Source organism: Hyperoodon ampullatus (assembly GCF_949752795.1).
Source record: "Hyperoodon ampullatus genome assembly, chromosome: 1".
NCBI classification, from domain to species: domain Eukaryota; kingdom Metazoa; phylum Chordata; class Mammalia; order Artiodactyla; family Ziphiidae; genus Hyperoodon; species Hyperoodon ampullatus.
The window spans coordinates 9,917,755-10,061,933 of record NC_136914.1 but is presented as its reverse complement, the minus strand read 5'-3'; the positions used below and the strand labels follow the sequence as shown (position 1 = coordinate 10,061,933).

The following is a 144,179-nucleotide window of genomic DNA, read 5'->3' as shown; positions in this document are numbered from 1 at the left end:
GTATTTTGTTGAGGATTTTTGCATCTATGTTCATCAGTGTTATTGGTCGGTAGTTTTCATTCTTTGTGACATCTTTGTCTGATTTTGGTATCAGGATGATGGTGGCCTCATAGAATGAGATTGGCAGTGTTCCTCCCTCTGTATATTTTGGAAGTGTTTGAGAAGGAGAGGTGTTAGCTCTTCTCTAAATGTTTTATAGAATTCGCCTGTGAAGCCATCTGGTCCTGGGCTTTTGTTTGTTCGAAGATTTTTAATCACAGTTTCAATTTCACTGCTTGTGACTGGTCTGTTCATATTTTCTATTTCTTCCTGGTTCAGTCTCAGAAGGTTGTGCATTTCTAAGAATTTGTCCATTTCTTCCAGGTTGTCCATTTTATTGGCATAGAGTTGCTTGTAGTAATCTCTCATGATCCTTTGTATTTCTGCAGTGTCAGTTGTTACTTCTCCTTTTTCATTTCGAATTCTATTAATTTGAGTCTTCTCCCTTTTTTTCTTGATGAGTCTGGCTAATGGTTTATCAATTTTATCTTCTCAAAGAACGAGCTGTTAGTTTTATTGATCTTTGCTCTTATTTCCTTCATTTATTTTTCATTTATTTCTGATCTGATCTTTATGATTTCTTTCCTTCTGCTAACTTTGGGGTTTTTTTGTTCTTCTTTCTCTAATTGCTTTAGGTGTAAGGTTAGGTTGTTTATTTGAGATGTTTTTTTCTTCTTAAAGTTGGATCATATTGCTATAAACTTCCCTCTTAGAACTGCTTTTGCTGCATCCCATAGGTTTTGGGTTGTCGTGTTTTCATTGTCATTTGTTTCTAGGTATTTTTTTATTTCCTCTTTGATTTCTCCAGTGATCTCTTGGTTACTAAGTAGTGTACTGTTTAGCCTCCATGTGCTTTTATTTTTTACAGATTTTTTCCTGTAACTGATATCTAGTCTCATAACGTTGTGGTCTGAAAAGATACTTGATATGATTTCAATTTTCTTAAATTTATCAAGGCTTGATTTGTGACCCAAGATATGCTCTATCCTGGAGAATGTTCCATGGGCACTGAGAAGAAAATGTATTCTGTTGTTTTTGGATGGAATGTCCTATAAATATCAATTAAGTCCATCCTGTTTAATGTATCATTTAAGGCTTGTGTTTCCTTATTTATTTTTGCTTTGGGTGATCTGTCCATTGATGAAAGTGGGGTGTTAAAGTCCCCTATTATGATTGTGTTACTGTTGATTTCCCCTTTTATGGCTGTTAGTATTTGCCTTTCATAATGAGGTGCTCCTATGTTGAGTGCATAAATATATACAATTGTTATATCTTCTTCTTGGATTGATCCCTTGATCATTATGTAGGGTCCTTTTTTGTCTTTTGTAATAGTCTTTGTTTTAAACTCTATTTTGTCTGATATGAGAATTGCTACTCCAGCTTTCTTTTGATTTCCATTTGCATGGGATATCTTTTTTCATTCCCTCACTTTCAGTCTGTATGTGTCCCTAGGTCTGAAGTGGGTCTCTTGTAGACAGCATATATAGAGGTCTTGTTTTTGTATCCATTCAGCTAGTCTATGTCTTTTGGTTGGAGCATTTAATCCTTTTACATTTAAGGTAATTATCAATATGTATGTTCCTATTACCATTTTCCTAATTGTTTTGGATTTGTTATTGTAGGTCTTTTCCTTCTCTTGTGTTTCCTGCCTAGAGACATTCCTTTAGCATTTGTTGTAAAGCTGGTTTGGTGGTGCTGAATTCTCTTAGCTTTTGCTTGTCTGTAAAGCTTTTAATTTCTCCATTGAAGCTGAATGAGATCCTTGCTGGGTAGAGTAATCTTGGTCGTAGGTTTTTCCCTTTCATCACTTTAAATATGTCCTGCCACTCCCTGCTGGCTTACAGAGTTTCTGCTGAAAGATCAGCTGTTAACCTTATGGGGATGCCCTTTTATGTTATTTGTTGTTTTTCCCTTGCAGCTTTTAATATTTTTTCTTTGTATTTAATTTTTGATAGTTTGATTAATATGTGTCTTGGTGTGTTTCTACTTGGATTTACCCTGTATGGGACTCTCTGTGCCTTCCTGACCTTGATTGACTATTTCCTTTCCCATATTAGGGGTGTTTTCAACTATAATCTCTTCAAATATTTTCTCAGTCCCTTTCTTTTTCTCTTCTTCTTCTGGGACCCCTATAATTCGAATGTTGGTGTGTTTAATATTGTCCAAGAGGTCTCTGAGACTGTCCTCAATCCTTTTCATTCTTTTTCCTTTATTCTGCTGTGCAGTAGTTATTTCCACTATTTTATCTTCCAGGTCACTTATCAGTTCTTCTTCCTCAGTTATTCTGCTATTGATCCCTTCTAGAGAATTTTTAATTTCCTTTATTGTCTTGTTCATCATTCTTTGTTTGCTCTTTAGTTCTTCTAGGTCCTTGTTAAATGTTTCTTGTATTTTATCCAATTCTATTTCCAAGATTTTGGATCATCTTTACTCTCATTATTCTGAATTCTTTTTCAGGTAGACTGCCTATTTCCTCTTCATTTGTTAGGTCTGGTGGGTTTTACCTTGCTCCTTCATCTGCTGTGTTTTTGTCTGTTTTCTCATTTTGCTTAACTCACTGTGTTTTGGGGTCTCCTTTTTGCAGGCTGCAGGTTTGTAGTTCCCATTGTTGATGGTGTCTGCCCCCAGTGGCTAAGGTTGGTGTGTGTTGTGTAGGCTTCCTGGTGGAGGGGACTAGTGCCTGTTTTCTGTTGGATGAGGCTGGATCTTGTCTTTCTGGTGGGCAGGTCTATGTCTGATGGTGTGTTTTGAGGTGTCTGTGACCTTATTATGATTTTAGGCAGCCTCTTTGCTAAGGGGTGGGTTTGTGTTCCTGTCTTGCTAGTTGTTTGGCATAGGGTGCCCAGCTCTGTAGCTTGCTGGTTGTTGAGTGGAGCTGGGTCTTGGCATTGTGTTGGAGATTTCTGGGAGATTTTCGCCGTTTTATATTCCGTGGAGCTGGGATGTCTTTTGTGGACCAATGTCCTGAACTTGGCTCTCCCACCTCAGAGGCCCAGCCCTGATGCCTGGCTGGAGCACCAAGAGCCTGGTGCATCCACATGGCTCAGAATAAAAAGGAGAAAAATAAAGTAAGTAAGAAAGAAAAAGTTAAATAAGATTTTAAAAAGTTATTAAAATAAAAACCAAAAAATAATTATTAAAAAAAATTTTTAAGTAATTTTAAAAAAGAAAGAACAACAAACCAAAAAACAAATCCACCAATGATAACAAATGCTGAAAACTATACTAAAAAAAAAAAAAAAAAAAAAAAAGGACAGAAAGAACCCTAGGACAAATGGTAAAAGCAAAGCTATACAGACAAAATCACACACAGAAGCATTCGCATACACACTCACAAAAAGAGAAAAAGGGGAAAAATATATATATATCGTTGCTCCCAAAGTCCACCTCCTCAATTTGGGATGATTCGTTGTCTATTTAGGTATTCCACAGATGCAGGGTACATCAAGTTTTTTGTGGGGATTTAATCCGCTGTTCCTGAGGCTGCACGGAGAAATTTCCCTTTCTCTTTTTTGTTTGCACAGTTCCTGGGATTCAGCTTTGGATTTGGCCCTGCCTGTGTATGTAGGTCACTCTCTGGCATCTCTTCTTTGCCCCGACAGGAGGGGGTTAAAGTAGCAACTGATTAGGGGGCTCTGGCTCACTCAGGCCGGGGGGAGGGAGGGGTACGCATGTGGGGCGAGCCTGCGGCAGCAGAGGCCAGCATGACGTTGCACCAGCCTGAGGTGCACCGTGCGTTCTCCCGGGGAAATTGTCCCTGGATCCCGGGACCCTGGCAGTGGCGGGCTGCACAGGCTCCCCGGAAGGGAGGTGTAGATAGTGACCTGTGCTCGCACACAGGCTTCTTGGTGGCTGCAGCAGTGGCCTTAGCGTCTCATGCCCGTCTCTGCGGTCCGCGCTTTTAGCCGCGGCTCGCCTCGTCTCTGGAGCTCCTTTAAGCGGCGCTCTGAATCCCCTCTCCTCGCGCACCAGGAAACAAAGAGGCAAGAAAAAGTCCCTTTCCTCTTCGGCAGGTCCAGACTTTTTCCCGGACTCCCTCCTGGCCAGCCGTGGCGCACTAACCCCTTCAGGATGTGTTCACGCCGCCAACCCCAGTCCTCTCCCTGCGCTCCGACCGAAGCCCGAGCCTCAGCTCCCAGCCCCGCCCGCCCCGGCGGGCGAGCAGACAAGCCTCTCGGGCTGGTGAGTGCCGGTCAGCACCGACCCTCTGTGCGGGAATCTCTCCGCTTTGCCCTCCGCACGCCTGTGGCTGCGCTCTCCTCCGCGGCTCCGAAGTTTTCCCCCTCCGCCACCTGCAGTCTCCGCCCACGAAGGGGCTCCTAGTGTGTGGAAACCTTTCCTCCTTCACGGCTCCCTCCCACTGGCGCAGGTACCGTCCCTATTCTTTTGTCTCTGTTTATTCTTTTTTCTTTTGCCCTACCCAGATACGTGGGGAGTTTCTTGCCTTTTGGGAGGTCTGAGGTCTTCTGCCAGCGTTAAGTAGGTGTTCTGTAGGAGTTGTTCCACGTGTAGATGTATTTCTGATGTATTTGTGGGGAGGAAGGTGATCTCCGCATCTTACTCTTCCGCCATCTTGAAGCTCTACCTCAATAAATTTTTGAAAGTTTCTTTCCCTAACTGTGAGTGAAGACTTTATTTTAGGACTATCGTCCAGTGTAGTGCTGGCCTTTGGGGTGGTCTCACACACAGAACCTCTCACTTTTTCTGGATGAAAATAAGACTATTCTTTCTCAGGTGCTTGCTTATTAATCATGTTAAGTCATTCTTTAAAGGCAATAAACAATGCACATGTGGTAATTAGGACAGAATTATTTTTCAAGGGAAAATAAAGTCTGGCTTAATATGTTTTGGATTCATGCTCCCAAGAATAAACCCACAATTTTCCATCCCTTTCCCAAAAAGGAAAAAAAAAAATCGTCTGTTTTAAAGGAAATGGAATCCTGATATTTGGGTTAATTTACACTCATAACTATCCAAATATATTTCAAGAACTAGTTGATATTTGAGAATATATTTTTCAGATGTTTTAAATAGAAAAATCATATTTTATTTAAGGTAAACAAACCAAAACAGCAAAACATTGACTCTTGTGGAACCTATGGTCTTATGAAATACAAATAGATCTTAAAGTTAAAAATCCTTCTCTTATATCCAACATTTATTCTAAATTTATACATGTAAAAAATCAGTGATGTCTATAAATGCCCAGGTGTTCACAACTATTAATAAATGAAAATGTTTGCAGAATTTCATGCCCTTGGGCAAGACATAAAATTTAGATGTATTTCTAATAAAGAACTGAAGAATTTCTTTACAAGTAAACCATCCATTTTGAAAATAAAATGATACATGCAGTTCATGGATTTTTGAATAAGGAAGAATTTGTAGTCTCAAACCACACCACACAAATAATTTTTTAACTATATCATGTTCTATCAAATCAGATATATTGTCGCCTTAGATGTAATGATTTCTTTGGTCCTAAAATTTAAATGCTAAGGTTTTGTTTTAGTCTGTCAGAACATTCTTTCACAAATATCTGTCCCCTTCCAGGCCAAATAACCACAAGACTACTGCAAATTCACATTTTAAATTACACAATAAAGGTTTTATAACATAACACTTTCTCCAGGACAATTATTTATAAGATAAATAAAGTTTTAAATGTTTATTTGAAAATGTTTAAATAATCATATATTTAGGTTTGATCTAACTAGACTCATATTGTACTTGTCGCTCACATTTTCAAAGAAATGTTTGCCAGATTGTCAAAGTGCCAAAATTGTAAACAGCTCAGTATTTTGAAGACTAATTCTGCATCTTAATTAAGGTAGCCTGTTTTGAATAAAAAAGTCTTTGTATTTTTACATTACTCTTGAATTAAGCACATTCAGAAATAGAGCATGTTTTCATTCAATCATTAGTAAACATTCATTTGCATATGTTGTTTTGGTGGCTTAGTTGCCAAACATTCCGCTAAATGATAAATAGGTACTCACTGAGGAATTAAACTTTCCTACAGGGTGGTCTTGATTTGAGTCAAAGCCAGAAAATTAATGCTTAGTTTCCAAAACACCTAACGCACACAAAAGTAATTAATTCTATAGCTGTGTGGGCTTTCAATTCTGTGAATTTATAATGTCTTCCATATTTATTAATTGTTTACATAGTTAAGGTATTATACTTTCTCACATCATTTATGTAGGGTTGAGATACAAACGAGTTAATTTACTTGATGTAATCATTAATTACTGAATCATCTCGGTTGTGATTGTTCTGTTTATGAGGTGATTTCATTATGCAGACTGTTTTCCATTATTTTATAATTAGGTACCATTTCTGCACACCCTCTGGTCCCATTAGCTCACCCTTCCAATTCCATCGAAGGAAAATGTATTAGCAATTATACCACTGCAACCGATTCAGGTATTATAAGAAATTGGCAAATCCTAAAGAAAAAAAAATCTAGCATGGACTATAAAAATAACAATTTAAGTCACTACCATTAAATAAGACTATTTTTTCAAAATAAATCTGAATCGACAAGACTCAATTTCATGAGACACACCTCCCCGCCTTCATGAGAAATCTACAAGAGTGACTCCTACTGCTGGGGCCCAAGGGATCTCCATCCCAGTTCAGCCCCTCTCACTGACACCAACTCCAGTCATTATGCAGATTGCAAATCAGTGTCATGGATGTTCAATGGTGCATCAGCAGAGTCTTGGAGACTCAGGGACACATGTGAGTTGTGGGGCTGGCCGCATAAAAGAGGCCAGGCGAGGGCTTCCCTGGTGGTGCAGTGGTTGAGAGTCCGCCTGCCAATGCAGGGGACATGGGTTCGTGCCCCAGTCCAGGAGGATCCCACATGCTGCGGAGTGGCTGGGCCCGTGAGCCATGGCCGCTGAGCCTGCACATCCAGAGCCTGTGCTCTGCAAACAGTGAGAGGCCCGTGTATGGCAAACAAACAAACAAACAAAAACTAAAAATAGAACTACCATGTGACCCAGCAATCCCATTACTGGGCATATGCCCAGAGAAAACCATAATTCAAAAAGACACATGCACCCCAATGTTCATTGCAGCACTACTTACAATATCCAGGACATGGAAACAACCTAAATGTCCATCAACAGAGGAATGGATAAAGAAAATGTGGTACATGTATACAATGGAATATTACTCAGCCATAAAAAAGAATTAAATTGGGTCATTTCTAAAGATGTGGATGGACCTAGAGACTGTCATACAGAGTGAAGTAAGTCAGAAAGGGAAAAATAAGTATCGTATATTAACACATATATGTGGAGTATGAAAAAATTGGTATAGACAATCTTATTTACAAAGCAGAAATGGAGACACAGATGTAGAGAATAAATGTATGGATGCTAGTAAATTTATCATGATGAGTAAACATTATGATGTTACAATATATATTTCTTGGGAGATTTTTATTAAACATGAACTGAAATAAAACATGTAGATGAGGATAAAAAATTCATTATAAAATTATAATTCAATTTCATGAGTTAATTAATTAAATCATAGTTACTTACATCTACATAATAACTTGAAGAGAAATATCATGGGAAGGAAGCTTGAAATGGTAACACAACCGAGGCAAACAATATACTTTTCTGGCAAATTTATAAACAATACATTTTAAAATGTAACTTTACTCACCACACCAGAAAAAAAAAAAGGCAAAAACCGGTAACTATGTGAGGTGATGAATGTGTTAATTAACTTGATCATGGTAATCATTTCACAGTGCAACTAGTATGTATATGAAACCATCACATGGTACATCTTAATACATACAGAATTTTTGTTAATTTTTACCTCAGTAAAGCTGGGAAAAAATATAACTATTCTTTCTTCCAAAACCCATTGTTCCCTTCTCCTATATCCCTTCCCTGGGTTTCTTGCCCTAAAGTCAACGCCGTTGGTCACGGCCTTGAGATGCCACGTTACCATTGTTGATGTGGTCAAAGACCCGGGTTTATTTATTTTTCTTTATTTATAAGTATTTTTCCCGGCTTTATTGAGAGATAATTGACAGACAGCACTTTATAAGTTTAAGGTATACAGAATAATTATTTGATTTACATATATTGTGAAATATTAAGATGCTCTGATTCTTCAAAGCTTATTTTCTGTTATGAAAATAATCCTGCCATCTGCCTGTATATCAGCAGTGCAGCAGCTCATCCCTCATTTCCCATATGTGTTAAACCAACATCTTGTAACTTTGTCTACCTCAAGAAGAATTCTATTTTAGAAAGTTTCAAGCATTTATAAATATAAAGCAAATAACAGCAGGTAAGCAGGGACCAAATGATAAAGACTCTCGTATATCTTTGCTGTAGAATTTGGATTTTGTTCTGAATTCAGTAAGAATCCACTGAAGAATTTTATGCAGGGAAATCATATGAAATGATTTGTGGTATGCAAAAATCCATTTGGTGGCAGTGTGCATAATGGGGTCAAGTTAGGGGAAAAAATTATAGTGGCACTCTTAAGAGGTTGTTGCAGTAAAGCTGGTAAGAAATATAGGTCCCTAATAATAACAGACCTAGGCAATGATAGTCAATAGCTGTTATAACCACTAAGTGAGAGGTTATAGAGATTTTTTAAATGAATGGATTAGAAGAATAACACACTAAGCCACTGAAAAATCATATCATTACAAAAAGAAAAGCAACCATACATTATACGTTATATGCCCCCTGATATGATGATATAGGAGCCATCTATGGATTTTTCTTACAAAAATTCTTCTTTTGTTTTTTTTTTTTCCGCCATGCTGCACAGCTTGTGGGACCTTAGTTCTCCAACTAGGGGTTGAACCAGGGCCCCGGCAGTGAAAGCACATAGTCCTAACCACTGGACTGCCAGGGAATCCCGATTTTTACAAAAATTCTAACGAAGCTTCTAGATCTAAATATGAGTTTCCAGAAAACACAGGAATAGAGAAGCATCTTTAATGACACCATGAGGACGTAACCAGAAAAATCTACAATGTGGGAGATTCTACAGGACAAATGACCTGATTTAGTCAATAAATAAAGGGGAAGAGAAAACAAAAAGGGAGGAGGAACCTCTAAACTAAAGGAGACTCAGTTACATCATAGCAACCAAATACATCATGTGGTTCCTGCTTAGTTCCAGATTTGAACCAATCTACTGTAAAAACAAAAAATTATGAGACAACAAGGAAACATAAATACTTACTGGATATATGAATATATTTTAAGGAATTATTATTTTATGAAGATAAAGATTTTGTGCCTATGTTTTCAAATATCTTTTCCTTTTAGAAAGACACAGTGAAATTTTTACAGATGAAATGATATGACATCTGGAATGTGTTTTAAAATAATGGAGGAGAAAATGGGGGGGCAGGGGGATGATAAAACAAAATTAGCCAAATGTTGGTAATTGATGACCCTGAGTGGCAGGTACATCTTACTGTGTTTAAATTTTTCTATAATAAAAATTATAAATAATAGGAATAAAAGAAACAATAATTGAGAGAATAGAAAGAAGTGAGTAAATCTGAACACTATTTAGGAGATGTTACAGGCAAGGCGTGATGGCCAACTGAATCTGAAAAGGGAGTAGAGATGGTGTCTAAATTTCTATCTTGGTGGTTAGAGGCACAGAAGTTCTGTTCATCAAGGAGGTACAGGTGGGTGGAGGAGCAGATACCAGAGTGAAGATGGCAAGTTTGGTTTGGGGTGTGCTGAGTTTGAGACACAGGTATATATCCATGTGCAAATGTTCAATAGTTAGAGTAAGCAGAGAAGAAGCTCAAGCATATAAATCCGGGATATAAAAACATGTAAAGAGATGTAGAGAGAAAGTGAAGACAGAGGAGTAATATCCAGAGAAATAAGAGAAAAATCAGTAGAGATTAGAGTTACTGAAACAAGGAAAGACATGGTTTCAGGAAAAGGAATTGGTCAACAGTGTGAATTAAAAAATTAAATGTAAGTTCAAGAAAAAAAAATCCTTAGCAACTGGTGTCAGGTCAAGATTATGAGCATATGAATTTATCTCCTCTGGTTCCTCAGATCCCATTAAAAGAAGAATACACCAGTTGAAAGAAGAGGGGTAAGCACAGAGCAGTGAAAAGAACAAGAGGGAGTTTATCAATGGACGAACTGTTTCAACACAGTTCTAGAGAGTGGAAAGTGAGTGGAAGAGTGCAGCTCAATAAAGCAAGCCAGGAAAAGGCACAGCCCAGAAGAAATATGGAGGGGCTGCTGCTAAGCAGGGAGCCATCCTGCCTTTCAGAGGTGGGAGGGTGATCGACTCAGGATGCCAGGTGTGATAAGCAGCAGGGTACCACACAGGGCTGAAAACAGGAGCAGTTATTGAAAGCCTGCTGCCAATTTCCCCATCCATATATTCAGAATACATGGCAGCCAGGTGTTACCCTCTAGGCAAAAAAAAAAAAAAAAGTAGAAGAAGGGTTTTTTGTGTGTTTTCCAAATAAATTTAACACACTGTCTAGCATAAACAAAAGAAGTAACTGTTGCTGTCCGAGCAGGAGAAGGAAAACATTCTGAGAGTCAGGGTTCCCCAGAGTAACGCAGAGGAGGGAAGAAGGCCTGAGTACTGCTCTAGAAACAAAAGCGGGTGGACAGAGAGGAAAGGGCTTGATATAAAAAAAGGAAATGTGAATAGAATTCATTAGGATCACTACTCATAATGAAGGGCAAAAACAGAAAAAAAAAACCCTGCCAACTACTTTGTGAGGGTGTAGATCATATGAAGCAGTAGGTCCAAGGAGGCAGAACAACATGATCACTGGCTGACAAGAAGAAACAGAAAAGAAATAAAAACAGTCACCAAGTATAGGTTATATCCTAAAATTTTAAAGAAATTGAATTAGTTATCCAAAATATCACCAAAAAAAAAAAAAAAAAAAGCTAAGACTTCGGCTTCTAGCCAAGATGGAGTAAGAGGGACCATTTAGACCACCCTTCCTGAAACAACTAAACAGTTAATATTATATTATTTTAACAAAGCTGACAAAAAAACTAGACAAAGTTTTCAGGCATTGCACATCAACTCAGTAAGCAGAGGACATTGGTCCCAGAGAGAGAGAAAACAAACAAGGTGAGCCCTGTGACAGTCCCAGCTTACTGCCCAGACATATTTTCCAGGCTGCAGTGCAAAGAAAGGGAATCCAAATAGAACCAGGCAGTAACCTTGAATCGAGGAGAGACACATGGAGTCTAGTGAGGCCAAGAGCCGGAGTTAAAAAAGCAGAGTCATGGGGAAAGACAGCTGTACAGAGAAAGAGCTATGGAGATCCACGGGCAATACCCCCTCAAGTTTTCATATTTAGTAGCATAGGCCTGTGGAGAAATTATCTGAAGAAAGGGAAAGAACCACTTGAAAGGAGCAGATACTCAGAGCTCAGACAGGTCCAATAATAGTTCATGTTCCAAACAGCCAGAGGGAAAACATCATAATTCAAGGAAAATCAGGCAGAGTATTTACAATGGTATCACCTCCATAGTGGAAGAAATTAGTCTTAGATTAAAGGTGGTTCTGGTTTCACCTAACAAGGTTGAACAGGAGGCTTGAAAAGATCAAACTGTTACCAAGTGATTTAACCAAACTTCAGGGCAAAGTTCAAGAATATTTATAAGAATGTAATATTAAGCATCTAACAAAGTAAAAATCACGAGGTTTGGAATTTAATAAAAGAATTATCAGGCTTACAAAGAAATAGGATAAATAAGCCATAATAAGGCAGAAAATCAATGAACAAACACAGTTCCAGAATCAGCATGGATGGTAGAATTGTCAGATTAGGACATTAAAACAGTTATGGTAACTATATTCCATATGTTCAAGAATGTAAGGTACAGACTTGAAAGATTTTTAAAGGACGCAAATCAAACTTTTCAAGATGAAAAATGCAATGATTGAAATAGAAAATACCTGAGATAAGATAGAGCAGATTAGACATTGCAGAATTAAAGATTAGTGAACTTGACAGTATAGAAACTAAAATAAAATACAGAGAAAATAAAGACTAAAAAAGAAAAAAATTAAGAGAGCTTCAGTGGACTGTGGGAAACTTTCAAGTTGATTAATAGATATGTAATTAGAGTCACCAAAGGAGGTGGGGAGAGGAAATATTAAAGACATAATGGCCAGAAATGTTCCAAATTTGATGAATCTGTAAACCTACAAATCCAAAAAGCTCAACAAACTCCAAGCACAAGAAACATGAAGAAAATTATACCAAAGCATAATAGAATTAAAAGACGTATACACACCGATAAAGGGAAAATGAGACAATCAGAGAAATAAGGCACATTATACACCAAAGAACAAAATAAGAATGATACCAAGTTCTCTTTGGAAAAATACAGTTAAGCCAGTAGAGCAACATCTTTAAAGTACTAGGGAAACAACAGCAGCAACCCTGTCAACCTAAAATTCTATACCCAGCAAAAATGTCTCTCGAAAACAAAGGCAAAAAAAAGATTTTGTCAGACATATCAAAGCTGAATCATCACACTCAGAATCTTAACACAAGACTACAAGAACTGTTAACATATGTTCTTCAGTCAGAAGAAAAATCATACCAGATAGAAATATGGAGTTACCACTGGGATGACACAGAGGGATTCAGTTGGGTGCTATGCATGTACTTGGTTGTATTACACTGAGGAACACTGAGTTTGAGGACTCCACTGCTTTTAAAATGAGAGGTTAGCAAGCTTCCTGTTTGTCTGAAGGAGAAACATTACCTCTCTCCCTACAGCTGTTCATTACAAACACACTCCCAAGAAATGGCTCAGAACCCTCCATACTGTTTTCAGTAGTGGCTGCACTAAATTGCATTCCTATGAACAGTGCAGCCATGTGGCCAACAGGGTCTTGCTGTTCTGGCCAGGTGTCAGGGCTAAGCCTCTGAGGTGGGAGAGCCAAGTTCAGTACATTGGACCACCAGAGACCTCCAGGACCCACATAATATCAATTGGCGAGAGCTGGCCCAGAGATCTCCATCTCAATGCTAAGACCCAACTCCATTCAATGACCAGCAAGCTCCAGTGCTGGACACTCTATGCCAAACAAGCAAGACAGGAACACAACCCCACCCACTAGCAGACAGGCTGCTTAAAATAATAAGTTCACAGACATCCCAAAACACACCACTGGATGCGGTCCTGCCCACCAGAAATACAAGATCCAAACTCATTCACCAGAAAACAGGAACCAGTCCCCTGCACCAGGAAGCCTACACAACCCACTGAACCAACTTTACCCACTGGGGGAAGACACCAAAAACAATAGGAACTACGAACCTGCGGCCTAGAAAAAGGAGACCCCAAACACAGTAAGTTAAGCAAAATGAGAAGACAGAGAAATATGCAGCAGGTGAAGGAGCAAGGTAAAAACCCACCAGACCAAACAAATGAAGAGAAAATAGACAGTCTATCTGAAAAAGAATTCAGAGTAATGATAGTAAAGATATCTAAAATCTTGGAAATAGAATTGGAGAAAATACAAGAAACGTTTAACAAGGACCTAGAAGAACTAAAGAGCAAACAAACAATGATGAACAACACAATAAAGGAAATTAAAAATTCCCTAGAAGGAATCAGTAGCAGAATAATTGAGACAAAAGAACGGATAAGTGACCTGGAAGATAAAATAGTGGAAATAACTACGGCACAGCAGAATAAAGGAAAAAGAATGAAAAGAATTGAGGACAGTCCTAGAGACCCCTGGGACAACAATGAATGCACCAACATTCAAATTATAGGGATCCCAGAAGAAGAGAAAAAGAAAGGGACTGAGAAAATATTTGAAGAGATTATAGTTGAAAACTTCCCAAATATGGGAAAGGAAATAGTCAGTCAACTCCAGGAAGCACAGAGAATCCCATACAGGATAAATCCAAGGAGAAACATGCCAAGACACATAGTAATCAAACTATCAAAAATTAAATACAAAGAAAAAATATTAAATGGAACAAGGAAAAAGCAGCAAATAACATACAAGGGAATCCCCATAAGGTTAACAGCTGATCTTTCAGCAGAAACTCTGCAAGCCAGAACGGAGTGGCAGGACATATTTAAAGTGATGAAATGGGAAAACCTACAACCAAGATTACTCTACCCAGCACGGATCTCATTTAGATTCGATGGAGAAATTAAAACCTTTACAGACAAGCAAAAACTAAGAGAGTTCAGCATGACAAATCCAGCTTCACAACAAATGCTAAAGGGACTTCTCTAGGCAGGAAACACAAGAGAAGGAAAAGACCTACAAAAAACCCCCAAACAATTAAGGAATGGTAACAGGAACATACATATTGATAATTACCTTAAATGTAAATGGATGAAGTGTTCCAACCAAAAGACATAGACTGGCTGAATGGATACAAAAACAAGACATGTACATATGCTGTCTACAAGAGACCCACTTCAGACCTAGGGTCAAATACAGACTGAAAATGGGGATCAAAAATGATATTCCATGCAAGTGGAAATCAAAAGAAAGCTGGAGTAACAATTCTCATATCAGACAAAATAGACTTTAAAACAAAGACTACTACAAGAGACAAAGAAGGACACTACATAATGATTAAGAGATCAAACCAAGAAGATATAACAATTGTAAATATTTATGCACCCAACGTAGGAGCACCTCAATTCTTATGGCTAACAGCCATAAACAGGGAAATTGACAGTAACACAATCATAGTAGGAGACTTTAACACCCCACATTCACCAATGGACAGATCATCCAAAATGAAAATAAATAAGGAAACATAAGCTTTAAAAGACACATTAAACAAGACGGACTTAATTGATATTTTTAGGACACTCTATCTAAAAACAACAGAATACACTTTCTTCTCAGTGCTCATGGAATATTCTCCAGGATAGATCACATCTTGGGTCACAAATCAAGCCTTGGTAAATTTAAGAAAATTAAAATCGTATCAAGTACCTTTTCCAACCACAACACTATGAGACTAGATATCAATTACAGGAAAAAAACTGTAAAAAATACAAACACATGGAGGCTAAACAACACGCTGCTAAATAACCAAGAGATCACTGAAGAAATCAAAGAGGAAATCAAAAAATACCTAGAAACAAATGACAATGAAAAAACGACAACCCAAAACCTAAGGGATGCAGACAAAGCAATTCTAAGAAGGAAATTTATAGCAATACAATCTGACTTCAAGAAACAAGAAACATCTCAAATAAACAAGGTAACCTTACACCTAAAGCAATTAGAGAAAGAAGAACAAAAAAACCCCAAAGTTAGCAGAGGAAAGAAATCATAAAGATCAGATCAGAAATAAATGAAAAGGAAATGAAGGAAATGATAGCAAAGATCAATAAAACTAAAACCTGGTTCTTTGAGAAGATAAAAAAAATTGATAAACCATTAGCCAGACTCATCAAGAAAAAAAAGGGAGAAGACTAAGATCAACAGAATTAGAAACAAAAAAAGAGAAATAACAATGACACTGCAGAAATACAAAGGATCATGAGAAATTACTACAAGCAATACATGCAAAAAAAATTGACAACCTGGAAGAAATGGACAAATTCTTAGAAATGCACAACCTTCTGGCACTGAACCAGGAAGAAATAGAAAATATAAACAGACCAATCACAAGCAGCGAAATGGAAACTGCGATTAAAAATCTTCCAATAAACAAAAGCCCAGGACCAGATGGCTTCAAAGGCAAATTCTATAAAACATTTAGAGAAGAGCTAACACCTTCTCAAACTCGTCCAAAATGTAGCCAAGGGAGGAACATTCTCAAACTCATTCTATGAGGCCACCATCACCCTGATATCAAAACCAGACAAAGGTATCACAAAGAAAAACAACTACAGACCAATATCACTGATGAACATAGAGGCAAAAATCATCACAAAATACTAGGAAACAGAATCCAACAGCGCATTTAAAGGATCACACACCATGATCAAGTGGGGTTTATCCCAGGAAGGCAAGAATTCTTCAATATATGCAGGTCAATCAATGTGATACACTATATTAACAAATTGGAAGATAAAAACTATATGATAATTAAATAGATACAGAAAAAGCTTTCAACGAAATTCAACACCCGTTTATGATAAAAACTCTCCAGAAAGTAGGCATAGATGGGACTTACCTCAACATAATAAAGGCCATATATGACAAACCCACAGCTAACATCATTCTCAAGGTGAAAAACTGAAAGCATTTCCACTAAGATCAGGAACCAGAAAAGGTTGCCCACTCTCACCACATTATTCAACATAGTTTTGGAACTTTTAGCCACAGCAGCCAGAGATGAAAAAGAAATAAAAGGAATCCAAATTGGAAAAGAAGAAGTAAAGCTGTCACTGTTTTCAGATGACATGATACTATACATAGAGAATCCTAAAGATGCTACCAGAAAACTACTAGAACTAATCAATGAATTTGGTAAAGTTGCAGGATACAAAATTAATGCACAGAAATCTTGCATTCCTATACACTAATGATGAAAAATCTGAAAGAGAAATTAAGGAAAGACTCCCATTTACCACTGCAACAAAAAGAATAAAATACCTAGGAATAAACCTACCTAAGGAGACAAAAAACCTGCATGCAGAAAATTATCGGACACTGGTAAAAGAAATCAAAGATGATACAAACAGATGGAGAGATATATCATGTTCTTGGATTGGAAGAATCAACATTGTGAAAATGACTATACTACCCAAAGCAATCTACAGATTCAATGCAATCCCTATCAAACTACCAATGGCATTTTTCACAGAACTACAACAAAAATTTCACAATTTTTATGGAAGCACAAAAGACCCCAAATAGCCAAAGCAATACTGAGAACGAAAAACAGAGCTTTTTTGCGTTCTCAGTATTTCGTTCTCAGAGGAATCAGGCTCCCTGACTTCAGACTATACTACAAAGCTACAGTAATCAAGACAGAATGGTACTGGTAGAAAAACAGAAATATAGATCAGTAGAACAGGATAGAATACCCAGAGATAAACCCATCCACATACGGTCACCTTACCTTTGACAAAGGAGGCAAGAATATACAATGGAGAAAAGACAGCCTCTTCAGTAAGTGGTGCTGTGTAAACTGGACAGCTACATGTAAAAGAATGAAATTAGAACACTCCCTAGCACCGTGTACAAAAATAAACTCAAAATGGATTAAAGACCTAAATATAAGGCCAGACACTATAACACTCTTAGAGGAAAAGATAGGCAGAACACTCTATGACAAATCACAGCAAGATCCTTCTTGACCCACATCCTGGAGAAATGAAAATAAAACCAAAAATAAACTAATGGGTTCTAATGAAACTTAAAATGTTTTGCACAGCAAAGGAAACCATAAACAAGATGAAAAGACAGCCCTCAGAATGGGAGAAAATATTTGCAAACAAAGCAACTGACAAAGGATTAGTCTCCAAAATATACAAGCAGCTCATGCAGCTCAGTATCAAAATAACAAACAACCCAATCCAAAAATGGGCAGAAGATCTTAATAGACATTTCTCCAAAGAAGATATCCTGATTCACAACAAAAACATGAAAGGATGCTCAATATCACTAATCATTAGAGAAAGGCAACTGAAAACTACAATGAGGTGTCACCTCACACTGGTCAGATTAGCCATCATCAAAAAATCTACAAACAATAAATGCTGGAGAGGGTGTGGAGGAAAGGCAACCCTCTTGCACTGTTGGTGGGAATGTAAATTGATACAGCCACCATGAGGAACAGCATAGAGGTTCCTTAAAAAACTAAAAATAGAACTACCATATGACCCAGCAATCCCACTACTGGGCATATACCTTGAGAAAACCATAATTCAAAAAGAAGCATGTACCACAATGTTCATTGCAGCACTATTTATAATAGCCAGGATATGGAATCAACCTAAGTGTCCATTGACAGATGAATGGATAAAGAAGATGTGGCACATATATACAATGAAATATTACTCAGCCATAAAAAGAAATGAAATTGAGTCATTTGTAGTGAGGTGGATGGACCTAGAGTCTGTCATACAGAGTGAAGTAAGGCAGAAAGAGAAAAACAAATACCGTATGCTAGCACATATATATGGAATATTAAAAAAAATGGTTCTGAAGAACCTAGAGGAAGGACAGGAATAAAGACACAGATGTAGAGAATGGACTTGAGGACACAGGGAGGGGGAAGGGTAAGCTGGGACGAAGTGAGAGAGTGGCATGGACATATATACACTACCAAATGTAAAATAGATAGCTAGTGGGAAGCAGCCGCATAGCACAGGGAGATCAGCTCCCTGCTTTGTGACCACTTAGAGGGGTGGGTTAGGGAGGATGGGAGGGAGACACAAGAGGAAAGATATATGGGGATATAAGTATATGTGTATCTGATTCACTTTGTCTTACAGAAGAAACTAACACAATAATGTAAAGCAATTATACTCCAATAATTTATTTTTTAAAAACAAAATAAAGAGCTATCAAATAAAAAAAGAAAAAAAGAAATCTGGATCTATACTAAGGAAAAAAGAGCACCAGGAATGGTAATTATGTGGGTAAATATAAAAGGCTTTTATTCCTATTTTTACGTTTAAAAAAGAAATATCCATCCAAAGAAAAAATAGAAATACATACTGAGATTTATAATATATGTGGAGCGTATGCACAAAGTCTGGGAGGGGAAGATAAAAGTATATTGTTAAGGTTTTTATACTACACATGAAGTGGTATAATATCAACTGAAGATACACTATGATAAGCTAAAAATACTCCAACTCTAAAGTAAGCACCAGAAGAGATAAAAGTTATAGCTAATAAGCCAATAACAAAGAAAAGAAAATGGCATAAATTAAATACTCAATCCAAAAGAAGAGCAAACAAATAAAAAGAACAAAAAATAGATGGGACAATTGAAAAAACAACAGGTGATGACCCTTAAACCCAACTGGATCAGTAATCACATCAAATGGAAAGGATCTAAACACCTCAATTAAAAGTCATAGGTTATCACATTGACAAAAATAAGCAAACCCCAACTATATGCTACCTACAATTGATGCACTTTAAATATAAAGACAGAAATAAATCAACAGTAAAAGGATGGGAGAAAATATGTTAACACTAATCAAAAGAAAGGAAGAGTGGTTATATTAATAAGAAAGTAGATTTTGGAGCAAAGATTATTACCAAGGATAAAGAAAGACATTTCATAATGACAAAAGGAACAGTTCATGAGGAAGGCACAACAGTCCTAAATGATTATGTGCTCAGTTAACAGAGCTTCAAAATGAAAGGGAAACAAAGACTGAAAGAACTGCAAGAAGAAACAGGACAATCCCTAATACATTCAGAACTGTCAATATTTATTCCTCTCTCAATAACTGATAGAACAAGTGACTGAAACTCAATAAAGATGGAAGACTGAACAACACTATCTAACAAATCAACCTAATCAACATTTATAGAACACTCCACCCAACAACAGCAAAATTGTACACAAAATGTTTACCAAGATAGACCATTATCCTACCCATAAAAACTCTCAAAAAATTTTAAGCGATTATGCTCTCTGACTACAATGGAATTGAATCAGAATCCACAACAGAAAGGCTTTTTAAAAATCCCCAAGCAACTGGACACTTCTAAATAACCTGTTGGTCAAGAAGAACTCAAAGGGGAAATTAGAAAGTACTTTGAACTGATTGAAATTGAAATCACAACGTTTCAGATTTTGTGGGATGTGGCTAAAAGCAGTACTATGGGGGAAATGTATATTGCTAAATGCCTACATTAGAAAAAGAGGAAGGTCCCAAATTAATGACCTTGGGCTCCATTGTAAGAAACTGGCTAAATCAGAGCAAATTAAACTGAAAGTAAGCAGAAAAGAGTAAACAATAAAGATCAGAAGGGCAATCAACTAAATAAAAAACAGAAAAACAGTTGAGAAAATTAATGAAACCAAGAACTGGTTCTTTGAGAAAACCAATAAAATTGATAAACCTACAGTCACATTGATCAGGAAATAAGACAGAAGACACAAACTGTCAATATTAGGAATAAGAGAAGTAACAATACTACAGATTCTATAGAATGAAAGGATAACAAGGCAATATCATGAACAACTTTATGTCAACAGATGAAATGGACAAATTCCTTGAAAAACATAGGCTACTAGAGTTCACAGCTGCCGCTTCTCCAGAGCATTGTTCTTGGCAGAATGGGACCTGTCTACCTGGGGGCTTATGCTTCCCTAGGGGGCAACCTACAAATAATAACCGATACATAGGTTAAAAAAAATCATTCCACCCCACTTCACCGTTGCCTCAAGTTGGGACCAATTCTGTGGTGCAATTCATGCTCTAGAGGCCCCTGTGGGATCAGACTGAAGGTAGTCTCCAGCTTACATCCTTACTTAGCTTTGTTCTCTTGCCTTATCCTGCTTCCCTCACTCTCCTTCCCTAAGACTACTCTTTCAATAAATTACTTGGCCAAGGATCTCTGCCTTGAGCTCTGTTTATTGGCAGCCTGACCTAAGACAAGGCACAGGAGGGAGGCTGGAAGGCAAAATGATGAGAGAAGGGACTTGTTCCTTCCTCCTTCCTTGCCATTCCTGTCTGTATCACCCCAGCGATGACCCCTTATCTTATGCTATGAATTAAATTGTGTCCCCCTAATAGATGTTAAAGTCCTAACCCCCAGTACCTCTGAATGTGGCCTTAACTGAAAATAAGGTGTTGGCAGTTGCGTGCGTTAAGATGAAGTAGACCTTAATCCAACATGACTGGTGTCCTTATGAAAGGGGGAAATATGGACGCAGAGACAGACATGCTTGGAGGGAATATGATGTGAAGACACAGGGAGAACGCCATCTACAAACCAAGAAAAGAACTCCCGAGCTTACCAGAACCAGGGGAGAAGCCCAGAACAGATTCTCCCTCAGAAGGAGCCAACCCTGCCCATGCTTTGATTTCAGACCTCTGGCCGCCAGAACTGTGAGAGGATACATTTCTGTTGCTTTAAGCCCCCTAGTCTGTGGTACTTTGCTATGGCAGCCCTAGGAAACTAATGCATCCTGTCAGTGGCAGTTGGCTCCAGTCTTGTTTTCTCCCAGCATGCCCATAATCAACTCATGTCACCATCTGGGAGGTATCCACACCAGCTGAGCAACGACTGCGTCTCCACAGTTCCACCAGGGCTCTTTAGTCAGCTTCTAGGCTTTGGTAACCCCGACTCCTCTTGTTCCCCAATTCCCAGGGATGGGAGCTGCTTCCTGAAGTCGCTATTTTACTTCAATAATCTTTTTTCCCTTTTTCAGTTTCCCAACACCCATTTAACTAATTCCTTATATTTAATTTGCTCTGTGGAAATAGCTACTCTTTATTTAATAATTAATTAATTAATAGGATTTCTTTATTTCTGACAAGACCCCAGAGTGATAACCATTTCATTCCGAGGAAAAGCCAAAGTCTGTAACACAGTTTATAAAATCCTATGCAATGCGGGATGCCGGCTACTTGTCTGCCCTCATTTCTTGTCATTTCCTCTGTCACCCGCTCAGCTCCAGCTGCATTGGTCTCTCTGCTAATCCTTAAACATACCAAGCATGCTTGCTTTATGGCCTTTGACTTGCTGTTCCCTGTGCTTACAGACATTCGCATGCATGTTTGTAAGTGAGCAGAGGCTCACTGCTTCAAGCTTCCATCCAAGTATCTATGCCCCAGTCTCTGCCCGTACCTCAGGAGACTCCTTTCCTGACAATGTACAGTCGCCCCTGGTATCCACAGGGGATTGGTTCCAGGATACCTGGATACCAAAATCCATAGATTCTCAAGTCCTTTATACAAAATGGCATAGTATTTGCATATAACACATGCACATCCTCCCACAGACATTACTTATAATACTCAGTATAATGTAAATGCTATACAGTTGCCAGCATGGCAACTTCAAGTTTTGCTTTTTGGAACTTTCTGGACTTTCTTAAAAATATTTTCAATGGCAATTAGTGGAATCCCTGGATGCAGAACCTGGAGATACGGAGGGCCAACTATATATAAAATTACTATTTCTCTCAACCCCTGCACACTTTCCCCTTGACCCCCTTTCTCTACAGCACTCATCATCTTCTGGCCTACTCTAAAGCTACTTGTTATCTGTCTCTCCAGTGGAACACGAGCTCCATGAAAGAAATTTTGCTCTCTGATGTGTCCCCAGCACCCAGAACAGGATCTGGCACCCAGCAGGTGCCAACTTTTGAAAGAAAGACTGAATAACTATAGAAAAACCCCTACAAGCAGCCCTACCATTGTCATCAGCATACCTGAACTGTAACCAGTCTTTTGTTTTTAAAGAATGTGTATTTATTCTTTAGCTTTATTGGCTGCTCTTCCTTGGTGGACTCACACTTCGGTAACAATGTCTCCTGAAATTCCTTGGTGAGAGTGCACTTTAAGTGTGTCTTCTCTTCTGTTTAACAATTAAACATTTTTATAATGCAAATGTTTCCTCTATTTAAAACCTTTAAAAAGTATTAATTCAAACAGGATTGGATAGTCAGCAGCATTTATCGAGAGGTCGGCACTATACCATGCAACTGAACGAGACTGTCGAGATTGTACTGGAGTGACCAAGAAGGAAATGCAATTCCTGCCCACATGGAGCTCACAATTGCATGGATATTCAACTCCCAGGATGAAGAAAAGACCTCAATTCCTGTTAACAATGCACAAATGAAAACAAAGAAAATAAGTGTTGATTAGGTGAGAATCAATGGCTGAAACGCCATTCGAACTAAAATCCCTAGAAGTTGAGTGAAAAGCCAGGATTTAAAGAAAGAGACAAAGATCAATGAGGATAAGGTACTTGCAAAAGGAAATGACAAATGCATGAATATAACTTCATTAATTTCCTAGAGTCTATCAACTACCCTATGAGTTTGGCCTGTAGCCTCTCCTTAGTTATCTGTGCTTTCCCTTAAATGTATCATATTCTATTCTGAATTCAATTGTTTCTGTACTTTAATTTTTTTAATTGTAGTTGATTTAGAGTGTTGTTAGGTTTGGGCATACAGCAAAGTGATTTAGCTATACACAAATATATGTGTATATATATATATATTCTTTTTCACATTACTTTCCATTAGAGGTTATTACAAGATATTGAATATAGCTCCCTGTGCTATATAGTAGGTCCTTGTTGTTTATCTATTTCATATATAGTCGTGTGTATCTGTTAATCCCAAATTCCTCATTTATCCCTCCCCCCTTTCCTCTTTGATAACCACAAATTTGTTTTCTACGTCTGTGAGTCTATTTCTGTTTTGTAAATAAGTTCACTTGTATTATTTTCTAGATTCCACATATAAGTGGTATCATATGATATTTATCTTTCTCTCTGTCTGACTTACTTCACTTAGTATGATCATCTCTAGGTCCATCCCTGTTGCTGCACATGGCATGATTTCATTCTTTTTTCTATATTTTAGAAGGCAGGGAGGAGTCACTTCATACACTCCTTCCAGCACATCCTTGGGTCCCAGCTGAAATGTCATTTTCACAGAGAGGCTTTTTCCAGTCACTTAATCTGAAATCGATGTGCCTTGTTATTCTCCATCTTTGCATTTCTTTCATAGCCTTTACCGTAATTATTCAATCATAAGTTTACTTGTGACCTTACTAGATTGTCTTCCTTACTAGATTATTAGCTACCTAGAGGCAGGGTGTTTGTACTACTTTTCATTACTGGGTACACATCGCTTAGCACAGTGGCTGGTGCTTAATATGTTCGTTGAAATAGAATTAAATAGCACATATTTCTGTGAAGTCCAGAAATCCGTATATAAAACCAATTCGAATATCCAAAATAGTTTTATTTTAAACATTTACCAAATTTAAGTTTTGCTAACTTCTGATACACAGACATGTATATCTACATGACTGTTTATATATGCATATATACATATGTAATTCACATCTATGGTAATATTTTTAGCTCTACCTATGAAATTAATTTCAATTTGGGTCAAATATTTCATCTTTTGCAAGAAACCTAATTTGTTCATGAAAATCTTGAATCCATCCGAGGTAAGGAATAGAATCCCGGGTAGGACTGGGATATGGGAGTGGGGTGGTCAGACATGCCACTAGCCCATACAGGGTGCATTGGTGCAGATTAGAAAAAGGAGCCACATCATCTGGGCAGACACGGCCATGCACCAATAAACTCAGCTTGGTAAGTGGAGCAGGCCTTCAGCTCCCATTCCCTGACGCAGCTGGATGCCTTGCCCTGGGTGCAACTGGCATGTAGGTGGCAGTCCTAGAGGGACGGCTCAGTGATGGTGCAAGCAGAAGATGGTGTTCTGGCCACCCTTGTACAGCTCCATTCCTTGCTAGGCTGATTTAATTTGTCTGGAGGAGGTTGGTCGGGTAGGGGTCTTTTCTTCTCACCACTTCTGATGATTTAGCTGAAGGAGATCTCCCTGATTGAAAAAGTCCATTTTTCAGGTTCAAGCGTGCAGATGTCCATGCAGCCTCCAAGTGGGCTTTCATGGTTTAATCTTAGGAAATAGCCCAGTGTTGATTCTTGATTCCTAAAAAAAAACATGCTGTCGATCTGGCTGTAGATGAGCTTTGCAATTTCCCTCTGCAAAAAACGAATCGGAAGTTAGTTCACTTGTATAACACTGCTTAGTGACTATTTGGAAATTCTATCAGTGGCGCTGAAAATAAATGCAGCTAACTCATCAGTGACCAGATTTATGGACTGTCGTGATGAAGAGTAGATGGGATCCATTCTAGCTCCCATGGATCAAGAAGGAACAAGTCTGTCTCATTTCAATAATCGTTCATAAACTCCATATCTTTAACTTAGGGTCACAGTTTATAACATCTGCATAATTTTTTAAAACCAAAATTAATTTACCTTTAAATGTCCTTAGTCTTTAAGTACGAACCATAAGGAAGGCCTGTTCCAAAACTAAGATGAATTCATCACTTGGGGTGGGAGCTCATAGCACTGAAATAGAATTTTTAAAGGATTTTTTTATTTTGGAAAAACAACATAAAACTGGTGTTTGGGAATAAAGCTTTAGATAGTGGAAAGCAACCTAGATTGGGTCCCTGCTTTTTAAACTACCTAATTAGATGAGATTGTACGAGTGATATAATCTCGATGGGATTCGTTTATAGATTTGTTTATTAAATGAGAGTTTAAAGTCTTAAAGTCTTTATAGCTCTATGATTTTCTTTATATTAAAAAGTCTTCAAAGCAGGAAGAATGTCAGATAAAGCACTCTGTGGGATCAGAAGAAGCATTTGTGATCACAAGCATACAGAAGTCTTGTGTATACAACGGCCCCTGGGAGAAACGTCAAGTAAGTCATAGGGTCCCTACCATGAGCTCAGGTCTGGACTGAATATCTCAGCAGATTCTTCTCAGCTATTCTAATCTGTCACCTCTTTTGGGAAAAACCTAGCTCCACTAGTAAATCCGGGCCCAGGAAGAGAAAGGGGTAGAAGCCTTATCTAGCCACTGCGACCACTTTAACAATAATTAGTTTAATCAGCTATCCACACCCACGGTCACCAACTTTTACATTAGCTTGGTGAAATCTGTGCCTGAAGAATGAAGCAAATCCAAATATGGTGAACGTTCCTCCATTGCCAAAATGAGAAAACGGCCTTATCTCCTCTTCAGAACGCAGCTACCAGAAAGTCAGCTCCCCTGTTAAATACTCAAGTGGGCAGAAAGCACATTTTGTGATGCAGCCCCATAGAGACTCCTCTTGATGTCAACTTGCGGGGATCCAGCCAATGCCAAGTCACCACACTTGATAAGGCACAAATCACTTTAGAAACACCTTCTTTGCGCAGACTTTGTCTAGCGGGGGTGGGGGGAGCGATTTAACTGATTTAGGCACCCGGGATACGTAGCGCATCCCCCTCATCGACGCCTGCAAACCCACTACTAATTTTTCCTCCAGAGGTGATGCCTCTGTGTTTACACCGCTGCGGAAATCTCCCCAGGATTTTTTTTTTTTTTCCATTTAAAATGAATGCTGATTCCAAGGCCAGCTTCTTCTCAGTTCCTCCACCTGGGGCAGGGGAACCTGCGTTCCTGCATTCCCCGGGGAGGCACCAGCGGGGCCCGGCTAAGTTCCAGGGCACAGGTGGGGCCCTCGAACGGAGCGTCCGGGGCCAGCCCGCCCAGGACCCAGGCGAGAGCAACCCTTTCAGGAGGCCCCGACACCCTACCTCACGCACACGCGCTTGTGCCACTCCAAGAGCGCGCGGGACTTAGGCAAGGATGGCTACATCTTCTCGGCACAGTCTTCAAACCACCTCCACGTACTCAGCGGCTTGCAGCATCTGGGCTGCTCCCCCCGCCTCAGTCAGACCCCCAGGAAGATTTTTACCGGTTCGAGCTTCACTTTGGGAATCACCGGGGTCTGGGGAGTCCAAGCGGGCCAGGGGAGGGAAAGGGGCCGGAGAGCTCCCTCCCGCCAACTCCAGCCCACACGGCTCATCCTCCCTCCCGGGAGAGGCGCGGACCGGGACCAGGGCAGGGGAGGCCCTGGAAGGGTCCCATCCCTTCTCGCCTCCCGCAGCCCTCTCTTACTCACTTTCTCTCGGCTCCTCAGCGCGGCCGCCTCACGCCTGGGGTCGCACGGAGGGGCTGCGCGAGGAGCGAGCAGCGGGCGGGGAGCCACCGGGCCGCGCCCCAGTCCCAGGCGGGCCGGCCGGGGGCACCAGGGCCGTGCACGCCCCCACCCGGACGGCGCGGCCAAGCGGGCGCGCGGCGTCCCGCGCCCTCCAGGCTGGCTCCGAGGACTCCGCCGGGCCCTCCCCCTCCGCCCGCCGCCGCCGCCGCCGCCGCCGGCGCGGCCCGCGGCCCCTCCCCACCGCACCCCGGAGGCCGCCGGGGCCGCCCCCTCCCCTCCCCCCAACCCGGGCGGGGGCGCGCGAGCAGCGGTGACGTCAAGGGGCGCGCGGTGGCAGCACCTCCCCGCGCGCTAGTTAAAAAGAAGAAGAAAAGAGGGAACGAAACATGAGAGGCTGTGTGAGAAGCTGCAGCCGCCGGCAGAGGAGACCTCAGCATCATCTAGAGCCCAGCGCTGGCCCTGCCTCCGCCTGCCCCGCCGCCGCCGCCGCCGTTTCTGTTCCTGCTACTACTGTCTCACCTAAACAACTCCCGTTACACGGACAAGTGAACCTCTGTGGCCGTCTTCTCCTCTTCTACCTCCTCCTCTTCCAACTCCTTCCCCTCTTCCCACTCCTCAGCCGCAGCAGAAAGCCCCCCACCCAACTGACACTGGCACCACCGCAAACGGTGTCAACCGCACTTTATCTCGGTCCTCGGGCTCCCCTGAGGCATTGGGCCCATCGCCTCGTCTTTTATTTTTTGCCAAGTTGCATCGCTCTGCATCTTCTCGCCCCCGCCACCTCTCTCTGCCTCTCGAGTGTCCTGCCGCCCCGCAGCCTCCTCCTGGAGCTGCGCCCTAGTGCCCCTGCTGGGCAGTGGCCTTCCCCCGCCATCCTCCCGCGCCCAGCCCCTGCCGCGCGGGGCAGGCGATGCTGAAGATGCTCTCTTTTAAGCTGCTGCTGTTAGCCGTGGCTCTGGGCTTCTTTGAAGGAGATGCTAAGTTTGGGGAAAGAAGCGAAGGGAGCGGAGCGAGGAGGAGAAGGTGCCTGAATGGGAACCCTCCGAAGCGCCTGAAAAGGAGAGAGAGGCGGATGATGTCCCAGCTGGAGCTGCTGAGTGGGGGAGAGATGCTGTGCGGTGGCTTCTACCCTCGGCTGTCCTGCTGCCTGCGGAGTGACAGCCCCGGGCTGGGGCGTCTGGATAGCAAGGTAGGCACGCACCCGCCTCGCAGCCGCGAGACTGGCATACTGGCTGGGTGGGGTGCCTTGTGTCTCCGGCAATGCTGGTGACTGGAAGAGGGGCGAAACTTCTCTGGGGAGTTCTTTTCGATAACTTTTCTAAAGCGCTAGCGTGATTCGTTGTGTGTTCCTCTGGGGTGCGCAGATACCTCTCCCGCCCCCAAGAGTCTCCGGTCGGGATGCTGTGCAAAACTGCCTGTCTCAGAAAAGAGAAGCTTATGTGGTACCCGCATTCTGGGCTGGGTAAATATTTTATAAGAATCGCGATTAACGGTGTGTTTTGGATCGAATCGGGCATTGGTTGCGGTAAAACTGTAAATGAAGGTGGCTGTGGTTTCTGGTTTATTTTTCTAGGGTAAAAAGATTTGTGCAGTTTCTCCACGTGCTCGGTTAGAGAGAGGATTGAATCGTAAAGGATGTTGAAGCACGGTTGGTTTATGATCCCCAACCCCGTCGGGGGGTGTGTGTGTCTTGCATTACAATAGTTAAAGAGCGAAAAGGAACTCCTGGTACTCCAGTTTAGAACCCCAAAATTGGCGAAAGATTTTGCTGGGGCATGTTTATCACGTAAAACCGAGGCGATTCTCCTCCTGTCACGTTTTGTAACATTATAAATTCGGGTTTTCAATGGTAGTTAGTTGTCTAGGAAGATCTTCTCCAGAAACTTGTTTTAGGGGTAATGGCATTTACATTTTCCCGATGTTAATAAGTTTAAACAAATATGAAAATAGTCTTGGTTGGGTGTAAAGACATGCTTATATTTGAGTTTGCAACATCTTTCTTGCCCTGGGTTGCAGTAATGTGTGTTCTCGACTGCATTCCAAGGAAAGACTCCCGGGGATCAGTCATTAACAATCCCTGCGTGTGAAATAAACAATCAGGTGTCTTTGCCCCTCCCTCCCCCATTTTAGGTTTAATTAAGAATTCCTCTGTTACAGCACTGCAGTTGTCAAGGTCTGAGAGACTCTTGGAAAACTTGTGCTTCAGTCTTGCTGGCCCAGGCATTAAAAAAAAAAAAAAAAAAACCCAGGCTGAATCTAATTTTTATGCTCAGTTCACGGTAGATTTCACTCTATTCTCATGTAAACAGCTCCTACGAATCAACATATGTGTCTGGGTGGTATCTCTCACTTTGTTTTGTAACAAAAAGCCATATTGCATCATTTAATTTGCTCAAGTCATGCAAATAGGAAAAAATCAATAGGACAAAAAGGGGTCGACTTATCCTCTTCCCCACTAAACTGCTGCCCACACACAGAGTCCTGTTGCTTATGGCAAAAGAATAACAACAACACCATTGTGTTTGTTAGTTGGTTCACTAATGGGTGAAACTAGAGAACATCATTCTCTTTCAGTCCCCAGCTCTGTCCAAATGTTCATGCCTTTTGAGGGAGCATTTGTCCAACTCCCTCTATTCCCAGCTGAGTGAGAACTGTCTTGCTGCAGGTTTTCAGCTGTAACTCTCTCTTTATTCTTACCACATGCAGCAGTAGTCTGAGATTCAGGGAACAGATATTCCCGCATTTTGTTCCAAACAGTGTCATTAAGCTCCTGTGTTGTAATTGAATTAAAGTACAAAATCGCTACATTCACATCAGCTCCAGGGTTTTTACCAGGAGCCGGACAGAACCAGGAAATTGAGAGAAAGGATTCGAAATATTTGGCATTAAGCCTCCCCGTGTGCGATATACGCTACGAATATACCAATGATCCGCAGACCCCTGCAATACTGAGCTCTTCCAGGTACAGGAGGAGTGAAAACTTTTTCTTAACTGAATGTAGTGGGGAGCTGGGGGCGGGGGTGGGTGGAGCTGAGACTGAGGGGAGTTATAACCCTTAAGAGAAATTATATAAATTTTTTTAAAGAAATCATTCTTTAGGAATCATTCTGCCACGTTAGCTATCCACATTCCTTTCCATTTTATGTGCTTCCAATCTCCAACAAACCCCTACTCATTTGGAAAATGTGTCTGAATTAAATCTGGTACACTAGACTTTGCTGGTTCCATTACGAGTGGTTTATAAGCCAACAATACTCAAATTGTTCCAATCAGGGATTTGATATAGTTATGCATATGAATTCTTGACCCATGTTAGTTCTCAAGTTTTAATAGTTTTTAAAACATGTTATTTTATAATAAACTTCAGTGTTTCCCTTTTTTCCCCCTAAGCCTTCCTGGCTTATAATATATGTTAGGGTCTTATTTCATAATGTGTGTGCAGGAGAGATGATGGCTATTTGAAAGGGCCCTTTTTTTGTTCATGAAAAAATAAAATTTTCCCCAGAAAGGTTTCTGCAACTTTTCAAGAAACTACAGGAGTAGCTTTTTCCTAAGTGAAGAAACTTCATAGACAAATAGATAGTAGCAAACTGGGTAGAATATTGATCATGCTTAGCTGTACGATTAAGTCCAGTTTCCAGGCTAACCCATTTTCTTTAATATGTAATGAACCATTGAATGTAATTGAGTTCAGTTCTTTAGCCATGGTATTATTCTTCTAAGTTATTCTATATTTTCATTTCTTTGTATATTTTCATAGTTTTCTGTACTGTAACAAGATGGTTAACTACTGTTACAAATAAGTACTGCCAATATCTAGGAAGTTATATTGTCTTAGCAATATTTTTGCAGCTCCTAAATACAAGATGCTAAAAGGATCTAATTCCCATTAGCCAAATTGAATCTGCAACCAACTGAAATACCCCCATTTCTAAAACTTAACTTGTAGCCACAGAGGCATAGAAGCTCTCTCTACCTTGGGTGGTTTCACAGCCAAAGCTGTCAAGGAATGGGTGAAAAGTAATTGTTTTCAAGTGTGCCCTTTTACAATCATTTGTTTGCTCTGGCTCTTTCAGGGACAAAGGCTATTGTTGAACACATCCAACTAAACAAATAACTCATCCTGGGGTCCCTTTAACAGCTGCCTTAGTACAATGATCTATTTACATATTAGCCTAAAATTGAAACTGAACTCTTTAATGACATAATCCAGCACCACAGTCCAGAGACGCATGTGTTCTACCCAACAGCTGAACAACCTTGTAGGCATATGAGTTTTAGAAATAACTTTTTGTGTACCAAGTGATCTTAAGGCGTCATCTTAATATACTGTCCCGTATTTTCTCCTTTTGCCCCTCATGGAACCCATGTGGGTGCCTTTTTATCCTCTCTCTTTAGTTACTTGATAAATAAAAGGAAATACAGAAGGTCTCTGTCACCCATTTTACTATTTGTTGATAAACTGTAGTTGTAGGCCACGCTTCACTGTGTATTCCAGGATTTATCTTACCTTCCTTGTATGGATTTTACTTGCATGTGGCTGAAGATTAGAGGATGACCTGCCAGATGTTATAAATTAGTCAGCCACAGCCACAATCATTACTAGGCACACTGTAATAATGATTCGAAGTTTTACATGATTTCCAAAGTATATTTAGTTTAAACCGCTATAATTTGATGGTTTCGTATATGGCTTTTAAAAATTGAAACAGGATATTAGCTTAAATTTCTTCCTAAGATTGATGACATTGTCAGACATAAAGTTAAGGGCCTGTATAGACACAGACACTTCGGCAAAAAAGAAGAAAAAAATACCCTACACACAGCAGCACTCATCTGTCTAAAACAGCGCTGCAGCTTGGGCTGAGTCAGTTTAATTGACTTCAGTAAGACTATTGGTTCATTGAAACCAAAGCCAGAATGATGGCTCTATCTATCTTCAAATAGGTATTTACACTGCAGACCTCACACAGAGCAAAATGTTACCATCCTGCTGGGTTGGAACAGCATGAAACTTTACAAAGAATAATATTATACTTGATTTCAGATAATTTATTGAATCCTATTTCTGCACTTTTGATGAGAGATCTTGTGGCCAGGACACATTCCAAAAATTGTAAAAGACAAAATTCTTGAGGCCCTAAAATCAAGCTCTTCCTGGATAGCAGCTGGGAGAGTATATGGGGATCATTTTATTTCAGCTATAAAAAAATCGAAGCATGCATGTTCTCCATAAAACCAAAGGTAATTACATTCCAGTTTTTCAGCCAGCAAAAGCGGTGGCTTCAGCATCCTGCAGTTGTTTTGTTCTTAGTGGACTGCTGTATGATAAACAAACAGAACAAAGTTGAACAGTATTAATATTGAATAGATCTGGTGAGGTCTGCCAGAGTATGGACAACAAAAGACATTTAAAACATTCTTGGAATGCAAATTCTAAGTGTCTGGTGTATGTTTCCCCTTAGAAAACTTTAACCATTTAAGCTATTGTCATTTAAATAAATTGATAAAAACCAAAATGCAAACATAATTGTGATTAATAACTTTTCTGAATATTGTAGATAGTTACGACTCATCATATTTATACACATATATATTTTTTCCAAAACAGGGTAGCTTCTATTGGACTTTTAAAATTTCAGCATGCCTTGTATTCAACAATTTTTTTTAGTTGCTTTGCTCTTTCAGATCCAAATTTTGTGATCACTTAGAGTATCTTTATCCTAAAAAATAGAAGCCATATGATTCACTCAATTTACTCAAATTAGAATCTCAACTTAAGAATGAAATATTTGCTTTAAGCAGTGATCTAGAGTTTAAAATGTTAATTTCAGTTCTTAGTTCTAAAGAAATAATTAAGTATAAACATAGTTATATAAACTGGGAAAACATAAAATTCAATCCCATTATGGTGTTTTTTAACACCATATGGTGTTTTTTAATATGAAAAATCAATGCTTAATTTAGACAGCACTACATTTCACATCTCAAATATTGTGCTGATATTCTATATTTATTAGAGGAGGTCCTGAAGTCAGGTTCTTAAAGTTAGTACTAGACACTGAAACCTATTTTATCTGCAAATTACTAACCTCAATGAATCAGTAACTCTCAAATTAGTCTTATTGATATAAAAACATAATAATACTGTATAAACAAAGATAAAAGTATGCCCTTTTTCATTGAAACTCACTAAATACTATACAAAATCACTTTTATTAAACTCTTGTGTTTTTCATGTATATAACATACCTGAGGAACTAGTTAGAAAATTTTTCCTGGCTAAAATACAATGAATAATAAAAATTGGTCTTAAACCTGTTTGACTCAGCTTCAGGTATTATTTTTATAGAACATGAAAGGGCGATATTTCCCCCCACTTTAGAAAACTTTCCCTATGCAATCTGTATATTGAAAATTAATTAAAATGAGAACAATGTAATTCAAGTAATATCTTTGAGAATGTCGTTAGGAATTTCAGAAGTGAAATAGATTTTTACCCAAGACACAAATAAGCCATGTCTTAACAGTTGCTTTACATACAGTTGGATAAAGGTATTTGGAGTTTTAAAGTTAAATTATCAGTCAGTGTATACTTTGAGGCAGAGTAAGAAAAAGGGTTAAAGAATCTATACATAATTGTCATTTAATTTTTCACACCTGAAGGACAGATAAACAGACTTGGATTTGCAAGAGTAAGAAGCATGTCTGTGCATCCCTACCCTTTGCCCTCCCATCCCAACCCAAGAGACTGCACTTGTGTCCTTATAAAGGCATACTGTATTGTGACTTGGTGATTCTTTGCAGACAAAAGCTAAATGACACTTTTCTCTTTCCATGATGACCAAAAAACATAACTAAACCTAACTTCATGGAACTAAAAAGAAGTTTGTTTCTGATTTATGGCTTTCAGATGTTTTCTGTTACCAACAACACAGAATGCGGGAAGTTACTGGAGGAAGTCAAATGTGCACTTTGCTCTCCACATTCTCAGAGCCTGTTCCTCTCACCTGAGACAGAATCCTTGGAAAGAGACCTGGCCCTTCCCCTGCTCTGCAAAGACTATTGCAAAGAATTCTTTTACACTTGCCGAGGCCATGTTCCAGGTAAAAATAGATACATTAAATCAACTCCTGCAGAATAGCTTTCCAAGATACCTGTTCCTAAATGCTTGCTTAGGAGAGTGTAACATGTATCTGCCTTTCACAGTATCTATTTTTACCTCATAATGAACTGTTCCAAACTTGGAACCTTTGATTGCTGCTAAAATTGCTGCTGTCATTTCAGCCTACAAACAATACATTGTTTTGTTGAAGTGTTTAACATTTCTTGTTAAATGGATAATACAGCTGGTAATCTTGACACACTCTGGATTATCAGCACAAATTTCTTGTTGGTGTCGTTAGTCATCAGCGCTGATATCAAGACAGCTTCCCCTTCTACACAGCTGATACATAAGTGCAGATTGTCCACCGACTTTTAAGGTAGTTCCTTAAATAAAGGCCCCCAAAAGTAACACCTTACAAAGCACTTTCATATATAATGACTAATTTGCTCCTCATAAACCCTGTGAGGTAGATAGGAAAGGTCTGGTCATTTCCATTTGACAGATGAGGAAAACTGAGCCTCAGGAGAAGTTAAAGGCCATAACCAAACTTGTACTATGAGAAAGTGATAGGCTAAAAGAAGTTCAAGTTCTTATGCTTATAATGTCCCAGATATACCTGGTCACTATCATCTTTTGGACCCTAATAAACATATAGGCTCTTGGGCATTGATTAATTTTACCATCAGAAGCTTGTAAACCTTGGTGGTTGTTGCTTTAGGTTGGAAGAATCAACATAGAGGTAGAACCGAATTTAACGAGACCGATTCTGTTTAGTTAGGCAGTGTCACACACAAACAAATCTACTGAAACTAACAGTTTATAAAACTCAATGGCACTGAAGGACAAGACAAGCTTTAAGAACTGTAGGATGCACTTGGAGAATTTTTTTTTACTGCCATGCACATTTTACTTTTTTCTCTGACCCAGAAAAGTGTAGATTTTTGTATTTTTTATAGAGCTCTCTTAATAGCCTAAGAAAACATTTTGACTAGGGTTGCTTGCTTCCTTTGGTGTACCATAACAAGTATCTAAACCCATTCAATGTGAAAATATTATTATTATTTTTTAAACTATAGCCATGTTTCTAAGGCTTTCCTTAAACCAGCTGTTTCTTTCTCTTTATCACATTCCCCAAAGCAAAGTAGAATAGGTCACGGTTGCCTAGATGGCCTGCCGAGAAGCGATAACAGATTAGGTCCCATAAAGTTTTGCTGCAAATTTCCAGTCTGGAAGGTTTGCCTTTACCACTATAAATTGAAAATGGTATTGACAGTGGACATTTTTATCTACCTTTATCTACTTGCGATAAATACCACTAGGCTGGATTTAGAGACTCATGTGTAAGGTGCTTCCTATATTTGAAGGTATTTTAGCTTCCAGAACAAACAAAAAAAAGCAATATCCACTGAAAGAGAGAGCACAGCAAACAACTCAGGAGCCAGAGCTGCAAGCACCTCACTCCCCAGATCAACATATGTGGTGACGAATGACAAATTTATTTTTCTACAAAGTTTGTATATATGTAAAACTGCTGAAGTGCATCAAGATGTCAAGTGCTTTTGGTGGCCACCCAGGCTGCCTTGAAAGATAACCAGATGAAAGCTCCACTCCAGTGGTGGCTGGAGCAGCAAGGGTACTTTTCAGGGCCAGGCCAGCAGTCTTTAGCAACGAGCAGAGGGGGCTTCCTCTGCATCCATCAAATGCTAATAATTGCTCTAAATACTTGTCCCAAAAGTGAGCTGTAATAACACACTCTTTGTGTTACTTAGGTTGATCAATTTGTTAGCCAGACTGATCCTTGGCACGTAGGTTACCATTTTCTAAAGTATGATGAATCAGATGATAATCCTCTCCACAGCCCTGGCCCCCAGCAGAGAAGGCTCTTTAGAATTCTAGAACACTCGTTTTTCAGAAATTGCTCAAAATTTGTAATAATTTCACCTTCTTAAGTCTATTTAATGACATGGATTGCCTTTCTCCAGAGTTCAAATTTGTAAAAAACAGCTACTTCGTGATTCTTTTATTTTTATTTTTTTACTATCCTCATTGTTAGCCTCATCTTTCTGCAAATCAAAAACATGAAGAGGAAGGGACCTTAAGGGTTGTAGTTTGCTAAGAGAAGGGAACTGCTGAAAGGGGTTGAAAGAGAGAAAATAATTCTAGAGACATCTTCCTTTCTTCCCCCACTGCCCAATACGTAAAGAATTAAACACATAAACGGTCTATCCCTTTGCTTCACCCTCTTGGCTTTAAGAAAGTGCCACTCACTTTGGGATACACGTATACCTGAAAGACAGCTACTCTCTAGAAACTTTAATTCAGAAACATTCATGGTCTGCTTATTTCCACAAAAATGAAAAAAGGAAGTTAAAAATCACTACAGTGAGGATACACTAGAGTTTTATTAATCATAATATTCTCCTGTTGTGACTTTACTTAGGGAGATAAACTCTTAAAACTTCTAAAACAAATACCCAAATTTCATTAAAAAAAAAAAAAAACACAGGAACTCTATTCTCAATACCATGGGTCTTTTGCCTGAATTACGAGGAACAGAGGAGATGCTTTGCTGTTCACTAAACGATGACCTAATAACTACCCTCTGTGGAAAGGATAGGAAAGGACATCTCTGGGCCTTGCTTCTCCCTTTATACTTGTTATCATAGTGATTTTTATCACTCTTGGACCATGATATCTCATCTGTAGGTTATGGTAGTGTGAAATATCTGTCTGTGCACAATTAGTTCAATTGATTTAATCCCATTGCTAAAGAGGCCAAGGTCAAGAATTTGATTCCACTGAGTTTCTCGAGTCCACAGCCACTCCTGACCGAGTCAGATATCTTACACGTGTGTCTCATCAGTGCCCAAGAGAGCAAACCAGAGCGGATATATGAATACACCAATGTCTACTCCCTCTGCTAGAAAATGCTCTCTAGTGCAAGCCTTACAGATGGTAGGGTTTTTTCATTTTTTCCTTATCATGATGAACAGCATATATACTGAGGAAAAAATAACTTTTCTGTAGCATACATGCTCAGAGAAAAGCTAAAGCTTAGAAAACTGCACAGAGAATATTTATTTACATGTCAGTATTTTATAGGGTGCTTTGTGGTATAGTGGGACTGGGTTTATGATCCAGGAGAAGAGTTACATTTCCAAAACATTTGATAAATTATCAGGAGTTATAAAAAAATTACAGCTGCTGGAATCATCAGTGTACTTCCATTGTTAGTGGGCTTCATCATATTATGATGATCCAGGGTGAGCTGCACACCTTCAGTAAAATGCTCTTCAGTGTTTCCTTCCAAACAGAAGGGTACCATTCGGTAAATTATATCTTCCCTGACAATAAATGTTAACCCCATGTCCTGAAACCAGATCTCTTTGAGTTCTTCACAGGAAAATATATCTTACTCATCCCTGCTTATAAAATCAGGTCATTTAAGGTAAAGTCCTAACAAAAGTATTAGATGTTTCCATTCAAAGTAACATCATTGTCAGAAAAATGCCCGGATTTTTATGCAAAAGTCTTCTGAGTTGGCTCCCTTCTTCCCACTTAGATTGTTCAGTTTGTCTCAATACTGTAAAAAGCTCGGAATAATTCATTGTTAACATTCTGGTTTTGTTTTGTTTTGTTTTGTTTAATTTGCTAAGAGAGCATAGTATCTCTGGAGCGACAGAGTTTATGAATCTGTACTCATTCATCTTCAGATGTTCCATTCGAAAATGATTTCTCATTTCCTCATGTTTGTCCCCAGCTAATAATTCCTTATAAAATGGAATTAGCCACCGGCATTGTTCATTAATTTCCCCTTAAGATGGTATTGGTTTGCAGACTGTAATGCTGGAAAACAGATATTTTTTTAAAAAGCAAACTCAAAATTTCCTCTGAATTGCACTTTGGAATTTTTCTGTGACCCCTGCAGGCAAATAATCACATTAAAACAAAAGTTCTCCTTCACACATTCAGTTATAAATAGATCCGTAGTATGACAGTCTTCCTGCATGCATCAGATTGACATGGAGAACTCCCTGCATGAAGGTAAATATATATAGATATGTAGATATCTATATATCTCTATATATTTATATATAAAACACCTAGCCCCCCAAAACTTCTAGCCCCAAACTGTGAAAAGTCTGATTTAGCAACTCAGTTTTCCTTCTCTTCTTTTTACCTCAAACAGAATTATTTCACACTACCAGGCAGTTTTCATCTGATGCTTAGCCATTAAAGAATGGAGGAGAAAAGTTATCTTTTGCAAACAGTGAATTGCGGAAGATGAGTAAAAGCTGTTGCAGCCGTCATTGCTCTCCCCAATTTCTAATTCCTGGATTTTTTCAAAGAAAGATGGCCTCCTCCCCAGCTGACAGCCTCCTTGCCTCCTTCCCAGTTCTGCCCACCTCCCCAACAACACACACACACACACTCCCAAGGACATCTGCTTTTACTTGCCAGTTTCCCGAAGACAAGATGTTTCCCAGTAGTTGAGTCAGATATTGGCCTTGAAGAGTTTGTCTCAGAAATTTAGGGGTCATCCATTTCACCCAAAAGTTAGGTCAAAATGTATATTATATTTTAACCACCTGGGACCCACGGATTCCAAGATTAGCTTTAGGTTTGAGGGGACCTAGGTCAAGCTCACAGAAAATCAACTTTTTAGGGTCTTTCATGTTCCATTGATGTGCCTCACTTGGTTGTCCCCAAATTCTTGTTCTTGCAAATCCTTGCAAACTTGCATCCATTATACAACTTCTAAACCTCACCTGAGTTACCAGGTGCCTTTGTTACAAAACTGATTGGGAGTATAATAATCTAATTTGTTAGGTAAAAATCAAGACCTTGAGCATAATTAAAGGTATGAAACCAGAAGCAGGAATTTTGGACATCATATAAAGTCAACTCTGATAGCAACATCATATTTTAATAGCAAAATCATCAGAATATGGAAGTGAATCTGATTAATTAATATGCCCTCCCCCCAATAAAACCCTACCTTATTAATTCAAATTGTAAAAGAAATGTCTAAATTTTTTTTGTAATAGGACCTTCTTTCTTATTCAACTTTTTATTTGATAAAAATTCTTACTATGTAAGAAATGAAAAAAAAAGGTCTTTCACATCCTTTTAAGTCTACTCTGCATTTTTGTTTTGGCTCGTTTTAATATTTTTTTCATTGAGGGGTAGTGTGTCAGCTATTCTGCTTGAGAATATTGAAAGGATATCTTAAAGAAAATTTTTGTATTATAAAATAATCATTGTCTCCAGTAAGTGAGCAAGAAAAAGGCACCAACACATTTGAATATAGAGCCTCTGTTACTGGCATCAATTCATTGCTTGATCAATGCAGGGAGTCAGTCATTTACTGTAGCATATAATGAATGACCTTGGGATAGTAGCTAATTTATTATTTAATCATATATGAGTGACAATACAATAAGAATTGTAAAATGAGCCAAACTGCCTCCCGATGGTCTATCTCTTTCCTGATCGCAATTTGTTCTTCTTAGGAATAGTACTGTGGGAGAAAAGTGCTGAATAGTAATCAGATGAGCTTGAAAGTACAACATACGGTAACCAGGGAGGCTTGAAAATAGAGTCAATGCAATAACAAGATTAATGCTGTGTTCGTATCAATTCTGTTTCATATGAGCCTTTTAAGACATCCAATACAATATCATTTCACTTTTACTGCAATTTTTAAATTTTGGTTAAAAAAGAAATGGAAATCCCAAGCCAAAAAATATGTTCTTCTTACCTTTTGGTTTTTGTCTATATATTTCCCTAGAATATTCATATAGTTCCTAAAAAATTCTTTACCTATATTTTGTCTTTCAAATGTGCTGTTTTTACCATGACACTAAATATTTCTAAGGCGTCCTTTTACATTTTTAAAGGTTTCCTTCAAACTACTGCTGATGAGTTTTGCTTTTACTATGCAAGAAAAGATGGTGGCTTGTGCTTTCCAGATTTTCCAAGAAAACAAATCAGAGGACCAGCATCTAACTACTTGGACCAGATGGAAGAATATGACAAAGTGGAAGAGATCAGCAGGTTCATAAAGATAAATGTTCTTTAATCTTAAAAAAAAAAAAAAAGAAAGAAAAAACCCGACAAGTCTTGTGGTTTTAACAATGAGTCAACTGGCTATGCTCATGTCCAGCAGCTATATCCTCCAGATGCTTTTTGTTTTCTTTTTGGTAGTTTGCTTCTCTAAAATCACATTCGCTTAAATACTTTTAATGTTGAGACTACTAATCTTCTGTTATGAGCTTGGCTTCTCTCTGATTCATGGGAATTTTATGAGTATAGTTTTAAACTTGAATTTTATGATAGTTGTTAGCTTATGGCACTGTGGAAACATTCAGCACAATTAGTAGTAGCAAATCAGAGTTTTATAAATAGATCTTAGAACTTTCTCTCTGAGTGCCTTTCTGTAAGGTTTAATTATTGTGAGTAAAGTCAGTTTTAATTAGAGTCACTGAAAGATGAGATAGTAAGCTTGTGAAATTTTAAAATACATATGTGTTTTGATTCTCTCCTTTACTTCCTAATAGAAGGCTTTTTTGGTTTTCTTTTTTTTCATTGAAAAGAATTTAAAAGAATCAGAGTGTGACCTTGGGTTAGCAGCCCTTCATGATTATCAAAACCGTTGATTCCTAGAGGAAATATATTTTGAAAAGGATGCTAAGTGCATCCCTTACCTCCTTCATCTCAAGAAAAGCTTACTGGTTTTCTTTAATTTGTTTAGAAAGCACAAACACAACTGCTTCTGTATTCAGGAGGTTGTGAGTGGGCTGCGCCAGCCCGTCAGCGCCCTGCATAGTGGGGATGGCTCACACCGTCTCTTCATTCTGGAAAAAGAAGGTTACGTGAAGATACTTACCCCTGAAGGAGAAATTTTCAAGGAGCCTTATTTGGACATTCACAAACTTGTTCAAAGTGGAATAAAGGTTGGCTTTTTAAATTTTATTTATCTTTGCTCTGGCTATGTTAATTTTATTTTAGTGTTCTCCTCACTAAAGGTATTTCTTTGTAATAAAAGAAATAATATAGGAGAAAATAAGGAGACAACATAAGGGAACAATAATTATGGCAACTAAATCGGGACAATGACATTAAATTTTTAATGTTATTTGGTGACTATTAAGCAGTGCAATCAGATTGATATTTTTGACATGGTTTCCCTATGTAATTTACATACTTAATTATTGGTTTTATAAAGTATTTGTTTAAATATTGTTTAACAGGCATTAGAATTGTATATCAGCATTTGCTAGCAGAAACAAAGAGGTCTTTGGGTTACTTTGGCAATTGCAAATCATTCTTTTACCGCATGTGTGTTCGAGTCTGTGTCATAAAAAAATGCTATTTATACTGTGATTTCCTTGTACAATATTTTTACAGGTAAGTCAGATATTTTTATCTAGAATTAGCCACCTTTATAATATATAAGCACATCTATTGCCTTCTTTCCCACTTCTCCAATTTGAATTCTCATGTTAAAATAATCTAGTAGGTATATAAATAAAGTTATTGTCAAGTTTATTTCACAAGAGAGTAACACAGTACAGTATTAGCAGTACTAAGCTATAAGGCAAATTGTGGCATTCTAAATTAAGACATTTAACAGCTCATGACTGTTTTAGAATGAAACGAATTAAGTATGATTGGGGAAGAACTGGTTATCTTTTTCTAAACTGGAAAAAAAAAATCAAAGGGGGATTTATACTCTGCTACTCATATCGAAATAAGCTCCTCTTTGCTTTGTTAAGCTCTATTCAAAGGTAAGAACATCAAAACCAGCAGAAACGAATCAGAAAAAAATATAAATATATTCAACATCTATCTATTCAATATCTACCACATGAAATAATTAGGGTGACTCAGTTAGAGCACAGAGAATACCTATTGTTGGGACCACCCAGCCTCAAGGCCATGTTGTGACAGCATCACCAAGACATACTGCATAGGAGAAGTTTTTTATGGTACTTGTGGTCCTTTAAGGAAAAGGACTTTGGCACCAAGACACAGATCATTTGGAAAAGCTGTTTAAATCAGTAGTTTCAACTTTCTCCCAATAAAATTTTTCATTACAATTCACAGCAAATATTCCAAAGTCTCTTAAAATAAAGCATTAGTGTTTTGCACATCAGAGTTCAATAAATACATTCTGAAATGTGTTCTGATAACTCGTTGCAAGTGGTACCTCATGAGGAAGGAATAAAGATGCAGCAGCAAGTGCATTACTCACTACAAGTGTTTTACTTGCCTTGAAAGTTAAACATGCTCTCTATAAAATAAAAAATTGGGGAAAGTAAAGTATTTTAAAAATCACCTATAATCCCATCAATTAAAGAATATCACTATTAACATTTTGATATACTTTCTTCCAGTTTTTATATTAAAATTAAATGAATTTTTCCTGACTACAAAAGTAACACAGGTCCATATTAATAAATGTGGAAACAGAAGAAGAACATGTTTTCTTATAGCTTTTTTCCTAAGAAGTGTTAAAATAAAATTGAAATCAAACCGTATATACATCTTTTTAGCCTTCTTTTTTCACCTAACAGTATGTCATGAGTATGTTACCAGATTTGGAAACTTTTCTCAAAAACTTAGTTTTTTATCTTTTTTGAGTGTTCCATTCCCTTATTATGAGATATTTAGGAAGACCCCCAGTATTTTCCTTTTATCATTGTAAATAATGTTATTTATCACTCTTGTATATATTATTTAACCTGATCATGGATGATTTCTTTAAAATTCACTGATAGAAAGAGCATTACTGAGTTGAAGGACATATGCCACAATACACATTGCCAATTTGCTCTAAAAGTTAATATATCTTTGGGTATTTGAGAGAATAATACATAGTTTTCAAATACTATTTTACTTAAAATGTTGGTATTAAAAATCTGTGTATGATAAAATGTAGGTGAAAGAAATGGGCTCAGAATACTTGAAAATTTTGTTGTAAGAAGGAAAAAACTGATGTTCTTGTTTCTACTTCAATTTAACTGCCTAAAGAATGCCCTGCTTCTAATTAGAGTTACTTCAAACGCCCGCTTCATTTACACCCATTCATTGGGATATGAATGAAAGTGTGTCTTCTCTGACTTTGAGACATCTCATCATGCAGTAAAATTATACGAACTCGGTTATGACAGTGCCATGATTCTGCAGTACGTTCTGCAGGCCTCTAGGAATTCTGCAGAACCCGTTTTGGCCTACCTTTCCTAGGAGAGCTGCAGGGCTTCTGGGGCTTCAAATAAACTTCCAAATCCATTCTTCTACATATGTATTGATAGAATACATATTTCTACATTAAAGACATATTTCAAAGTACATATTTTGGATTCCCTTAGCATTTGGCACCAGTGATATCTATAAGATAGGAATCTATCACATGGATATTTGAGTGTATACTGATAAGGGAGTAACAAGACCACATCCTTATCACTTCGAGTAGCTTATACAACAACTGGCCTTTATCTCAGTCTCCAAGGAACTCCTGTCACAAGTCACAGATTGGAAGTGTTAGAAGTGGCTACTGTTGGTTTGATGGGGCGGATGCCAACACATTCATGAGTTGATTAGGATTATGCCATTGATTTTTGTGGTATGCCCCTCAGAGACTTCTGAAGGGAAAACATTATCACAGCTACTTCACAGTCATTTTTCAGGCTTCTTGATATGTGAATAGTTAGTTGTTCATGTTAGTGTACAGTTAGTGTATTCTGTGTTTGTCAGTGATCATTTTGCATTAATAATGCAAATAGGAATTTTCATAAATTATTATGCACATCACTTCTCTAGTCTTTTAGTTTTAAAAATCCTAAGAGAGGGAATAAAGCTGTTTTAACAGACCAAAGTATTGATTGCAATTTTCAAACCACAGAATTAATAATGTGTACGAAACCCAACCTTGGTACGTTTGAAATAAATACAGGACAGACCACAGTGATGATCCCCCCATGGTATTAATTCATGACCAGTATGAGTATATTAAATCAGACATCAAAAGGAACTCTTGATTATAAGAGTTTCTAAAAGCTAGTGCTGGCTATAAGGGAATTTGGAATTCCTTTTCTGCTAATTGTCAATTAAGAATTGACAGGGATATCTGTCACCTGGTTAAGGACTGGCCTTTTTGTGTCAAAAAGCTGGACTTGGTTGATCTCCTTAAATCTCTACCAGCCCTGATTCTGATACCACCAGCAAAGAGCCAGTCATTTGGTGAACTTGGAAAACTCCTCCCTAAATGGGTCCTGACTGAAGCTAAAAATATGGCATCTGGTTTTTATCTAACACCCAGATTATAGGAGATTTCAGTACCCTGTGAGTGTAACTAAGTTTCATCGAGCAAAAGTTTTGTGCAGAAATGCAAAGCACCTGCTAAAGAATTGACTTCTTTCTGCTACAGAAAATAAATTATGGAGTTGGATTAACGGAGTAAACTCTATGCCATATGAATTTAAACTGCCATTTAGGAAGAGGTGATTCCATTCACAACAGCTCAAATCCTAGAAGACTGAGCTTTGTGAAATTGCCAAGAGTAAGTCAAAAATAGGTTTTAAAGCTAGATAGTGGTTTGCTAGATCTTTGGTGCTAGTGCATTGTACAAGCTGACCACTCATACTGATGCTATGAAGAATGGCTCAAGTGTCCAACTGGTGAGCAAACTTTAAAATCTTCATTTTGTATGTCTAGTGTCAGGGGGAGGGCATATACCTTGTTTGTTGTTGATGTTGTTTTTCCCAAAGAGGGAAATTCCAAGATCCTGGTGATTTGAAATCTTTAAATTGAGCTTATATCTGAATTACTAGTCAGAACTTCTGGAAGTACTAGAACCAGCCTCATCCACTTGAAGTCCTTGAGGATTATAGACCAGTGGTTTTCAAAAATGGCTGCAGAGTAGAACCACCTGGGAGCTTTAGAAAATTCTCCTGCCCAAATTAAATCAGAATATGTAGAGTTAGGACTCGGGCATTGGTACATTTTTAAAGCTTTTACAGGGAATTTCAGAAACACTGGTCTAGACTGAGCCAGACCCCTGGATCAGTTGAATAAGGAATGAGACACATTTTCTCTGCCCATCCATGGCCAAGTCATATTACTGAAATGACCACTGAGAGCCAATGGTTGGACACCAGTTGTCATTGTCCTGTACCTTCTGTCATTTAACTGACTTACACATATTACTTGTCCACTCTGAGGGAGGAGATGAGTAGTTAACTCTGTCAGCATTGTAAGATTCTTGATAGAAAGTTTCGGAAAATGACACTTAAAAATCTCAACAATTGGGCTTCCCTGGTGGCGCAGTGGTTGAGAGTCTGCCTGCCGATATAGGGGACACGGGTTCGTGCCCCGGTCCTGGAAGATCCCACATGCCGCGGAGCAGCTGGGCCAGTGAGCCATGGCTGCTGAGCCTGTGCTCCACAACGGGAGAGGCCACAACAGTGAGAGGCCCGTGTACCGCTAAAAAAAACAAACAAACAAACAAAAAAAAAAAACTCAACAATTCATTCTAATTGGACAATTGCTTTACCTATTACATTTTCCTATTTTTGTTCCTTTTGGGAATTTGATATTCAGATAGTTGGCAAAACTGTTCTCATTCCTGTTCCTAAAATATGTAGTTTGCTCTTATATCTGAAAACCCTTGTTACACCAGAAGTTACTCTAGTCTAATCTTACCAAACTTCCCCTGACCACCAAGGATCTGAAAGTCAGCCTTAGCTTTGCATGTGTGTGGCAGTTAAGACAAGCCTGCGCCTGTCACCTACAGGGTGGACCCCCCAGGGAAGCCGACACACACCGTTCTCTGCACCCCAGTTCTCAGGGGCAGTCAGAGGACCAAGAGGCTCGCACCCGCAGCAGACAGAGCTAAAGACTTGTCGATCATTGGAACAAGTGTGCCTGGGCTCCTATCCCTCTCTATCTGCTTGGATCCTCATTTCAAAAGATGCTTTTCGAAGCAGTCCTTTTACCGGGGGAGGAGAGGACGTAAGGCTGAAAGCTGCTGATTGTCCGGGTGACTGAGCCCATTGACGCTGGGGCTCTTGAGAGACAGTGGCCCAGGTGCCCAGGAGCCACAAGAGCATGTGGAGGAGGACGCAGTGTGTGCCGGGGCAGGACCCGGCCGGGCAGCCTCTGATTTCACATGCTTGTAAATCACAGGCATAATTATGAGCAGCGAAAGTTTAGTGAATTCCATTGCTCATCATCCCATTGGGATTGATGTCCTACTTTTCTGAAGTTTGTCAGAGACCCTTCCTTTTACATTTTCCTCTGTCTTTAACTGGTGATCTTATGGCAGCCCATGCAATGTTAGCGTATGTTTTTTCAAGTGAAATGAGTCAGAACGTAAATGAGAAGCAATTTACTTTGCAGAACTGATGTTGGAAACATAGCATGCATGTGTGCACACACGTACACATGTATGTGGCAGTGATTGGGTCCCATATCAAATGCTTCCTCAGGAAAATTGTTAGAACTCTGCTTTAAAGCATGCTTTAGGTTGAAAGAAAGTGTGTGTTCGGTTGAAAGGAAACAGCAATATATTTAATATATTTGATAAATATTACAATAGAAGAGTCACCATTCTGGAATTTTTTGTATATGTGATATTTTTAAGTTTGTGACCTATCAAACTACTGCATTAGAATTTATTAAATCTCATCTGAAAGAGAATTTTGCTGTAGTGGTAGAAATAACCATTAGATAAATTCATTCTAAAAGTGGTAGAAAGTTAATTGAAGAGTCTTCCCTCAGATAAAAACTTTTAAATTCCTTCTTTTGGGGGTAGTTTAAAATTCTGGTTCCAAACCATTAAAATATAGATCCGCAAGTAAAATTTTTTACTGTGTTTTTGTTTTTTTATAGATATATCAAGGTAGTAATGATGTGGCATTAAACCCAAATTTATTTTATTGAGTGTTGCTGATCCTACATCAGAATGCCCTGTACTCTGAGATAAATGTTGTTTTCAATTTTTAAATAAGTCTAATCTCATTTTAAATCTAATACAAAAGTCCACAGAGAAATATTTTTTTTTTGTCCCTTGGTCATGTGAAATAATCTCAGTGTAATTTCATTTGGTTAAGCTAATTTCATTTCTGGTGCTCTTACTTTTTTACTTTGGCATTTGCAATTTTACTGATAAAGCATTTTAATAAATGTCAATGGACACAGATATGGTGTATGCCAGTATAAACTGGTTTAATCTATAAAGTACTCTCCAGCATGCATCATGTTTTTTTTACTGAAGTTGAAACTGCAGTATGCAGGGTCCCTCCAGTTGAGTAAAGAAAGACCTGCTTTCTCCTACATTTTAGGCCCCGTAAGTCACAGCTGAGGTGAGGAAAGCTTTTACATGAATGTCTTTATATTTATCTAAGACTTGAAGGGCAAAGGAAATAGAGCCTATAAATCTCAGAAGTCCTATGGTAATCATTTAAAACAAGTGAAAAACCAAGAAATCTGCACCCTAGAGAAGGTCACTGCCATCTTTCAAAAGCATCTGACTGGACGTGGCAGCCATCACCTCGCTCTATCTGACTAGAAAGAGAACAGAGAAGGGCTGCTGGTGATACCAGTTGGCACGACTTTCCAGTGGCTCTATTATCTAATGAAAAGGAAATCACAGGTGTCCCAAAACTGCCTCTAAGTAGTAGAAGGTAGCACAGTACTCCCTTTTAGAGACAGTCAATAGCTTTTCTTTCCCAGTACTAAAGATAGTCTTCAAGCCAGCCATGTTGTTAGCAAGAATACAGTAAGTCCCCTACATACGAACGAGTCCTGTTCCGAGAGTGCGTTCATTAATTCCAATTTGTTCTTAAGTCCAACAGAGTTAGTCTAGGTACCCAAATAACACAATCGGCTCTATATACTGTACTGTAATTGGTTTATAATACTTTTCACACAAATAACACGTAAAAAACAAACACAAAAAATAAAGAAAACATTTTTAATCTTACAATACAATACCTTGAAAAGTACAGTAGTACAGTACAACAGCTGGCATACAGGGTCTGGCATTGAGTGAACAGGCAAGAAGAGTTATGACTGGAGGAGGGAGAGGAGGTGGGAGAGGATAGAGCTGAAGGGTCGTCAGCAATAGGAGACGGAGGGCAAGCGGCAATTTCACTCACGCCTGACGTTGATGGAACGCCTGTTTGCATCTTTCAAAATTCGCAACTTGAAGGTTCATATGTAGGGGACTTACTGTACTCTAGTCTTCTCTCTTACTAATCATAACCACCATTCTTTTAAGCCCTTACTTTGCCAAGCCATTACATAGAGTACCTCTGTAATCCTTCTGGTAACCCTGTGAGGCAGGTATGCATAACCCATTTCACAGATGAAGAGACTGAGACCCAGAAGTTAAGGAAACTGCCCGAGAGAACACCACAGAGCCAGTAGCAGAGCCGGATTTTCAAGGCAGTTGTCAGACGCCATGCTGTCAACCACGGTGCTGTGCTGCACTGTGCTTTTGATCAGCAGCCCCTGCACAGGAGGAAGGATTGGGTAGCACGTTTAAGAAGCAGAGGTGGATGACGGTTGGTGTAGACATGCTCAGTGCTGCTCGTCCTGGCTCACAGGACAGTGGGGAGGCTGAGGGCCTAGATCTAATGTCCAGCATACAGACTTGGGTGCTAGTCACTGCATTCATACCACGTGCTGGTTGTTTGACTCTGGACAAATTATTTAACCTCTAGGCTTGGTTTCTTCATCTGTAGAATAGAGATGACAAAAGGTTGCACCTATGACTTTACGTGTACAATCTCACATGAATCCGAAGTACTTTGTAAGCATTAGCTGTTATCAGCATCTATTACACTAACATGAAAAGAAGAGGAAGGAAAGGAAAAGATGCCCAGCCCTCAGAATGACTTACAAGCTCCTGTGGCCACAGTTAACTATAGTCTGTAGTATTTAACAGTCCCCCTCATATGGGATTAGATGACAATTTATGAAAATTCCATGAGAGTGTTAGCATTTGCACCAAAATTATATGGCAGTCTTATGGAAACAAAGTTATACTGATGTATGTACGTGGGTTTACTTCCATTCAAAAAGATAAACCTAGAATATATTTTTTATCAAAATGTATAACTGGAGGAAGAGAACATCTTCATTTTTAGATCATCACCTCTTGGCATTAGGTGTAGGGCATTGCTACCTACCTCATTATGCAAAGCCCCCCAGGTCTGGAGTTTCTCAGAGCACATGCCTGACGATGATTAAGCACAAAGCAGCTGACCCATGAGTACAGCAGCAAGCTTCCTCAGCATTTCCTTGCTTTCAGAGTAGTTTTTCTCAACCTGGATATTATAGTAATGTAGGTCTTTTTGTGTGTTTATTTTGGAACATGGTTTGTGTCACTCTGCCATAGAGTTAATAAATTGTAGGATTTGCAAAGGAAATATACTGAGACTGAAAACTAAGAAAGCACATATTTTTGCCCACCAGCAACAATTGCTCAAAGCACAGATTTAGAATCTCAGGATTTGGGAGGGGAGCAATTGGGCAAAGTTGCTCTGAAATTAACATGTAATGTCATGATACAAAGAGTGTATTACTCAACAAAATATTTTTGTAAAAGAAGCAGATGAGGTCAGGGAAGAGAGAAGTTTAAAGGAAGGTTTCAGAATTAAACAACATAACAGACATTAGTTAATTTATCATGAAATGTGCTAGAGGTCAGGTGCAAGAATATATAAATGAAATGATCTCAGTTACCCCCCTCACAGACCCCAGGCTGCAGTAGACCCTTTTCCTATCACATCAACTCAGTATTTTACAGAAAGCTTCCTAAATCTGTAAGCATGTTTGCTCCTTGATTTGTCTTCTTACCTAAGACCAATTTTGGGAGTTTGTTTATGTAGCATTTGCCTTTTAACAGACTTCTTTCATCTTTACATTTATATACTAAATATATAGAGAGATTTTTGTATATAATATATAATACTTATGTAAAATAAATATGTACGTAAATATGTTATCAATTACTATAATACATTTTAATTTATTTGTTGGTAGTATTCGCCAATTGACATTTAGTTTTGTTTTGTTTTGTTTTTGAAGTCTGAAAGTCTGCAATTATGTTGAACTATCATAATATCAAAGTGGCCAGAACTGAGGACATTTTGAAAAACTGGGTCACTGTCTAGAAATTAAAATCATCCTTGGAAATGCTATTTATTGAGACCATTCTGTAATGTGTTATAATGAGAAAAGTTCGAGAACATCTTTTTCTAAATCATGTCATTTTCTATCCCAGCTTGTCTTTGTGATACTAGGTGACAATATATATGGCCACAGTGGCTTTCGGGAATTACCATCCAAAAGGAGTAAAATTTGACTCTTTTTCCTAGTGAATTTTCATTTTACTCTATCTGGGCATGTTGTATACAACTAATTTTAAATTCATCCATTTACTCATTTTAAAATGTTGTGCAGTTCCAGAGGCCTAAATTTCAAATCACAGAAAATCTGTAAAAAATAATTATTTGTTTAAGACAAAAAATATGAGCTAATTATTCTATCATACATATATGTAGTAGCACAAAAACAGAAAAAGAGAACATCAATAAATTTGATCTAAACTAATACCATGGTTGCTTGCGGTTGACATTATATTTAATCTGCTTGTAAAACTGAACCCAATAAGCTGAAACTAATATAAAAATAAAGCATGATGACAAAGGATCTTAAAGGTTTATATATTGTCACAAAATTCTTGAGAAAAGAATATTCCTTCCAAATATTCAAATATTGAATATTCTGGCTTTCTCTTTAAGAGTAACTAAATTCTGTACTTTTTAAAAAAAATTCTAATAAGCTGTTTCCAAACCAACCTCTTATCCTAAAGCACCTTTGATCCAAATGGATCACACAGTTAAATAAAATGACATCTGTCCTCAGGCTATTTCTAGATAGGGAAAACACATCTGTTCTAAGAACTCTTAGCCAACAGTTTGAAACTGTTCAGAAGAATTCCTTAAAAAAAGAAAAGACTATGTACAGAGAGCAAAGGGAAGATGCTTGAGGTTGGAAAAAATTAGGAGAGCACTAACCCTTAAGAGGATAAAAAGATAACCGAATTTAATTCCCATTAAATTCTTAGCCTTTCTACGAAAGGTTTGGTGATGAGATTCCCACAGTACAAACATCTTTGTGGATGGATGTGAACACACCTGTTCAGGAAAAGGGAAACAAAACTTGAACTGACTCCCTTCCCACAGAGGTCACCAAACATCTGTCGTAAGTTATCAATTACTGGCCTAGACTGGACTCAAGCCTGTGACCTGAGGTTGAAAAAGCCACGTAGCTCATTCTGTCTCTTACCTAGTCTGTGGTGTTACCCGGTACCACTGGTAAAGCTTCTGTTTAAATCTCCAGGGGTTTGGAAGACCAGGTTGACCCTGTGACATTAATAATATATTTACGCCCAGGGTTTCCACGCACACCACCCTGGGGCTGATCTTAGTTAGGATTTTGTGACTTGCAGTAATGTAGGCAGCTCCAAAAAGATTTACCCAATAGTTGGTATAGTTCTTTAATTGCATAAGTTCCTTCATTGCAACCTAAAGACAATGTCTTCTTGTCCAAGGAAGGTTGTGTGTGTGTGTGTATTTTAAGATTTTGACTTTGATTAAATGTCAATACATATAAAACTTCTGCATAAAAGCAGAGAAACGAAACAAAGAAAGAAAAACAACCAAAAAAGGCTTATGGGCATGACTAACTAGATGAGCTTCTTCCCTTGTAAGTATTAAAACTTTGGCGACAGCATCAAATTGTCAATGCTTTTGTTCCCTCCTGTGTCTCTTTCCTGTAATATCCCACCTCAGTTGGGTACGTGTGAGAACTAATCTCTGAGTGGCTATGGCGCTCATGCATGGAGTTGGCCAGTGGTTGTGTGATTTGGAGCAATCTGCTTAACCTTCTGTGATTCTCTATGTCTTCATCTTCAAAATCAGAGGACTAAGCTAAATGATACCTTAGGTCTTTTCTAGCTCTAAAATTCTGCGAAATAGAAAGCAGTGCAAGTCTCCAACATTTTCCAAGAAAATTATGGTAAAGAGAAGTGGTCAGTGTGGCTCAGGCATTGGCAACTCCACCATTGCCCAGGCTCAGAGAGCACGGGGCTCACTTTGCTTTATTCTGACTTTTTTCCTTTGCACTGATACAGAAACACAGGCAGAGCCCACTGGGCACCCTACCACACTGACAAATAGGTGCACTCACCTTTCCGGAAGGTCACCATCACTCCAGTTAATTTTTAAAAGCTGCATAACTCAGCATGAAGTGAGACTTCAGGTTCCAGTTAATGGAAGCATGATGTCTTTAATGTGTAGGGATAACAGGGTGGTAAGTTTTCAAACCTGGGTTCGAAGGTAAAGATACACCATGACCTTGAAGTGGGCAGTACTTGGTGTGCTGGGGAGGACATACCATGGAGCTGAGTGACAGAAGAGGAGAGTCATCATAGGAGATAAGATTGCAGAGCGCCTATGTGGTGCTGGTGGGGTGGAAGGTGTGCATCAGATAATGCAGGGTCTTACATGCTCTCCTAAGGTCTTTGGCTTTTCCTGTGAGTGAAAGGGGGAATCACTGGAGGATTTTGAACAGAAGACTGACATGGTCTGACTTAAGCCTTTTTTTTTTTTAATAAATTTATTTATTTTATTTACTTATTTTTGGCTGCGTTGGGTCTTCGTTGCTGTGCGTGGGCTTTCTCTAGCTGCAACGAGCAGTGGCCACTCTTTGTTGCGGTGTGCGGGCCTCTCGTTGGTGGTGCAGTGGTTAAGAATCCGCCTGCCAATGCAGGCGACATGGGTTCAAGCCCTGGTCCGGGAAAATCCCACATTGCCGTGGAGCAACTAAGCCCGTACACCACAACTACTGAGCCTGCGCTCTGGAGCCCGCGAGCCACAACTACTGAGCCTGTGAGCGACAACTACTGAAGCTCGCGCGCCTAGAGCCCATGCTCCGCAACAAAGAGAAGCTGCCGCAATGACTTAAGCCTTTTTAAACAAGATCAATAGCAACGGTGTAGAGATAGCCGGCGAGGTGGGGCAGGAGTGGAAGGAGGGACGGAGAGAAGAATACTGACTCCTGATACTAGTTCTGCTCTGAAAGTGCTTTGTGCCAATGGGCAAGTCATTGACCACTTGAGCCTCAATTTTTCTCTGTAAAATGAGCGAATCAGTAATAGCTGAGCTTCCTTTCATTTCCAACTGTCAGTGCGTCAACACTTGGAGAAATATTTAGAAATTTACCCTATTAAAGGTAAGCATTTTTACACATGGTGTTTACCGAAGGTATACATTCTTTCCCATAGTTTTAAAGTGCAGATTTTAAAACTCAGTACGTGAGCAACATAGGACATTTAATTGGTTCCGGTGAAAGGTTGTGAATTACAGGGAAATATCAGTTATGGTATTTAATATAAAGAAGGGGGCTCACTCTATACCAGTCGTAAATGTTAATTCATGAAAATGGTAACCACAACTAAAGACTATCTGTATACTCGGGAAATGTACATTTACATAGAGGAAGGGGGTCAGGTGATTATTTTTTAAAAGGGTAATTATAATTGGATTTAGTATATCAGAGGCCAAAACCCAGGTATCCTTAAGTCAGAGAATATTAAAATAATGATGGAATACAAAACTATGGCCTTCTAATAAGGAGGATACACAAATATTATTGTAGGGAATTTCTAACTATTTAAATGATAAAATAATGACCTAAAAAATAAAAATAAAATAAATAAAATAAAATAATGACTTGACTTCTAAAATATCCATAATTCACTCTCCAAAGTAGAATATTCCCAGATATAGTCAGTGAGTTTCTTTTTTGTTTATGCCAATGGAACCTTATTTAACTAATCAGTCTTTCATGCTGTAAATTAAGCTGGCAACAAACAAAAAACAAAAAAAAATTGGCTCCTTTTCTACCTGCGTGTGAATCTACAAAAGTTAATTTGGTTGTGTACAGAGTAACTAGATGTGAAAAATTGAAAAGGGAAAGAGGGTACGCTCCATCATTTTACTTGCACGTGTAAGGATTTCAGTGCTCTGTGTTTCCTTGAACGAAATCCCATGGTGCCAATTAACCTAACGTATTCCAAAACAATTCTCTGTTTAGAAAGAATAATTTTCATTGTGGGTGTTCCTTGAAATCGTATGCCTCATCCCCTGTTATTACCAAGATGTGTGCTGGCGATTCAAAGTACCAGCTTCACTTCCATGCACTGCATAGATTAGAGCTGTATCCCACACACAGTGTCAGATAATCTGTTTTAATTTTGTCCAATGCACACATATTTTCACCTTTAGTAATTTTTTTAATGTGCAAAAGCCCTCTCTACCTAATATTAAACCAAATATTTCATGTCAAAATTATCAGAAACACTCAAAGAAGGAGATTTGTTTTAATCGGGAAATCGCTTTTTCTTGCAAAAACTTTGCAATAAGTCAACTTTCCTGGTTTGGTTTAAATAGCATCTTCATTTTTCTTTGAAATAACGTGAATACATTTTTCCTCCACTGTGAGAGAAAACTGGACTAGAAAAGACTGAAAAGGATTTAACTAACTTGGTAAATACATTCTCCATTTTATTAGGCTGTGTTGTCTATTTGGATTTCTGGAGTATTTGTTTTAAACCTAATAAATCAATTAACCAGTATTCATTCTAAGATTTAATTTGGTGAATAGAATATATGTGCTTTTCATCAGGGCACACATCATTTTTAAGTCTGAAACCACCACACACAAAGGATTTAATTCTGACAGACATTTGTTCTCAGCATAAATACTTTAGGGCCAATAGTTGTCCCCACTTAATCATGCTTCTTAAAAGTGAATTCCAGAAGACTTGAGGCCCCAAATGACCCCTGGTAAGGTGAGTTGTCAGTAAATTACTTTTATGATGTGCCCTAGGGAAGCAAGTCTGCTAGAAACTTGGTAGGGAGCTGGCCCCCTCTTGCCTGTAGGGGGATGACCTTTAACTTTATCTAACCTTTGCATTTCTAATTCTAAATTTCTAGGAGGCATTTAGTCACATTGTTGGATATCTTATGAAAAAGGAGGCCTCTCCTGTGCCCATAAGATGGTGTTAACCACACATTTGTTGCTAAACTTCCCAATGAAGCATGCCAGGACACCTTTTTATTTCTACAATTGACTTTTAAATACCAAACATTTAATGAGTTGAAACATAAATGAGTTCAAAACGGACTCATAGTTAAATTATGACTGCCTTGGGTGACATTTGGGAAACACTGTAGAAAATTTAATCCCTGTAATTTTGCTAATTTGAATTTATCGTGGCACTTGAAAATTTATAAGAACCATTAAGGATGATTGAAGATATTGCATCAGAATACATTTTTTTCATGATATATTTAGTTATTGAAAACAAGTCTTGTCAATTTTTGTGTTGTCTCCATTATGAGAAAGTTTTTATTGTGCTTTGGGAGGATAATTACATCAAAATTATCAAATGTAGGAATTTAGATTCAGTTTTAGATGAAAAAAATATATCCTTCTTTGGCTGTCTTATACTGAAAACATTGGAAAATAATGCTCTTTTACAGGATATAAAATACAAAGTGATCATTAATTTCTTGTTAATGATCAGGGCATAAGTTAGGTAGACCCAGATGTCTATGTTTTAGTTCCATGAATGTCTAATTTTTCTTCTTTTCCCATTAGTTTTGGATGACATTGAAGAGACCAGTATTTTTAATTCTTTCCTAAAGCAAAGTACTTCATTACTCAGTTTTATTGTTTATAAGTGTATTATACATACATGTAAGTATGTATGTATATACATACACACATATATAATAGAACACTGGTTGAATGAAATATTGCTAAAGATAAGCTTTTTCCAAAAAATTATACACCTAATTTTTAATTAGACAATGTTTAGGTATTTAAATACATAGACTAAATGTAGAATATTTCTATAATCTCTCTGATTTATATGTCAGATTGTAACATAAGCAAAGCCAAGTGGTCTAAGCTTTGCATGTGATGTCAGCCCTTTGAGGAGTCCAGCGATATGCAGTCGTAGAAGCAATTAGTGTAACTTCAGTAGTTTTTTAGTGGCGAAGGAAAGAGATCAGCAAATTCTTTCCTGTAAACCAAAGGTTCTGGCTCAAGAGCGTATATAAACAAGATGTAAGTTTTAAATATAGTTTAAATGCCACCCAGGAGAAAAACTCAGCGGTAAAGAAGTTGTCAAGAGACAGGGAGCAGTCTTTAAATGGTGAAGAAAATTTTAAACTGGTGGGAATACATAGGCACGTGCTTCCAAAAACTTCAGCACAGAAGGTCCTCTTCCTCCTACCCCACCCCAGTTGTTTATCTTTGGATGTGGAAGTAGTAGCAACAGTAAAGTAACAGTCAGGCAGGATGTAGATGTAACTTGTTGACAACCCTAAGAAGAGTTTAGCTGAGAAAATGGCCATCAAACTCACAATTTTGAAATGAATTCGGAAGCAATAGTTAGAATACAATAAATGGCACATTATGACACTAAAATTCAAACTATCTTAGGCTGTTTGCTTGTTTTAATCCTACCAAAAGCATTTGTTTGTCATCATGTATGCTCCTACTGAGATATGGCTGGGCATTTTTTTCTTTGTGTGTGTGCTTGTCTTTGTTTTGTTTTGTCAAAAATTCTGCGCGGAAGTATCTTGACGGTTTTGACCGTTACAGCCTGTTCTGCTTTATTATTGCCTGGAGACTTGCCGTTCGATTACCATTGAACATGGACCAGAAGACACATTCATGTGTTAGGTACTGAACAGGGCCCATCTCTGGAACCCGGCCAAAAAACACAGGACCTGGTGTGTGGAAGGTAGTTCCGCAAAGGAGAATCAGGGTGCTCTGACCAAAAGGAATGGATGGTGGGCGGGAAAAGCAATAGAGGTCTGAGAAACTCAAGTTAACAAGGGAGAGGAAACAGAAAAAATTACCTAGTACAGGCTATAACAAAAGTCTGAGCTGAGTATGGGAGATTCCAGGGGAAAGAACAGGGAACTCCCTCCATCTGAGGATGGTGGCACCTCACGTAAGGAATGACTCTTTAAGGGTATGGGCAGAAAAGAGGGATGAGGCTTTCATGCAGGAAACATCATGAAAGGATTGAGATGGGGCTAGACATGTAAACTGAGGCAAGAGACAGCCCCCATAAAGGGTCTTGTATACTCAGGGATCCTGAGTTTCTTCCTAGAGTAGACAGCAAGGACAGTTCTGGCCAGCCCCCAGGGATGTATTAGGCTCTCGTGTAACCGGCTGCCTTCTTTAGGCTGCTGTGACCACCCTACTTCCCCTTGTAGGGGATCTGGGAGCTTCTCCTTTTCTGGAGGGCAAGGCAGCTCAAGAACTGAATCTAGAAAGAACTTAAAAATGAATGCAAAGGGAGAAGATCCTAGGGAAAACAGAAACTCAATTCCAATGGGCTTAATCAAAAAACAAAACAACTCCCGGCTTTGCTTTCCCCTGTGTTAGCTTTATTCTTTGCCAGGCTTTCTTCCTGTGGCACAGATTGTGGTAGTTCCAGGCTCATGTCCTTCCAGTTTAGCAAATCCAGGGGAACAAGAGCTGCTTTCCCATAAGAGTTCCATCAAAAGTTCCCTAAATGATGCTCCAACCTTAGGACCCACACCCACCCTGAGGCGAGTCATGTGCTACCATGGTTGGCCTGGCCTGGGTCATGTGCCCGTCTCTGGAGCCAGGGGCAGAGATCAGGACAGTCCAAAGCACTACGCCCCAAGTGTGGAAGGGGTAATACCCCAAAGGAAAAGAGGAGTACTTTTACCAGAGGAGGAGGGAGTGGATTCTGGGCAGTCTACACAACAGACATCCACTACTCATTGGGCTAAGAAGGCTACTCTGAATCAGAGTCCAGGCTTATAATATTCAATCCTGCCTTCCTTCCTCCCCACGCTTCTGATTACTGGGCTTTCCTCTGGGTCATATTTCAAGGACATTCAAGGGTTGTAAAGCAGCCCAACTAAAGCTTTCTGTTGGTACAAGATACCTAAGTAGGTGGTATTTTCTTATTGTTCACATAATGCTAATTTCTTGCTTATGTCTATGTTTATTTTTAAGACACATAGATCAAGATACCTTGGTTCGATATACCAATAAAATATGCATCAGGAAGCATTGCTAAATCAGCAGAAACAATGAGGCCAAAAAGACTAACTTAATAGCTTTTAAATCACAGAAAATGACCCATCTCCAAAACAGGATAGCTGAGGCCCCATAAGAAACACATCTATACAACCCACAGTCCTGTCCTTATTTTGAAAGGCTTTTGTGAAATTTCTATTTCAGTTTCATCCATTAATCATATTTATTAGTGAGCCACCGTAGAGTTTGCATCCAAGCCTGCAAGAATTCCAGAAGCGTGTAGGGACTGCCTTCAAAATGCTTAAATAGAGAATATGAAACATTTGATGATAATGTTTTGTATTTTGGCAACATGTAACTTTGGAATATTTTGCACCCCATGGCTCTAAAGTTCACGTTTTCTTTCCAATGATGTTGAGCTCATTTTGTGCAATTTAATTAATTTTGGTAAACAAGTATGACGTGTTTTAATTTGTCTTTAGTCATAATGGTGTGATTAATGTGCTGTAGACTACTTAAAGAGTAATATTGTCATTCTTTCTTTTTATACTCTGAATATTCTCATGAGTCCGTTAGTATGCCTTTGCTAGGTATTTAATAAGCACATTAAAATCTGTTCTTGGGCTTCCCTGGTGGCGCAGTGGTTGTGAGTCAGCCTGCTGGTACAGGGGACACGGGTTTGTGCCCCGGTCCGGGAAGATCCCACATGCCGCGGAGCGGCTAGGCCCGTGAGCCATGGCCGCTGAGCCTGTGTGTCCAGAGCCTGTGATCTGCGATGAGAGAGACCACAACAGTAAGAGGCCCACGTACCAGAAAAAAAAATTAAAAAAATCTGTTCTTGTTTACTCACTTAAAGCAAGAGAAAATTTGAAAAACACAAATCCTGACTACCCCAGAATGTGCATGGTTTTATCTCTAACATTAGGAAAATCTTTAGTTATTTGTTTTCTTATTGAAAGCCTTTGTCATATTTAAACATGTTCTTCAAATTAATGCTAACTACATGCAATAAGCATTCAAAAATTAAAAGTTAATTTCTTTTTAATGGAAAAAAACTAGTTTGTCTTATATATCTGAATTTTAAATAGGAATAGTATTACATAAGTATATGACAGACTTTTCTCTGCCTAAAAACATGCCTATGCCCTCATTATCCCTCACTAAAAAAATTAACTTGTTTTCCTTAGCCTATATTATACCATTGTCTGTCATATCCACTCTTTCTAAAACCAGTGTTTAATTTGCTTATGTAGAAAGTGGCAATGACTTGACCCTTCTGCTTTATTTCATCACCCTGACCCCTTGTCAGACTTTTCATTCTGCCATTTGATTATGTCAAATGATGGGAAGGTATTTTTCTTTGAAACTGGCTTTTCACCCATAGAAGGTTCAGGTGGAATCCAGCTAGAGGACTGTTACCCAGAGATGGTAATAAAGCTACCTACTGTTTGATCCAAAGGGCGACAGAGTTGTGGAATTCAGCTCAAAGGAATAATCTGTTTTTCGAAGTTCTCTGTGTAGGAACTTACTGAATGTTTTCCCTGTGTTTTATGGATCTGCAAAAATAACATGATTCTGCTCCACATGGGGGAGATGGCTATAGGTGTGTCATCCATTCATTGACCGATTCATTCATCGAGTTAATGTTTATTGGATTTCTTCTATTTGAGCCAGGGGAACTGGGGAAAGTCCGGAAATTCTGTCTTTATATGTTGATGGAATACAATGAATTGATTGTCAACATGAAGATAGAGATTTGTAGAATTAGAAGGAGAGAAAGATGGAGGAAATGAGGGCCTTTGGATTTGTATTCCGGGTTTACTTTCGAAGTAAGTTCAAACATCTCCCCATTTACGTATTCACTTTTTTCTTATGAGATATTCCTAATATTGACCTGAAAAATACTAAAATGCATAAAATTTCTATTTATAGCAGGGAATGAGGACTTCTGATTAACTGAATACTTTTGAATTTATTTTATTGAAGTATCATTGATTTACGATGTTGTATTAGTTTCTTAACTATATATTTTGATTAATAATTTAAAAGATACATGGTGAAAATGATCAGTTTTCAAAGAATTTACATGAACGTATCACAAAAAACATATAAATAATGCCAAGAACCATTTATTCTTAGATGCAAAATTTGAAATATTGTAGATTTCAGGTCATCATTAGAAGTACCTCAGGTTCATCATCTCTCATCACCCTTTACATGAAACCCTTGAAGCTAGATAAGTTTCAGAATTCAGGGATTTCCAGATTTATACTTAGTCAATATGGTTCACATATTACATTTTATCTATTTTATCTAACAACCCTGATGGGGTCTGGGATAGCAGCATGTAAAAAATATATTAATATATATGCAGAAAAATCTGAATATTCAAACTGAGTGGACTAAAGAAAGACTGTAAACTTCTTCCCAACAGTTCAGATCTAGTTTGCGGGCAAATAAATTTTACACAAAACTTATAAAAGAGCTTTTGCTTATCAAAGCTTTTTGGATTTCAGAACTGCCTAGGAGAAATCCTGGACCTAGATCACAGCACTGTGATTTAGCATATCATTTGTCTGGCGGTGAGTTCAACATCGACTTTTAGGGACAGAGCTGGGAAAGCATAATTAAGCAAAAATGGCTTCTGAGCTTCCAAGAAAATATCTGTCACTGAGTGTCATGTGCTTTAGTCAAAAAATCATAAAACTTTCGAAGTCAAGGAACCTTTGGAATCATTCAACCTAGCTCTTTCATTTCACAGTTGAGGAAACGAGATCCTGGAAAAACAAAATCATTTGTTTGAATTTGGATAGCTACATGGAGCCATGTTGACATTGAATTATAATATAAAATTAATCTTCATTAGTTAAAAAGGCTGGTGTTTTGCTGTTAGTTTTCCCAGAATGTTCACGTTTCTGAGTGACAGTGGACAGTGGATTAGAAATACGAAGGACACACAGAGCACCCTAGAGGCTGATTTACTGAGAAGTGGAGCCTGAGAGCAGGATAGGAAAGCAGCACATTTGCAGGGCAGAAAAAAACTTTATACATTCCCTGAAGGCTAGACAGCACGACCAGCAGATTCATGTCAGGGTGGCGATACCTGTCTCTTGTTCAGGTGCTCTTAAAGGAAATGCAGTGTTTCTCCATGAATGCAAAGTGAAGTTCTACATGGCAGTTCTTGTTGTCAAACTATTCACCTTGGGTTAGATTTATCTCTTTCGAAACATCCCCCAATATCAAAGTGTAAAAAGAGAATTGCATTGTCTTCTCGATATTTCAGTTAAATGGAGTTTCCTAAGGAAAGAGAGACATGGAACGGCAGCATTAGCGTTGTTGATAATTAGAGTTATCTTCAGGAAAACAATCTCAATGTGTGAAAACAGAATACAGAGGAGATCATTTTTTTAAAGGAGAACATTAAGATGTTAAGAAAATGTTAAAACTGTATTTACAAAAGCAAGGATGTGTGAAATATATTTTTTAAAGATTATCAGTCAGATTTTTACTAGCTTGATTTTTGTTAAAATTCAGATGTCCCTGAGAAAGCTGACTGTTATCCTTACCAGTCTTTTTGGTTTAGTGGGAACAAATTTCAGCTCTTTTCTCAAATGCAGGTTTTGGTGGTGACAAAGCTTGGGAATCTTTGGGTTCAGAGAAGAAGAAATAGTTTTAAAGAGAGAAAAAGAAAGGGAGAACCTGAGAGAGTTTAGACACTGAAAACAAATTTCTGATTTTGTAATCTGTCCCACATTAAAGTAGTAACTTCCAGAATCAAGCTCTATTGTCAGATCATAGGATTTTATGTTCCTGTCCAAGAATTTTGAAACCTTCTTAATTTGTTTAGATGATTGATATGCAATTCAATGTTTCTCACTTTCTTTTTAAAATAAAGAACCTCGGATCAGAATGACCAGAGCAAGTGCTATTTACTTTAGTCTTAATTTTTGTAGAAGAAATAAAGAATAAGTGTGATTATATTTATGAGGAGTTTAAGTATAAAAGTTGATCCATGGTTAAAAAAACAGGAGCTAATTACATCATTTTCTTTTTGTTTTAGTAATGTTAAAGAATTAACAAAAGATCACTGTGGTTGTAATGGTTGGTGTTTGGAAATTAAGATTATAGTTAAATAATTGAATTTAAAGCATTAATAAATTATACCAACTTCCTCTACATATGTGAATATTATACCACTGGCGGGCCAGAGTAAAGTGTACTTAAGACATACTATGTGGTAATGACTTAGATTAGGGGTTGGCAAACTACAGACCAAATCTGGCCTGCTGCCTGTTTTTATAAATAAAGTTTTATGGGAACATAGCCACACCATTTCTTTATGTAGTATCCATGGCTACCTTTGTGCTACAACTTCAGACTTGAGTAATTGCCACAGAGAGACTACACGGCCCTCAAAGGCTTAAATATTTACTATATGACCCATTAAGAAAAAGTTGGCTGACCCCGGATTTAGGTGGTCAATTAGTTATTCTCAATACACTCCTCTCTTAGAAGTTAAGCTGCTTTCAATCTTTGAAGACACATTCATTTACACAATTATGTTTTAACAAAATCAGGGATATCTTGAAAAAACACGTTTCTCTAAATGCACATTTTAGTCTTATCTCAAATCCCAATTTTTTTGTGTGGTTTATATTTCCAGGACTTTGATTTTTTAGGACGTCATTACAAAGAACTATTTTTGAGAGTTCTGTATTTGGAACTAGTGAAAAGAATATGGTATAGGTGTTTTTGATTGCGTTCTGTAGCTTTCTACTCTAAATGACTTAGGTAGGATTCCCATTAGTCATTGGCACACCTGGGGCTTATATATATACCTCAAATCCCAACCCATTATCTTGACTCCCTGGATACACTGCTGCTTCCTACCATTAACAGTGCAACCTTGCCTATACAGGCACAACTCATTTTGTTTCACTTCGCTTTATTGCGTTTAACAAATAACAGCGTTTTTACAAATTGAAGGTTTGTGGCAGCCCTGCGTGGAGCAGGTCTCTCGGCCGCATTTTTCCAATAGCATTTGCTCACTTCGTGTCTCTCTGTCACATTTTGGTAATGCTTACAATATTTCCAACTTTTTCATTTTGATTATATTTGTTATAGTGATCTGTGATCAGTGATCTTTGATGTTACTTCTACGACTGACTGAAGGCTAAGATATGATGGTTAGCACTCTTTAGCAATAAAATATTTTAAAATTAAGGTATGTACATTGCTGTTTAAGACAGAATGCTATTGCACACTTAATAGATTCTAGTATAGTGTACACATAACTTTTATACACACAGGGAAACCAAAAAAAATGTGTGACTGGCTTTATTGTGATTTTTGCTTTATTGTGGTGGTCTGGAACCGAACCTGCAGTATCTCCAAGGTCTGCCTGTATATAACTGCAGCCTTCTGCCCTATGCAGAATAGCCCAAGAGCACTCTTCGTAAGTCACACCCTTTACTGTAGCACTAACCACCTTTCACTGACATTGTCTCTCCTGAGGGACAGGGACTCTACTGATAACATCTTCCCGTATACCAGACTTTGGTGGCACCATTTGCAGTACAAAGAGCTGATGTTTTCATCTAAAAGTATACTTTCCAAATTTTCTTCCTCCGCACATGCTCAATAATTGAAGTACATATTAAATTAAGCATGACCATTTAATTTATCATCCAAACTGGGATACCTCTGCGAGTGAAAGGAGAGTTTTATTAGAACATAGACCAGAACTGTGTCCAGGCAAACTAGGACATATAGTCACCCTAAGCTTTATAAATTTTAAAATTACCAAATTTCCTTAATTATACCATGGCTGATCATTAACTCACTCATTATCATAAAATAGACATAAAAATGACCTTGATGATGGCAACAAAATAACTAAAAACAAAATATTTTAAAAATTGAGGGAATATCAGTTAACTTGAACTTGATATTTTGTGCCTGATATAAGCAACATGATAACCGAGCCTCCTTCTTTTTCTATTCTACTTCCATAGTATCTTCTCCTCCGTTCAGTCCTCTTCTTTTTTTTTTTTTTTTTTGCGGTATGCGGGCCTCTCACTGTTGTGGCCTCTCCCGTTGCGGAGCACAGGCTCTGGACGCGCAGGCTCAGCGGCCATGGCTCACGGGCGCAGCCGCTCCGCGGCACGTGGGATCCTCTCGGACCGGGGCACGAACCCACGTCCCCTGCATCAGCAGGCAGACTCTCAACCACTGCACCACCAGGGAAGCCCAGTCCTCTTCTTTTATTGTCACTTTGTCACTATAGACAAAGGCCAATAAAAGAAGAAGGAAAAAAAAACAAACAAAAAAATGAAAACGGGAGTAAGAAGGGAGCTGATCAAGGGTTGTGTTCAGGACTTGGAAGCAATATCTTACACAAGCCATCTTGTTTCATTTTTATTCCTTTTTAATCACTTTTTTTTTTAAAGAAAAAGCATAATGGAGCATGCATTGATCTTACAATAAGCTTTACTTAAACAGTAACATGTGAGCACATGGTAAATTATGCAGGTCACTATATTAAGCCAGGACTTTCCAGTCCACCCAGAGTTTCCAGTAAAGTTCTGTTTGACCTTTGTATAAAAGACCACCTTTGCTAGGTGACTTATTTTTGCTGCCCTCTTGGGTGGTCGAATGAGGCAGATTTCCCTGTTGAACAACATACAACCTTCTTTTTGCCAACTGAACATTACACTGAGATGTGGCTTGGAGGAACAGTTTCTCAATACTATAAACAACGGCTTTCTTGGAACAGCTTGTTGCTGAAGCATAAAGAGAGGTTACTCTTGGTTTCGCCTTCAGTAGCATATGAATTGGTTAAGAAATAAGTGTGGCTGAGCCACCAAAGTACAGTGGCCATAATATAATTAAGTTCCGTATCCTCCCTGGAGGCTCAGAGAAGTATTATTATGACACCGAGCTTAAAGAAAAGGAATTTTTTCAGAGCCAGGAAATTAGTGAGAAGCAGTCCTTGGGGAAATGTTGCAAAGTCAAAAAAAAAAAAAAAAAACTGAAAGAAGTCAGTAGAAACAGCATAAAAGTTATTCAACGAAAAGGGCTGGTTAAAATACAATATTTTGTTATCTTGTGAGCCTGAGTATATTAAGTCATTATCTTTCAAAAGAGTAGTGTTTGGGGGATTAAAGGTGCTATTGGAGTTAGGATGGGGAAGAAATGGAGGATTAAAGATGTGTTTGAAATATTGAAAACAAAGGGAAAATAGGAAATGTTTCTAGAAGGAATTATCGGGAAGCCTTTTGCTCTCTGCTTATCCATAATAAATTGTATTTAGAAATAAAGTTTTTAATAACAACTTAGACTATTAAGGTATAGACTTAATAGAGACTACTAAAAAGTTATTAAAGATGTGAGTGACTCTGAGTGCAAAGAAGAGGACAAAGAAGTGAGAATGTAGAGCTATTTGCTATTTGCTGCCTCGCCCTAAGGCCACAACACTCAGCAAAGCAGCTCATGTAGTTGTCAGAGCTTCCCTAGAAGACCTTAGTCGGGCCTCCGCAGTCACAGGGACAAAAAGTTTCTCAGAATACGTATGAAAGCATAAACACTGAAAAGAAAGATACTTAGCCTGGATTTCTTTCCAAATCATTCCTGTTCAAGGCATCACTCTTTATCTTTTAGGCTCCATGACAGATTGGCTTAAGATAAGCGATCAAGTCTTCAGGGCAAGGGTGATTTATTCTTTGCTAATATACCACAGCTTTGTCACTCTATAGATGGTTATATTCAGTCAGTCCCTTTATCATTCATTGGTTTTGACTGAATAATGTAGCGGGTAATCCTGCTTGTGTCTGTCTGTCTAGGCATCAGCCATCCGTGCAGTAACTCCTTAGATAGCCTAATAATATTCTCTTCATGTGTCCTGCCCAGGAAAGCTACCTTGTCATAAGCATGGCTTTCATAGAAGTAGAGTGTTTTGGGGTGGAGGAGAAGGGCTGCTGCTCACTATAAAGTACAATCCCACAAATGGTACTGGTCAGACACATCAAGGGCCTGAATGTGGAGCAAATCCATCTCTTATACAACCAGTCTTCTACCTAGAAGTAGAAGAGTTTAGAGTAAACATTAGTGCATTGACTGTAAACAAGTACATACTTAATGATTAACTTCTACCAACCTCAAGGAGGATATTTCAGTCTCCTACAAGTAAGAACCAAGAAAATGTATTAGATATGCTCAAGAATCAGTGAGCATCTCCCAGTTCTTTGGCCCTAGATGTGGAGTGGCCCTAGATTAAACTGATGCTTTGATGTCTTCCTTCTTCACACAAGCGGGAATTATCTCCCGACCATCAAGCTATAAAAGTCATTTGATCTGCTGAGTGCTTTTGGTGTTCCAGGTGCCTAGTAACTTTTTGGAATCTTTTTGCTATTGGTCTATAGGCCACTTCAGCATTATCAAAGTTGAATATGATACCTTATACTCTATTTACATGCACCTTTTAACTTGATAGGGAAAGGGATGTACCGTTTTGAAGTTTCACTCTATTTCAGAGACTTTTTAAGGTACACTTCCTTTTATTCTGGGTGTTATTAATAGTCCTATAATCTGGGTATTTTTATTCCTATTTTATAGGTAAGAAATTCATGTGCAGAAAACTTAATAATCTTCTCAATGATATATATCTAGAAACTGGCAGAACTAAGATTCAAATTCCTGTCTGTCTGACTCTAGTAACTGTGCAATAACCATCCAAAAACCAACCTGTGAACATTTGAGGAAATTTTGCTCCAGAATCAGCACTGATTTGCAACTCTGCTCTGTCCACTGAGCATTCCATAATAAACTAACACAAAGCTAGACTCAGATCATGTTCCTGCTCCCATCAGCCTCTGTTCCCAAGTATGGGTCAACCCTGGAACATCTTGTTGAAGCAGAAAAAGAAGCTAAGCTTGATTTGGCCGGGAGCAATATGATTGTAAAGGAAGTTTAGTGTGGCTTGCTAGAAGAGTCCGTTTGATGTTGGTTGACAGAATGTCCTTCTATAGAATTAATTGGAGATTCTTTTTTTGAAGTCCCACGCAGCCAACAGGTGAAAATGCATTATTCCTGCAAATCTTGGGGAAAAGGCTCACCTGTGGTGAGATAAGGCTTTCCTTATCTTAGATGAATGGGAAGTTTGATTCTTCTGCCAAAACAAATTGGGAGTCTAAATATTAGAACTTATGGAGAAGGGTTATGCCCGTCTGATGTATTTGAAGAAACCTGAGGCTCTTTTGTTCTGTTGTTTCTCCAAGTCCATTTTGCACACCAAAAGACACATGTCATGGGGAGCATGTTAAATGTCAAAGAGACTGTGTCAAGTGGGTAGACATTAATTAACTCTGCCAGATGAAACAGTTGCAGAATGGGAGAAATGAGGAAATGCATCATCTAAGAAGCTGTATGCAGAAGTGGAAGAGTTGGGAATTCTTTCTCATATACACAAAACTTCTCAATTCTCCTGTGTCTCCTATTCTGTGTAAGTTGTCCTTACTCATAAATTGGATGTGGTTAAAGGCCATAGACATTTTATGGGTTTAAAGTAAGAGCACCAAAACCTATAACTATAAATGTCATTGGCGCACTTATTTCTCCAACAAGTTTGGTATGTTATAAATGTCATCTAAGGCCCATGCCATACCAGTAGGCAGATATCATTTAGGAGCTTCTTTTAGATACTTAAGCCATTTCAATGACAGATAAATATCTTCCAAAGAGTTAGGGTCACAAAAATGAAAAAAATATTTTTATAAGTTGTTGGATTAGGTCATACAGTTTAAGCTTAGTCCATAGCGTTTAAGCCACTCCTGCACACATGCAATTCACAAAGATAGTTTGACTTCAGAGGGCTTTTAGTAATGTATTTTGTTTCATCTAGAAGATGTTCTTTATAACAAACAGGAAACCTCACTAAATATAACCCAAAGTTTAAGCAATGGAAAGGCACATAGATGATGTCGTACATTATAAATATTTTTTGTACTTGCTGGTTTATTTCTAAGGAAATTATGAGAATGACATCATAATGATGACTGACTTTTATTAGTGTTTTTGCTCTGAAGCTCTAAAGCTCTAGACCAGTAGTTATAAAGAAAAACAAATTGTCTGGCATTATCCCTTAATACTTTACCTGATGTTTTCTAATGAAATTAATTCTAGGAAGTAATTCTAGGACCACTATATTATCATCAGTTCTCTTTTACACATTTATCATGAAAACCAGCATGATAGAAAAGCACACAATTTCTTAAACTCGTAATGGGAAATAATTACCTTGTATTTTTGTCTGAACTACTGCTTGGATAAGTCTACAACTCGAAGAACAATTTTAGAGTAATATTTTATAGACCATTACTAGTTGCAATTAGAGAAAGGCCTTTCATAACCATCCAATGTAAATTTTAGCAATATGCTCCTTTGTTCTACTAATACCAAGTGGAAGTTAACTTTCTATTTTTACTGAGGCTTTACTCTAATACCTTTTCTAGATAAATCCTCTTAAATGATTTATTTGATAAAATTGAGCCTTAGAAGAGCATGGGGCAAAGATATATGTAATACATGAGATGGAGCTATAGGTCTTATAGTCTTTTATTCATACAGCCAACTATTTGAGTGCCTATTAGGTGTCAGCCATTGGGTTGAGTGTTGGGATACAGTCTAAGAATAATCCAATTTGATTTCCATTCAAGATTTCTTCTTTATGGAGTAGGGAGCCTGGTAAGTACAATCAACACCACATAATAGGCTAGTGATATGGTGTCCTAGCAATATGTAGAAGGTGCTAGGAAGAAAAAGAGAGAGGCATGCTCTGGGATCAGAGTAGACTGCAGAAGAGCTGGAGCTGGGTCTTAAAAGATCTATAAGTTCTTCCCCAGCAACTAGATGGGGATGGTCTTCCAAGCAGAAGAAATAACCACCTGCAAAGGCATCAGGATGTGAAAACCTAGGTAGCATTGAGATAGCATGGCAGAAGCTGAGGCTGGAAAAAGAGGTTAGGGCTGTCTTGTAAGGGTCTTGTGTTCCCTGTCTAATCCCTTGAACTTATTTTTTAGGTAATGAGAGTCAGAAAGTTTTGTTTTGTTATTGTTTTAAGGAAGCAAAGTTAAATGATCAGATGAGCTTTTTACAAACCTGTGAGTAGGAAGTGGGGTAAGGTTCTTTTTATCATCAGACACAGCCAACAGAAACAAAAACCTCTCATAGCCGAAGAAGAAAAATGAGCTGTCTTTTATCCTGTCCGTGGTTTTCTTACCTCCATTTAGATTTATATCAGGAAATTACTTGATTCAAAGAAAACTTAGCTTGATCTGTGTTTTCAGCAGCTCAACAGCAAAGGATGGATGCCAAAGGCACTCCAGCATCAGTAAGGGCAGTTCTGTCTCAGGCCATTTCCTGCTTCTAGACTACTCTAGGATCATGTGTGGTATTATACAAAAGAATGTTCCTTGTATATTTGAGAGTTCTCCAGACAATCTCACATGTATCTGTGGTAGTCTGCTGTTTATCACACAATGAAAAGATTACCCATTTTCCAATAAAAGAAATGACTTCCTTTATCATTTTTACAGTGATAAAATGTGGGTTTCTGGATACTTGGATTTCTAATATTCACATCAACATGGCCTTACATTTTGGCTATAAGTGTAAGAAAAAAATCCTTAAAAGGTTTTATATTATGCATATTAATTTTGATTGGTAATTTCACATTTCCTGATTCCCACTCTGCAGGCTTATAGGTGTAACATAAAAGGCAATATATTTTGTGTCTGGAAATATTTAAGAAAGAGCAGAACAAGGCAGTTTGTGGATATTGCTGATGTTTGTGTCCATAATTCGGTGATGAACTGCTGCTTCTGGAAATTTGCTTTTTTAACCATATGATAATTCTTAAAGTATCTATGTAGTTTTTGCTAATGTGTTTGTGTTTATTTTTTTTATATTCACACATTATGTATAAATACAAACATTAAGTATCTTTATTTATGTAATTAAATAAGTATGTAGATTTAGTTTTCCTATATAAAGATGGCCTTTTAAAATTGGTTCCTTAATTTGATTTCACATAATTACAAATATACAGTAAAACAAGCAGCTTTACTGCAGATGCCACACATAAGAAAACCAAAGGCCATCAGCAATGCCCTTTCCAAGGTCCTCACCCTGAAAGTCACTTTGTTACACATGCCATCAAATGAGAAACAAATCAAACATTTTACCCAACCGTAGTTTTCCACCTGAAACCATCAAGACAGAAAAGACAGTTTTCCCTATCAAGATGAAAAAAACTATAAGTGCTTAGGAAGAATAATCGAATTATTTCTTTTACAGCTGATCTTATATTGTACATTTTGGTTTGAGGTTATAGCTCTGTTAGAATAATTGATGAATGAATAAATGATTATTCATCCCTGGATATAATCCTAAACTCTCAATCCTTCCTTACATTTAAGGATAGCACTCTGTTGCCTACTGTCGTGTACATGAACTATAAGCTCCATCCCTCACGATGAGGAAGAAAAAAGCTAATTAGTGAGCAGCTAATATGGACCAGTTGAGTGTTAGTAACTTAAAATTTTTATTGTATTTTTCATTAAAAAAGGAAACCTGATGAAGTAGAAGTTATAATTCATTTACAATAGGAAAAAAAAAAAAAAACCTGAAGTTCAAGTGTGTTAAATTACTACCCCAAAGTCAAACAGCTTGTAAGTCACAAAGCAGGGATTCAAACCCAGCTCTCATATTAAAGACCCACCTTTATTTCACTCTATTCATCCATGACCTCAGATCCCTAAAACTCTTCACGGTCAGAGAGCAGGAATGGAAGAGTGTGTGTACTTTTGTATTCTTTCCTTACATTTCCCTTTTCCCAAAGAATTATACCCAATATTAATGAAGTGTCTCTCTGGGAGATGCTATTCTTTCTTTCCTTGGAATTTTCTTCCCTTTCATTGTCTAGCTCTTGAAGTCTCAACTTGAATGCATGTCTTCAGAGAGGCCTTCCCTGACTCCCCTAGTCTAAATTGGATTCCCCCTGATATGCATTCCAATAACACCCTATTCTTTTCTTTTTAGTCCTCTCCAACATTTAATTATGCATTTGTTTGTAGGCTTACTTGTCTAAAGACTCTTCCCCCAACTAGAATACAATAGCTGGCAATGGCATATAGTAACATTGGATGACTTTTGATGAACATCATCTTGTGTCAGGGTCCACTCTACACTCTTTCAATTAACTACCTCCCAACAACTTTTGAGATAGCAAATGTCCCTGTTCTGAAGGTGAGTCAACTGAGTAACTTTCTCATGTAAAAAGCTAACAAGTGGAAGAGGCAAGTTGCAGACATAGGCTGTCTAAACCCCTGGGCCCATCCTCGACACCAACGAATAGGAATTTGATGCCTAATGACCCGGGAGCAACTGGCTCACCATATTTGCCCCCCGATGATTGAGTGGAGTGCTGGAATCTGAGAGCAAAGCTGTGCAGTGAGTGAGGATAAATGGTAACCACGCTATGGATGATGGGGGGGGTGGCGCTGGCGGTTGGGAAAGTGGAACCTTTATAAACACTTCATTTGCCCCATGTTTGAGAACCAGGAACTAGTCTCTGCATGGTGATTCTGTGAATGAAAACGGGGCAATTAGTGTGTCATCGGTTTTGTCCACATTGCTACAAATGTTGAATTATAAACATATTAGAAAACTCTGCTCTTTTTCCTGTTTGGCTCTTCCCTCAGTTCACTAAGAACACTAATTCAGGCAATTTGAATATCAGAAGTTTCCTCAAATTTTGCCTTTTGGTCCAAAATTATATTATCCCTAAATATGTAAAGCAAATTTTCCATTATATTAAGAATTATAGGGAACAGAGCTTCTTTTGCACTGAAAATGGTCCTACTGGTGAAACTTCCCTGGGAAAGGTGAACAGCTAGACACTGTCCTCCTTAGAATAAATCTTCATGTATTTGAAGCAAGTTATGTGCACTCAGATTTTTTTCTTTTGTGAACTTAAGGAATACCGGCCCTCCCTTTAGTCTTTCTTCATAAATCCTATTCTGATTTTATAATTACTTTCATACCTTTAATCTGGGCTTCAGATTTTTCAGATATCTGTAATATATAGTTCCCACACTTAATGCCATATAGTGTCATGCTTTCCTGATTATAGAAAACATGGAACGGCAAAAATTTATATTTTAAATTGTTGCCTAATTTAATATTCAAGATGCATTTTTCCAGAAATATATATTAATTACTTTTATTCAGAATTACTATAAATATGTAATATATCAAGTTTCAGAAAGAGTTGCTTAATTTGGATATCTGAGGCATAGCAAGTGTTTGTTTACTAAATGTTGATTTGTAACTAATGATATTTCGGAGTAAGAATGATTTTTTAATGTAAAAATGAAGGTTTGGAGTGATCGTTTTTTAATGTTGCTCTGTTGCTAGAATTTGATCATTTTGTAAAATAGTGATGAATGAAAATATCAGATTCAAAGAATTTCATTTTACTATTTTGGTAAATTGCAAGTTATTGACATCTAAATCATGTAAATGCAAACTCTACTCAGAAAGTAATTTCAAAAGTACCATAATTTTTATATGACCTTGAAGTTGAAGCAATCTATTGCATAACTTTTCAAGAGAAGTCACATAGAGGAAACCTCATATTTTCTTAAATTTATTAGTGCTCCTTGGTGGTCTAAACTCTTGGGGGTTTTTTCAAGGTTTCTTTTCAAAGCAATAATCTTACTTAATTGTTTAATGTTTGTTCTCATATAAGTCAATTTGAGTTCTTTTGAGTAACAATAGGAAATATATAATGGCAAAGAGCAGTGAAACATGACTAGGAAACTCAAGTATCCTAGTGTTGTATTTCTATATAATGATGTGAAGATAATGCTTTTAGCTGCATGACCATCATATTAGCCACACGTCATAAAAAACAAACTTTATAAAAGCAAGAGGTCAAATTCATTTAAAACAATTTTGTACCCTTAGCTAGAGTGACGCATTAATCCTTAATATTGTGATTTTTTTTCTTTGATTGAAAGGACCCTGAATCTTCCATTTTCTGACAGGAGACAAAAGATTTTTCAGACTACAAAGGTATAAATCAGATGAAAATATCAAGGAAACATGCTTTATAGCTTTGGGTTTAATGTTTAAAATAAAATGGTCAGACTTTATGCCACAAAGATTTTAGCTTTAAAGATGGTAAATGAAATCATATGAGTCCATTTTATTTCTTTAGCTTTCAATATGAAAATTTAATATTTCTAATAATTTCATTAAAATTTTTACTCTTTTTCTTATTTTTTCTTATAAAAGTTAGTAATCCTTACTTCTGTTAGACCTTTATTAATAAACTATGAAAAGTCTTCCCTGGTGGCGCAGTGGTTGAGAGTCCACCTGCCGATGCAGGGGACACGGGTTTGTGCCCCAGTCCGGGAAGATCCCACATGCCGCGGAGCGGCTGGGCCCGTGAGCCATGGCCGCTGAGCCTGCGCGTCCGGAGCCTGTGTTCCGCAACGGGAGAGGCCACAACAGTGAGAGGCCCACATACTGCAAAAAAACTAATAATAAAATAAAAATAATAAACTATGAAAAATTATTTTTCTTTATGACAGACCAAGTCATTCTAAGAAAGATACTTCCAAGCTTTGAGACAATAGAACGACACTTCTTCTTACCCATTAAGTAAAATACAGTTTTGGGGTTTGAAGGAGTTAAGGTATTTTCTAAATCGTCTTCCTTGTTCCAGAGGAATTAGTTGCTTTTCTAACAAGGCTTGCCCAATATTTGTCAACTTAATAATTTTTAAAAAATATTTACACTTTAAGAATAATTCTAAGAAGGAATCCTTGAGGGAGTGAGATAAGTAAAAATTGAAACTCCCCAAACATAAACAAATATTTCCTTTATTTGTAGCATAATCAAATCTTTGGGGATATGTATATTTTTAGCATTTTTATGTGTATATTTTTTAATGGATGTACATACTCTCACATACTGTTTGAATTTTTAGATGCTTAGGTCATAACTGGATATTCAAATTTGCGTCTAAATTCAGTGTCTTTTATCTGTAATATTGCTCTGAGGTAATTTTCCCAGCTGTTTGCCAATATCAAGAATCCATATTTTTCTATCATAAATCTTGGAAGTGCATTTTTACATAGAGTTTGTTTTTAGAGGGGAGAAAATATTGTGACTTGCCATCTGGATTATTAGAGAACAAATATTGGGGTTAATTTGTTTCTCCCATTCCTTTTGCTTGTTTACTAAAGAAATCACTTTATGTTTAACTTCAGAGTATACAAACACTATATATATTTTTAACTGAAAAAAAAAAAGTAAGATTCCTACAGTAGCCAAATATGTATGTTTCAATGCTAGGATAAAAATTCAGATTACCTCGAGTCTTGCAAATCATTCATTAATAAGCCACTGGTAACACATACCATCTAAATCTTCTGAAGAGATATAGACAGATCTTTATCAAAACTATGTGGTAAGCTTGGTGCTAAATATAAGTATAACTGTGCCTTTCCATGCCTGCAATTTTCTGAAGTCCAAAAGTTCTTCAGATGGTAGCCGGCAAGATAATACCCCTCTACATAATTTAAATGCATTCCTCATCTGATTCAAATGTAGGGCTACACATTCTCTACTTCAAAATCACATTCCCTTCCAATATCTGATTGTTTTATGGATCAATTGAGTTTGAGGATGGCTCTTACCTCTCTGTCCATTGTAATAGTTGTATCTTCCATTCAAATTGCACATTGGAATTTTGCATTTATTGTCTTCTTCGATTATCTGAGCAACTTTATGAGAGGGAGGAGAGATTTTTACCAAGGAGTTTTCCTTTGCCTTTCTTGCCCCTGAAATAACCAAGTAAACTCCTTGAAAGGATTGTTGAGCGTTCTACTCTATTTTTTGGTGGTATGCTAGTTTTTACGTATAGTTTCATCTAAAATCCAGTAAAAAAAAAGTACCTCCTCCTTCATCTTAAATTAATGATTTATTTAATATTTTGAACCCCGTTTCAATTCACAAAAAGATTTGAGTGCTTCGCATTGAAAGGAATAGGTTTGATAAAATTGTAAAGCAGGAGATAAAAGATAACAGCACAATACTAGTGGGGAAAAGAATAAAAGAGCCTTGAAGGAGCATAGAAATGTCCTACAGTGGTGGTCCAGGGTTTACCAGAGCTAATTGTGCTCACCTCTTTACACACCAGAGTCAGACATCAAGTTGCCAGTTTGAAATTGGCCGTGGCAAGAGTATTTACACCATGGAAATGTACATAAGTCAGGATATTTTCCCCAGATAGTCGGTTTATCAGCACATTGCCTTAATCCTAAATGAACCTTTGTGTTAAAATAACTGATATATAAGCTTCATTTTATTCTCCTGCACAGCTTTGTAAACTTAAGTAAGACTGTTTCAGTACTGCCTCAGTCCGTGAACAATGGGTGCTGATGAGGGAATACGATCTATTTTGCACTTGTTCATATTTTCATTTAGGAAATATTTGGTGAGGTGGTAGAGCATAACAGTTTACATTATTTCTCCTCCAATCAGATAATCTCTGCTTTGCCTCTTCTAGTTGCACATTTGGAGCAAGTTACTCAAATCCTCATGCCTCTGTGTCCTTATCCAGAAAATAAAGATAATAATAAAATAGTATTAAACTCTAGAGTTGTTATAAAGTTTAAACAAGATAATGCTTGCAAATTACTTAGCGTGGTTTCTGGCCCATAGTACGAGCTCAATACGTGTTACCTTTTATGACAAGGCTTCCACTGTAAGACACTTTGTCTTACTTTGTAAGGCACTAGAAATACCAAGAGGAAGTCCCTGCCTTTAAGAAGCTTACAGTCTAGTGGAGAATTGGTCTAGTTCCTAATTTACATATCTGACATTTTGCTGTGACTAATAATGTAGCTGCCCAATATTTTACTCATTTATAATTCAGTCTAAAAATGTGTGTTTTTAAATTTATTTATTTATTTGAAGTGTAGTTGATTTACAATATAGTGTTAGCTTAAGGTATACAGCAAAGTGATTCAGTTATATACATATAATTTTTATATCTCTATATATAATATTTTTCAGAGTATTTTCCATTTTAGTTTATTACAAGATATTTGAATACCCTGTTTTATACAGGAAATGTGTACTTTTAAAAATCTAAGGTCCAGCAAGTATTAAACCTGTAGGATGCAATAGAAGAGTTTAAGGTAGCTACAGTCTTTTTAAGTTATCATTTTAATTCATTTTTAATTTCATGAACATTCTTGTAGTTTTTGTCAAACTTTTGTTAATTTGTTTTCAGGTACCCTAAACATACAGCATAAGAGCTTTGCTTTCTTTAAGTGTTGCCAATGTCTCTATACATTTCCTTCCTCAGAAAAGTGCTTAGTGCTAGGATTTTGTTTTTGTTTTGAATTTTATTTATTGTTTTATACAGTAGGTTCTTATTAGTTATCCATTTTATGCATATTAGTGTATCTATGTCAATCCCAATCTCCCAATTCATCCCACCACCACCACCCCCCAACCCCGCTTTCCCCCCTTGGTGTCCATACGTTTGTTCTCTACATCTGTGTCTCTATTTCTGCCTTGCAAACTGGTTTAGGATTTTGTTCTTAAGAAGAGTTTATTATACTTTTTGTAGCTTTAGTATTTTGTAATCATTTCAAATAGATGTTCCACACTGTTTAGTTTTATTGAAACATTGTTTTCTTTTAGAGAAGATGTTTTGGAGAACTGAACTTTGGGACATGACAGATATTATTAACACTTGACATATATTGAGCCAAATAGTCCTTAGTGCTCAAGCCATTCCCTGATACCATATTGGATTCATTGGACAGCATATATTAAAGGTTCTACAGCAGCTATCTGCTGCCTGGAACAATGTAAAAGGAGGGACAAGTCGATCCATTCTCTAATGTTCCCTCCTGTATCAAATATCACAGTTCAAATGGTAAAAAGCTTAGGGAAAAATAGAAACATGAATGTTGATTCAATTTGACAAATATAAAGTTTGTATAAAATAAATCATGTACACCCATACATAAATTATTGTGACCATAACAGTTTTTACATATGTAACTGAATGTGTGTATACTTTTTTCCCATAGGCATGAGATGTCAAAAGAATATTAGTACCTGGAATAAGAAGCAGCTGGGAAGCTGTAAATTCTAGAAAGTAACCGCTTCTAGTATCTTCCCTCTGTGTAGGTCATAACTTAAACCCTATGTGACTGATTTATTTTGTTTATGCTTGAAAAGAGTGGGGAAGAGAATTGTTGAAGAGGGTACTGTGACTTTGAGATAGCCGGTCTCCATCTAGGATGTCTTTTGTCCTCTCATTTGTACTTTTCTAGTCTGTTTTTGCATTTGCTACCTTCAGAAGATAAATTGTACAATCCTAAATGTAGATTTAACATGGACCAATTGCTGCATACCAGAAGTTATACACCCCATAAAACACTTCCTAAAAGCTCTGAATTGCTGGGTATCTCCTAGCAGCTCTCCAAATTCATTTGAATCAGGACAGACCTCTTTGTCAGGTGGGTACGGTCGAGGTAAGCATGGGTCCTGCCAGCATTTGAAAATTATAAATACTTTCCTAAAGAACTAGAACAGTGGATAAATACAATTAAGCAGAGAAGAGGCCTTAAAGAGACAAGACAATGCCGTGAAGAGCGTTCAGTTATCAGGAAACCAAAAGAGTAATTAGAATAAGTTACAGACTTACTTAAAAGAAAAGTCAAATGTGGAAAAATAGAGGAAATGTTAAAGAAAAGGGGAGAATTAGTACTATGAGTGATAGGTCCTCAGTATATTGTGGCTGGTTTCATGCTCAGAGAACAGTGAAGGTAAGAAAAGCCAAAAGAGTGAGTAATAAAATGGCACAAGATATTTTATAAAAATGTTCATTTCCAAAGTAAAATTTGTATGGCAGGAAGACTACCAAATTATTCCAAGTCTAGCTTCAACTTCTTCGATAGAGTTGACCATGACCTCCTTCTCCCTAGAAAGGAGGATGGGCTAAAGAACCTCTTGGATTTTTTCTGGAGTGTTTTATGACACCAAATGACAGAGGTGTTTTGTTTTGTTTTGTTTTCCTCACATCAACCAATTCTCCAGTACCAACTGGGTGTCCAACCACAGTTCAATTCTGACACTATCTGGAGTTAGCCCAGACTCCACAGATTATGGACTCAGTCCTACAAGACTGTCTCCCTTACAGGTACCAGCTACAAACGGGGTGCCCACGCTACCCACATTTCTGCTTCCCACAATCTCCCCGTCAGGCTCAATAACTCATAGAAAGACTCACAGAACTCAGCAAACTGCTTTACTTACTATTACAGGTTTGTTATAAAAGCTATAACTCTGGAGCAGTTGGATGGAAGAGATGCACAGGGCAAGGTATGGGAGTTAGGGGGACATGGAGCTTCCATGCCCTCTCTGGGCACCTCCAGCACTTCCACGCCCTCCGGCACCTCAATGTGTTGACCAACGTGGGAGCTCTCCAGACTCCATTGTTTAAGGTTTTATGGAGGCTTCTTAGGCCGCTATGATTGATGAAATCATGGCTATTGATGATTGAATTCAACCTCCGGTCCGTCACCCCTCCCTGGAGGTTGGTGGGTAGGACTGAAAGTTCCAATCCTTCAATCACATTTTTTGGTTCCTCTGGCTACCATCACCCATTCTGAAGCTATCTGGGGGCCCACCAAGAGTCCCTTCATTAGCATAAACTCAGGTAAGGTTGACAGGGCTCATTATGAAGTACAAAAGACACTCCTTTCACTCAGGAAATTCCAATGGTTTTAGGAGCTCTGTGCCAAGATCCAGGGCCAAAGACCAAGTACATTTTTTGGTATAGCACAGACCACATCATGCAGTCCCTCCCATAAACTAAGTCAGGGGCCTCAGGGGATTGACAACTTTCTGAGACCAAATTAGACTTTTGGAATTATTGAAAAGCAATGCTTCTCATCTTTTCCAGGAGTTGTTGGAGAAATGAATCCCCTACAGTGTGTTCCAAAACTTATGAACAAAGCAAAATAACACAGTTTTAGTGAGTTTAAAATCCTCCATTGCATGGAAATGGTTTGGCCACATTGAATTTTACCTTCTTTGCGTCCTGTGATTAACACAGGAGTTTTGCTCTTGACGGAATTCATCTATACCCACATGTTAACAGATGGTCTCTGCCTTCTCCTCCTCCATTCTGAAAAGTGCTTTCACTTCACTCTGAAGGGTGTTGGTTGTTCTTGCAATACTCACAGCTGAGGGAGAGCGCTTGCTGTGAAAGCGCTCTCCTTAGGTATCTCTCTCTGTGAATGTACAGGTGAATTTCACCAGCCTCCTGTTTCAGGGTGCTCACAGCAGGGCATGGCCAAGATGGCTCAAGTCATCAATGCTTTGGATCCTTTTAAAAAATAGATTAAAATAGCCATGTGGTAGGCAGGAAATGCCCCTCCCCCAAAGATGTCCTCATCCTAATCTCCAGAACCTGTGAATATGTTACTTTACATGACAACGGGGAATTGAGGTTGCACTGGAATTAAGATTATACTGAATTATCTGGGTGGGTTCAAAGTCATCACAAATTCTTAAAAGTGGAAGGGGGAGCAGAGGTCAAAGTGATGAGGTATGAGAAGGATTCATCCTGCTGTTATTGGCTTTGAAGATGGAGGGAGGAGGACATCAACCAAGGAGTGCCAGATGGCTTCTAGAAGCTGGAAGGGACAGGAAATGGATTCTCCCCTAGAGCCTCCAGATAGAAACACAGCCCTGCAAACACATTTATTTTAGCCCAGTAAGACCCATGTTTGATTCTAACTTACAAATTTTAAAATAATATATTTGGATCGTTTCGAGCCACTAAGTTCATGGTGATTTTTATAGCAGCAAGAGAAAACCAATACACCTGCTATTCTAGCTGAGCTAATAATTCTCAAACAAACCTATTTGTCATTTCTAAACAGCAAAAGATTCCAGTCTAAGAAGCACAGGTTTGCATGAGGAGGGGCCCACATTGGTCTCCAAGTCCCCTTGTTCGTTTCCTGAGAGTGTGCCAGAGAAACATAGATGTGTAAATGACAATTAATAAATGATAATTAATAATTTATCTGTTATAAAACCAAGATTTTTTTTCTTTTTCTTACCAAGTTTTAGAGTGGAGAAACCTCAGTGATACTGTGTCAGACGTTACCCAGAGTAGGTATTTACTCTCCTTAATACTTGTGTTTGGGCCATACATATTTCTAATAGTGTAGCACTGTTTAAATACCCTCACCCTAAATCAGGATCATAAAGAAGTTATGGGAGGAATGAAACAACTGAAACTCACTTTGTTATCTGCTTCCATGGGTAAGTTCCTGGAAGGCAGGAATTGGTTCTCACTGATTGTCTTATCCCTGGTGCCAAGTACAATGCCTAACACCTAGTAGGTATTCAATAAATATTTGTCAAATGGGCTTCCCTGGTGGCGCAGTGGTTGAGAGTCCGCCTGCTGATGCAGGGGACACAGGTTCGTGTCCCGGTCCGGGAAGATCCCACATGCCATGGAGCGGCTGGGCCCGTGAGCCATGGCCACTGAGCCTGCGCGTCCGGAGCCTGTGCTCCGCAATGGGAGAGGCCACAACAGTGAGAGGCCCACATACCGCAAAAAAAAAAAAAATATATATATATATATATATATGTGTGTGTGTGTGTATATATATATATTTTTTTCGAATGAATGTTAAATACACAATTGTTTTGACAAGGGGGTAACAAGGAATATCTTTAATTTAGCAGTGCATTATTTACTTTAATCTATGTTTCCTTGCTTTCTCTATACCATAAGGCTGTTGTATAGATCACTGAACTTGAAGCCAGTCACTTGCCAAAGGGTAACCTAGCAAACTATGGAAAAATGAGAAATGATGCTCCCAGCTCAGTGCTGCCCAGTCCTGTTTCCTAGAATACACAAGTCAATTGCCAAATATGAAATATGAAGGCACAGGAATGAAAATGTATATATATTAAGGCAAATTTTAAAGAAGTTGGAAGTCAGAAAAAAATTAACTTTAACCACATTGAAAGTATGAACACACCGGGGTGTTTTCTTTAAAATATCATAATGAAAGGCCATGCCCCACAATTTCTCTTAAAAAAGAAAAACATACTTCTTGTTAGAACCACCTTATGATTCTCTGTGTTTTTCAATAGATGCTTCATTTTCTTCAAAGAGGAATATTCGTAGTCAATTGGTTAGAACTTCCATGTGTTCACCAGGGAAGAGTTTATCTCAAAACTATAGGACTAGATCTGATCTTGTACTTACGTGAAAGTCATCAATACTCTTTGTTTTGGGTTTTTGTCTCTTTTCTGCTGACCCTGTGAAATTGTTCCTGAGAGCTGAATGAGAATTAGAACGGCAGTTAACTACTTATTAAAAGTCTCTAAGGAGGGTTTTTTGATTTACTCTGAAACATGGGTTAATCTCAAGGTTCCAAAGTGTATAGGGACATTATTTTCAAATCATTCAGCTACCTGATTTTGAGGAGTCATTGGTGCTTGGTGAGGGGCTGTCCAGAAGTTGATGTGGTATTGAGAGGACTGAGCATGGGGAAGACAGGGGCTCATGGTAGCCTACGATGATGCTTGGTTGAGGCTTCAGTCAGTGAGCTTGAAAAAAAAAAGAAAAAAAGCATTAGGCAAACAGAGGAAACCCTAAAGTATTGCTTGTAAATTACTTGTTGCCCATTTGGTTCAGGCAGTGAAATACACTCCCAGAAGCACGATGTGCACACAAAGCTATCGGTATTAGTAATGAAGTACAAAGTATAATGTGAATATTTGGACACATTGCTGCTTCTCACATGACTAAAGACAACACTTTGGACATTGGGTTAACAGTTTTCAAAAGTATGATGTCAGAAGTCAGTGTCTTTTTGAAAGGTGTGGCTCCCCACACCGCGGATCTTCCATTTGCCATTCTACAAATGTGTCTGTCTCCTTTTTAAGACAGGTTGGCTGAACGAATTAAATTCACTAGAGGTTCATTCTCCCCAAATGCTCAGCAGAAACAATTCAGTAATTTGACATTTCTGGAAGGAGGGCATGGTTTCAAATCCATAAAGCTACACATAATGAGGGGAAAGGATGGGAAGGAATAAGAAGACAGTCTAACATTGACACAAGGGCTTTCTGCTGAGCCTGGGAGAGCTGGGCTGCTGGTCCAATCCTGACTCCAGGGGCAACACTCAGGCTGTCAGGCGGCAATGTGCCAGTGAAGACTATGGTTGAAGCAACCACAGAGGGTCTGGAAGCCTCAAATCTAGTAGTGGTTCTGGCATTATGGCCTCTGACCCTGGTCCAAAGTTAAACCTTCTTTTGAAAAAAAAAAGAAAAAAAGCTTTACCCAAACGGAGGAAACTCTAAAGTATTGCTTGTAAATTACTTGTTGCCCATTTGGTTCAGGCAGTGATGTATACTCCCAGAAGCATGATGTGTACACAAAGCTATCGGTATTAGTAACAAAGTACAAAGTATAATGTGAATATTTGGACACATTGCTGCTTCTCACATGACTAAGGAAAACATTTTGGACATACTTCTCCATCTTTATGATTTGTCAGTAACATACTTTAAATGGACAGCATAACTCTGCAGGCTAATTCAAGCTAAATCTCCTGACAGCAGTCATATATCCTTCCTTCCCAATCTCTGAGCATTTAAGAGTTGTGTTATACGAGATAATTTTAAAAGCTAGTTTCGAGAGACACTCTAGGATATTTACATAGAATGTTAAATTTTTTCACCAATATAGCTATGAAAGTGAGTATTTCTCTGAAATGATTTGAGTCATTAGTCATGTTTCTAAACCACCCAGAACACTACTTCACACCTGGAAGTTGACTTTAAAAAAATGAAATCACATGTAATGATTACACAAATGTAAATCCTATAACCTGAAAAATTCAGGACATTTTAAAATGACTTTTTTGATTTATATTCTTGTCATTCAGTTGTCTCATTCTGTTTCCATATTTGGCCCTTTAATAAAAGTCAGTGATGCCCCTCTAAATTCATTCGTGTGATAGGTGAATCTTTAACGTAAACGACTGTCTTCTATCACTTGTGGATTTATTTCAATCTCTTTTCCCATCTGTCTCTCTACAGTGCATGAATTCTATGTTCCTAATTCCCAAAAAGCAACAAGCACAGTTTTAAACTATGTTGCTAGCCAGCTCAAGTAGTCTTTCAGATGATTTGATTAAAAACTACAAAAGAACTACTTTCAACAAAAGCTTCTTATAGTGGAACGCAAACATTTGTGAAGTGGGTTTGCAGTACTTACCCTGCATTCACAGCTTTAGAGGGAAATATATGCGGAGAGGAATTAATCACAAACTAAATCCCCCCCTAGGCCTCCTTATACATCTATCAAGGAGGTTTACATGTGCAGTGGCTTTTCTACAATCGAATCTTAGTTACACATCCCTGTTTTCAATATCTCATAAGAAAGGCAAGAGATGTTTATTTGCTGAAGATATAAGAAGAAAAACAGCAATGTTGAGTCAGTATTAAAATCATCATAACAAGATAACCCAAAAAACCAAGGCTCATTCATAAATCCTAGTCATAGAGACTTACCCTTCTGCGAGCTTGTTCTTGTGCTTAAAATTAATCATATCGTGATAAGCAAATGCAGAGGCTGCCTTTTTTGACATTTGAATAATAATTTGGTAGGTCTGGGATATTTGCATCCACTTTATTATTTACACGCTCTTAAAGTTTGGATGTTTTCCGCTTTGGATGGCATACCTCTGAAAGCAGTTTTTCTCTAATCTGGGAAATAAAACAAACGGTGTTTATTAAAAGTGAACTTTTATGCCTAAAGCTTTAAATTCACAAATCCTTGGAGCACACAAACTACAAACAGTTCTGTGCTTTGTTAGTAACACATGCTATCCTGGGGGACAGAGGCAGAGAGCGCTTCCGTGATTGAGCACAGCCTTGTGAAGAAATGGCAGCATTAGAGACTTTTTTCCCTCTAACACTTCTAAGGAGTAACTTACAGCTTTTTGCCATAAGAATGTTGTGCTGTTGAATGAAACAGCGTGTATAAGGTGATGTCCTAACGGCAGTCGCAACATTCAATTTCTGCCACGTTTTTCGCCGTTGTGCATAACTCAGCAGAGTACAGAGGAAGTGCTCCCTGGCTCACCAGAATCTGAACTTGAAGTCTCTGATCTAGATAATTTTAGATACTTTGATTTCATTATAGAAATTCCTAGACTACTTGTGGGATAAAACAAATGCTAAGACCATATTGAGTTTCATCGAGCTGAATTAGCAGAAAATAAAGATAAAATGCCTTTCTATTTAAGCACACGATGATGTTTTAATTGTTACAGCATTTGGCATGCCTAATGTATACAATTCTTGACATTCATACAATAACAAAAGAAGGTTGTTTGGGATTTTTCTTTTATTTCCTAGTGTCTCCTTTCCTCTCTAGGATTTCTCCCACCCCCATCCCAGCCCTGGCTTTTAGCTCTCCTTTCATTTCTCCATTTTTCTATAAGGAAAAAAACTCTAGGCAGCAAAGGGATATATGTAAAAATACCTCATTTCGATGTAGAGAGGCCAAGGCTGCTTATTACCTAGCTATGATGAACAGACCACCACGGTTGTGACAACTGATGTAGATGCCTCCAGGGTAAAACAAAGGTTTACATATTACACAAGCAATTTAACTGTTTTCTAAACAGATTGCCAAGACAGTGGGAGTTGGCAGCCCACACTGTGTTTTAGGTTTTGGAGACTTGGATTAGAAGTCACTGCTGATTATGAACCTTTTTATTTGTCTTCTGTGAACTACAAGCAACCTAGTAACCCAGCAAAGAATTCTTCACAGCACTTAAACTTGTCTTCCTAGCTTCCCCAGATTACATACACAAATCACTTGACAAAAGTGGTGTAAGGGTCCTGCGTATAGATAACCACACAAGACAATTGTCTTGTTCTAACCCTTAAAGAGTTCCGCAAAGTGAAATGTTTTATAATCCTTTTTGTGCAGTACGCAAGGAAGAAAAGAAAAGAGTTTGGGCAAAGATTATCCAGGAGAAAGAAAGAGACTCTTTTGGGGGTTCCAGTTGAAACACAATAAAGAACATAATTAACTTCACAATTCTTTGTGTTTTTCATTTGACTGCAGGGAGGAGATGAAAGAGGACTGCTAAGCCTTGCATTCCATCCCAATTACAAGAAAAATGGAAAGCTCTATGTGTCTTATACCACCAACCAAGAACGGTGGGCTATGGGGCCTCATGACCATATTCTCAGAGTTGTGGAATACACAGTATCCAGGTACCACTAAAAGACATTTAATCTTATTTTCTCATTATCTCTTTATAATTTTTTGTTTAGAAGTTACAAATAATTAACCATCAGGTGGCAATCATTAAACCCCAATCTCCATCTGGCTTAAAATCCTGTGTGTGTCTTTAAGGAAAATTGCAAAAAATGGTAGCTTTGGCACTTTTCCACAATTCTCTTTCAACTTAAATGCCACTTCGGAAGCCTAGAGACTAACGTCATTTTTCAGTAATTTTTATTGGCTACAGTTTCAGTATGTTTGCTTATTTACATGCTACGTGTTTGCTTCCCCCTTTGTGCCCTATTTACTTTCTGTGGGTTCACCTTACATCCTCCCCAATCATGGTTTGTTTCCTCCCCACCACCTAGAAAAAATCCCCATCAAGTGGATTTGAGAACAGCCAGAGTATTTCTTGAAGTCGCAGAACTCCACAGAAAGCATCTGGGAGGACAGCTGCTCTTCGGTCCTGACAGCTTTCTGTACATCATCCTCGGTGATGGGATGATCACTCTGGATGATATGGAAGAAATGGATGGGTTAAGGTAAAAAAATAAAACAAAGAAACAGATGCCCCTTGATGGTAAAATGTTTTCAGTGAGTTATATCACTTATGTCTTTGAATTATATCACCTCGGTTAAATATTCAAATTTTATTATCAGCATCTGCATTTAAAACATGGAGAGGGGGCTTCCCTGGTGGCGCAGTGGTTGAGAGTCCGCCTGCCGATGCAGGGGACACGGGTTCGTGCCCCGGTCCGGGAAGATCCCACATGCCACGGAGCGGCTGGGCTCGTGAGCCATGGCCGCTGAGCCTGCGCGTCCAGAGCCTGTGCTCCGCAACGGGAGAGGCCACAGCAGTGAGAGGCCTGCGTAACACATTAAAAAAAAAAAAAATGAAGAGGAATTCAAATAAATATGCTGTTATAATATTTTTGAAAGTCGCTCTACTGAGATGTCCTGAAACGAGTTTCTGCTGTGGGGTTTGTGCAGTAGTTGCCCTGCACATCCCTGCTGCCTTCGACACTCTACCTAATGGACCAACATTGTCCAGCAGAGCTTCCTGGGGGACGTTAAATATGTGGTTTGGCAAAAAAAAAAAAAAAAAAAAAAAAAATCATTTTAGAGGACGGATGCCAAAAGCAGCGCACCACCAATGCTGCAGGCTTCAGCCACCGTCGAGCTGTCTCGGTGCTGCCACGTGTCTGAAGCCAAACTGCCCCTGGTTTCATTTCCCACGATATGGAATTTGGAACTTTAATAATTTTGTGTCAAAGGGGGGGCGGGGGGTGGTTTTGTAGCCGTAGGGCAACTTCCCAGCACTGAGTGCAGGCGCAATACGTAACAAAAACGGAAAGCACTTACGTTGTCCTCCGATTCCTCAGCGACTTCACAGGTTCCGTGCTCCGTCTGGACGTGGATACTGCCATGTGCCACGTGCCTTATTCCATACCCAAGAGCAACCCGCACTTCAACAGCACCAACCAGCCCCCGGAAGTGTTTGCCCACGGCCTCCACGATCCAGGCAGGTGAGGACACAAGCCCGTCCTCTCTCCTGCCCTACAGCAGGGTCGGGATTCACAAAGTGGGGAAAGAAAGAGGGTTTCCGGGCGCGGAGCAGCCAAGAGTGGTATCCAAGGTTATGCCTCTAAAATTACACCGGTTCATTATCTTACCCAGTATTTTGCCCTCTTTCTTCTATTAATGTGTGAAGCAGATGGAGAAGGCAGATTAGACAAGGCAGAGGACAAGTTCACAGAGAAATATCGCCTTAACATTTTGGAGAGTTATTATTGGATAAACACTGGTGGACAGGTGTCATGATGAAGACTTTAATCTGAGCAATTCAGACAATATTATTCAGATGATAAACTTGGTCTCCTTAAACCGCTCTAAATGTTAATTTCCTTATAAATACATTAAATGAGGATGGTAATAGCCACCTTGCAAGGATGCTGTAATGATTAAATACAGATCTGTACGTGAAGAATCCAATAGAGTATCTGACACACGTGATGGATTTTAAATAAATTATGGTTCTTATTATCATAGCTTCACTTAACCGATGATGACACGGTGTCATTTGGAAGGAATTGAGCTACATGTTAACATTTTTTTACTTGAAAGAAATTACAAATACTGAAGGGATTCAGATTGACTGTTTACTACAATGAGCCATAAAGAAAGGACCGCTAAGAAGAATGTAGAATGAGACATTTGGGGTATACTTGAAAAATGCTAAGAATTGTAATATAACAATTCTATGATGAAAGCTTTATCAAATCTGTGGTCTGTTATTCATACTAAGGGGTATCTGACCACATTTATTCATTTACTAGTTATTATCGCTATTTAATATTTATTGAGTGTGCACTACATGCAAGGTGAGTATTTCTCGAACTTTTTCTTTTTATAATCCCTCCTGCTCTTCATCTCCCTTCCATCAAAGTCCAAGTCTACAGTTCATTTCCTTTTTGGCATCTCAGCAGATCTTAAAATCTGGGCGACAGGGACTACTTAAGGTGGGTTCAGGAAGTGGATGAAACTGTCACATTCCATTCCTAGAGCTCAGAACCGGCAGATACCACCACAAAGCAGCACTTTGAAGTCAAGCAGCCTGAGTCACCACAATCCCACTGGAGCCTTCATGTAACCTTCCCAGGGGGTCCCGACCCTCAGTGTGAAAACACAGGGCGAGGTGCCTTACAGCCCTTACGTGCGGCAGGATGCCTGTGCTGTGGAGTCTTACCTCTTCCCGTGATAGAGGGCTGAACGGTCTGCCTCCCTCCAAGAGTATTTCAAGCAAAGGAGGATTTAATAAAGCAGAAAGGAAACTAAAATCATTATTGGCTAAAAGTAAAGCTGGCTTTTATTAAGCACCTTGGCGCAGAGTAGCAAACCACGTATCATGTGCCCATCATCTGATTGATAACTGTCAGCCACCACTCTGAGGTAGCTGGCATCAGGAACCTCCCCCTGCCTTTTTTTAAAGACTTGAATCTTTAGATCAGTCTTCAGTTCACAGCAAAATGGAGCAGAAAGCACAGAGATTTCCCTGCCTCCTCACATACACAGCCTCCCCCACCCAAGTGGACCATTTGTTACAATTGATGACCCTACACTGACACATCATTACCACTCAAAGACCATAGTTTACATAGGGTTCCCTCCTAGGGTTGTACATCCTATGGGTTTGGACACATGTATAATGACATGGATCCACCCTTATAGTATCATACTGAGAAGTTTCACTGTCTGCGCTCTTTTTTTATATGAGACTAAAGGTTAAAAAGGCCAAGTGGTTCTTGGTGGATTTGATATTCAGTCAGAGCTAGACCTCATGGTCTCCAGCAAGTCCACCTTTGGGAGACCTGGCCAAAGGTCTCTTTGCTCTTTCTTTGTTAGAAACACAAAGCTTTTTTGGTCAGAGTTTCTCCATTTTCAAAAGAAAAGCAGTACAGGGGCTTCCCTGGTGGCGCAGTGGTTGAGAGTCTGCCTGCCGATGCAGGGGACACGGGTTCGTGCCCTGGTCCGGGAAGATCCCACATGCCGCGGAGCAGCTGGGCCCGTGAGCCATGGCCTCTGAGCCTGCGCGTCCGGAGCCTGTGCTCCGCAACGGGAGAGGCCACAACAGTGAGAGGCCCGCGTACCACAAAAAAAAAAAAGCAGTACAGGAAAAATTTCTCACCCTGTATGGACTTGGTTCCACCTTAAGTCACAGCAGGTCTGTGTCAGGATCCCTGCCAGACGTTGTATTCTGCGAATCTTTGAATTAATGAGGACAAGAAAGTGACTGCGGCCACAGAACCACTAACCCACCTTTGGCAGGTCAGGCTACTATGAATAGGATCATTTGGAGCCAACAGGTTTTGTTTCACTGTTGTTGTTGCTTAAATAACTGCTGCATGTGACTCTTATGTCTCTTAAGCCCCAGAATCTACTCTCAGATTTTTATTTTAATTTTGTAATTTATTTAATAGCCCCAATGAATTTGTTTTTGTCATTAGTGTATTTTATTGGCCTAAAACAATGATTCTCAATGGGATGATTTTGCCCCCAGAGGACATTTGGCAATATCTAGAAGCATTTTTGGTTTTCACAAATTGGAAGGAGGAGATCATGTTACTGCCATCGAGTGTATGGAGGTCAGAGATGCCGCTAAATATCCTGTAGTGCTCAGAACAAACCCCTCTTCCCCCACAAAAGAGAGAAATATCTGGCCCCAAATGTCAATAATGCCAAGCTTGGGAAACCTAAAAACAGTGCAAGACTGTTTTCCAAATTTGTGAGAACTTCAAAAATGTTATCCAACTTCATTCTTCCCCCAACCCAAACTCCCCATACCTAGTCACTCATTGACTTAAACATTCAACAAATATTGAGCCCCTCTTATATTCCTGGGTTTGAACTAAGGAGTAGAAATACAGGGATAAAGAGGTCGGAAGTGGTTCCTGTTCCCATGGACTTTACAGTCAGTGGCTTAAGTCACAGAAATATTCTGGCCCCAGATTGGGGGCGTGAACACAAAGTCAGAGTCCATGTGAAAGACCTCAGTCGTTGTGGGGATCAGCTTTATTTTATTCCTTGAATTGGAGTGCATGCTTTCCTTCATTAGAGCAGCCCGCACTTTAGAACGTAGTGATTCTATGTAAGAAACACAAAACCAGTACTATAACTATTACAGGTTATCCGTGACTTATGATGGGGTTAAGTCCCGATGAAGCCATTATCAGTTGAAAATACCGTTAAGTCGAAAATGCACTTAATTGTCCTCACCTACCGAGCCTCATAGCTTAGTCTAGCCCACCTTAAACGTGATCAGAACACTCACACCGGCCTACAGTTGGGCACAATCTTCTAACACAGAGCCTATTGGATGTTGAATATCTCATGTCATTTATTGAGTACTGTACTGAAAGTGGAAAGCAGAATGGTTGCAGGGATGTGGAATTGGTGTCAGTGTATCGTTGTTTCCCCTCGTGATGGAGTGGCTGACCGGGAGCTGCAGCTGCCACTGCCCAGCGTCACGAGAGAGTATGGTACCACGTCATTAGCCCAGGAAAAGATGAACATTCACAATTGGAAGTATGGTTTCTACTGAATGTGTACTGCTTCCACAGCATCATAAAGCTGAGTCATCATTAAGTTGGGGACCAAGTGTTCTGTAGCACGTGTTGCAGATGTGAATTGATGGTGCCCCCATTCTTACTCTTATACTCTACCAGTGTATTACACATGTGCTATTCCTTAACAACAGACTCACAAATGTTCTGAGTCAGTGTGCACATTCATAATGGAGGTAGATACCAAGAGAAATTAAGAAATGTACTCCAGAGATCATTAAACTTCAGCAGAGTCAGCAAACAGGATGTTTCCTTCGGTGGTTTTTAGAGGTTCCAAACTAAATCGCCCATAGGATCCTTGCCAGCCCACAAAGGATTCCTATGTCAGGAATCTCTGGTCTGAGCTTAGAAGATACCCCGGTTGGAATTCATGAGTATCACCCCCATTTTGTCGCAGATGTGCTGTGGATCGACACCCCACTGACATAAACATCAATTTAACAATACTTTGCTCAGACTCCAATGGAAAGAACAGATCATCAGCCAGAATCCTACAGATAATTAAGGGAAAAGATTATGGTAAGTAGAGCATAATTTGTTGATTTGGCTTTAGTTTGGGCTTTGTTTTATTTTAATATATTAATTGAAGAGAAAAGGATTTCTGCAAAATGAGCATTTGGGAAAGCATCAGAATACTGGCCTAACCATCATGAGGGCATCAATTGCTCACTTTTTAAAGGTCCAGTGACTCTTACAAGCTCTAGGGGTTCCATGTGGGTAATTACCTTTCCCATGGATTGAATGGTGCTCTGTAGGTCCAAAAATTTAATGGACCTTCAAAAGTTAGCAGTTTATATTTTGCTCATCTGAGAATTGAGATGAATACCTTCTATTTATTTAATATATAAGGGAGAACTTGTCTTAACATCTTATATACAGAGGAAAAAAACAAGTGCTGAAGGTAAGAAATTTCTCAATACCCAACATACGAGTCTCAGCAATTAGGAAAATTATAAGTGTTTCAAATAAGAATGTATTTTTTAAAGGTGTTTATTTTAGAGAAAACAAAGTAATAGACTTATAAAAACATGACTTACTTACCCAAGTCATGAAGATGGAATGTTTAGATCTTATTTTTAATAGCATGATTACTAGAGTATTTAGAGATACATATTAAAATATAAAGTTAATATTTTTCAGTGTTTTTGTATATGCTCCTTTTAGAGGAAACCATGTATCAAATATGATTATGATTCAGGGAATATAGTAGATGAAGATTGTTAAATTGATTGCTTCTTCTATTTATTCATTCAATATGGTTATTTACTTAGTACCAGGAATGAAGCAGCTGTGTTGGTTCATGTGGTATTCAGTTATTTTACTTTATTTTTTTTCAGGTATTCATGTATGTGTGTGTGCATCTTATAAAAGCCAAGCCAAAGAATAATGTGGTTAGAAAAAAAAATCTAATGAGTCACTAGCTTGTGGGAATTTTGGTTATATTTGTAGATTAAATTCTGCAATCACATTAATTGGGGTTCAGCTGAAACTGGTTATAATATTGATGGCCTTACATTTATGTATTAAACACACAGCCACAGAATCCTTTTACAATGTGTGTATATATATATATATATATATATATATATATATATATACACACACACACACACATATATATATGCACATACATATATAATTTTATTTGTTAACTGTACCTCGATAAATCAGGAAAAAAAACCCAAATAGCCACATCCACAACGCTTACTACCTGCCAGCTCCTGCAGTAAGCACTTTGCAAACTTCACTCATTTCATTTACAGAGAAACCCTATGTGGTAGGCACTCTTTTTTTTTTTTTTTTTTTTTTTTTTTGTGCTACACGGGCCTCTCACTGTTGTGGCCTCTCCCGTTGCGGAGCACAGGCTCCGGATGCGCAGGCTCAGCAGCCATGGCTCACGGGCCCAGCCGCTCCGCGGCATATGGGATCCTCCCAGACCGGGGCACGAACCCATATCCCCTGCATCGGCAGGCGGACTCTCAACCACTGCGCCACCAGGGAGGCCCGGTAGGCACTCTTATTGGCCACATTGTACAAATGAGGGAACTGAGACACAGAAAGGTTGACTCTCACACCACGTAAAGTGACAGGATCTGGATTTGAACCTGACTCCAGAGTTCATGACCTTAGTCTTTCAGTTACGCTGCCTCTCAGTATCCTGTTTTTTAAAAACATATCTGTTCTACTTTTTATAATATCGTATTCACCATAATCACATGGGGAGGGGGAAGGACTTTAGAATTACTGTCTTTCCACAGAAGCTTTTGCCTAAAATACTTCCTGTTGATAATGACTTATTTAAGTATGTAATAAGCAATTTTCAGATTAATTTGCAGCTGACTTTATCTTTTCCATTGCAACTGGCATCCCTGTATTCAAGTACATAATGACATGCCTGGAAAGACCGAGATACATGTCTATCCACATGTAATTCTGAAGGAATGACTGAAATAGACTTTGCTAACCACATGACTCTATAAACAAAACTCTTAAAACATTTTAAATGAAGATATTACTTGAGTAAGTGACAGTGTTTTAAAATATGCAACAAATGTGGTTTTGAAGACCTTCTATGTACCATACCTTTATTTTCTTTAAAGCTTGAACACTTAAACATTTTATAAAATTTGAGAGGTCTGGCTCAGTTTAGTAGGCATATGCAAAAGCATTTCTACAAAAAATTCAATATTAAAAAAATTAAGTATTTTAGTTCTAAAGTCCATGATTTTGCAAAATATCCAGATTCTAATGCCACTGAAAATTTTATACGTCTTGGCAGTTATAATAACAACAAGCATTTGCAGAGCATTTTTATTTCATTCTGCTATGCGTGGAAGCCCTTTACATTATATTTAATTACATTATATTTAAGCAAAAGGGGTAATTATTTTCACTAAATATCTACAACAAGGATCCATCTTATGCAACATGGAACACATTTCAGAGTTAAATTACAGTAATAATTGTGGTGTGGCCTACATTACTTTTCCTTTATGAAAATACGTTTCATTTGATCTAATGTTATGTTTTTTTATTTCCAGAAAGTGAGCCATCACTTTTAGAATTCAAGCCATTCAGTAATGGTCCTTTGGTTGGTGGGTTTGTTTACCGAGGCTGCCAGTCGGAAAGACTCTATGGAAGCTACGTGTTTGGAGATCGTAATGGGTAGGTTTCCTGATACCACAGTTTGATAGATCAAATGACATATCCATTTATTATTGGGCAAACCATCATAAAATATTCAAATGATTGCCTCCCTTTGGAAATCAGGTGTGGGACACACATAAATATTATTAATTACTTTTAGTTCCACCATGTTTGGTGGGATAATTCAAGAACTTCCTAAAAGATGCTTTTTAAACATACTTGATCAAATTCATAAAATAATTTTTAAGAGCAGAGAGGTCTTCAGATAGACATTTCATATTATTTAGAGTCTTCCCTTCATCCTTAACATAAATTTACTATGATCATGAGTAAATTGAAAACTGTGGTTTTACGTGAGTTGTATAAATATTTTAAAAATTATCTGGAAGGCTAAGAAGTTTTGCTTTTGCCAAACTTTTGGGACTTTTGGCAACAGACCTTAATTTGTCTCTATTCATAGGAATGCTACAAAATTAAATTTTAGCCTAAAGTTCAGAGGTCACATTGTGGATAATTATAAGAAACTCTATGATGAAACCCAAAATAAGAATCTTGTTCCCCAAGTCACTGGCATTCAGGCATATGGCAGAGCTGATATGCTTGGTCGCTGAAAGGAACTAAAAAAAGAGTACTGACCCCATGATCTTCCCCCATCCCTCTCTCTGATTAATAGCACAGCATGGAATCTAGTCCTGGAGAGGAAGTATCATTCTCTGGATGAAGGGGAGGGCTTTTCTCAGACTCAGGTACTTTTAGTACCCCGCCTCCAAACAAAATATTATCTTAAGTACTTTCTCTTCACATGGGAATTTCGGCATATTCACACACATTATGGGCTATATTATTTTTCCCTTTAGAAGCCAGGTCTGTGGCACAACAATTATTTATTATGAGTTTTATTTTAAACATTTTATTGTGTTTTTTAGGCAAAAGCATATTTTCATCGTAGGTTTCTGGTATGTTTTGTTGTAGGAATTTCTTAACCCTCCAGCAAAGTCCTGTGACCAAGCAATGGCAAGAAAAACCACTCTGTCTTGGCAACGGTGGTTCCTGTAGAGGTTACTTTTCAGGTCACATTTTGGGATTTGGAGAAGACGAATTAGGTACTGTACAAACTATTTCTGTTGTTTCATTCTCAATCTTTGCCCAAGAGGCTCTGTTCTGCTCTGAAAAATAAGTATAACAATCTCATCCTCCATTTGTTGGAAATGTAACCTACAGCAAAGATGACCAATTCAGTATTCTCTTCCAATAAACTTTCTCTGGGGGTCTTTAAATCATATTCCTCCCCCCCAGAAATATGAAAGTAATAAAGCAGAAAAATGGGAGTCAGGAACAAAAGAGAATTTTTGAGTATTGAAGACAGAGAAAATTTTAAATGTCTACTGATATTTTTGATGCAGCTAAGTCATTTGTTTATATTCTCTATCTGAACCTTTGCACTTATCCATGTCTCTTGGAATAAATTAAAATTTGTTGTAATCTGAATCTCACTTTTTTTTTTTTTTTTTTTTTTTGTGGTACGCGGGCCTCTCACTGCTGTGGCCTCTCCCGTTGCAGAGCACAGGCTCCGGATGCACAGGCCCAGCGGCCATGGCTCACGGGCCCAACTGCTCCGTGGCATGTGGGATCCTCCCTGACCAGGCCACGAACCCGTGTCCCCTGCATCGGCAGGCGGACTCTCAACCACTGTGCCACCAGGGAAGCCCCTGAATCTCACTTTATCCCTTATTGTTTTGCCCATTGAGGCATGAAATTTGTGCAAGATAATCTGACTTTGTAGATCTGCTTTCCAACAGAATGGAAATTATCTTCTCATTGATAATCTCCAGGATAACATACAATTTATTTGTTGGTATGTTATCAAAATGTATGCAGCTTAACAAGCAAAAAGAAGTTGATATTGGAATGTTACCAATCAAAGGGTGAAATGCTACCAATTTTAAATTTCAGAGATAAATGTAGTTTTCATAATGATTCCCTTTAAAGAATAATATCTAAACAAACTATGGCTACCATGCTCCTTTAGCCTTGGGGATAAATTTCTAGATATTAAGAAAAGTTGTGCTTCTATCTATATCAGAATTATTAATATTTTTTTAACTTTTTAAATAAATTTATTTATTTATTTATATTTTTGGCTGTGTTGGGTCTTTGTTACTGCATGCGGGCTTTCTCTAGTTGTGGCGAGCAGGGGCTACTCTTCATTGCGGTGTGCAGGCTTCTCATTGCGGTGGCTTCTCCTGTTGCAGAGCGTGGGCTCTAGGCTCGCAGGCTCAGTAGTTGTGGCTTGCGGGCTCTAGAGCTCAGGCTCAGTAGTTGTGGTGCACAGGCTTAGTAGCTCCGTGGCATGTGGGATATTCCTGGACCAGGGATCGAACTCGTGTCTCCTGCACTGGCAGGCAGATTCTTAACCACTGCGCCACCAGGGAAGTCCCTAAATCAGAATTATTTACTCTAAACACGCAGATTTGGTTTTCCTACATCAAACAGAGAATTCTTCAGAAATACATCCATGCCATTCACTTAGGTTACCAAGGGACTCAGACAAGTTTCCTGAAACACAGCACACAGATTTCAAAGCTGCAGGAATATAAGGATTCAAAGAAGAGAAGTCCAATCTATCTTTTTCTTGTTCTAGCATTGAAAGCATCTTGCATTTAATTTTCCCTTGAAATTCTCCTACTCCATTCAAATGAACCAGAAGGATACCTTTTCTAGCTTAAATCTTCTGTAATTGTAATTTAAACGTCATTGGCAAACTCTGATTTTAAAATATAAATTAGGGTCACATTGTTTGTGGCAGAGTTAGAGATGAGTATTTAGAATCATTTTGATTTCCCCAGACCTTACTGCCAGTGACTCACCATCATTCATGCTATTAGCGTCACCCCCATTAAAATATCCAAATATCTGTCCACACTTAATACAGTGTTGGGAGGAGAACCAAGAAATGAAGCATATACAGTTCTTACTGTCCAAAAGCCACAACATAGTGTATATTTCATAATTAAAAATAAATATACTTTCACTCTTTAATGCAAAACTCTTTGGTTTTTAATTAAGAGCCATATAAGAAAGTGAGTTAGAGCTTTCATTTTTTGAAACAAAAAGTGTTGAGAGTATTTTTTCTATGTGTGTGTGTGTGTTTTTAACTATAAAATTAGGATGGGTTTGTTGTAAGGACTAAATGTGGTAAACTACATAAAGTACTTGAAATAAATATGATTTTTTTTACTTACATTCCTTTGCCTTTTAACGTCATTTTTATTTTTTCTGTTGTGTCTGTGTTTTTAATGTAAATCCCATAACATCCTTCCCAGAAGTGAGAAAGCAGTAGGGTGTGCTTAATACACAATAATAAAGTAGAAAAGAGAAATATAGACTAAATCAAGACCTATTTCATGAATAAGAACCAAATATAAAGTTTAAAGCCTTATAAACATATAATCATAAATACAGCTTCTAATTCCCTATTCATGTGATCAGTTCTATATATTGAATTATATGGAAGGAGTGGTAATAAACGAGAGCGGTTCTCTCCTAAGAGGGTACTCCTTCTGTTGTAGTTCATTTTCAGGAACACAGCCTGGCGTCAGGAATCAGAGACATGGAGCTGGGATTGAGCACAAGGGTCTCTCTCTCTCTCTCCCCCCAGCTATTTATTTTAATATATTTTGTTTAAAAAGCTAAATATTAAAAAGGAGTACCCAATGCCATCTGGCCTCAAATTATCAATTAACAGTAACAACTTGGTAACCAAACCTTTGAATCTTGGGTGGAATAAATCAAGATAAAACTTGCCATTCCACACTCATTCTACAACTATTTATTGAGCACCTATTCTGTGCAAAGCTCTGCTCTAGGAGTTGGGGATACAGGAGCAGATAAAGAGGTAACAATCTGAACTGTTTTCATGAAATTTACATCCTAAAGGAGGACAATAAAAATAATTTAAAAAAAATATATTGTAGGGCTTCCCTGGTGGCGCAGTGGTTGAGAGTCCGCCTGCCAATGCAGGGGACACGGATTCATGCCCCGGTCCGGGAGGATCCCACATGCCATGGAGCGGCTGGGCCCGTGAGCCATGGCCGCTGAGCCTGCGCATCCGGAGCCTGTGCTCCGCAACAGGAGAGACCACAACAGTGAGAGGCCCGCATACTGCAAAAAAAACAAAACAAAAACAACAACAACAACAACAACAACAAAAAAAAATATATATATATATATATATAGTACATTAGTTGGTAATAAGTGCTTAGGAGGAAAAATCTAGTTGTAAAGAGGGATAGAGATGGCTAGGAGTTGGGACAAGTGTACTTTTAAATAGAACAGTCAAGAAAGATGATATCTAAGCACAGACCTGAAAGGGGAACAATGCATCTAGTGGTGGTCTACTGACAGGAGCCTGAGATAGGACCTGGGACAGATGCTGAGGCGGGAGGAGCCTGGGACACCAGGGGCCTGAGACAGGAGGCTGGGACAGGAACCTGCCTTGCATGTCCAAAGTCAGGAGGTGAGGCTAGAAACATTGCAGATGGGGTCAGAGCAGTAAGGGGGAACATTGTCGGCCACTGTCAGGACTTACCTTTGCTGGGAGAGAGATTAGGTGCCATTGGAGGGTATTGAAACAGAGGAGTGTGATCCAATTTATATGATCTAACTTGCCTTTTAAGGAATCCCTGTGGCTGGTATGTTGAGAATAAACATAGAAGAATAAGAGTAGGAGCAGGGAGATCAGTTAGGAGGCTGTTGCCATCTTCCAGGTGAGAGATTAATATCTGCTCGCACTGGAGTAATAGTGAGATGTGGGGAGAAGTGATCAGAATTTGCATGCACTCAGGCAAGTGATCTTCTGTGGATGTATGAATATATAATATATGTATATACATACACATACCTACATACACATACATACATATTATATATATATAATAATCTGCTAGGCAAAAGAAGGTAAGACTTTGTAATACTGTGAATTAACATTGTATTTCTCTCTTCATAGGTGAAGTTTACATCCTATCAAGTAGTAAAAGTATGACCCAGACTCACAATGGAAAACTCTACAGAATTGTAGATCCCAAAAGGTGAGTTTTTTTTAATATTCCGTTAAGTCAGGTAATATTCTCTCAGTTATTCCAGTGCATTCAAATTAGTGATGGAATTGCAATTAGCCCTCAACAAAGATGAACATTTCCACCCTGTCCATCTGCTAAGTGCTCTCCTGAGAGACCCTCAGTTCCAGTCTCTGAGGCCTAGACTTGAACACCCTGAACTTTAAAGGCCTTATTTCGATCACGTTCATGGCATCTTTGTTGTCATCTGAAAGCAGCATTATATTTGTGGAATCAGGGTCCTCACTTAAATGTCCGAGGAGGAGCCTGATGTATGAGGCAGCGGCTTCCGCTCTCTTGTTGGAAGCAATAAACCCTCCTTCCCTTTCGAGAAAACCAGGAACATTCTGGCAGACCTTAGTATGCTTAGTACAACTTTTGTTAGGTAATCAGGATAAGTTATTTCGGCAGCTCAACATTGGAGCCTCATTTTATAACTGGATGCTCACAGCTTCTGTGACTCAACAAATGAAAACTGAAGAAATATTTTGTTATTTATTTCAGCAAAAGGAAGATGTGAATGTTTTAATCCTTTAGAGAATATAATTATCCCTCTCCTGCTCTTCTCTACCCACCCACCCAACTTCAACACACACACAACTTTCAAATTATCTTGAGTCATCATTAGTCAGTTGTTAACTTCATGGATAAAATCAGAACTCTCAGAAGCTTCTAAAATTATATACTGTCAAATAGATATTAGCCATAATTTTAGAAACAATTATTATAGGACTTCAGTATCCTCACAAATACGATTACTGTGGAATGCCAGTAGTGGTCAGACCCTAGCTTCGCCGTGCTGTGAATTTCTAATGCTTTCTATGCTAACTTAGCTTCATGAGCCCATTTGCAAATTTAAATTCCCAAACTTCAAGTCCCTTTCAGGAGAAAAAATTCCAATAATCTGAAAAGTTTACTAAGAGCATTCATTTAATTCCACTTTAAAAATATTTGTAGGTTATAAATGGTGTATGTTTTTCTGAAAAATTCACTGACTAACAAATGGAGATTTTTGCCCTTTTTCCATACCCTAAAACACTATTTGTCCTGAGAAAAATATAGGTTGACATTGGTGCTGCAGAACCAGAAGAGACCAAAAATGGTCTCTCTATGATAGAAGGCATCAGATACACCCACTTATCACACAGTGACAATGACAGTTTTCCTTCTCTATTTAACAGTCCACATTTTCTTTCACAGTAAGAGAAGTACCCATCTACACACTGTAAGGGTTCTTTTCTTCCTTGAGTGTGAAACCAGTGTTCTTCTGTGAGAAGCAAAGTAATGAATGAAAAACAAAATATCAGACACTTTGGTGATTGTTGAAGGTGGCAATATTAAGAACAAAAATCAAACCAGTGTTAATTCATAAAATAGCATTCTAACGATTCAGAATGAGGTCTATGATTTCACTCAGATCTATTGCCATTAGTTTCAAAATAGCCATTGTTATTCCATTATATTTGTCAAAGTTGATGTGCTTTTGCAAGCTTTCTGGTCGTGTTATTAATTCTCACTGCTTCTCACAGAAATGTTTCTCTCTTCCTCTGGATTGTTTAGTCTGTTGGTGGTGAGTTGAGGTGAATTTTACACCTTCAGTCCATTATTAGTGTCTAATTACCAGGGCTGCCATAAGGGACCTTGGCTTTGTGATCATGGGGCCTCCTCTCATAGGGTGGTCTCAGAGTGACATACCTGAAAGGCCTGACTTCTCATTATGGTGCCTGTTTCTGGTGAGTCGTGTCATGCGTGCGGCCAGGGTTAAGATGTGTGTTTGGTTTTCAGAAGGTGGGGGGATTAACAGAGTCCCAGAGACACAGTCCTTGTACACAGGCCCAGGCATACATTTCAAAATTAAACTGAGTATAAGAAAACAAATGTTTTCATAAACATTTGTTGGAAGCCTCATGCTGTTTCGATTTGGATGCCAACGTTTGTTATTATAGTAGTTCTGCCCAGATGAGTGGAAGTTCTATATAAGCAGACACTTTTTAGTATATGTGAACGGGATTATTTTGGAAACACGAGCTAATTACTAACCTAGCTGTGTTCAGGATGTCTGCTTCAGAGCACAACTGTTTTCCTAAAATGTTTGAGGGAGAGATTGAAGAAAGAGCCTCATCAACGGAAAAAAAATAATACACAGACATTTCTTGTTACATCAAAAAACCTAACTCAAATTAAAATCTTAGATTAACTGTATTCTTGTGAAAGAGCCCCAGACTTGTTAGAATAATGTCTTCAGAATGAATTTCAAACATTCAGTTGACTCATGACTCTAAAAGAGAATAACTACAAATCATAAAATTTTTATATTCTGTATTATGTATCATAGAAGTTACATTCCTACACACCATAAGATTTATGTTTTTTCTCTTTTTTTCCTACACACACACACTCACATATAAGAAAAATGAGGGAGTTTTGAAACGATATGTAATATTCTTTGGTCATTTTGACAAAGGCAGACGAGGTCCCAGCATTACCAGCTCAGTCTGTAAGGGCAATCTGGTCTCAGACCATATGTTACATAATCATTTACATAAGTTTAAAATCATTTATGGTGGGCATCCTTCTCAGAAAAGGATGGCAAGATAACCTGTTATAAAACACAAATGCCATTGTTTGCAATCAAAAAAATGAAAATTCTATGAGAATACAACCAGCTTTCTCTATGGCTTCACTAGAACTCAGGAGTTTTGTTTTTTTTTTTTTTTTTTTTTTTTTTTTTGGCGGTACGCGGGCTTCTCACTGCTGTGGCCTCTCCCGTTGCGGAGCACAGGCTCCGGATGCGCAGGCTCAGCGGCCATGGCTCACAGGCCCAGCCGCTCCGCGGCATGTGGGATCTTCCCAGACCGGGGCACGAACCCGCGTCCCCTGCATCGGCAGGCGGACTCGCAACCACTGCGCCACCAGGGAAGCCCAACTCAGGAGTTTTTAAAGGAAAAGCAGAAAAGGGAGGAATTTTGCCTCCCTGTTAGAACAGGGATACCTTCAGAAGTGGAAGAGTCTCATTTCATGGCAGAGTGGAGTTAGGCGAATCAGTACAGTCAATCATTCAGCTTGCTGGGCCACTTTGCTGGGTCCCCCAAAGCCTCAAGTACTGGCTTCTGCATGCCCTGGTCTGGGATGCTCCTTCAGCCAGCAGATGTCAAGGCATTGAGGACAAGAGCTGGACACTCATTTCAGTCTCACTTAGTAGAGCCATCTGAAGCCTGTCAAGATGAGGAAGTCTATGCTGGCAGCATAGGCCATCACACGGTCTTGTCTCTGAATCTTCCTTAGTGTGGATGCTGCATTGTGTCACCATACTGTGCTCCTTCACCTGTCAATAAAGTACAGGTAATCATCCTGCTTCTGCTTCATTTCTGTAGAGCACTGTGAAGATAAGTAAATATTGTATTTAAAGCATATGCAATTCTTTAGTACCATTGGTGTTCATTCCATGCATTCAAGAATTATTTTCAGGTGATCTCTCAACTTTTGAGGTAGTGTTAGTTTCAGAATTGGGGTCAAGGTGTCCACGGAGTTTTAAAGAGCCCTGAGTACCTAGTTTTCGAATATCCAAGTCATGTCTTAGAGGCTTGCTCTTTGTTAAATCTTTTCAGAATCACACAAACGCTCCTGAGGGATGGAGATGAAAGAATTCTAACAGAATTTTGAATTTTCCAAGCTTTAGTTTTATAGAACACAAATATTTTCCCACTATTGAAAAAGATTCTTTAATTTTTGTTTCAGATGGACTTAAACTAAATGACCTTTTCTGACCTGGAAATGTTTCCAGGGTTATTTCTCCAGGAATTCATAAAATAAAATCATCCTTAAACATGTCGATTTAATTCCTGTGTACCCAGTCTTACTCTATTTTAACACGTTGCTTATCTGTTAACCCCCTAAGTCACACAACCCATTCCCTTAAGAGGTCTATAAATTAACAGTGCAAATTCCCAGCTTCAGAGGTCATCTTGCAGAAATGTCCTGTCCCCAGACTCTTGTGTGACCAACATCAAAAACTGCCCTCCTGTCTCCTCCCTGCCCCTCCTGTGATGACCCCACTTATGCTCTTTGTTTATTTATTTGTTTATTTAATATCTTCATCCTACTCCTTAGTCTACTGGATGCCGGAGTGTGCTTTTTTTTTTTTTCTTCTCAAAAATCACTTCATGAGAGGAAATTGGTTCTGTTTATCCTTTGCATATATCTCAGGGAGCCAGCAGGCAGCTCTGCCATCTTAAAGAAAGCCATGCATAATGGAGAAGGTTTAGCCCAATAAGCCAGTCTAGTCCCAATTCATCAGTCAAAGTTTTATGCAAGTGGCCTCCCTAGGTTGATAAATCCCCACAGTGCCTGTTGACCCAGCTGCCAAGTCCTCTTGCTGCAGGCGGTGTTTTCATGGCCACCCTGACAGTAATACAAACTGTTTAGCAGCTCCATTGACCTTTCAGCTATTAACAGGGACACAGGCTCAACGAGGGACTAGTTTTCAAACATGACAGAATTTCTTAACACTAGAGGTCATGAACAAGTATATGCCCTATAAAAATTCATTCAGCATGGTGGATTTGAAGTCTAAAAGACAAGGAAGCATGGTCCACACTTTTGCTATAACTTTTCTACACTTCCAATAACTATAAAGAGTATACACTTAGGTGCCAGCTTATATTTTATTCTTAATATACTATAGTTTACGTGGTAGTGTACAATAGTTTTAGGGAACAAATCCTTCCTATGCTGTCAGATACCATCTGAAATTTTAAAGATATATTGCAAAAGAATGAGATAAGATCAAAGTCAAAACTTCTAATGACTGGATGAGCATGCATACATAATATATGGTAATGGCCTAAGTGTAACTGGAATTTTATTCATATTTTACCAAGATTTGTGTGTTTCTGTATATACGCACACAAACACCCTTAAACATACTCAAGTATTCCACACAAGGCTATGTAGAGCCATCACCTATTTCAAAATATACACAAAATGATTATACCATAATTTATGAAAAAATTTTCTCTAAACGACCATGCTATTTTAAAAGTCTATACTATAAAGCTTCTTATGTTTATATCCTATTTTCTGAAGATGTGACATATGACCACAGCATTCAAGGGAATTTTCTGCTTTATATTAATTATAGTCTTTCTTAAATTATCAATTTTAAATGTTGGAATATCAGTTCCTAGAGTAATTGTACAGATTGCTATGAAAACTTGATTGAATTGCCACTTATAAATGGCATTTGTTAAAAAGGTATAAAATGGAGAATATGAATAATTAAAAATATATTCTTCAAAAAGAGCCTCATTTTGTTAAGAGCCTCTTAAAAGCATTTCTTTTCAATACCCATGTTTCTCCCCCACCTGGGACATGGTGGAAATCTGATATTATTAGACCTTCTGAATATCTTCTACTTTTATTGTGACAGTGTATCATCAGATGTTACAGTTCTCGAGATAAAGGCAGATTTAATCTTGCATAAAACAGCCACACAAATTTGCAAAAAGATGGTTTCTAGAGGAAGATATACTTTTTAAAGAAAAAAAAATTACCTTAGCATCACTTTTTTACTAATTCATTTTAGTTGAGTTAAAAAAATCTGTTGCTTAAATGACTCGTTTTTGTCAACATTGACAAATGAATCAAAAGGTGTAACATCAAAATTTGGGAATTTGTCATCCTAATAGTCTTTAAAGAGAATTTAAACTGACATTTTTGTGCTATTTTAGAGGACAGAAAATGATTTCAAATTTTACTTCCCATTTAAAACATTTAGTGATATTTAAAATTTCTGCCTTCATAGAATATAAAATTAAAACACTAGTAGATCTACAGTTTTTTAAGTGGGAAAAAGATTTATTTTTTAGATGGCTTCTAAAAGAAAAATACTATAGGCTTTAAGACTTCTGAATTATGTTGTAATCAAAGTGTTACTTAAAATGTCTATTTTCCCAGTCGCAGACATTTCTTATTTAGTGTCTAACATTTTTATCAATTATGGCTTATGAATCAAGTTTTTAAGTTAAAAAAAATTGGTTTTAGATGTAAAATTCTGAACAGAATGTGGTTCCTTCTTTATATTAGGAAGCAATGGCATTGGCTTTTTATTGTACCCTAATTTTTCAGTTTTTATTTTTCTATCATATCAAAGTACAGTTATACAAGATTAAGTCATGAGATTTAATCAGTCTGCAGGTATCTTTGGCTTGTCTCCTGTGTTCAAGATATTGTATTATGTGCTACGGAGGGAGAATATACATGAGAATTTAGTCCTTTCCTCTAAGGAGCTTATTTTTATCTTAAATCAGGAGATTGCACACATTACATAAAACATGAACAATATTATCTGAGATAAATATTGCCACTTTGGGACAACAAAATTATGCCAGAACATTGTACATTACAAATTGCCAGATAATGGTCCAGAAGGCAATGGGTAAAACTCACCATGAGTTGGCTTCTTGGTCCAGTCTGCTCTACCAGGGGGGAACAAGGCCTCAGCCTGGCTGCTGTACAGGCAGAAGGAACCTTCTCAGTTGACTGTCAAAATGAGAAATAAGTGCCCACAATGAGTTTCCCTCCCCCAGGAGACATTCCTCCAGCTTTGCATGGCTCTCTGCAGGTTTCACTCCCTCCTGAGTTCAAAGCCTCACGTCCATCACCATTTTGGTTTTGTGTGCTTCAATCTCCCCTGAGCAAATCTCTCCTCCAGCTACTTCCCACCTGCTCCCTGGGCTGCCCTCTCCCAAGGTACCAAGTTTTACTTTTGCTAGTGCTTTAGTTACAGGGTTGCATGGATCTCGAGGGGTTTGCCCCAACTCTGTTTTTCCCATAAGCATTATTTTTAGTATGCGATTTTGTAGAATACAAGATTTTTCAGGAACAAGTCCACTGAATTAAAGTGCAAATGCCTATTTTTCTAATAATTGTAGTGGACCAGTTTCTGAATTAAGGACATTGCAAACATAATACAAGAAACACCTAAGGCAATTTAATAAAATTGGACTTTGTCCTTTTTTCCCTAAAAGCAGACAACCTCATCATCTGGTTTCAATAGTCATTTCTCCTAGGTTTTCCTTTTAAGGAAATACATAACTTTTCATTTCCTAATCTTCGCCTGGAAATGTATAAACTGAGGTAAGCTGATAAAGCTGAAATGAAGGCGATGCACACACCCTTTTAGATACTTGTGTACAGTGGTAGTGATGTTTGGATAGGGAGGTTAATAAGGCCTGAAACACAGGTGCCTGGCTCCCTTTTTCCGAAAAATGACCAGTTGAGAAGAAAGCTATGCTTGAAAAGAGTTCCAGATCATCTGGAATTAGCTGTATGAAAACTATTTCATATCTTCGTCCATGTTCTGATCTTCTAAATTTGGGAATACCAAGGTTGGCCCCGTCTCATGAGGATAAAGTTTAATATGAAATTACTGGAAAGTGTAAGTGGCTTCATTATCTGCTTTCATTCTGGTTGCATCTTTAACCATAGAACAAAATTGAGCAGGTATTTGTGAAAGTTCTAATAATTTCATTAACACTAGGTGGTCCAACTCACAGCTCCACCAAATTGCCACTGCCTTTGTCCTCTTTGAGTTTAGCACCTACTCAACCCCAAACTGCCATATTAAAGCCGGTCGACACTATTTCTGAGTGAGCGTATGCTCAGCATTTAAATCAGAGACCTCAAAATGAAGGCAACCTTGGTCACAGAGAAAAGAGCCGAGGCCCAGCCCCACTGTTCAGCGTATTTCAGAACAGAGAAATGCAGTGGTTTGAGAAATAAGATAGAGCACTGCCTTTCCCATTCTAAATTTGAATTCTAGAAATATACAGTACAAATTTAAAATGTTTAATATGACCCATAATGTATACAAGTTCAGAGGTATTCTTGAATTTGTTTTCTTTTCCTTCACTCTATATATGTTACTGAGGACATATGTAAAAAAATTTTTCTAAGCAGCTTACATATGATATAATGTCAAAGAAGGCATTCCTTAAGAATGAAATGAAAGCAAGTAGCTCTTAAAACGTTTAATTTTTTGGTACATCTCAAATGGTACTTGAAAAATATTCTTAGGAAATGTGTGTTGCTCTCTCTGCAGCCACGAAGTCCTGTGAGACCGATATTGCGTGGTTACACAGCAGCAGATTCCATTTTTTCTGTTCTCCAACCTGGAATAGGATTGTATTATGAATGTATAAGATTCCTCAGAGCAAAATTGAATTTGTATGATGTTTTATCGTTTTACCAGGTACTACAAAATGGTTATATGTAGTCAGAATCCAAAATTCTACTCCTCATGGGTAAACTGACCCTGAAAAGAGAACTGTCAACATAAGTAAGAAACATTTAGTGAACATCCAGAATGAAGAAAATTATCCAGACTAAAAGAAAAATTAGTTTGTATGTTGACCTTGGAGAAAGGCACTAAAATGAATTATTTAAAAGATGACATAGCACTAATACACTAGTGCTCATTCCTATGCCTCAAGCTATACAAATGGGAGAAATTTCCCATTTTCTTACTTTTTTGAGGCAAAAGTGCTGAGTAATGGTTTAGGAGCAATGAGTGGTTATGGGTTATGGCTTGTATATCGAATGCTTACCGAGTGAGGAAATCCATGAAACCACAGAATCTGTGGTGGCACAGGAAGGCTGCCCCCTCATGTAGAGGCCGTACTCCATCCAATCACAAGATCCCAGAATATTCTGTACTTGGAAGCTCCTGACCACACTTATTCATGGCCCCATTAACCACTTTTGGCTGGGCATGGCCCTCATTAAGAAAGGGGCCTCTCAGACTTGAACATGCGTGTGAGTCACTTGACAAACTGAATGAAGTGCAGATTCTGATTCTGTACGTCTGGGGAGGGCCTGAGAGTCTGCATTTCAGATGACCTCCTGCTGGGGCTGCTGCTCTGGGACCACACTGAGTGATGAGGATTTCGATTTATCAGTTTTTCTTACCTCATGACAATAGGGAAAAGCATGGAAGAAGGATCATTTTGCAAAGGTTACAGTTGCAAGGGAACACTTTTCCATGTGTCCCAATGTGACTATGGATAAAGGAATAAGGGAATTCCCTGGTGGTGCAGTGGTTAGGACTCCAAGCTCTCACTGCTGAGGGCCTGGGTTCAATCCCTGGTCAGGGAACTAAGATCCCACAAGACAAAAAAAAAAAGAATAAGACAGTTCTTACATCATGTCCTTAATCACCTCAAGCAGACTGTTGTCTATGAGAAGCTATAGAATTAGCACATCTTCTGAAATTTCCAATGAGTCAGGAGTCTTATAAAAGAGTGTTACTTAAAAAAAAAAAAAAAAAAAAAGATTATTACTCATGATCAATGTACCTTGTTTTACAATAACATAAATTTAAAATCTGAACCCCTAACAAAAATTTCAGAATGAACCCCTTTACTTTTCATAAAGGACACAATAGATCGAGTTCTGTAACACTCACTCCAAAGATCAGGCCTGCTAAGACAGAATTTATCCCTGTGCTTCCACGCAAATGCACAGAAGACTTCTCATTTATTGACTGATTCATTCACTTATTAAGTATCATAAAATTAAAACCATTCTTTAATCCCACTACCCAGAGACATTCACTGTTGGCCTTAGCTATTCACAAAAAGTCGTCACAGTATAATGTGTGTTATAAATTACTCAGGCTTCTCAACTTCCTCCTTTATTTCAAGAAAGTATCTAAAGCTTTATGCTACTACACAGAACCAGCCAACGTAGGGTTCTAAGAGAACGTCTTACATTTCTGAAAACAATGCTTTATACGTTAAAAAATGTTGGGCAGTTTTCTACACTATCGCTTTAGTGTTTCATTATTTGTCATATGTAAAGGGGTTAGAAAATGTGTTTTTCTAATTTAAATTAAGTTTGAGAACTATGGGGATAACTGTCAACAAATGGGCACCATATATTCTTTATTAAAAACCTGAATATCCTCTTGGGTAAGTTTTCTATTTTGAAAGCTATCTCAGACTTCATTCAGTAGACCTAAGAGTCCAAAAGTTTAAAAAGTAATTGTTTAAAAGGAGAGCAAGACCATTTAAGTAATTTTTATTAGGCCTACATTAAGATGCTCAATTTCCCAGCGTAATAAAAATAAGAATAAAAAATGAGTTTATCTATCACAAGTATATACCCTAGATTTTTGTTTAGATCCCATCTAGGTGTGTATATGTAGTAATTAGGAATATACAAGATGGTTTATTTCAAGGTGACAATATTAATAAAGTTCAAATTTACTTGTTTTATTCCCTTTTCTTTCTCCTCATTCCATGTAAAGGAACCTTACTCTTTTCAGTGGAAAGAAAAATGTCCCTAGAGCAAAGAATGAGTGGCGAGGAAAGAGATGGTTGGGATCACCAAAAATCTTTGTCAAACTTTAACAAATGTATTACGAGAAAAATGAATGTTGATATGTTGACTTAATTCCCAGCTGGAGGAGAAAGTAATCCCATCTCTTTATGTCATGCTTACTTCTTAGCCTGTTGTTTATTTATTATGATTATAATTAGCGTAAAAATGCTTTATTTAAAATGAATTTAACTATGCCTTGGAAGAATTTTGTAATACAATATTACAAATTTGTAATTACAAATACTTGTAATTAATACAAGTTAGTATAGCCAATAGAGAGAAATACAGTGAGTGTTTTTAGTTTTATGCTTATGATATAAAAGTATAGTGATTCGATTTTATGATATTCCTCCCCTAAATAGTCCATATATTCCTAATATTGTCACTCAGTAGCATTTTAAGGAAACAAACACCCTTTTAAAATTCCACTCGTTTCATTCATTCATTCATTCAACAGATTTTTAATAAGGATCTTCCATGTGCTGTACACTCTTCTGGGTCCTGGAAAGACACAAGAGAAGAGAGGGAAATACTTGTCTTCATGGAATTTATATTCCAGATTTGAAAAAAGTTTCTACTATATGCATTCAATTCAATAAACATTTATTGAATGCCTATGGTATTTTCCTATCTCCTATGACTATAAGTAGTTGAGGCGATAAAATACTTTGGTAGTTTAAATATCATCTTTCTATAACATCCCTCAATCCTAAATTAATTGCACCTTCGTCTGTATTCCTGTGATACTTCATATGCACCTGTATCATAGCAAAGATCATACTGCCTTATACTTTTGTGTCTGCTTGTCTGTCTTCCCCACAGTGGTCTCCATGAAGATCAGGACCATGTTTTGTTTCTGTCTTATCCCCATGAGGAGCACAGTACCTGGCAGAGTCAATGACTAGACTTGAAGAGGATTGACTATATAGTTTTCACCCTCAGAAAGCTTTTATTTCAATGGGGAAGGGAAAGGGGAAATAAGATTACTCATTCCTTAAGAGAAGTGAAGTCCTATAGGTGATGGGCTATGTTTTATGTACATTTTCATGTTCAAGGCTCCCCAATAGAATAACATAGAGAGAGAGGATTTATTTAACATGCTAAGTGAGGAATGTTAGTTGTCCACTTCATAAAAGAAAAAAAAATTATTTTCCTAGGTAATTAAATAAAAATTTAAGGGCATCATAATGTTTATATATGACAGCCACACAGTTTTATATAAGCTAAACAAGCCCAAGCATGAAGCAGTCACATCCACCGATAGATAAGCATTTGCTCAACCCTAGGCAAAAAAAAAAAAAAAACAACTTAGAATTCCCTGCATAATCTGAGTTTCCACACATTTGAATGTTTGGTGAAAATCAGACAACGTGTCTAATTGGAGGATCATCCGGTTAAAAAGGATCAGATACCCTGCCCTGAAGAACTGAACTTCCACAGAGAATCTCTATTCGTCATACCCCCTTATCTGTTCCCAGTGTCATCACACCCCCCTTATCTGTTCCCAGTGCACATGAATCAATGTCCCTACACTTTGCCTCAAAGAGGCAACATCTTCCAATGGTAGTTGTTTGATCGAAGTCACCTACGTTCTTAATCCATATGGTGTCTTCTCCTCTTTAGATTCATCTGCTCAGGCATGAATCATATCATCAAGTAGCACATGAGTTATGTGCCTGCCTTTTTTGCATTGCATATAACACGTAACATATTCTTGACACACTCTGTTTCTGGGCCTCTTTTCTTGAATGAACCAGAAAGAGCGTGAACGAGTGAGTAACAAATAGAATTGGGTAAACAGAATCTCAGTTACCTGTAAAATGGAAACAATACCTGTTTACCGATTGTCACTCAGTAAATGATGGTGGCCTGTGACTCAGAAGAACGTGATGGCTACTGAGAAACTGCTCTTCTGATGGTCACAAATGCCACCATCGTCTCACAAACAAAATAAGAATTGTATATGTGGAAGAAATAGGCAGACTTGGGCTATTCAACAATAAGAAGGCCAAGGTAATGCCCTCACTTTCCTTGGCATATCCGTTTAACATCTTCACCTTATCACGCTCTGCCATTACTCTCAGAAAGACTCCCTTGGGGGGCACATAGGAAATAATTGATGGTGTGTTCTGAGTGAAAATATGGAATGCCTTAAGTACCTTTCACATAAGCTGACCATTTCTAGATTTAAATAAGAGGTTGAATAGATTTAAGGGAGTTTTCTGAATTGTCATGTTAGTTGCAAAACAATACTTTCTTTTATTTTATTTCTTTCAGTTTTTATTTTATATTGGAGTATGGTTGATCAACAATGTTATATTAGTTTCAGATATACAGCAAAGTGATTCAGTTATGCATATACGTGTATCTATTTTTTTTCAAATTCTTTTCCTATTTATGTTATTACAGGATATTGAGCAGAGTTCCCTGTGCTATACAGTAGGTCCTTATTGGTTATCTATTTCAAATGTAATAGTGTGTACATGTCAACCCCAAACAATGCTTTCAACAGAGAATGGGATGTTATTGGAGAGAGGAGCTAAATAAGTCATTAGATATTTTAAATATGGTTTTGAGTCATTGTAGAAACAGCCTGAGGTCAAGCTCCAAATTATTATCACTGTTCATATTGCTACAGGGGCATAACAAGATAACCTGTCTCAAGAAAACTGAGTCTGCAGGGCCTAATTATTTGCTTCTCTTGGAAAGCTATATCATTTACCTCTGTGGTGGTTCTGACCTATAATTATCACCTTCTTTGTTATGGTACTTAAGGACTCCAACTGATTTGCCCATCCTCCTGGTGGTGATTTGACTGGTTATGAAGTGTTTACTTACATTCCTTCACTGAAAAGAGCTTTCTCACCACACTGAGGCACAGGTAGCAGTGACTGATAGCAAAGTACCACTGCACATTTTTTCCCAAAGGTTAGGTAATGAGCAGGTGTGATCATGATTCCAGCATGAAACAACTTGAAAGACACCCTCTTATTCAAAAACATTTAGAACTATAACAACCATCTTCTGAAGGCATCTTGGTCCCTCTCTAAATGGTGGCAATTGTAGAGCAATTAAAACAAAGTCTATGACTTTTAACATGACAGATAAGATGTTTTTGTTTGCTACAATTAGCATTCTTTTTCTTCATAGCAGGACAAAATCAAATTATAAAAATATATATGTGCATATATACATGTATGTATATAAAATCTCTCTATGTAGATCATTCCTTGCATAGAGTTTAAACTTCGAGTCAGTAGTAAACACACACATGTGTTATGACGTCCTTTTAAGAACAGTCATTCTGGAAAAAGTATTTCAAAAGAAATGTAAAAATGAAATAAAAAATGATTCCCAAGCTTTTTAGGCTACAACTGTTCATTCTGATGAGTGCCTTCAGCCTCGTGATGTTGCCAAATATGCCAATAACAAGTGAAACCTATCTCAGGTGCTATTCCTAAAAACTTTTGGCATATTGAGGGGAAAAAAAGCTTTAAAATATCTATTCATCTTTATTTTTTAAACTGTAATTGCTAGGTATTCTTAGCTACCAAAATATTGATGTAACGTAATTACATTTTTAATCAATGAGTTTTGATCATGATAAAGTTTCTTACCATGTTTGATCTGTTCCCTTTGGTTCAAAACTGGTTAGTTTGTTAGTTTGTTTCCTCATGGGTGTGTATTTTCTCCTCTTAGAAAGTTGTCGACCTTTCTCTCTGAGTGGCGTAAAAGAAAGTTCTCTTTGGAAAGCAAGAGACGTGCTTTGCAAGCTACGAAATCACTAGATTTCATTCCAATATTGATTTGCAACCGAAATGCACTTTTGACGGTTGTCTTTTGATGCAGACCTCTGATGCCTGAGGAATGCAGGGCCACGGTCCAGCCTGCCCAGACCCTGACCTCTGAGTGCTCCCGGCTGTGTCGGAACGGCTACTGCGCGCCCACAGGAAAGTGCTGCTGCAGTCCAGGATGGGAAGGGGACTGGTGTAGAGTCGGTTAGTGTTCCTTCTGTTCCGGGGAGATGGGCCTGCAAGAACTTAACGTTAGTTACTTCTTCTAGAATGACCTAGTGTTCAAAACTGTAGCCGTTTACAATAGTAATGCTCAGTCTGTTTCTGAACTTGCACCTGAAATCGTTGCCATTTTCCTAATGGAAACAGTTCACGTATATAAGTTAATCATAAACATAATCGAGTTCTTTCACAAAGTCACACATGAAAACAGCCCAACTAGATCATCCCTGTGGACTCTCAGCCCTGGGTTTGAGCTTTCACACCAGCCAATGACCTGGTGCTTGCAAAGCCCCTTTCCGAGTGCCAGCATTTTCCAGACACTCCGTAAAGGCCCTCCCTAAATTTGCTGCTTGCCTTCTTGCTGCAGCGTGCTAAAAACAGGGGTTTTCAGTGGGTGTTTTTATGGAAAAGGGGAAAGTGCAGTTATCTAGAGGCATATGATGAGATTTTTCCATTCTTTTTGCCACTGCCTTGTGGACCATCAGGTGGGTGTGCAGCTGCTCAGCGAGGAAATGAGATTCATTCCAAGGTTATTCTATCCTTTAACTTGCGACTTCCACAGATACATGTAATCGCGTTTAAATTCTATTTGATGTGAAGTAAGACAATTAGATTAATTTAGATACCTAGAGTTTAAGATGTGTATATTGAAAGTACATTTTCAACAACCAGCATATACATATTACTTGCAAAAGATTTTGATCTCTGCTATTTCAAATATTAACGTATCTCTTGCCAAAGAAAATTCAAGTCCCATATTAATATTTAACAGTATCCTTAATTCATAAATGCCTTCTTTCTTTATTCTAAACATGTATTTGTTTTAAAAAATTATAACCATACCTCGTTTACCTCATATATTGTCAAATAAAGTAGACATTTAAAGTCACAGAGACAGTATCCATTTTAAATTAAGCTTAAATTGCTTCAGCACTAATAATATTACGTGATTGATTGATATCATGGTTACATATCTAGGAAAAAGCTATCATAACTGAAACTCAACAGAAATTAAGTAATTACATTATTTTTAAAAAATGCTTACATTCTATTGACCCATTCTGTCTCCTTTTTCATTAGTTGGCCAAAAAATGAGAATCAGTGTTTAAATGCAATAATATTCTAATTCCTGATGATATATCTTCCCTCTGCTTCCTTCTATGCTTGACAATATCTATTCTCTCTGCTTTTATGTGGTGTCCATTTTGTCTTATTCCTTACTTATATTTTGCCTAACCTTTTAAGTCACCTCAAATCATCAGATAACAAATATTTATTGAGTGCCTGCTAGTAACAGTATGTTAAACTGAGGGTAAACATAATTTTGAATCTAGGTGGCTTAATACATACCATAATAGGTATTAATAATGATATATGATATAAATGAAAGTTTATAAGCAGGGGTCCCCAACCCCCGGGCCACAGACTGGTACCGGTACCGGTCTGTGGCCTGTTAGGAACCGGGTCACACAGTACGAGGTGAGTGGCGGGTGAGCAAGTGACGCTTCATCTGTATTTACAGCCGCTCCCCATCACTCGCGTTACCGCCTGAGCTCCGCCTCCTGTCAGATCAGTGGCGGCATTAGATTCTCATAAGAGTGCAAACCCTACTGTGAACTGTGCATGCAAAGGATCTAGGTTGCATGCTCCTTATGAGAATCTAATGCCTGATGATCTGAGGTGGACCTGAGTGAGTGATGCTAGCGCTGGGGAGTGGCTGCAAATACAGATGATCATCAGCAGAGAGGTCTGACTGCACAGAGACCATAATAAATCAATTGCTTGCAGACTCATATCAAAACCCTATCAGTGAGTGTCAAATGAAAACAAGCCCAGGGCTCCCACTGATTCTGCATTATGGTGAGTTGTATAATTATTTCATTATATATTACAATGTAATAATAACAGAAATAAAGTGCACAATAAATGTAAGGCACTTGAATCATCCCGAAAACATCCCCCACCCACCCCACCCCCGGTCTGTGGAAAAATTGCCTTCCACGAAACTGGTCCCTGGTGCCAAAAAGGTTGGGACGGCTGTCATAAAGTACTTTCATGTTTCCACTCAATCAACTAAATACTTTGAATATATAAGAGAAACCAGAACCATTTTATTAAAGTAATATATTTGTGGTATTTTTGACCCAAGTAAGAACTTTTGACCCAAGTAAGAACTTTATTCTTATACTCACATAGTTTGCTCATCTCCCATAAATTTAAAAGACTATTTTGGTCTATTTTCTCCCTGTTCTTTCTTTCCCATATATCAGCCACAGATCCCTGGATTTTGATTAACGCCCTGGAAAAGGTTAAAAAAACCTCTGTCCCCTAAAAGTATAAGGACATGTATTCAAGGAATTTGATTCTGTCTACAGCGGCTGCACACCTCAGATTCATCCTATCAGTAAAAGACAATTAAGTTATATACCCGGGCTTCCCTGGTGGCGTAGTGGTTGGGAGTCCGCCTGCCGATGCAGGGGACATGGGTTCGTGCCCCGGTCCAGGAGGAGCCCAGATGCCACAGAGCGGCTGGGCCCGTGAGCCATGGCCGCTGAGCCTGCGCGTCCGGAGCCTGTGCTCCGCAACAGGAGAGGCCACAGCAGTGAGAGGCCCACGTACCGCAAAAAAAAAAAAGTTATATACCCAATTTTATGTCTCCATCTCATTTTAGCAATAAATCTTTACATTCCCTACCTATATTATAGTGGTAAACATTCTTTTCTGAAGCAATCCTGCTCTGTAGAGCATCCCTGTAAAGGATTGCTCAGAACGTCTTTCACTGGGCAACTGCACTGACCCCAAGAAGGGGCTTCAGGGTGTAATCAGAAAGGGGCATATGCACTACACTCCCTGGGAACAAGGAAAGGGAGGAATCCAAGGGAATCCACGTGGTGGATCCTCCCTCCCACCAAAATCAAAAACTGACCATTTCTTTTCTTTTTTTTTAAACTCTAGTTTTGTTTTGTTTTTAATTAATTAATTTACTTATTTATTTTTGGCTGTGTTGGATCTTCGCTGCTGCAGGCGGGCCTTCTCCAGTTGTGGCAAGCGGGGGTCACTCCCTGCCGCGGTGCACGGGCCTCCCATCGCGGTGGCCTCTCCCGTTGCGGAGCACAGGCTCCAGGCGCGCAGGCCTCAGTAGTTGTGGCACGTGAGCTTAGCAGCTGTGGCTCGCAGGCTCCAGAGTGCAGGCTCAGCAGCTGTGGCGCACGGACCCAGCTGCTCCGTAGCATGTGGGATCCTCCCGGACCAGGGCTCGAACCCATGTCCCCTGCATTGGCAGGCGGATTCTTAACAACTGCACCACAAGGGAAGCCCAAAAAACTGTCCATTTCTTGATGTTACAGTGGTGATGCTCCAGCCACTGGGCCTTTCTCTCTGGCCACGCCCTTCCCACTGTGAGGTCCTACCCCAGAGGGATGGAAACAGAGCGGTACTTGGCAGGCCCTGTGTTGGAGATGCCCTGGGGAAGCAGAGGTTTTAAAGAACTGAAACCCTCGTTTTCCATAAAGTCATTTCTGCAAGGGATTGAAATTGTTTCCCATGATCTGGATGATCCGCTTCTCTCAAAATGTCTCCCACTGTCTGTTGCATTCTGGCCCCCAAATAACTAGAAGTCTGAAAGCCTTCTCTGTTTGTACTTATTAACTTTGGGATCATTTGGGGACTGGCTTCCTCCTCCTTTCCCTCCGTTCCCTTACTCGTCAGATATTTATTGGCCTCATACTCAGTGCTGTTTCCGACTTACAGAATGGAGTGTGATTTTATTGCTCTTTTTTTTCTCCCAGCAAAATGTGAGCCAGCGTGTCGCCACGGTGGAGTCTGTGTTAGACCCAACAAGTGCCTCTGTAAAAAAGGATATCTTGGTCCTCAGTGTGAACAAGTGGACAGAAACCTCCGCAGAGAGACCAGGGCAGGTATTCTTGATCAGATCATTGACATGACATCTTATTTGCTGGATCTAACAAGTTACATTGTATAGTTTCTGGGACTGTTTGACTATTCCTTTCCAATGGGCATTTATTTTTTATCCTGTCATTAAAAAGAACGACTGTTATCCTGCTACACACTCCTGTGATTTCATTTTCTTTGATTAATTTAAAAGTCATTTCCAGAAATGTGCAGACCCTGTGTGTGTATATAGGCACGTTTGTTCACATATGCACATACGCACACACGCTCACAACCCCCGTGAGCGTGGTTGCGTAACAGATGGGTTTTTTAAATATATATTTCCTTGTGCAGAGTAATTTCCCCAGAAATTCCATTGTAAATTGATAACAGAATTTTTATGTCACCGGAAGAGATTATTTGCCTTCCCAGGAATTTTCTGTCTGTAATCACTAAAGTCAACTTCAATGGAGTTTTAAAACATTACTGTGCAATCTGATGGATTGAATTTTAAAAGGCCATATTTTTATATTAAAGGACTATAATATGAGAGAATGTTTCAGAGCTCCCTGATGAATTTCTAAGAGGGCAACTTGATATAAAATTGTAATCTTCATTTTTATCAATGTATCCAATTGCAGAATGTCAACGCACTTACCTTTTTATTGGCAGAGAAATCTGGTGACTCTAGCTTAATTTCAAGATGGTTTTCAAATTAAATCATAACGACAAAGTCTAAAACCAATCTTCCTAAAAGGTCTGCTTTTATTGTATAGTTTATTTAACAATAGGCACTGGGTTTGTGTTACATATTTATATTTTTTATTTTATTTTTATAATATAGACATCACCTAGATGAAACACCTTTGCCCTGTCCTGTAAAATACTAAAGTTACATTTTTCACCAACTTAATTGGAAAGAAGGGAAGTGAGAAAGCAAACAGTCTTTAATGTGCTGAGGATCTAATCTAACAAAGTATCCTTGTGCCAACATGTAATCCTTACCGACGGATGAGAAAGCAAGAAAACAGCCACTCCTTACAAAATTCCAGCATTAAACATTTGTAAAGTGCTTTCCACCATAGCAAGACTGTCAGAGTATATGTGATGAGAATGTTGCAGGTTTCACACTGAATCGCCTCACTGGAAAAGAGTTCACTCGTTTTTAACAAATCTTGCCTGTGTCAGCTGTCACTTGTACCAATTTTTAATATGATCATTCTTGCCAAAGATGACTTTTAATGTATACGTTCCTTCGGAACTCAGTGAAAATCCTCTCTGGTTCATTTATGAATAAATTTCCTGTAAATGTTCTGTTCGGGTTTTTCAAGAAATGCCACATTCTAACTTAAACTGCTAAAAGTCTGGTACACGTTTTTCTTCATGGTTTTTGAGGCCATCCTGCCACGTTTGGATGATAGCAAAATTATCAGGCCTCTTTGCCCCACTGAAAAAACATCGACTCATGACATGTGGGCACCTACTATAGGTTGCCCTTCTCTAAACATCTGTTCCTCCAGAATCTAAATTGTAGAGTAGGACAGATTATACAGCACAGACTGACTTCCCAAACCTGCTCCTTAGCTTTACGAAAAGGAGCCTCCATTTCAAAAATAAACAAAATCTTGTAACTAATATCTGTCTATTGTTTTAAAGCGAGAGATCTGCAAGTAAAGCACAGTGAAAACCCACAACATAGAAAGGTTGGTTAAGTACTCTGCTCTTGTCTTCCATATATGATTACTTAAGTTTCAAGTGACCTCATGCCCAATGGAAATGGGTTGACAAATCTTGGTGCAGTGCTTAGTGAACAATAGCCTGCATTAAAAAGTGCATGCATAATTTTGCACAATTTAGATTTCAATTGACAGTCTATTCAAAGAAATCTCAGGATTAAATGAGCATGAAGACCAAATTGCCCTCTTACCCCAGAAAAGGGGTGGTCCCTTCTAGTCACACAAACACTTCATTGGCCCAACAGTGTGACAAATCTTGCAGTGAACCCTGTACTAGCCCACATCTGTAGGTTAATAGCAGTCTTTTGTCCTCTTTGCTTTCTCTTCGTAGCCCTTTTACTGAATTCCATCACAGAAAGTTTTACAATTAAAAAAAAATGTCCTGACAACCATTTTTGTAAATGGACCTTAACCATCTCATCGTCTCTTATTCAACGTGGGTGACATTCACAAAATGTGAACTTCTTGTGAGGGAGCCAGCTGTCTAAATCTGTCAAATTGTGCAGTTTTATTACACATTCTCCTGTACATAGTTTCACTGAAAACAATAAGGATACTGCTATATATTCAGCCAAATCTGAAAACGCCCAGCATTTCTTCTTACATCTTTAATCTTTCCATCTTTTCCAAAAGAAATGGTGTTCTATTGCCATTTGTTCTCCTATTTAAAAATATCTAGATTAAATTGATCAGACCCAGCTTTTTTTATACAGCCCTTTCACAAGTGAAAGAGTTTCAAATGACTTAGAAAAACATATGTACCCCAGGTATCATTGCCTTTTCTATTGTGAGTCATTAGAATAACAGATCAAAATCTTTTAAAAAGAAAATCACAAGATCCAGGGATATTAAACCCCAGCAAAGACAGTCACTGGAGTCATTTCTCTCTGTTCTTAGAGGAGAAGTAAATAGTAATGGCTAATTAATAGCTACCTTTTTAAAACTCAGTGGTCATTTCAAAAAATCCTTTGACCTTTCCTTTCAAGTAGATTTTTAAAATATGTGACTGGAGAATGATCTTAATTCATGATGAGAGGCAAGTAAGCATTGGTTAAGAAGTATGAGCTAGGGAAAAATGATTGTTTCATCACACGAATGGTAACATCTACTCGGTTCAAAAAGCACATAATCAAAATGGAAGAAAATGGAAGTAAATGTCCTTGGTATGGATACAAATGTGTGAGATAAAGATAAAATAAAGAAACAGAAAAATGTAGATTATTATCCCTTTTTCCATTCTAGAGCTTAAGCTTTGGGTATCAATTTAATGTGAAATGCAGTTAAGGTAGGTGTAAAGAGTTGGGAAAAAACTTTCTGCCACTGCTTTTGGCAAACTCTTGTTCTGGTTAATAGAACTTCGTTTTCTTGCTAGTTATTTAAGGTAATGAGAAGATAACTGAATTGGCACATCATTAAAGTGGGAAGGGAAGATTTAAGAAACTTGAGTGATGATAAAAAGTGCTTCCATTCATACCTTTCTTCTTGGAATTTCCTTTCAATGTGGCTATTGTAAAATATACCTTATATTTTATCACAAAGAACACTCAGAAGTTTTCTCAGGTTAACAGACTGTCTCATAAAGAAAGAGCAAAGAAACCTACCTACACATGCAACATATACATACAACCTAAAGAGAAAAACATTCTCTTTTCATTTACATACTTCAGAGCAGTCACTTCTTCTCTATTTATTTCTTTGAAAATAATTACATGATAATGTACTAATAATTTTTAACATTTTTGTGATGTTGTTTTTATCTCCAAATCATAAACTATACAAGAAGCCTACTAGGTTTAGGACTTAAGGTTAGATGCTACATCTAGGGACTTTTAAAGAACACATTAATTTAAACTTTTTTAGCTTGGAAACATAAAAGAGAAACCAAACCTAAATTTTTAAGAGGAAACTAAGGTATATCATAGGCATTTGTAGTTGGCTGATCAATAAATTAGAGTTTCTGGGTGTCTCTATAGAACGTTATCTGATATATCTACCTTTCTTTTTCTCTGTTTCTCTATCTTTTTGCCTCCCCACCCCCATGTATCCCTCTTCCTCTTAACTTCTCTCTTCTCTGTTTCTATTGGTTCTGACTAAACAGACATGTCTTCAGTACACCCATAATAAAGATACCCTGGGGCAGGTTGCTATTGATTTTGCTGGTTATGATCTTTTCTTTATTTTCCTGAAAACACCTTCTCCTAGTACCACATTTGCTCAGATGCTATATCATAAAGAACAATAGACAAATATGAACATACTAGACTGACCTATTAAAATCGTTGAAAGAAGTAACAAAAAGCATAAATGACTCCCAGCCTGGATGTCCCAGCTCAGCTGGGGTTCCATCTTGGATGCTGAAAAGAATATCCCCAGTCAAGAGCACAAGTTAACAGTAGGGAAAGTTAGTAGCTATTTCCTATTCAAGCAACCACCATCTCGGTGGAGTCTATTTTAAATAAGATTACCTGAAATTGATGAGGAAAAAATAAGTAGTTCCTCAATAGAGACTTCAGAATCTTCTTTCCCCACCTTTGAGACTTGAACTTGCAGAGAACTCAGACCAAAGTTCCATGCCCAGAAAATGTACCTATTTCTTTATTACCCACAGGAAGTTAGTGGGCCTGTTACTGTGACTACTGGCAATATGTTTAGAAAGTTCTTCATTAGAATTCCTAAAGAAATAGATGTTTGCTCTCTTACTTTCTTTCTCGTCATCACACCAACACAAATCAGTCATACCTCTAATAATTAATATGATGACAAAGAAGGTGGGAAACCTAAGAATAGAAGCATTTTGATATTAAAAATATTAAAAACAAAGCCGTAAAACCTGCCAAACACTAATCCTAGCCAACTTCAACACTTCTTTCTCTTAAATAGCTACTCATATATAAGTTTTGAAAATTGTCTTAAAATAACTATTTCAGGGAGTATGATGTACTCATGAGAGTGTAAGAAGGTGTTGTGTTATTTTCTTTTCAATCATAGTTGTTTCCCTAGTGGCTATGAAGAGACTTACTCACTTATCAGGTTAGCTCTTTTCTTCAATTCTTCATTAGTGAGAGCCCAAGATACACCCATCATTTACCTTGCTTTCTTTTGTATAGGTCATCTATAAGTTGGTTGAAAAAAAAATAAAAAATAAATAATGGTCCCTTGTATTAACATAAAGCCTTAGGCCTAAATCTTATCACTGCTTTTTTAAGCCAGAATACAGAGAAACATACCAAAAGAAAAAAAAAGGTACCAACTCAACATGAATTCTAAAGTTACATCTCATGTATATCACAAACACAGACCTCACATTTCAGTCAGGATTTTTTTTTTGCATATGTAGATTATGTATTACTTAAAATACATATGTACATATGCAAGCAAATTAACAAACATGTTTGGTGAGTTATCTCAATTGACTATAATCTTTTAAGTTAAAAAAATCATTTTTAGCACATAGGATAGAAAAATTGGAACATTAACAGTAATGGGTAATTCATAATGGCTAAATAGAAAATACGGTTCATCTTCACAGTTAGAAACTAATTGTTGTACGTTTCCCTTTGCACTAAAAAATAACTAGCCAAAAGTTTCCATTCACATGAACACCGTGTGATCAGATTTGGTAGTCTGTGCCCCAAATGTATGTTGGCTATTTCTTTACTTCATATTCTTAAAATCAGAAGCATGATTTTCATAGAATAAATTAGGAGTTCATGTACTGTAGAACCTAATACTATTAACACATTAATACATTCTGTTCATAATACTATTATTGAGAAATCAAATTGACAACCTTATAAGATATCAGGTATTTCCCACATCTCATTATATTCATAGGACATTTTTGGACGTGCATCTCACCAAGAACCATGTGGTAACAAGATAAATGATAGTGAGGTACTATGGAATTTTGGGAGCTTAATTGGAGCGACTTTAGCATGTCTCTAGGACATGCTAAAGAAGACTATTTAAAAGAAACCCACCTAATTAAAATGAAAAAATTATCAAATCATTATAATTAATAAGCAGAAAACAAATCAGTACAGAAACCCCTGTGTCTTTCCTGGCTTTATCTGTGATTAATTTTATCCAGTTTTAAAGTATAGTTAACTTGTTCATTCTTCTAACACGTTTTGCTTTTCCCAGTTGTTCATTTTCCTTTAGATTGTTGACAGTTTGGGCAATTTGTCCATAACCTTATTCACAGAGGATACCTTGCTTGGATTTCTATTAGTAAGAGGCACAAGTAATTAAAGCAGGTACACGTTTAAGGGAGCAGAGGTAATATATGTACTAGTTGGAATTTCTGTAAATGTTCTTCTGAAAAGTAACATGCAAAGTCATTGGCTCAGATAATCCTTCTAAATTTGAATTAATCTGACTTACTTAACCAAGTTATTATAATATTCAGTACTCTTTGCTTGATCTATTATTCAGCCATCCATCCATTCAATAATTCAACAAAGATTTATTGAAGTGCCCAGCACGGTTATGTACTATGGAAAAGGCAAGGATGTTTATAATGGGGGATTGTGAGCCCCATGGGTATGATGAACACATTTGAAGCAAAAGATAATAATCACACCCATCCAGCTCCAATTCAGTTTAACATCAAAATCCAGCAATAATAGTACAGATGGCCTAAAGTACATCTGTGTGTATCTGTATGTGTGCACACACCCATGTATATATATTTATCTATCTGTACAAACACTACATATGTATACACACTATCAATGTAATATATAATATATGTATAATGCATATAAATTCTAACAAGTGTATTTGTGTTATCTTTAAAATAGAACAATTGTATCTTGAAGTGATAAATGCAGAGAATTGGTTTTTATTGTTGATCTGTGGATTTAATGATTTTTAGGTGAAAAGGATGTTTAAGTGTATAATTTCTTTTCTTAATTTAATATATTTATGTAAATGCATGCCTGAAATTTGGTTAGATTGGCTGTGTTTTGTGTCCTTTAACATGATCAAATGTATTAAACTTTATCTTATGACCTGATGTACATGTGCTATTTTAAAATTCTTTTTTATTTTGGAATTTTTTAAAGTTTTCCCTAAGTATCCATACTGACTATATAAACACTAAGTTTTAAATATTCCGTACCCAAACTACTTGTTCAAAATATTCTTGCCTTTTTTCATTTTTCATGTTCTAATTTTTAAAATTACTCCCCAAAATACAGGCCAATGTTAAGGGTCAGCTTCACTGTGTACAAATATTGACTTAAATGTATTCCAAGTTGTAAATGACTTAAATCTGATCCTTACAAGTAAGTAAGAATTAATAAGTGAAGAATGCAAAAGAGCGGTTGAGAGTCCTAAGTGCCCACATTGAAGGAAAGAAGCACGTAGAAGGGGAGAGACATGAAAAAAGTGATCGCAGATACCACAAAACCTGGTTGACCTTGCCATTTTGCTTCCAGTTAACTGTATCAAGAGTATTTGTACAAGGTCAACTATGTTATTTTGAACATTTTTTTTTTTTTTTTTTTTGCGGTACGCGGGCCTCTCACTGTTGTGGCCTCTCCCGTTGCGGAGCACAGGCTCCCGACGCGCAGGCTCAGTGGCCATGGCTAACGGGCCCAGCTGCTCCGCGGCATATGGGATCTTCCCGGACCGGGGCACGAACCCGCGTCCCCTGCATCAGCAGGTGGACTCTCAACCACTGCGCTCCAGGGAAGCCCCCTGAACATGCATTTTAAATCTGCCAACATTCTTTAGAAGAGCAAAATGCTTTCATCTAGATCTCCTTCCTTCCTGAACAAATACGTCTCTTTGACTCATTGAGAGGAAAAGCTGTTTCCCTAGAAGAGATGATTGTTCTAAGAGAATAAAACGTGTTACAGATGCTAATTCACAGAGTCCCTAAACTCAGGTTACTCTCTGGAGTGTTAAGCAAAGTGACACCATGAAAAGTGTCCCTTAGCACATTCCTCAATGGCCCAGGAAGCACCAAAGGTCTCTCTCCCTCAGCGACTGCCTTTCCAGTTCTGAGACTCTGTCCCTGTGGTTTAGCCCTTAATCACAATCTGTTTTCTGTGCGTGCCTAGTGTCTCCGGCCAGATTATAAATCTCCTGAGGACATACCTTCTGCTTAGAATCCCTGACAGATCTAGAACAGCTCCTGCCTACTTGCCATAAGGAAAATAATAATATGTATATAACAGCCTAGAGATGGAAGTGGGTTTTTTTCCTGATGCTAATAATCTCTCTGGGTTTCTTCACTGTCCCTTGATTGGCTTCTCAGCTCTGCCATCACCAGTACGATCAATCCCCTGCGTTAAATTCCCTTTGTTGTAAACACGAAAGTGGTTTCTGTTTTCTTTTTTTAGATTCTGATTGATACATATGTTAATGAGTGACTTAGACACAGATGAGAAGAGAGAGAACAGGGTGGCATTACAAAGGGACTTGAGGAGATCTCCTTTAGGAGAACACCTTAAGGAACCACCGCCTAGAATCCCAACGTGATTACAGCAAGATGTAGTCAGAGGGATCCTACTGCCAAACCTGATATATAACCCTTCAATTACTTAGGCAGCTACCAATGGAAAAGGCCATTATTCCCACTGTTGTCACTAAGAATTTTTGTAATGCACATTTGTACTATTAAACCTATCAGCTTCCAGTTTGTCCAGGAGTCTGACGGCTAATATGAGAGAGAAGTCTATGAACTTGCTTCTTTACACTTATTTTTTTCTTTTTTAGAATTGTATAGACTAATGTATTATTTCCAATGGAAGAACAACTTAAAATGGCAGCTACATTGAGTATCTCATCAGAAAAAAATACATTTTTTTCTATATGGAGGTCTGAAAAGTTCTCTCTGGAGATTAAATTCTGCCATCATTCAAAGGAATGAAAGGATCAAAGAAAGAAAAACAATTTGGATGCAATACTTCTTCTGTATTTTCATAATTTGATTTATGCTTGATTTCTCTCTAACATTTTCTATGATTAAAACAAACAGAATTTAAAAGGGGAAAGGAGGAGGCCAGGAGAGGCAGAGAGAAGCCTGGGTAGCCCTTGACTATAAAACTCATTCTTCTTGGGACTATGCCCACATCAGAAACTACTTGAGCTCACTCTTGTAATTTAATAAGATGTCATCAGATCCCTCTGACATACTTATAGCCTTATAATGAAAACTACTTGATGCAAAATCCATGTGCTTCGTGTAAAGCAATTTAGATGATCATAGATGCCCTGTTCTATGATCTACAGCTACCAAATGTCATGTACGCCAGGTGTGCCGGCAGGAGCCCTGGGCTACAGCTGTGAGATGGGGATCCTGGGCTTGTTTCTCCAACTAATTAGCTGGACTCAGTTTCCTTATGTGTAAAATGAGAGACAGGTTCTTTCCAGCTGTAACAGGTATTGTTATTAGATATTCCTAATCCCAGGATCCATGTGAGTTGCAGATTGGAAATTGCAAATCTTAGATAGGACTCCATTAACTACTCCATTGCATGAATTTGAGGTGTCTACATGATTAGAAAAGACACTCTTACTCATTTTTTTTCCAGTCTCCCAGCCTCCTCTCCTCCTGCCCTCTGTGGTGGTTTGTTGCTTTCCCTGATGTGTTCTCCAAATCACCTTTTTCTGTTTCTCCCATCCCAGTATGGTTCATTCTTGAATAATCCTTTCATGTCTCCTGCAGCTCTTGCTCTAAATATCTAAAGCACTCTCTAATCTATGGCCATTATTTTCTTCATGCTGAAGAAGCGCACTGTTAAAGGGTTAAAGGGAGGCTGCCATTCCTTCCAGGGCCCTTAATATCTAGTTTTGCAACTGTTAGAAACATAATTGTCCCTTCCATGATCTGTGTTCCCAAGAGGACTGTTGTAGGCACCCTACCTGACTGATAGATACCACATTCTGGGCAGATACAAGAGGGCAAATGCCTGGTAGATGTCATCTAAAAGGCAGACAATTCATGATACAAAAGAAGGAGTAACCATGTGTCCACTAGGGTTGCCCTTACAAATTACCACAGACTGGGTGGCTTAAACAACAGAAATTTATTGTCTCATAATCCTGGAGGCTAGAAGTCTGAAATCAAGGTGCTGGCAGAGTTGGTTCCTTCCGAGGGCTGGGAGGGAAGGACCCCTTCCAAGACCTCTCTCCTTGGCTTGTAGACGGCCGTCTTCTCCCTGTGTCTTCACATAGTCTTCTTTTCATACATGTTTCTGTGTCCAAGTTCCCCCTTTTATATAAGGACACCATTCATATTGGATTAGGACTCACCCTAATGACCTCATTTTAACTCAATCACCTCATATAAGGACACCAGTCATATTGGATTAGAACTCACCCTAACGACCTAATTTTAACTCCATTACCTCTGTAAAGACCTTGTCTCCAACTAAGAACACATTCTGAGGTACAGGGGGTTAGGACTCCAACACAGGCATTTTGAGGGGGGACACAATTCAATCCATAACACTGTGCCTCAGAAATGGCATCAAATGTACTGAGGTCTCATTTTCGGTGTCTAAAGCAGTGCTTTTCAAACTTCAGTGTACCTCCCAACACCTGGGGAATTTGCTAAAACCCAGAATCTGATTCAGTAGGTCTGGGGGTGCCTGAGATTCCATATCTCTAACAAACTCCCAAGTGGTGCTAATGCTGGTTCCTGGGCCACATTTTGAAGAACAAAGATCTAAAGGATGGTTTATAGGCTGTTCTCACTTTAAGGACAGAACAGTAATATTGGAAAAACTTGATGGAAATAATGGCTTTCTGTCACCAAAAAGGAAAAACTGATACGTCCCATATCTTCATATCAGGCTTGTGCTTAGTTGAGTAGAATGTACACAACACAGGGTAAATACTTGTACCTGGCAGTCAGTTCTTGTGATGCTGGGGCTGCTTGCTGTTGTTACTCAGCTGCTGTGATTTTCAGCAGTAGCGTCGTAATCACACAAACAAGCACAATATTTTTAGGTACACTGCAATTCATTTATCTGTTCAGAGTAAACTTAAATTGGATTGCTAAAGCAGTATGCACCATAAATAAAATACATGCTAGTTTTAAGCTGTGTAAATTGTGCCAAGATGGTATGTAGTCATAACAAAACTGTGGAAGATTTCGGGCAAGAGAAAACATTTAAAAAGGAAAATATCACTATGAGAAAATAGATTTAAATGAAGATATAACCCTCGACACAATAGCAAATGAATTCTGTGTTGTGTTGAATTTTTTCATAGCTAAAGTTTCAAGCCTTTATCTTAAAACCAAGATATAATCACGTTACTTAGAGTTGTAAACATATCTAGAATTATGTCCAAAATACCTTGGATGCAACTTTTAATGCTTTTTGCTAAAGAACAATACTTACCATCTGATTCCAACATTCATGTAATTTGAGAGCAGGAATCCTCAATGGAACTTTCTGTGATGGAAATGTACTATATCTGCACTGTCCAATATGGTAGCCATGAGCCACATACAGCTATCAAGCTGAGCAACTGAATGTTTAATTTTATTTAATTTTAGTTAAATTTAAATTTCTCTTGCCAATATAAAAATAAAGTGTCTTTTTATATTATATAAAGTAGGTGTCTACTTTAAAAACCAGAGCTAAAGGCAATTCAGAGTTCAGTTAAAACGTTTTAGCAATGCGTTTGTGTGATAATCCGTTATACATAATTCACAATGAAATGTTTCACATTCCCTTTAACTTTGTTCTGTTTTGATCCTGTAGCTTATTCCAAATAGCATAACGTACATACTCTGCTCTAAAATTTTTTACATTGGCCTTTGACAGAAACCAATAAAGTTGTTACTCTTGGTGTATTTTTATAGTACAGTCAAAATCTATTATGCCTATGTGGAAACTACACACTGTGTTCGTGTGTCTGCACGTCTCTGAGTGTAAACAAGTGAAGAAGTAGCACTAGACACATGGAATTTTTGGTAGAGAGAAGTGGTGATGGCTGACACTTGTCATGTGCCAAACTGTCCTCTGTATTAGAGGAAGTACAGTCAGAGGAACAGAGGGCATAAATTGCCACTCTGTGCCTTAATACTTAGTTCTAGAAAGCTCTCCTGGAAGAGAAGAATTTTGGAGCAATAAGAAACAATATTTGGAGAGAGAAAATCAAATTCATTAGGCTGATCTATAAGACTCCAGCTCTAACAATTTGACCACATGCAACCTGACATCACCATGAGGGGTAAGTGATAAGGTACAGCCAATGGGAATGCCAGAGGTCCAAAGAGAGAGTGAGGAAATCTCTCTCCCTAAGTGGAAGCAGACACAAAAGGCAGAAGATGGTAGTGATTCAACTAAACTAAATGGAAGTACGAGGGGGTAATAAAATAGTAATAGTAAAATAGTAATAAAATCTAACACTTACATGGTGCTGTGTGCCCGGCACCTATTCCAAGTACTGTCCAAAACTGTGAAGGGTCTGAGTTTTGTTTTGTTTTTTTTAATTTTTATTTCATATTGGAGTATAGTCCATTAACAATGTTGTGTTAGTTTCACTCTACTTAGTGGAGTATAGGTGACAATGTTATGTTAGTTTCAGGTGTTAATTTCACTCTACTTGGTGAAGTAGACAAGTCAGCCTGCAACAATTTCATAAATGCCAGCAGAAGACAGGAGGCTCCTGGTTCAGACAATGCACAGTTTATTATTCACAGCCATAGCCATGATCAGTAACTGGTTCTCTGAGCTCCAGTTCCCACAGGGTGACGCAGAAAGGCCCAGATGGTACCTGCTCGTGCAGTGGGTTGAGTTTCAGAAGAGGAACTTTGCGCTTAGGGTGACCAAATCTTTTATCATAGACAGCAGGCAAACGCACCTGATCTTTGAGTTAGAGGGAGAAGCTACATCTATTTTCCAAGGCCGTTTGCTATGCAAGCATCCTTGATAAGATAGTTTAGAACAAAGCCTTCAGGGCTTCTGCTTACCAGGGGTGCAGAAACACAAAAGGCTCATGGAGAATTGTCACCCAGTGAGCACTTTACATACTGAGTCATAACCATCTCAACGACCATGTAAGGTAGGTACTTTTACACCATTTTACAAATGAAATGGGAAGCCACAGAGTTCCCACAGCTATTAAGCAGTAGAGTAAGGGTTTGAACCCAATAATCTGGCTCTGGAGCATCAGTGTCCAATAGAAAGATTACGTGAGCCACATGCATCATTTCAAACGTTCTAGTAGCCACGTTAAAAAAGTAAAAAGAAACTAACTTTAATAATATATTTTATATAACTCCACATACCCAGAATATGGTCATTTCAATGTGTAATCAGCATATGAATTATTAATGAAGTATTAATAAATACATTCCTTTTGTATACTGTCTTTGAAAACCAGTGTGTATACTACACTTACAGCACATCTTCATTCAGACACAAATTTGTTTTTATCTTTTTTCTCTTTTTATTGAAGTATAGTTAATTTACAAAATTGTGTTAGTTTCAGGTGTACAGCATTGTACAGTTATACATTTTTTATATATGTATATTCTTTTTCAGATTCTTTTCCATTATAGGTTATTACAAGATATTGAATATAGTTCCCTGTGCTATAAAGTATGTCCTTATACAGTGGTTGCTTATCTGTTTTATGTATAGTAGTGTGTATATGTTAATCCCAACCTCCTAATTTATCTGAGATACAAAATTTTTAATGAAAAAACTTGACGGTTGAAAAAGTAGATTCACACACCCAAGGTGTTCCAAACATACTTAAAAGCTTTCCAGTAATCAAGTATCGGATTTTAAAGGTAAGCTAATGAAAAGTAAGCAAATTAAATATTCGTTTCTTCCATCACAGCAGCCACATTTCAAGTGCTCAATAACCATCCCTAGCCAGTGGCTTTCATAACGGACTGAATAACTTTAGAGCCTGTGCAATAACCTTTGTGCTCTCCTGCCTCACAAAGAAAGTGCATTACAAATGTACAGAATTTTTATTTAATTCCTTGTTCTCCTATTTCAGTTGTTTAAAGGGATCACCATTGGTTACTGTGATGCCTGCCCTGGAGGGCTGTTGAGAGGAGTAAAGAGAAGGCAGTGCAGGGTGGAGGATCAGACCTCAGGCTCACGGTCAGACAGACAGACCCAGCCTGATGCATGCTCCATCACTTCGTGTCACTTCTCAGCTCTGTGACCATGAACGTGACCTCCTGAAACGCTAATTTCTTCATCTTTAAAGTAGGTCAATAATAGTACCTCTGAGGATTCAATGAGGCCATTCATGTAAACGCCCTGACACAGTGCTGGGCACATAGTTCATGCTAAATAAATGTCAGTCATTATTTGGTAACTGGACCAAATTTAATATGAGAGACCAAAAAAGAATTTAATTGTACATCATTTCAAGATACCTATTTCAAGATACTTCCTGGAGAGAGGCCCTCCTCACTTAGCCATGCAGCCCAATGTCACCCTCTAGTGCCCAAAACCTTGAACATCAGGCATCACCAACCGAAACCACCAGAACACCGAACATCTGAAAGGAGGATGTGCTTACTTCTTCTAACTCAGATGCTGTGTCTGACCCAGATCGCCAATCCCCAGCACTGTTAAGTAGTACCCTGTCTTTCGGGCCAGTGCTTCTCAAACCTTTAATGTCCTTTCTTACCAGGTATCTGGGGAATCTTGGCAAAATCAGTTTATGATTCACTAAGTATGAAGTGTAGCCTGAGAGTCTGCATTTCTAATCAGCTCCCCAGGTCACTCCAAAGTTACTGCCCCCACAGACCCCTCTTTGAGTAGCAAAATTTTAGGAAATTCTATTTATCATTCCAACTCCTCCCAAAGTAACCTCCAAATGGGTAGAATAAGAAATTACAGGATAAGCTAAATGTTGTCTTCTTTTCCCGGTGGGCATGAGCAAGAGGAAAAGCCCTAAATGGATACTGAGGTTGAAATATACCTGAGCTTGAAGGATGGCCTCAAAGAGAGCAACAGCATTCTTCCAGGAAGAGCCTCAGCCAAAGAATATGGGAAAGATGGGCCAATACGGCCATTCTTATATCCCTTTGACCTCATAATGTAACTCAAGGTCATGTGCTATCCTAACTAGACAACTATGAATTCACAATGACTATGTAAATTAATCTGTGTTCATAGTTTGAGGCCCAAGAAAATTTGGACTGGATAATAGCATGTTGGTTGGGTTGCAGGACCAGCAGTGAAAACTGAGTCCAACACTCAGCAGTCACCGATCAGTGGTCTTTCCAATGTCATATTCAACAGACACCGGAAGGCTAACATTTGGAAGAAATTATCATCTATAAATATTTCATATCTGATAAAATGAGCATAGGGATAACTGCCACATTTTTGCAAACATCAGAGATAACATAGCAAAAGTGCTTTGGAAATGGTGTTTCATGGATGTAAATACAACTTATTAGCAAGCTGATAGACCACACTGGCCTGGTATCTCTTTGGAATAATAGACCACATTGGTGGTTTCTAGTAAAGAGAAAAGGGGAAGGAGGACATGGAGTTTATTGCCATTTGTCTATCTGCTTTTTTTGAAAACAAACTAAGATTCCTGTGACCTAATCACTCCACACTTCTAGGTATTTGGGTTGCCTCCCACAATGCGACTACCAAGTTAATAATAATATTTATTTTCATCTTGTTTTCAAACATTTATTTCTGATGATGAGTTTAATACACTACAGTGCAATCGTGCTTTGTTGGTAAGTTTGCTCATTATCTAGCTTGACTCACTACGTTACCAACTTTGGTAAAAAGAAAGTCCACAGGGTTTTTCAAAGGCATGCTGAATATCCAACACAGCAGGTGTGGAGGGTCTATGCTTTTACCTCATAAAAAGCATTGTGATATCATTTTGGACATGAACTCACATTTTTTTACCACTTTCTGTCCCAGCATGGATATATGTGAAGACTGGCCTCTCTAGTCCATTGTTTTACTGTGAGAAATGACTTGATTTGTTTCTTAGAAGTTTGTTTCAAAGTAGTAGTTCATCTCTGCTTGTTTTGACTTAGGAGCTCATAGTGATGTGCTTCCCCTGTTGATTCCCCTACAATATTAGATTTCAAAAAAAGATACATATCAATGTACTTTACTGACTGCAAGTGGAAGGGGAGATAGGGAAGTCTGATCACCAGAGTCTGAGAAAAAACAAAAACAAAATAAACCTAGCCCTACATTTCTATAATGGGAGACAAATCAAAGAATGAAGATGGAGGGAGGGAGGGAGGGAAAGAGGAGCGACAAATCGAGAGGTTTCCTTCATACACATTCTCTCTTTTCATTACACAATAAAACCTGACATTAGGACCAGGAGACACTGATTTGTCATGGGTAGTGTTGAGAACACAACAATCCACCAATCCATTGATAAGTAATTACTGAAGACTTGTCCAGGCCCTGTTGGGAACACAGGTAGGGCTCAGAATGTCTGTGTCTTTCAAACGAGAACTAAATAGCATGGGAGAAATGTCAGCTTAAAAGGAAGAACGGGTAGGGGAGACTTCCTAATGCTGCTGTGTAGTTACTACTACATCCTTTAGAAAGTGGGTGGGTCAAAGGGGAAAGACCATTTCACAAAGGACGTGTTTTAGTTTCACAAAAGGGTTGAGTTGAAGCATCCATTTATCCTGACATTTGGGCATTCATTCAACTTTCAGCTAAACAATGAATGCACACCCACTTTGGGCTAGTGGTACAAGAATAACCAAACCCTGTAGAGAAGAGGATGCGTGGGATGTGGCAGTATGAGCAGACACTCATGATTGGGGTTGTGGATGTATGGTCTCTAGATGTCACTGAATTTTGGTTTCCAATGGATGCGGAAGCTTATTATTTGGATTAATGATCATGCATGAAGGGAGTTGTGGCCTGTGGAGAGAGAGCCTTGGAACCAAGGCAGCTGGAGTAATGGGTATGGATTGGGGTTAGCTAGTGGCCTTAAGTCACCCCAGGACTTTCCAATGCACTTAACATAAAACCCAAATTCCTTATCAGTGCCTCCAAGACCTTGTAGAACTGTCTCCTGCCTACATTTCCAACCTCATTCCTCACTTTGTTTCCAATACTCCAGCCCATCTGGCCTCCGTGACCATGACCAGACCTTTCCCCCATTCAGGTCTTGGTGTTTTCTTCTATCTGTGATGCCCTCTTCCAAACTCTTCACATCTTCCTCCTGAGATGGAATTTCTGTGCCCCTCCCCACCCTGTTTAAAGTAGCTCTTGTTCCCAGTCACTCTCTATGCCATCAACCTGTTCATTTCCTTCTTAACTTCTGTTTATCAATGACTAGGCAACAAATCACTCCAAAGCTTAGTGGTATAAAGCAAAAGCAATCATTTTATTATATCTCTAAGTTTCTTTAGGACAGGAAATGACGAAAGGCTTAGCTGTGTGATTTCTGCTCAGAGGCTCTTGTGCAGTTGCAATCAGGAGGTGACTGGAGCTTCCCCAGCAGGCCTGGCTACACATCACTCTTCTTCCTGTATTCCTCGTGGTGTCTCCACAGAGGCTAGTTTTAGCTTTTTCACAACATATTGGCCCCAGGGTGGTCCAACTGCTTACATGGTGGCTGGAAATTTGGTTTCCTTTGGAAATCAAAATGGAGTGACCTCAAGAGACAGTACATCCACAACCAAAGTCACCAATTTCTGCTCATACTGCCATGGCCCACGTCTCCTTTATCTCAGAGATTTGTACCCTATGATTCTCTCCCACCCCGTGAGATTCTCTGCTGGGTTTCCTGAACCCTCTCAACCTTGCATTCTACTTTTTTATCTTCACATTTATTTCCCCTACAAGGAGCTACATTTTTGTATTTCCCCATAGGCCCTACCACTGAGTATATACTTCTCGAGTGAATGACTTGCTAGAACAAACCCATGAAATATGCACCAAATGTTTGACTGAGTAGCCCAATCTGCCCATTTAGTAAACTGTAATCTGTCAACTGTGTCCTTCACTGGATAGTTTGATGGGTTCTTCTGCCTGAAGGCCTTTGTGCCCAGGACCTTCAATTTATCTGCCCTGATTTCTGAGGTTTGTGAAGTTTGTTTTTTCAAACAGCATTTGAAATTATGAAGACACTCCTGTCATTTCAGCTCTGTGAGCAAAGAAGGGAGGTGGGGGTTGGAGGGGATGAGTTGGGGGCAGGGTGGACCGGGTGGTCGACTGGCTCTTATCATAACTGTTTAGTTTCATTTACATTTCTCTCTGGGTTGCTCAGGTCCGGGGCAGTGTTATTTGATGTTGAACACCTGTCTTCACATAGGGAGAGCTGCGGCTAGGCCTGCCAAGAAAGGCATTGACATTTCTTCTCTATAGAATTGTGTGACAGAGCTAAAAGGTGAACACCCATGAGCTCCCATCTGGTTCAGGGGAGTCTGGCTCAAAAGGAGTCACCCCACTGATGATTTCAGAAGTACAGAGTCTCTCCTTGGGCTTTGGTGCCTGCAGCAAAAGCAAGCTTGTCTGTGTACTGAAGCCATTAGAATTTGTTCATTGGCCATTTTTATAGGTCCCAATTCATTCTTTGATGTAACATGAGTGCGAGATGAGTTTTCTTTCTATTGTGCTAAGCTGATTCTCCTAAAGTCCTTGGTCATGTTCAAGCGAGCTGTATTCAAATGAAAAGTTACGTGCCTCAGAGAGATTTCTGTCCTGAGAAAGCAGAACAATTCACAGGTTACTGGATAGTAACAAATACATATGGGGAGCTTGAGAGTGGCGCTTCTCAAACTTTCATGTCCATACTAATTACCTGGACATCTTATAAAATGCAGATTCAGATACAATAGGTCTGGAGTGGGGCCTGAGACTCCGCATTTCTAACAAGCTTCTATGTGATGTTGACACCCTGGTCCAAGACCATACATAGTGTAGTAAGAGTCTAGTTTAGACTCCAGATTCTATAACCCGTGCCCAAAGCATGGTCCCCAGACCAGCACCACCCAGCATCACCTGGGAACTTGTGAAAAATGCAAATTCTCAGCTCTCACCCCAGACCTACTAGATCAGAAATTTCTGCAGTCATGCTCAGCACTAAACGTCTTAATTTCCTCCAGGAAATTCAGATGCATACTGAAGTCTGAGAAGGAAGGCACTCTCAAGATTCACTTAGGTGAACTAAAGAATTTTAGCCACTGTCTCCAAACTTAGATCTAACAATCAACAAGTCTAGAATCAATAAGTTTGATGTATTTAACACAAATCTAGATGTTAGCACTTAAATTCATTTCAAAAATGTTTCACTCTCATCATCAAGTTGCAACTGCCATATAAAAATCCTCAGCCTTTTTTCACATTTAAAAAGATTAATCCTTTCAACCTTCATTTAAAGATCTTCTGATTCAATAATATGATCTTTGGCCAAGTTCAAAACCCTGAAAGTCTAGCTCTTAATACCTTGGTATGGACAGCAGGCCCAGGAGCACCGGAGTTCCTGAAGTCTAGGCACGTCTTTTTTTTTTTTTTTTTTCCGCGGTACCCCTCACTGTTGTGGCCTCTCCCGTTGCGGAGCACAGGCTCCGGACATGCAGGCTCAGCGGCCACGGCTCACGGGCCCAGCTGCTCTGCGGCATGTGGGATCTTCCCGGACCGGGGTACGAACCCGTGTCCCCCACATCGGCAGGCGGACTCTCAACCACTGCACCACCAGGGAAGCCCTAGGCACGTCTTTGAACATTTCCAGTGGCCTTGGGGTTATTCCTAAAGTGAGGAGGATGGATGGCTCGGTAATATGTCAGACTGAAGAAGGGTGGACTCAAGATTCATTTCTTCTATGTGAACGCAGTCAGCCAAATGGAGGACCTCCTGAAATGATTGGCGGTAGGAATTAGACTACCTTCCCAGAATAGGCTGGAAAAACATCTATGACCTCAGACCTTGAGGCAAAATTTCCAGGGCTGCCAGGACTCTGTTAACTGTCTATCACCTCTGAAAGGGCCAAAGGGCAGGCAGGCTGCCCCTCAGGTCACCAGAGAAGGTAGAACCTGGAGCACTGCCCGGGATGCCTGTGAATCAGGCCTAGAGCCTTCATTACCTGCTCTGGTTTCAACTTTCACAACTGGGACCACTTTGCAATTTCAGTTTTAAGAGTAATCTTGGGGAGAAATACATAAAGCCTAGACTAATACCTTCTCAAGTGTAACTATGCTAGTAGAAGAATGTACAGCAATTGAAGAAAGCTGACCAATAATATGTTGGCCTCCTATAGCCCTTTTCATCTGAAGACCTCAAAGCTCTACCCACATGACCTCACTAGTCCTTAAAATAACGTCTGAGAAATATATGGGAAATATTATTGTCTCCATTTCTCAGGCGGAAAAAAAGAGGGCATCAGTGAATTACCCAGGTCTCACTCTGAGCTCATAACAAGGCTCAAGACTGAGAGCCGGTAGAGAGATTTGGGGCATTGAGGGGTCCAGGAAGAAAGGGGGTGGAATATGGCAATCCAGAGAGAAAACAACTTTGGTTGTAAAGTGAGCAACATGAATCATAGAACCAATAAATGTACTAGGAAACAGAAAGGGGGGTGGCTTGGGGAATTTTATGTTGTCATTGTTTTGTTTCACAATACATATTTTTCTATCTCCATGCTTTGCTTGAGTCTTTCCTCGGGTCAATGTAGGTTTGGGAGGGACAGGGCTGAAGGGAGGTCGTTGCTCTATCTCTCTCCACATTTCTCAAGTTCATCTTCTGAAGCTCTGCCCAAAGGTCAGTGGCTAAGCTTCCACTTAAGACGCTGATCCTTAGTTTCCTGATTGTTCCCTTGACTCCAACTTCTTTTTCCCAATACTGTTTTTGTAATCCACATTTTATTTATGCAACAATTGCAAAAATTTCCCAAAGGGGTCATTGAGAATATTATCAAAGTATCTCAGATTTCCTGAACTGTTAAGTGAATATTTAAAACTTTTTTAGAATGGCACAACTGCCTTTTTTCTTTCTTTCTTCCTTCCTTTCTTTCTTCCTTCTTTTCCTTCTTTCTTTCTTTTTCTTTCTTTCTCTTTCTTTCTTTCTTTCTTTCTTTCTTTCTTTCTTTCTTTCTCTTTCTCCCCCTCCTCTCTCTCTCTCTCTCTCTCTCTCTCTCTCTCTCTCTCTCTCTCTCTCTCTTTCTCTCTCTCTCTCTCTCTCTTTTTTTTCTTTTTTCCTATTTTAAAATGTCAAAGTCTTCCTGACATGCTTTGGCCATGGAAATGGAAGATATTTTCTCATTAGGTTAATTAATGGCTCTGCTTGGGTGGCATAATTTGGTGTAAGTTTCCTTTTAGAATTCTGTCATAACTAAAAAGGATCTTATTTTTGTTATGTTTTGTGGTGTCTTTAAATTTTTATGACTTCTACTTTGTTTAGTCTGTGTGTAATCCTTCTTTTGAAACCTAATGTCCTAGAAAATTTACAGTTTTCTCTCAAAACTGGCACTTTTTACATTTTATGGTGATTCCTGTTTCTTTGGTTCTCACTAGAACTTCATTTAAGTCCTTAAGGTGTAATTCGCAGCTCAGGGAATTTATGATTACGTCGTCAAAGTAAACTCCCCAAGTGCAATATATTAAACCTGACAAGACGCTGTTCATTAATCTTTGAAATATAGCCAGGGGTGATGTAGTGAAGTGAGGCTTCCAACTCAGAGCTGCTGAAGAACTCGGAGCTGCCCCCCACACGGGAGGATTCCTTCCTCCTCACTGCCAAGGCTGCCTGGGTGGGGACCGAGAGGGCCAAATGCGCTTCCTTTGCCAACTGTGGTGTTCCCTGTCTCTGCTGGTGTTCCTTCAGCTCTGCAGCTTCTTACCTTCTCATGCATTTGTTCATTCAACAAGTATTTATTAAGAGCTTACTTTGGGTCAGGCACCAGCTGGACCTGGAAAGCCTGTAGTAACCAAAACAGAAACAATCCCTTGCTTCATGGGGCTTATAGTTTGAGGTTCTAGCCATAAGCAAAGGTCTCAAGACTCCTTTACTCAATGCCACCAAAGTCATGTGAAACAGACTACATTATCTGAACAGGCAGCATTTCTTCTCGGCCCCAGGTGTAGTTTTAAGGCTAAATAACTCCCGGTATCTGCCAGTGAGATTGCAGTCCAGCCTGATGAGTGCTCTGATAGAGGTTTGCAAGTGGCACTATCAAGGAAGAACAACCAAAGCCACCTTGGGATCAATCAGTGCTTGGTCAGAAAAGCAGAGCCTACACAGACATAGAGGACAGGCTTGTGGTTGCCAAGGGGGAGAGGGGTGAGGGAGAGATGGAGTGGGAGTTTGAGATTAGCAGGTGCAAACTATTATATACGGAATGGATAAACCACAGGGTCCTATTATATAGCACAGGGAACTATATTTAATAGCCTGTGATAAACCATAATGGAAAAGAATACGAAAAAGAATGTATATATGTATGTATAACTGAATCACTTTGCTGTACAGCAGAAATTAACACAACATTGTAAATCAACTCTACTTCAATAAAATAAATTTTTTTAAAAAAAAAGCAGAGTCTAGCTAATCACTGTACAACAGCACCTCCAGAACAATGGGGAAAATCCAGATAAAAGGCAATACCTCTTAAACGCATTGTGGGTCTTGCCCAGATCCTTCTGTTTGTCTCTATAAAACATGGCGGGCTAAATGCCTTGTGGGATTCTGGATTGGATTCTGAAACAGAAATAGGACATGAGTGGAAAAACAGGTGGAATCTATAGAGTCTGGAATTTAGTTAATATTAATACCCCAATATTGATTTCTTAGTTTTGTCTAACGTACCATGGCAATGTAGACATTAACACTAGGGAAACAGGGTGAGGGATATTTAGGAAATCTTTGTGTTTTCTAAATATTTAGAAATCTTTTCTATAATTCTAAAACTACTCCGAAATAAAAAGTTTACTTGAAAAATGTTTGCTTATGAAACAGAATCCTTAAAATGAACAATAAAATGCTACTTTTGCAAAAAAAAAAAAAACATAGTAGGTGCGGGAAAAAAAGATACAGCTCCCAATGACAAGCTACAAATTTTTCTTGAAACTAAGGAGAAATAAATCTAGAAAAACCCAACTCAGAAACTGGTATTCTACTAAAGACAATATTCTCATTGGATTTTCCCTTCTTTCTCTCATGCTACAGTGAGTGTGCTCTCACTGGTTTTAAGATCTCCTTTGAAGGCGTATGTGAAAAGGACAAGTGTGCAGAAGAAGAATCATATGTCCCAAGTTAAGGAGGCAAGATTCCTATCGTTTTAAGCTTAAACCCTCTGAATTTATAACACTCATGCTTTCAATCATTACCACCTTCCCTAATTCACACACACACACACACACACACTCCAGATCATTGCTGAAAACAGCTAACGTGTCCTTTCCTTTCCTTGTCTGCATGCTCGCTCTTCATTTTCCTGTATTTGACTGGCTGTATAGAAACTTCTTTTTAAGTAACACAACAAGGATTCATATGTGCAGACTGAAGATCTTTCTGACTTAGAATTACATTCAGGAAGAGTTGGCTTAAAGGGCAAAGATGGGGGGAGGGTAAATTAGGAGTTTGGGATTAACATATACACACTACTATATATAAAACAGATAACCAACAAGGACCTACTGTATAGCACAGGGAACTCTACTCAATATTTTGTAATTACTTATAGGAGAAAAGAACCTGAGAAAGAATAGTTAAATATCTCTATATGTATGACTGAATCACTGTGCTATACACCTGAAACTAACACAATATTGTAAATCAACTACACTTCAATAAAAAAATTGAACAAAAAAAGAACTGTATTAAGATACTTTTAAAAAAGAGCTGGCTTATGGCATCCAATAAGGGTTTCTTGCTTTTGTTAGACTTGCGACACTGTGAGGTCATTACCCAATATGTACAGGACACACTCCCATTTACATTTTTTTCAGGGAGAATTTTTCATTTCAGAATAGAAATGGTGGTGATGAAAGCTCTAATTTTTTTTTTTTTTAAGCTAGCTGCATGCTTAAAAAGATCATGGTTTTGTAAACCACGTGTAAACCTTTGGACAGACTGCTGGCTGCAGTAAGGGACTTCCTCAAAGAGCAGAGGGAGCCTTGGAACATTCAAATGGTGCCTTGTTTAAGATGAAATTTTCTCCCCACCCAGAGAAATGGCTCGTAGAATTAGAATATTAGTGCTGGGAGGATTCCTAGACATCATCTACTATAATTTTATCATATTAAAGATGAGAAAAACAGGCCCGGGGACTCATGCCTTATCCAAGGCTTTAATGTCTCAGCTGAGCAAAAATCATACACCGGATGCCAGGTCCACCGTTTCCTCCTCTGTGCTTCGCTGGCTCATCATCCTGGGGCCCAAGCTCTCGGGGTTTTACTACGAATCTTCAAAACTTTTGCTTTGTGTTCCATACTTTCTTTGTTTAAATGAAATAACGTGTGCAAAAAGTCATCTGTAAGCTGGGGTGTACCACACATGTGTCATTTGTAATTGATGCTTTTGTTATTGTCATTGTTAGCTACAATGGGCTACGAGATAGACTGGACACATGCACATTCTACAAATTAGGTGCTGGAAAGAAAGGCAGTTTCTACCTGCTGACGATCGGCTTCTGCTCCATCCCTTCTGTTGCCCCTGCTTTCCCATGGGGTCCCATTCTCTTTAAGAATCCGCTTTTTAAAATTCCTTTCCTCCTTTCACATTTTCATTCTCTCTTTTTTTAATATATATAAGCCCACAAGGAGGACTCACCGGAGAACAGAGCCCAGGTTTCTAGAAAGGCTCTGCAAATAGGAAGTAAAGCCACATCACACCATTCATCTGCCAAAAGTAATAAACCCAGCCAGCCTCAGCGCCCTCTAGACTTCGTCAGCAACTAAGGAAAGGAAAAAAAAAATGCCAGGCAAAGAATGCCAGGCAAATCAAACCATGGGAAAAATAACACCTTCAAACTCAGGGCAAAATGCTCCTTTCCAATCCTCGCTGCGGATGCTGCATCCGGTATGCTTGGCAGGGTGTGCCGCTCTTGGAACAAGATGCAGAACACAGGTTAGGGAGAAGATTTTGGCCAGAGAGACTGGTTGTTAATTTTTAATTCATGGTTGTAAAGCCTGAGAAATCTCACTATGATTTAGTTTCGTACAACAATCAAAACAAATCCGTATAAGATGGTTCCTTACACAGCTTTAAGAAACACTCCTCTGATTTCCCACAAATCATATAAATTCATTGCTCTTCAAATCAGTGAGTGTGCTATCATTAATGAGTAGAATAAATGATAAACTCAAGGTTCAACATTCCAATATTTGCCCCAAACCGAAACTGCTGTGGGGATTCCAACCTGGAAAAGCCATTCTTGATTCTTTCCTTTTTCCAACTTGAATCCACCTGCCTTTTCTCTTTCAAATCACTTAGAAGATCATTTGAAGGCGAGTAAAAAAGTTCACCTTCTTTTTTTTAGCTGTACGCGGGCCTCTCACTGTTGTGGCCTCTCCCGTTGCGGAGCACAGGCACCGGACACGCAGGCTCAGCGGCCATGGCTCACGGGCCCAGCCGCTCCGTGGCATGTGGGATCCTCTCAGAGCGGGGCACGAACCCGTGTCCTCTGCATCGGCAGGCGGACTCTCAACCACTGCGCCACCAGGGAAGCCCCCACCTTCTTAATATCGGCTTGCTTCTTTCCAGTTAACCAAGAGCAGCAACTGAGAGAAAAAACAGTTATGATGAAGCCCAGAAATATAGGGTTTGGGATTAAAAATCCAATAATCTGGATTTTAATCCTTTCTCTGCCACGAACTCACTGTGTGGCATCTCTAGGTTCCCAAATCCCTTCTGGGTCCATCGACATTCTGTTTTCATAACAGGGATAATTTCTTCCAGCTCTAATATTCTTATTTTATTATCCCTGAAATTAGATTTCTATCACACAGGCAAAAATATCTTCACAAATGGCTGACACATGGGTGGAGAAAAGCCATGATTATATCTCTAGAGATGGGTTTAATGAGGAAAACCAAAGTTCTAAGAACGGGGGAAAAAAGTCTTCCTGATTAGGACACTTCTGTTTCTATCCATTTCCCATTCACCAAACACTGTCTTTAACTGTTGCTTTCTGTACTCAGCATTTCTTCCAGGAGAGAGTGAAAAGAGCAGAAAACTCAGGTGCATCCAGGGAAGTTTTTTCTACAGTGATTAAAAAATCAACCAGGGAGATAACCTTTTGGAGTCATTGCTTCACAGTTAATCCTTGTTTTAAAACAGGTTCTATCACGAATTGTTAGATGAGGGAGCTAGCATGCACTGAGGCACCCTCTGCGTCAGAATGAGTGCTCTGTGGGTAACGTTCATGGACTCATCTATCACAGCACTTAAAGAGAGACAGTAGGGTATACCCCATCTTATAGAGGTAGGAAACTAATGCACAAAGTATAACAACTTGTCCAAAGTCATTTATATGTAATAGATGCTGGAACAGAAATTTAAACCAAATGTGTCTAATTGTCAAACCTTTCCTCTACAACATAGGAGCTTGTTTACACAGTGCTTTGCCACTTAGAAAAGATTAGCTTACAAGGACCTACTGTACAGCACAGGGAACTATATTCAATATCTTATAATAATCTATAGTAGAAAAGAACCTGAAAAAAAAGAACCTGAAAAAGAATATATATATGCACACATATATATAAAACTGAATCGTTTTGCTGTAAACCTGAAACATTGTAAATCAACTATATTTCAATTTTTTAAATTTGAAAATTAAAAAGTTTTTTTAATTTTAAAAGAAAAATTTTAAAAAAAGATTAGCTTATTAATGGTACCTAAGTTAAGTTTCCTTTCTTAAGACAAACTGCAGACTGAGTCATGTCATTATAATGCTTTACTTAAACCATCAGGCACCACTTCTCGGATTCCAGGAGTACTAACATAAATTCAAAATAAAAGAGAAAAGAGTATTTCGTATTTTACAAGCACAAAAACCAATGGGTGATGGATCGCCCTTGTGAAAGATCCAACAGATGTTTCCAAAGCCACCCAAGGGATTACCCAGCAGACTGAGAAGACTTTACACTGGCTGTTCTTTCAAGTATTTCCCTACCTCACCCTGGATTCAACCCGGAGAGTTTCAAGGGGTAAAAGAAGCAGGAAAGAGCAGCATGGCCGGCAGGGTAGTAGGTCAAAGGCGTGCCTTGTAGCATGGAGGGGCCACCCGAGTGAAAATCAAAGAACCACCCCTGAGAGCTTTGTTTTCAGTCATGAGAGGCATTTTGAAGTTCACTGGTTGGGATTAAACTCCCCAAGCATCCTTCATCCCATCCCCCCTCTATTTGTTTACTTCTCACCACCTCCCATATCTGACAAA

At 38.5% G+C, this 144,179-nt stretch overlaps 1 protein-coding gene across 1 annotated transcript; it reads left to right on the top strand.

The window, feature by feature from the left end:
• Window positions 1-27,650: 27,650 nt before the first annotated feature.
• HHIP (hedgehog interacting protein) lies at window positions 27,651-117,208 on the top strand (the record flags this gene model as incomplete). The annotated part of the gene is made up of 13 exons (XM_079709707.1): window positions 27,651-27,929; window positions 33,654-33,846; window positions 39,749-39,905; window positions 40,603-40,804; window positions 85,288-85,439; window positions 85,818-85,991; window positions 86,832-86,975; window positions 90,967-91,088; window positions 93,611-93,734; window positions 94,689-94,819; window positions 98,722-98,803; window positions 113,060-113,208; window positions 117,015-117,208. The coding sequence occupies 13 exons, from the start codon at window positions 27,651-27,653 to the stop codon at window positions 117,206-117,208; spliced, it is 2,103 nt and encodes a 700-aa protein (XP_079565833.1).
• Between the last annotated feature and the right edge of the window lie 26,971 nt (window positions 117,209-144,179).